The 121,362-nt window shown below is 41.5% G+C and overlaps 2 protein-coding genes across 4 annotated transcripts; one reads left to right on the forward strand and one right to left on the reverse strand.

Annotated features, from left to right (window-relative positions):
* Positions 1-18,885: 18,885 nt before the first annotated feature.
* Positions 18,886-61,123, forward strand: DAZAP2 (DAZ associated protein 2). The gene is made up of 4 exons (XM_089692922.1): positions 18,886-19,033; positions 48,822-48,943; positions 49,156-49,398; positions 53,935-61,123. The coding sequence occupies exons 1-4, from the start codon at positions 19,021-19,023 to the stop codon at positions 54,061-54,063; spliced, it is 507 nt and encodes a 168-aa protein (XP_089549048.1). The 5' UTR covers positions 18,886-19,020; the 3' UTR covers positions 54,064-61,123.
* A 5,214-nt stretch (positions 61,124-66,337) lies between these two features.
* SMAGP (small cell adhesion glycoprotein) lies at positions 66,338-115,920 on the reverse strand. 3 transcript variants are annotated; one of them, XM_089692935.1, is made up of 4 exons: positions 115,811-115,920; positions 73,532-73,600; positions 72,704-72,775; positions 66,338-67,058 (listed from the first exon to the last, which is right to left on the reverse strand). In XM_089692935.1, the coding sequence occupies exons 2-4, from the start codon at positions 73,563-73,565 to the stop codon at positions 66,880-66,882; spliced, it is 285 nt and encodes a 94-aa protein (XP_089549061.1). In that variant the 5' UTR covers positions 73,566-73,600; positions 115,811-115,920; the 3' UTR covers positions 66,338-66,879. The 3 variants fall into 3 exon arrangements, with proteins under 3 accessions (XP_089549061.1, XP_089549080.1, XP_089549071.1); XM_089692954.1 differs by lacking the exon at positions 115,811-115,920 and adding an exon at positions 110,770-110,833; XM_089692945.1 differs by lacking the exon at positions 115,811-115,920 and adding an exon at positions 89,518-89,591.
* Between the last annotated feature and the right edge of the window lie 5,442 nt (positions 115,921-121,362).

The following is a 121,362-nucleotide window of genomic DNA, read 5'->3' on the forward strand; positions in this document are numbered from 1 at the left end:
ACAAAACAAAAAAACAGTTAAATTGTGTATAATGAAAATAAGCCACAAGGCTTTATGCAACACAACTCTGTTGCTGAAGAAAATAATCAGCCAAAACTTACAGATAAAAGTGAAAATAGTAATGAATAGAATACACGTGAAAAAACACAGAACAGTGAACCCCTAAATCGGGGATAAGTGAAAAAAAATAGTTGAATAAGTGACATGAACTATATGGACCAAATTAGTCCTAAATATATATATAAATAACCTAACATGTAATAAATCACATGAACTCCATATATTCCAGTCAAAATGTGAAGTCCAATACACCTTAAACAGTGAAGGTGTTTTATAGTTCTTAGATAGTGCTGGTGTTTTAAAGGTGTATAAACAATACGAGGAGATCCTACACTAGGCGAAATGCCCCCTCACCTCCGTGGAGTGACCCTACAAGGCCAAAAAAGCCTTTCTCATACAATATCTCATCAACCAGGAGCCACTTCAGAAGGTATCAGGTACAGCAATGGATCAATCCCCCTCACTGGGGGATACCCGCACAGCAGGAACCCTCTCCAGAGCAGTAAAATTAGGATCAGCCAATTCTCATACAGTCAGAAGGAATATAAAAGAAGATGCTCCCATAGTGTAATAATGTCATAATTTAATTAAAAGAAGTAAAAACCGAATGCCCACTCACATGTATATAGCGTTTACATTAGCCTTGAAAACCTCATGCTGTGGGTGTACTTGCATGGATGTGTATTGGAGTACCAATATTGCGTCCATGCCGGAAAATTGCGTTAGCGCCACTGCCCTGTGTTGTCACTGTCAGCGGGGAAAGCACGTGATTGGTTGCTAGGACATCGACGGTCCTAACAACCAATCAGGTGCTTGCCCTGCCCCCAGGCCGCGACATTCAGAGGAGGAGGAGGGCGGCAAGGACAGGACTTCTAGAGGAATGAATGGAATGGACCCTGAGGTAAGGGGGGTTGAGGGAATCCTGATGTAAGGACAGGGGGAACTTTGGGGACCAAATGGAAGAGAATAGGCTCTAGGGACCATGATGTAAGGTGGAGGACTCTGCAGACCATGCTGCATAGGGGGACCCTGATGTATTGGGGGACTTTTGGGACCCTGATGTAAGGGAAGGGGGGAACTCTGGGGACCCTTAATTAAGGAAGGGGATCTGGGTCTCTGGGGGACCCTGAGGTATGGGAGGGTCTTTGGGTGGGGGGACTCTGGTGACCATGATGTAAAGGTGAACCCTGATGTATTGGGGGGGACTCTTGGGACCCTGATGTAAGTGGTAGGGACTATGAGGACCTGGATTTAAGGAGGGGGGCTCTGGGGAACCATGATGTAAAGGGAGGGCCTATGGGGACCCTGATGTAAGGTGAGGGGGACTTTGGATATCTAGATGTAAAGGATGTATTGGGGGGGGGGGGACTTTTGGGATCCTGATGTAAGGAGGGAGGACTCTGGGAAACCTAATTTAAGAAGGGGGCTCTGGGGGACCCTGATATAAGGGGATGGGCTATGGGGACCTTGATGAACATACTGTAAGGTGGGGGGGACTCTGGAGACCATGATTTAAAGGGGATCCTGATTTATTGGGGGGGGGGCTTTTTGGACCCTAATGTTGAGGGGGGACTCTGGGGACCCTAATTTACGGAGGGGGAACTTGGGGACCCTGATGCAAGGGAAGGGGTTGTGGGGACCCTCTCCTGGATCCTGTCCACAGTCTCTGACCATCTCCTGGGGTGGAGCTCTAATAGGAAGAGGTAGAGCCTAAAGTGGAAGGGGCAGAGTTTACAGATGAAGAGGTGGATCCTAAACATGAAGGGGTGGGACTAATTTATATGGAGGGGGAGTGATTTCAGTCTTGCCTAGGGTAGCAAAAAAAAAAAAAAATACACCACTGGCCAGGGCTGTTGAGCTGTAGAAGCATTCAGCATTTGTAGTGCTGTTTCTAAGTACTAAAAGGTGCAGTACAGTCACATTGGAGACTAATTATATCTTTAGTAACTCAACTGCATCTTTAAATTGGTAGGCAGTGATTCTCGCAGCTTTTTAGATCTACCTTGCTGTAGGCTACATTTCAACGAACATTGTAAATTAAGAACTACAGTGAAGGAAATAAGTATGCATAATTTGATGGACATGCATTTCTTTTGAATTTTTTGTTGCTATTCTGTCTCTCAGTGTTACAATACACCTACCATTCGATTTTTCGACTGATCATTTCTTTGTGAGTGGGCAAACATTCAAAATCAGCAGGTGATCAAATACTTATTTCCTTCACTGTATAGGAATAGGAGGGCGGCACAGTGGCTTAGTGGTTAGCATGTCTGCCGTGCATTAAATGGGTCATGGGTTCAATTCCCAACCATGGTGCTTCCTGTATGGAGTTTGCATGTTCTCCCTGTGCTTGTGTGGGTTTCCTCCAGGTACTCCTGTTTCCTCCCACACTCCAAAGACATGCTGGTAGGTTAATTGGCTCCTGTCTAAATTGCCCTAGTTTCAGCCCTGGCCACATGGGATCTCCTGCATATTAGGGGTTGGAAAAAGACCTGGCAACCTACCCTGTAAAAATAATTGCTAACAGAATTCATGTCACTTATGAGTGACGGTCCATGTAATCGCCAGATACAACTGAATGGAGAGAGAGAACTAGGAATAGGAATTGTTTTAAAAGAGTGAGATCAGGGCCCCAAGAAACCCCCACACTCATACCCACTACAGATCCCCGTCTATACCTTTTGTTAGCAAAGCATGGCAACATGCGTTACAAGCATCGGTGCAATGATGTGCCATTCTGAGTGACTCTCCCACACACTTGCATTGCATGAATTGCCATGCACTGCGCTGCCTAAAATGCTGTCTTCATTTTTTTTGGTATATTAGGTAGGTAGGCCATTGAAATGGCTACTTTAATATAATGCATGTTAACACATGGCATAAAGAATGTAAATGTGTATGCACCAATGCAGCACAACATTGTGATTTGGGCCTAAGTGTTCCTAGGATTGCATTGGAGAGATTGTAGCATCACTGTTTCCATGCAACAGCTGGTTGTTAGTATACTTTCCAATTTTCTAATCCCGATGTGTTTTTACAGCTAGCATGTTGCAATTTGAGATGGTTTGGGGGGCCTGGTGTAAATGAGCAGACCTAAGACTTCATTTTAAGACCCACTTTAACATGTTTCTAATCATTTTATTCTATCATACGAAAATAAATATTTCATAGGAATTACATTCGTTAGCCTTTAGGTAGTGTTTTCATAAACATCTAGCAGACTAGACTGCCATCTTGTGGATATAAACGTTAAAACCAAAATTAAACCTGTTTTTTAACATTTTGTAATGTATTTTTTTATACATGTAAATGTTATCATCTTTAAAACATCCTAGTTGGATATGTTTGGAATACTGTTTATGTACATCTTTTGGAAGTTATAACTAGCACATGAAGCAAAAAAAAAAAAAAAAAGTTAGAGTTCATTCATACTCATGCATGCTTTTTAATGCACAGATGTAGTTATGAATGGGCCCTTATACTCTAGTTTCCTTTTAAAACACACAAATGTACCTAATTATAATTGCATCTGCGCTCACAGCTTTCTCTCAGCCCTTCTGAAATTCCCACAAATAAAAAAAAAACAAAGGTTTCTTTTCAGAGCTTGGAACCAATGACAGAATACATGTAAGATGGAGGATCCTTAAAAATCAATTTAAACAATTAAACTGCAAATTTAAGGGAAGGTTGTCCAAGGTTATTACCTCTGCAATATTGCCTGTGCCATGTGCAACACAGAAAAAGCAGTGGGAGCTTAGAAAAATAAATGCATGGCTAAAGGTCTAGTGTAAGAGGGAAGGATTGAGGTTTCCAAAGCACTGGGCTGACTTTCCATTGGGGTACAACCTATTTGATAAAGAAGGTCTGCACCTAAATGGAAGGGCAATACCACTCTTTCCTGTCTATTTTTGGAAGAAAATGAGTAAACTAACTTATCGTCTAATGAAGTCACTCTTTTGTATATGATCATGGGAGATTTGGGCACAATTTTTTAAATTCATCATCATTGGTTAGTAAATGCCATTGTCAACAAACTGCATCCTTTATCTTGGAATGAAAAAGTTGTATTGTAGATTCAACCTTAATACCTTACTGAACTCCTTTGATTTATTTTTTTTTACTTTATTAAAAGGACTATAATTTCTTCTTAGCTCCCTATAGGTTTGAGTCAAAAATCTGTTTGTAACCCCTATCACAAAACCTCTTACAAAGGCATATGGACAACGCCTCAAAACCCCCATTAGTTGAACAATCTCTGGAATATTGCCCAATCAGTATGCTCCTGACCAGAAATCTAGGGTGGAAGCTTACTGCAAGCAAAAGATTGTTAGTTGAGATATGTTTCCTTTAAAGGCAAGTAACCACTTGTACTACTTCCGAAATCAAAATATCTGAGTTTAGAAAGCTCACCAACATTCCACTCTTCTATGTTCTTCAGGTTGATGTTCCATTCATTTATGTTGTGGACAAAAGCATGTAGGTCCTCTTCTGACCCATACTCTGTGAAGACCTGGCACAGATGCATCAAGATCCATTCTTCACTAAGCATCTACTGTTTCCAATCACCTAGGTACAGATTGACATAAGCAGTGTGTCCTGCTCTGTATCATAGCGGCTCTCTGAGGCTATTTTAGCTGATAAAGTAAATGGAAACTCAGCACATGAACAATGGAGCAACTGGTACATATAATATAGTTCACCATATTTATGGTCTACAAAACCAACCCCCATAGACCTGGAGTCCAAGTAGATATATTTGAACAACACACCAAAAGAAAATACACCAAAAGAAAATACTAACACATACCACTGACACAAAGCTTTTATTAGCTGCTGGCGCACGTGTAATGGAGGAAGCCTCAGACGTGCTCAACGGTTTTGAATAATAAAGAGGCGACACTGCTTCTGGGTCTTGAAAGCCCAAGGAGGATCAGTCAGTCAGTATCAACTGATCCTTGTTATTGGCCCAGCACAAGAAGAGCATATTCAGGGCAGCAGCAGGATCAAAGGCTAAAATAGATATGTAATCTAAGGCTGTGAAAACGGAACATATTGCCAATTACTATGTGAAGGGAAAACCTTGCAAAGGACACTTTGTAGATTTTTGGTTGGAGAGACACTTCAATGGAAAGAAAACCTGGTCCATAGCAGCGTAAATGTAAAAAAACACAGATACAGTTTTTCATTATCAGCAGCTGTCAATGGAACTAAATGATGTGTTCTACCCTGGGGACACAATGATCACCAGTGTAAGGGAGCACATATGTAAGAGCGGCTCTGTGAAAAGCTGGATTAGCTGGATGTTGGCGCCAAAGCACAAGTCCCTGCCCTGCTCATGTGCTTTCTAGTACACTAACCCTCCTAATAAGGCTATACCCTCTGCCATATTGTGCCCCACTCCATGCCAGAGGCCTCCACATAACATTCCATTGACCTTTATATCCCCAAAGGAAGGAATGTCCATAGATAAATAAGGTTGCTGCACTTTTCCTGGCGGTACTAGGAAAATGGCATAAACAGTCACATCACATTGACATATATTCTAGAGTCACTTAACAGTATATTGTCAATCACATTTAGTGGATGGTCCACAGCAGTCACATGTGAAAGCAAATGCAGGACTTTAAGCATCTTCCCTCTGACAGTCTCTCTCTCTCTTTGGGAGCACCACAGTATTGGGACCCATCTTCCTGTATACTACTGTATATCTGTAACATTCTGCTCTATTCAAACTGAGATTCACAAGGTAAAGCATCGTGCACTGTCAGCTGAGATTAACAAGGATCTCTATTACAGTATACCAGTATTTCCTTTAAGTCCCACTCCATAGTTCTATCCAGCCAGGTATGCTCCCTGCAGTTACTATCCTGATCCAAGAATCTTTAGTACTCACTCAGAGGGCTATGACTTGCCTATTAAGCTTTAGGAATCCAGCTCATGATTCTCCTTCAGTCATTCCAGAGACAGGATTGCTTCAGCTGCTCCTACTGAACTCTGTACACCTCTCTTGGGATTTCTTCCCTGAGCAGGGCCTTGGTTATGCTGACTACATCTGCAAAGGTGTGGGGTACTTGGTGACACTGAACAACTCTGATGACAGTGTGTAAAAAGAAAATAGTAAAAAAATTAAATTTGAAAATGTAATAAATTATTTTTTTTTTCTTTACATACTGTCACCAGTCAGTATCTCTGATCACCGCCGCACCAGTCATATGATGATGCTGTACTGCACTGGTGTCAGTCTGTAAAAAAAAATTTTTGTGGGGAAAAAACTTTTTTATTAAATTTCTTAATTTTCCAATAAATTGTACAAAAAATTACAGCTTCAAAAACTCACCATGCTTCTTACTAAATACTTTGGACTGTCTACTTTCCAAAAAGGGGTCATTTGGGTGTATCTGTACAGTACTGGCATTTTAGGGCCTCAAGAAATGAGGCAAGCCATCATTGTATTAGGATTGATCAATTTTCAAATATATATACCCTAGTTTGTAGACTCTACGGGGGTTATTTACTAAAACTGCATGGTACAGAATCTGGTACAACTCTGCATAGAAACCAATCAGCTTTCAGGTTTTATTGTGAAAGCTTAACCGAACAAGCTGTAGTTAGAAGCTGATTGGCTACCATGCACAGCTGCACCAGATTCTGAGTGCACCAATTTTAGTAAATCTCCCCCATAACTTTCACACAGACTAAATAACATAAACTAATTTGGGTTATCTTTACCAAAGAAATGTAGCAGTCTACATTTTGGCCTAAATTTATAAAAAAAAAGACTATTTGTTTGCAAAACAGAAACTAAGAAAAATTTGTTTTTTTCAACATTTTCTGCATTTTGTTTTTTGTTTATATAGCAAAAAAACCCCAAAACTCAGTGATAATTAAAGTGTAACTACACTGCATCTGAGCACCACAAACCAAAACCAGCATTTCATTTATTTCAAATATTCATAAAAACCCTCCACCATCCATCCATGTATCACTTTTTTTTTACTGAGAAATCACTTATAAAAACACCCCCTAGCATTTCTGGCTGTGGCCATCTTGAGTAAGGGCAGATGATTCATGTAGCAGTTACTTCCTGTAATCCATCTGCCCTTAGTTCAGCCATGCAGGCAGGAGGGTGTGCTTAGCTGAGAAAACACCTTCTTTCCTCCTAAAGACTCCTACAGATCTCCTGACATCATTTGCCTGGGAATGGAAACCAGGAAGTAACTGAAGAAATGTAAAAATAAAGTTTAAAACAAGTAAATATGATACCTTCATATCTATTTATTAATGCTAGCAGCATAGGGATTATAAATTGTCAATGTTGATTGAAATAGTGAAGTTCTGCTTTAAATACTACCAAAAGAAAGCTCTGTTTGTGTGAAAAAATTATATACATTTTATTTGGGTACAGTGTTGCATGACCAAGCAATTGTCAGTTACAGTAGCAAAGTGCTGAATAACAGAAAATGCCCTGATCATGAAGGGGGCAAAATCCCCTTGTAGCAATTGTGCACACAGAGATGGACACGGACATCCATCTTGCTAAGGATCCTCCATCTTGTATCATTCTCTCCCTCCAATCCCCCTCCCTCAGGAATGTGGTCTGTATGTATGCTGAGATCACAGCCATCGGCCTAGCAGGGTAGCTTCATGGTTATAAACCCCAATTAGCCTGGGCCCAGTATGTCTGTGAGACTCTTGCTCTGAAGCTAATAGTAAAGCCATAAACCAGTCCTTCACTGGACTTCAAACGCATTCCGGGATAGCCGTAAAACAGACATCTCATTTAAAATCCACTTTTCCATATAACTTCATATCTGGAGATAGGAAATATTTACAATCAAGCAAAGCATATATTCAGATAGCTCAGTTTAATGCGAGTCGCCTGATATCTTACACCCCTAGTTGAAATCTACAGGAGAGCAGAGAGCCATATAGTTCTAGCTGAAATAGTAAGGCATGGCATATTTGATGTCTGAATTTCAGGATGTCATTCTGCATATTAGTCTACTAGTGGCTAGGCTGCTACATGTCCCTATGGAAGGTTATTGACCATGATATAAACTGGGAGGGATTTGGTCATAGCCTGAGTTCCCCCGCCTAAACACCCCTCCCCAAATGAGGCTATTGGTTCTCTGCTGTAAGGAGACACCCTGCTGGGTTCCTAGAAAAAGGCTGTTATGCTTGAAGCAGCAAGTTGAAGAATTCTCCCTTTTTAACATCAGGAACCAACTTTGGGAGAAAAGGCACCCTTTTGCTCTGACCCTTGAAGCTGCTTAAACCAAGGCTGACGGCAAGTATTCTACCTCTCTAACTTTCTTTCTGTTATATCCCTGTTGTGTTATTGCTCTCTGTATTTATATATATATTGGCTACATCTTTTTCTGTAAATATTTTTATTGCACCATTTTGACCTTTTTAGTAATAAATCCTATTTTCTGAAAAGTGTTGAACTGTTTCTAAAGCTCTTTAATGCAAACTAAGAATCCCTGTCTCTGAAGAGCGCTACTGTGTGTTTTAAACCTCTATATACATCTGCCTGCGGTGACAGTGTGTATACAGATGATTATTCAAACATCATAGTGTTATTGCTAATATTGGCGAGTTTCCTCCTTTTCTCTACAGAAAGGCAGTGGTGGCAGTGTTAAGGGTTAATTGGGTAATTAACCTGACCCAGTAACAATCGCTCTCAGGCTGCTGGTACATAGATTGTGATCCATTAGCTGGAAAATCTTTGTGCAGGGTGCAGCTGAGCGTGGCATTGTTACGCATGTGACAGCGCAGTTTTAGATTGGCTAGTCCTTCGGTTACGAGTTGGTGAGAAGGGCTGGGGGTCTGACGCCGTGACCGTCACACCCCTAACCACTTGAAAACAGGCATGTTACACCCTCATCCTGTCCAGGCCATTTTCAGTGCTGTGACAGTTTGGCTGACAATTACTCAACACTGTACCCAAATGCATTTTCTCTCATTTTTTTTTGAGAGTTCACAGTGAAGGATTGCTCTGGAATATGTGAATATACATATAGCCAATAATATTACCTTTCATTTGTTTTCTTTTTTTATTTCGGATGTCCTTCTGACCAGTTAAATGATAAATCTTTGGGACTACCCATAATCCCTTGTGTGCTGCCCGAACTGTGCATGTGTCAGCTGAACACAGCACCAGAGTGCTAGTTTACCATACTATGCATGCCTCTCCCATGCAGCAGCAGGTGTAGGTCCAGTCCTGGCTTGAATACGCACATCTGGATGATTCAAAAATTACCCTGCAACGCAAAAGAGCCACCCAATAGTTGGAAATTCCACACAGCAAAATTGCTAAGACTGATTACCAAATACCAACTCCTCTGAATTCTGAATTAGCTGCTTCTCCTTCATTTAATCTCCTGTTTGTCCATCACCCAGAAGGTTAACATGGAGGTTTATACTTTGTTCCCATCCCTATACACTAGTAATCTTCAAACTGCAGCCCGCTGGCCGGATATGGCCCTTTGCTTGCCCTTATCCAGCCACCATTATTCCCATTGACACCAATGATGGGGCACCATTCCTCCCACTGACACCAATGATGGGGCACCATTGCTCCCACTGACACCAATGATGGGGCACCATTGCTTCCACCAACACTAATAATGGGGCACTATTCCTTCCATTAACACTAATAACGGGACACAGTTCTTCTCACTGACATTAATGACAGGGCACCATTCCTCCCTTGAACACCAACAATAGGGTTCCATTTCTTGCATTGATACAAACAATGGGGCACTATTCCTCCCCTGGATACCAATGATAGGGCACTATTCCTCCCACGTACGCTGGGGTATTTTCTATTTCCACTGGCCAAAGTCTGGCCCTCCTAAAACCTGAAGGACAATAAACTGTACCTTTGTTTAAAAAGTTTTGAGACTCTTGCAACAGTACACTATAGGATTTCACTTTTACTTCGTACTCCCGTTAAATCAGACCAGATGATTTATTCTTTGCATAGTGCTCAATCAATGGTAATTCGCTCATTATACAGTAATTATACAGTTTAATTGTACTAGGAATGCAATAAAACATTGATAGTACACATTTCACAATAATGCAATGTATAAAACGTTATAAATACACAACAACACATGCAAAACAGTAACAGGTAGTGAGTCACATATCCTCTGGAGGAAGCATGTGAATGTAACACTTTGGCCTACTCTTGCACAGGCAATGAAAACAGTAAAACATCACATAATTAAATGTAGTATGCAGGATCAGACATGCTCAATGATTCCCTAGTGTCTGGGTGCATACGTCAAATTTGAAGAATGACAGGACACACGTTAGGGGCACCAGCTTGAAATGTTTTTTAAATACACGCTGTCCCAAGTTCAGTTCTTGGTAGACCAATTTTAAGGTGTGTGTGTGTGTGCGTGTGCGTGTGCGTGTGTCCCCCTTGAGAGTCTGGAACAGCTTGGGGACAGCAAGGTACTCCCAAATGGCTCTATTATGTAGATCTTGCCTCTCTGTCTCGAACAGGGATTCAGGTACATAAGTAAACTTCTACCACTTCAGTAGAACAAATTGGGTTAGTTTCTATGAGCTGCTCCCGGAAGCAGGTAAGAGTCTGGAGTCCTGCGGATGTGGACCTCGCTGGCATAATGGGAACACCCAGTTAAAGTGAAATAATGTAAACCCAGACCTGTGGCCACAGAGACAGTCACCAAAGTCCCTACTCCACTATCGGGCACTTACTGCAGAGGGTCTTCCAACACATTTAGCACAACATAACTACAGTCCGTGGGTGTGGGTTGTTCTCCCCAGTTTAGGCACGGGATTCAACCCCACACCCTGAGTTGACAATCCCTGCGCTAAGGTTATGGAACCGGCAATAACTACAATCTCTCCTGCTATCACAAAGTCTGGCTTGGCTGTAAACGTGAACTGGGCAAGCACTGATTGCAGCTCAATAAGGTTTAAATCGGAGTGCACAGAAGTCTTCTGGATCATTTCAAGAGATCTCCCACACACTGACTCAACGCCTTAAAGCTTTGGGGAAATCAGACTGACCAATTAATTCCAATCTGGGCCAGGGGGATCAGAGGCAGAGGCAGGTGTCATGACATCCCCTGGGCTGCCTGGTGAGGTGGACTCTGGAACAGCCTTATCTCTAGGGTTGCCTCCTCATCCCTTTAAAACTGAACACATCTTAATTACACAGGTTTTGAAGCTAATTCAATGCACATAAGTCACTAAATGAGTTTAATTATCACCTTAATCAGCCACAGAACCTGTGTAATTAATATGTGTTCAGTTTTAAAGGGATGAGGTGGCAACCCTACTTGTCTCCCCATCTATGTTTAGTTCCCAAGGTTCCTCCACAAAGGTCCAGTACCTCAAAAAGTAAACTCCAGCAACCATTACACTGTTCCCAGGCATTCACCTGCTGCACACCCTCTGGCATTTTGGGTATAAAGGGCACAACACCTCCTGATTTCCATAGTGGCACATGGCAAAGCCGCGCCTGGTCCTAAAATGAAAGCCAGTATCAAGTCCTCCTGGGCTCCAGTTTTGGACAGGATAGATTCCACGATAGTTACTGGCAAACCACGGTGATGTAGCCTCTGGCTTCCCATTTAAAAATGTGGAGTTCAGAACGCTTCTGCACCACAGGTATAGCCCTGCATGTTACAACAGCCAATCACTAGTTAATACATCATCTGTTCACGTGCTGATCGTGCTCTTTATCACATCTCTGGTCATGCTCCTGTTCAAGTGCTGGTCATTTGCTTCTTTGCTCTACAGTGAATCCATCCATACAGTGTATCCTACTGACTACACCAAGTTGTTGGTGGGAATTATATTGGGAAACCGCATCACACCAACTTTATAGTTACTTTCACTAAGTGTTAGCCTTATGGTATTGCTCTCTCTCTCGTGTAAGTCAATGACCCTTGTGGTTGAAGGCCATACTGATGCACCAGGCACCAAACCAGAAGGTTAATGTCCTGTCCTGGCATGGACTATGAAGTCAATTTAAGGAAAATAGTATAAAAAAACCCTGATTTTCCTCCACCAGCTCTTTTACACGCGATACACGTACTCTTTAACCAGGAGGCACGGAGGGAAGCTGCTGTAGACTTTGCGAGGCCTCGCACACTCGTGATCCAGGCCTAGTCTATAGGAGAGTTCTGCTACATAGCGGGCCCTAACTTAGAGTCCCTGCTGCTTGAACGGGTAGATCATACAACCACCAATCCACCTCTCCGAACCTTTATCACCGGCCACCACCACCTCCTCTCCTGAATTGGCTGCTTCTCCTTCCTTCTAATTGTACACCGAAACTAATTAGCCGTGGCCAATCACAACTAATCACAGCAGTACACACTGAATGAACCAATTTCATTCAGAAAAAATGATTGCTTATTACAGTGATTTTAATGTGTAAAAAAAATAAATACTGATCACCTCCCCAGAGTAGTACAGTGTTACTGTGGTAAACCCTAGAGGACATTTTTTGATGATGAAACGCGTCGGACAGAGACTCCCTCTGACGTCATTGTGCTGTTGGCCATCTTGGATATGGTTCACGTGAATGCTTTTAATTGTTCTACATCTTGTAAGTAGAATCCTATTTGTGCAAATACAGACATCTTTGATACGCATTGCACTATGAGAGGCATGTTTTTTCTTCCATGACCTTGTCTGGCACTACACTTTGAGTTTACATTCAAGTTGGAGTCTGGGAAGTTCCATGCTTTGGGGTGTGATACAGTAAGCATGCCAGTGCTCTACATTATAAAGCTGGTTGGGACCCCCTGTAATTAAGAGGTCTCCATTTCTGGTAAGCCTCCATTCCTTACTTTGGTGGTGGTGTGCACTCTGGTGACCAGTTCAAGCAAGTTTATCTACATTGCACTTGCAGCATTGTCTACAATAATACCATCGATTGTGGACTTTTCTTCTCATACTTATAGACTATTGTTTATGTCTATGTGGACTTTTTGTTACTGTTTTTTTGTTTTTGAAACTTTTCTACTAACCTTTATGTATATTTGAGGTGAATTTAATTGCACATTGAGATTTGACCTAGCCTCAACCTCGATTACCCTTCAGAGGTGTGAGGGTCTTCATAGGGCTCATAGATAATGCATGAAATTTTAGGTTAATTTGATCACATATCACATTTTTTTCCATATATTTATGATTACTGTACTCTCTCAGTTTATTCAATTAATTTTTTTCAAATTTTGATTGCACTTCAGAGGGGTGAGGGTCTTTATAGGGCATATGTATGCACTTATTCAGTTTAACTATCATAGTGTTTTATTTTCATTTTTTGATCACTTTTCAGAGGTATGAAGGTCTTCATAGTGCTCACAAAGTTATAAGGGTTCACCTAGCGCAGTATCCATTTGAATTAACCTTTTAACTATCTCCCGTCTGGCCGTTGTATATAAACGGCCGGGAGGTGGCAGTGCAGGGGCGGGTGGCCATTTACAAACAGCCTCCCCGTCCCCTGCTTGAGCACGCTTCCTGGGAGCGCGCAGCACCATGATCCGGTGCCCGCTGTGTCCTCCAGACACAGTGGAACACCGATCGTCGCACAGGACCTCTGTGCAAGGTCCCGATCATGTGATCACTGATTGGCCAATCAGTGATCACATGCAGAGTAGTAAGCAAAATGTCACTTCTGACATCATTGCTTACTACGTGTGAAATCTGTGAATGATCACAGAGGTCACATGGCACAAGGTTATTCACAACAGCCTTGTACCATGTGACAAGCTGTGACCAATCACAGCTCACACAGTAGTTCTCAATGGCTGCAAGAATGCAATGAGAAGGAGAAATTATTGCTTTTACAGCCTTTATGGGTGTAAAAGCAATCAGTGTAAGAAAAAAAAAATCACCACTCCCCACAAGTAGTACAGTGTCACCATATGGTGACACTGTACTGCTAGGGTGACAGTATGTAAAAAAAACCAAAAACATAAATAATAATATAAAAATATAAAAAGGTAAAAAAATAAACTAATTTGGGTTATTTTTTACTAAAAAGATAATGGAATACATTTTGGCCAAGATTTACGATGAAATATTATTTATTTGCAAAATTGTATAAGAAAAACACTTTTTTTCAAAATTTTTGGACTTTTTCATTTACATAGCAAAAAAAAGAAAAATCCCAGTTGTGAATAAATACTACCAAAATAAAGCTTTATCTGTCTCAAAAAAGGCTAAAAAATTCATATGGGTACAGTGTTACAAGACCGCACAATTTTCATTCAAAGTGTGATAGCGCTGAAAGCTGAAAATTGGCCTGGACAGGAAGGGGGTAAAAGTGTTCGGACATGAAATGGTTAAGAGGTGATATCCTCTTATATACTTGCAGCTTTGTGACTTCAGTTGATTAGGGATTTGTGCGGTTTGATCTTACATACATCTGCCTACACTGCCACTGAAAACGAGATGCCATTTAACCACTTCCACCCTGCCCAATAGCAGAAGTACTGCTCCAGGGTGGCAGGGATGTGCAAAGTCACCTATACATACATGATTTTCATTACCGGGTAAGGGGCACATGTGTGCACGCTGCCATACCTGTGCTGCTATTGGCTGCTGAACATGTTAATCACCGGGTCTCGGCCGGGACTTGGCGATCATCGGTAGAGCTGACAGGGGAGAGACCTGTGTGTAAACAAAACAGGTCTCTCTCCTGTCAGCATAGACAAGTGCTTTGCATAGCAGAGAAATACAAAGCAGCACGTCTCCGTAGTAAAACGCACACACAGTTAACCCTTTAATCACCCCAGATGTTAACCTCTTCCTGCCCAGTGTCATTAGTACAGTGTCAGTGCTTCTTATTAGCACTGATCACTGTATTGGTGTCACTGGGGATGTCAGTGACACCAAGTCAGTTCCCCCCCAGCAGGGCCGTTGTTAGATATCACAGGGCCCTGAACAGCCTACCTGACAGGGCCCCCACCGCCAGATAAAATATCAAAATTATATTTATGGTAAGAATACACTAAAGACTTTATTATTGTACACAATCCCAACAAAATTCCTGTTAAATCCAAATGATAAAACTGTACTGAGTTAATAAATAAAGCTGTGTGTAATTGAGGTCTTGGGACTCATTCACATGGGTGCTGTGGCCTGTAGAATGTGAATCAGCACTTGGAACCGATTGCAGGCAACCTATGTTACACTATGGAAAAACTGCAGGTCCTAATGTTACAGGCATTTCGGTGCAGGTGTACAGCCCTGAACTCAGACAGTGAACATTCAGGGCCACTTCCCCACACCTGTCAGATTAAAACCTGTGTTCATACAGCTGCTATGTCCCCATAGCGTAACATGAGGCTTCAGGCACATGAACAAATTCCTCATTCATGCTGTACAGGCCAGAGGACCTGTGTGAATGGGGCATTTTTGACAATTTTTTTTCCTCAGCCCATTAATTTCAATGGACGGCCTAATGTGTGGGAACATACAAAAATACTGCAGACATATTATTTTAAAAGTGTGCTGCACCTAACCACTCAGTAGTGTGGTGCCATGCGTTTTGGTGGCTGTGAATGCATCTGTGTTTACTAGATGTGTGGAGGTGCAATTAAGTATTCATGGTGCCTGCGCACATCTGCAAAGGGCATTGCTTTTCTTTGCTGTGCAGGAAAATGCGTGCTCTTGCATGTGTTTCTGCATCACAAATGGTGTGAACAAGTCCTAAGGGCCGGTTCACACTATAGAAACGCAGTCTACATGTGTTCCATATGCGTTTTTGCATGTGTGTTTTTACGCTTTTTTAGCGCATTCTGGTGCATTTTTTCCATGTTCTAGTGCATTTTTTATGCATTCCAGTTAATTTTCCCCTCTTTTTTCTTCAATTTATTTAGGGACATGTGCGTTTTTGGTGCGTTTTGGTGTGTTTTTGATGCGTTTTACCGTGTTATAGTACAGTTCTGTGCAGAAAAAATGCAGCATATTCTACTTTTTTTCTGTAACTGGAACGCACTGGAACTGCAAGCACTGATGTGAACTATGACATTGACAACCATATAACCTACTTTTTGGATGCAGAAAAAAAGCAACTGAAACGCATGTAGTGTGAACTGGCCCTGAGGGCTGGTTCACAGTATAGAAACGCAGTCCCGATGCATTCCGGATGCGTTTTTGCATGCGCATATTTGGCGCTTTACGGTGCGTTTTTGACGTGTTCCAGCGCATTTTTTATGCATTTCAGTTCATTTTTTCCCCTCTCTGTTTCTTCGATTTAAATAGGGACACATGCATTCCAGTGCATTTTTGCTGCCTTCCAGTAAGTTCTGGTGTGTTTTACCGCATTCCAGTACAATTCTGTGCAGAAAAAATGCAGCCTGTTCTACTTTTTTCTGCAACTGGAACGCACTGGAACTGCAAGCAGTGATATGAACTATGACAGTGACAACCATATAGCCGACGTTCTGTGTGTGTTTTGGATGCAGAAAAATGAAACTAAAACGCATGTAGTGTGAACTGGCCCTCAAGGTTATTAGAGATAAAGGAACGGGACTGACCAGGAATTGTGAATGCAATCAGACTAGTGGTGAGGTTCAATTAGGAATCGTAATCGAGTTGCGGGGTGATATATAGAGCTCATGTACACTGCAGCTGATAAACTCATGTTTAGGAGCTGTTCAGTGTTTTTTTCAGTAGCCCCTGAACTCTCCCTAATGTTTTCCTATGTGTCCATGTACACATCTTCGTTTACAGTCGTTTACAGGCATTTGAGTTTACAGTCGTTTTTATTAATGCAGAAAACTTGCGTTCAGCAGTTGATTTTTATCAGCATTTCAAACGCAAAACGCTTGTAAACGCAGGAAATCGCGTTTATAAGCGTTTTGCTTCTGAAAATTTTTTTAACTCTTCCAGTTCCCGATGCTGTCCAGAGCCTTTTTTCATCATGAAAAATGCATGTAAAGCGTTTTCAAGGTACTCAGATGGACAAAACACTGAACACGCTTGTCACACATTGTAATGACCAATTCACACCTCAGACCTCTCCCACCCTTGGAAACAAAAGATAGGTTAATGACCATTCACACCTCAAATTCCTCATGAAGACCCCCTGCCAGGTGACCTTAATGACTCACTCCACCAGACACCTTTCCTTCCCTTGTAAACAATAGAAATGTTAATGATCAACTCACACTTGAGCTAATCTCAACACATACTGCTGTCTCTGCTTCTACTCTCTGTATTTCTCTGAAACAGTCTTAAATAGTTAATAATTTACCAATTTTCAGTGCATTCTGGGCATTTGGGAGGTTCTCCTGTGCTTATCTTTAAAAAACACTTCTAAACACAAAACGTACATAAACGCATTATGCAAACGCAGCTAAACAGATGTTTTTTAACCTACGTTTTCCAGCAGTCAGTTTCCATCGTTCAGAGGTGTCCTGTGTACATAGGGCCATAGATTTGCAAAGGGAAAAGGTGATGACAGTGGGGGAGGGGGTCAAGTTGTAAGGAAAGAAAGGTTTGTAGCAGTGAACAGAAAGTGGTCAGTCTGGGGGAGAGGAAAGAAACAAAGTTGCAATCAAATGTAAACAGAAGGAAACTTGAAAGTGTCAAACCTGTGGAGTAAAGCAGGAGCGCCTCTAACATCACAACACTGTGCCGCTGTGTCATAGAATGACAGGAGGCTAACAATGGAATTTAGCAGCTGCAGATGGGCTTGTCAGCTGCCTGGGCCCCCCCGTCTGCAGCTGATGGGGCCCCCTACAGGAGGGCCAGGGGTACCCCCTTATCAGCCCACCCAGTGTCAGAATGCCCACCGCAGTCCCGTTATAAGTCGCTGATCACCGCCATTACTAGTATAAAGAAAAAATAAAAACTCCAGTATACATACCGCCATTTGTAGACGCTATAACTGTCACGTAAACTAATTTTTTTTACTGGATATGTTTTATAGCAAAAAGACAAAAATATTGTTTTTTCAAAAATGTATTTTTTTGTTTATAGCGCAAAAAATAAAAAAAAACGCACAGGTGATCAAATACCACCAAAATAAAGCTCTATTTGTGGGGAAAATTAGATAAATGTAATCTATGTACAGCATTGCATGACCGCGCAATTGTCAGTTGAAGTAACGCAGTGACGTATCGCAAAAATGGCCTGGTAAGGAAGGGGGGGGGGGGTAAATCCTCTGGTGATCAAGTGGTTAATATTCGCAGCGCATATGTACAGCCCTCAGGGGCTGCATGCCCTACTTTAGGTAGGTGATTGATAAAGCCATGGCCCAGCTGCCTGCATTTACCAACCTGTGTGAACAAGCCCTAATGCTAGGTTCACCCCAGGGGCGGACTGACCATTCGAATACTCGGGCACTGCCCGAGGGCCCGGGGTCAGTAGGGGGCCCCATGAGATGCCCCTGGTACCTTTCATTGGCTTTTTTGGGTGTTGGGGAGGACACAGCGGCCCCATGATCCCCTATTGCCCGGGGGCCCCATGAGTTCTCAGTTCGCCCCTGGTTCACCCTTGTTGGGGGGCATTTCTATTGAGCACAGCATTCCATTTAAATGAATATGCTGCTGTACTCATGACGTGTGTGTGCTAATGTTCCATACAAGTGTAAACCTAGGCCAAAGGAATGAATGCAGCCAGTAAAGGGTGAGGTTCCAGCAATAATAGAGGGACCTTTATTGATCACGGGGTCAATTCGTGTTATATTACGATCTCGGCCTCGTCGCAGCCACTGAAGCCTGAGAACGTGTAGAAAAAAAAGTGCACGCGGTCAGAACAAGAAGGTAGCGACGTGTACGTGAGGGATCCACGCACTGCCGGCAGGGGGAGCTGCTCGTCTCTCCCGCTTTCTGTTATCCGGCCTGCGTAGTGAGCGGAGCACATAACCAGGAAGTGGAGAAGCGGAAGTGGAATCATCACCAACAACAACACGGAAAAATACAGAGACGCTGCAATCTCAGCTGTACCGTAGACATGAATAATAAAGGCGAGTATGGGCCTAGCGGGCTCCCGTGTGAGCGATACGGGGGGAGTGGAGGGAGAGGGTCACTATCATCGGTGTGCGGGTCGGGATGCTGAGCCGGGAATGCGGATTTGGGGTAGTAGGGGAGGGCCGCGTATGAAAGGCGGGGGCGAGAGCGGCATAGGCTGTTCGGAGCTCCTAGGCGTCCCGTAAGTGTACCGGAGTGCCGGGAGCTCGGGCTATGTGGCCCGGAGGGGGCTCCCAGCATGCCTTGCGGCCAACCGCCCCCGCATGGCTCACTACGTCCACCGCCGGGTAGGCCAGCTGTCCGGGGTGCTGCGCTGACACACATCCTGCACGGGCCATCGACGCCTCCCCGGGGGAGGACATCATAGTGAGATGTCCGCTCTGCTGCCGTTGGAGTAGAACGCTGGGATTGCCTGTGCACTTTACACCCATCGGCCATATCAGCGTGACTAGCCACCATAACCTGTGGAGGTATGGATGCTGCTAGACCTCTGAAGGCATGCTGTGGTATCTGGCACCAGGCCGTCAGCGGATGCCTTATGCTCTGTAAGATGTGAGGCCTTCATAGATCGGAATTGTTTTTCCAGCACATCCCACACATGATTGATTGGATTGAAATCTGAAGAATGTGAAGGCCAAGTCAACACCTCAAACGCATTGTATTTCTCAAACCTATTTGAATTAATCAGACCAGGCCAGCTTCTTCCATTTCTCTCTGGTCTAGTTCTGATACTCATGTGCCCATTGTAGGGGCTTTTGGCTATGGACACGGGCCAGCATAGACCCCTTGACCGGTCTGTGGTTATGCAGCCCCATACGCAGCAAACTGTGACGCACTGTGTGTACTGACACTTTTCTGTCAGCCAGAATTAAAGTGTTACTAAACCCAGGACCCTGCATTCACTATATCCGGGCTCCCACAGTACACAGAATATGGAAGAGCATTTCATGTAGTAAATCTAAACGGCTAAATACCTTTTCTCATCAGCCGTTAGAGCCATCTTGTGACTTCTGTCAGTGTCCTAAATGAAAATATCACATAAGCCATGGACTTTAAAGGCACTGCATAAACACATTAAAATGTTTCAACACTTTATTGAACATAAACATATATAAAACTGGTTATAACATATTGCATTACAATGTCTCACATAAAATGATCAGTGCTGAATCCAAATACCATCAAAGAACCCCAACTGTCATGCGTATTGCATAGCTCAGCACCTACTAGGTGGGGTGAACTTGGTGCATTAGTGGTAGCAGCACAACATTTTTTTTTTTTTTTTTTTTTTTTGTCGCTTCTTCAGGAGCTATGGGAAAGATTTATTGGCACAGAGGTGGCAGCAACAAATGCCCAGCAGCCTGCCAGAGACTGACCAATGAGGGGATCCCAATAGGACAGAAAGGTGCAGACACTGTGCACTCCCTGCTACATATGTGCAGGAACAATAAGGCTAGTATATGTTTTCCTAGTAACAAACACCTTCACCCAATCTTGGGAAAACAGTTAAGCATGCCTTAATCTCATCCATATAAATAGCACAAAAATGGGGTCCCGAGTTACCCAAATTGTTGGCAAAACAACCAGACTGTACTTCTTCCAAAATGAAGCATACATCATGGGCCCAGACTCTCCTGTGTAATCAGCTGGAACCTGCCAAATATCTGGCTATATGCTGTTAAGGGTTCCTTCCGAAGTTCACAAGCCTGTGGGCTGCCTTCAGTCCATGAGGTCCACCAATGCACTAAGTGAAGTTCACCAACGCACTACATGCATTAATAAACCTTGGACACACATGACCCTATCACTGGTTCATCAGTTTTCCTTGCTTGGATCTCTTTTTATCGGTCCTGATCGCTGCAGACTGGGAACATCCCACAAGCGCTGTAGTTTTGGAGATGCTCTGACCCCATTTCATTTTGGCCCTTGTCAAAGTCACTCAAATCCTTACGCTTGCCCATTCTGTCTTCTTTCAACACAAACGTCCAGGACATCATATTCCCTTGCTGCATAAAATACTCCACCCACTTTCAGATGGCATTGTAACAAGATTATCAATGTTCACTTTACCTGTTAGTGGTCATAATGTTATGGCTGATTAGTGTAATTGCCATGGTGACAGGTTTTTGTCTGCACCTGATCAACACTAATTACAGCAGGGCCACTTAGCAGTTGTTTCCTGGGTGCCCTGTTCACACCTTAACAGTGGCAAGATGAGCAGTGAATTGCAGACACAATGAATTGTTCTGCAGCGCATCAGATTCCACCACAGGTCACCACATCGAGACATACAGAAGAGTGTGGCAATCAATTGGGTTGTTGAATATAGATAATTCCTATCAGGAGAGAAATCAATCATTTATCAAAGTGTGTATGGCCACCATACAACTGGAGCAAACAGAATCTGCAGGATCTTTACATGCCAATCAATGAGCCGAGGTTCTCCCTGGTCTCTTGCTCCTCATTGGCTTAGATGCAGGAGCCATTTGCTTCAGCTGCTGTCAATCACAGCCAGTGACGAGGAGCAGGGCGTGGGACCGAGCCCCGTTTTGGGTGTCTTATCAGCGAGGATGTATGAGTACCCACAGAGCAAGATGCTTACTATGGAGGGGGGAGGATGGACCCCAGAAAAGGATTGGGGCTTCTCTGTGCAAAACCAATGCACAGAGCAGGTAAGTATGACATGTTTGTTGTAATAATGGAAAAAAAAAACAAGCTCCAATAACTAAAAGTGAGCAATCTAAAGCTAGAAGTTTGGTTACTATGCACAGTTTCTCCAGATCCCTTCTGCTCCAAATTTAGTAAATTCCCCCAAAAGTGAGTTTATCATAAGGCCCTTAATCTTTATGGCCAAGTGCTGATACATGAGAAATATGAAAATGAAGTAACAAAATGGTGTGGGTGGGCAAAATATTTAGGAATGGGTAAGCCTGATCTAAGGGATGAATTTATTATATGCATTTGCAAAAAAAAGAAGTGCTTTTTATTGGAATACATAGAAAAGCATCATAGAAGGAGATCTGCACTTTGAAACAAACCTGTTGGTATTCTGGTGACATATCTTATTCAACTTAGAAAAATGGCAAGGGAAGTTCTTATAGACATTTCTTGATGTCAGGATAATCCCTTTGCATTAGTGGCTCAGAAAAAGTATAAAAGTTGGAATTTGAGATTTCAGGTTGGAGGGTGAGCATTGCAGCCAGGAAATTAGGGACTTTAAATAGAGGTTGGTGATGGCAGTTTCGCTACTACCTAGGTTTTCTCTAAAGTGGTAATTCACAAACATGAAAGTTGGTACAATCTTTTGGACAGTTGTACCTGGTAATCCTGTCACAAAACCGCAAGATTAACTCTGGCACAAAAAAATAAAATAAAATGACCCTTTCAGTGCTCCTCCCCCTACAGCAAGGGTTGAATGCCCATAAATGGTTACTTTATTTATTTCAGGTACTTATATAGCACCGTCAATTTACACAGTGCTGTACATATATATATATAGTACATTTTCATCCATCTCTAACCCTCCAGTGGCGTACAATCTCTGTTCCCTAACTTACATTCGTACATGCTAGGGCCAATTTAGACAGGATTCAATTAACCTACCAGCATATCTTTGGAGTATGGGAGGAAACCAAAGTACCCCGAGGAAACCCACGCAGGCACAGGGAGAACGTGCAAACTCCAAGCAGGTGGTGCCGTGGCTGGGATTCAAACCAACAACCTTGGTACTGCCAGACGGAAGTGGTAACCATTTAGTCACTGTGCTGCCCATTACTTGTTACTTTGGCGACAAATGTGGCTTAATAAACCATAATTGTATCATATAAAAATATAATTTTGTTAAAAAATTTGTAGTTATTTAGCACACACTTTCTTATGTATAATTAAAACCAGCTAGGTGGTTTTGTCCACTCTATACATATTTAGGATACAGTCACAAGGTCGCTGTCTTACCCTTAATTTGAATATCTCTGATCAAAAAGGTAGTTTGGTGGAGGTTCCCCTAAATGGCTTGTAATATTGTTCCTACTGATCAGCCAGCATGTGAACAATTTTATTTGGCAGTTTACCGTAGCAGGGTCAACATCGCATGTATTGCCAAACTGAGTCCCTTGGGGAGACACCCTTTAAGGCACAGATTACGCTTTCAGTTTAATAGTCTTTTAACTTGTCCACCTGGCCAGTTGCCGTTCAAATTAGGTGCTTCAGTGTTATGGAGCTACTTGCTTAGGGCGGTATATTATTTGCCACATAGTGATTTACTACCAAGGGTGTTAAATACTAGTAGTTGCTTTGAGACTTCCTAAATGCTTTTTATCCCCCTCCACATCCTGTCAAAGCAAATCTGCGCCAAAGCACATTGAAATCGGTTGATGGTATTCAGATGACGATCACGGACATGTGCCAACACCTTGGCAGTCCCGAATAGTGTACCTCCAGCGGTAACAGAAGCAGTGACAGCAGGATTTGACAGATGATCTGTTCTCATGCTTGCACTTCTCTATACTATCCATCGGCACAATGCCACAGATCCTCCAGTCGAGAGCTGACAACACTGCTGCCATTTGACCAGAGATCGAAGATCCATGGTGTTCTATCAGGGCAATCCCACAGAATAATTAGGAGCACGTAAGTTGTCTTGGCTGTGGATTCATGTCTGCGGAAGCGCACTTATATTGACATAGTAGGGGACACAACTTCTTCAGCAGCAGGGATACAGTAGATTGCTTCCTACTAATGGAAACTTTTTCCCCAACTGTGGAGGCACATGTCCAGTATAGGTGGACGGCATTGTCCACATGAACTGATCTTGAGACTATATTCTGTCAGCATATGTGCAATAGGTCAACGTTATTTAAAGGAGCAGTACAACTAAAGCTGTTTTGGCTGTACTTCTGTGGATAATGGGAGTGCAGTTTGTTTTGCACTCCTGTGACCTGTTTTCAGCTGTCGGCTGATGTCACTCAGTTGGACCAGGCTGGCGAAAGATCCTGACTTCAAAGTCGAGATCCACCCCAGAGTCTGGAACGGCACCTGGCTCAGCATCTCAGCGAGCCACTGAGAGCTTGAGCCTGCTGCTCCCTCCCCTTCCACAGGGGGCGCATAGAGCAGCCAACGATGATTGACAGTCACTGCTGTCTGTTCGGAGCGGCTGTGAGAACTCAGCGGTCATGTGATCATTGAGTTCTCAACTTAGAGCCGGCTGGGGACAGATGCAGCATCAGACTGATGTTGCATCCACTTGGGTAAATATAAATTGGGGGGGGGGGGGAGTCCACACTTCATTTTTAACCATTAGTGGTAAAGGTAAAATGAATTTTATTGGGATTTTATGTGATAGACCAACACAAAGTGGCACATAATTGTGAAGTGGAAGGAAAATGATAAATGGTTTTCAAAATTTGTTTACAAATATCTGAAAAGTGTGGTGTGCATTTGTATTCAGCCCTCCTGAGCCAATACTTTGTAGAACCACCATTTGTTGCAATTACAGCTGCAAGACTTTTTGGGTATGTCTCTACCAGCTTTGCACATCTAGAGAGTGAAATGTTTGCCAAGTAATAATACATTTTTTGTCTAGTCCAGTGGTCTCCAAACTGCATCCCGTGGGCCGAATGAGGCCCTTTGCTTGCCTCTATCTGGCCCTCGGGGTACTATTCCTCCCACTGACACCAACAAGGGGGCGCCATTTCTTCCACTAGCACAAACTATGGGGCATTTTTCCTTCCACTGACGCCAATGATGGGGCACAATTCCTCCCACTGATATAAACAATTATGTACTATTCCTCCAACTAATAGCAAGGATGGGGCACTGTTCCCCAACTAATACTTATGACTTGACACTATTACTCCCACTGACTACAAGCACTGTAATTTTTTATTTTACTCTTACTGATGCTGGGACATTTTCTACTCCCACAGGGCATTATAGCCCTCCTAAAGTCTGAAGGACCGTAAACCGGCCATTTACTTAGAAAGTTTGGAGTTTTGCGTGGAATGTGACCGATTTGGCTATTTATTTCTCCACTTTTTTATGTTCTACCATTACAAACAAAAGAAACATGAGAATGCCTAAACATTTGTAATTGCAACAAATTTCTGGGTGAAGTGGTGCATTATCTGACAGAAATTCAGGGGTGCCAATATTTTTGGACATGATTGTAGATTGCTAATTGAATTGTTCAGTTGCTGGCTGATCAGTAAGGACAATATTAAAGGCCATTTATGGGAACCTCCACCAAACTACCTTTTTTGATATGAGATATTCAGATTAAGGGTGAGAAAGTGACCTTGTGGCTGTATCCTAAATATGTATAGAGTGTCCGACACCATCTAGCTGTTTTTAATGATACATAAGATGTAGTGGTGCACCAAAATGAAAATTTCTGGTGCTGAAACTGAAAATTCAGGATGCACTTGGCTGAAAACCGAAATGGGCATGTTTTTAAAATTGTATATATTTTTCAAATCCAATTTTTTTGGAAAAAAATATACTATAATGAAAAAAAAACCAAAAACACAATATATCCCAATTTTTTTTGTAAAATATGAAAGATCTTATGCCAAGTAAATAGATATCCAACATGTCATGCTTTAAAATTGCGCATGCTCGTGGAATGGTGCCTAACTACGGACTTAAAAATCTCCATGAGTGACGCCAGGGTGGATTTGATTTAAATCACTAGTGAAAAGGCTCGATTTAAGTCATATAATTTTTAAAGAGCAACTGTCATCTGTCCTGCAGCTGCTCCTCATCTGACCCGCTGTTTCACCGACAGTCCCATTCACTTTATTGGGATGGCCAGTGATGTGGCCAGTGACACAACAAGGTGAGAGACGTGGCGGCAGCAGGTGAGTGGATGCCCGCTAAAAGGTGCTGCCATGATGGATCTAGAATGACAGGTGCTCTTTAAATGTAAGGAATCCGACTCATTCTTGCTGGTAGTTAGAATCTTTAACCTCCTTGGCGGTATGATTCTTTCCGATTTTTTTTTTTTTTGTGCTGAAAGCGGTACCATTTTTTTGCATGGAAATATGTTTTTTTTGTTGTAGGCTGTAATTTTTAGGAATAACTCACTGAAATCTGTCCGAACAAGAGTCTATTAAACATTCTGGATATGATAAAATTTGAAACACGAAATCATAAATTATAATTTATTAAATAATCATAAAAAATAATATAATAAATTTAATTCAATAATATATAATCAAACCAAAAACACTGAAATTTGATCTACAGAGGTAAATTCGCACATCGCTGAGCAAAGTCGCAAAATCGTTTTCAGTGTCTGAGGAATTTCCCCACAAATCATTATCGCTCAATTCTGCAAGTGGTTCTGATTTACCATCGCTGGTCTAAAACCGCTTTTGATGTAAAGGGACGCTTTTTGGACGCCATGGACTTTAAGTTTCCAGGCAGAAAGAACAGTAAAAATGCAGGCAGGGCACAGGACAAAGCAGTACGGACAAAATGTATGTGAAATGCATTGAAATAGCAATGACAGCAAAAATGACATTTTTTAAAAAATTTAAATTTTCCGCCGGTGCCCGTACGTCCTGACGTCACGGACCAGAACACAGGAGCTGGATGCCGGCATCAGCTGGAGGAGATGGCCCGGGACGCTGCAGGGGACACATCGCGGGAGCGAAGGACAAGGTAAGTGCTGCAGGGACCCCCAGAACAGCGCCGCATGGTAAGCCCGAGTGTAGCTCGGGGTTACCGCTTTTGGTATAGAAATTTTACCCCAAGCTACACTCGGGAACACCGCTAAGGAGGTTAATATTTCCAAACCAAATGAAGGTTTCCTTTTTAGAATAATAAGCTGTCAGGTTAGTAAAACAGCGATATCTGAACCGATTTTAGGTAAATAGGTTAATCACACATAGCTGGAGAACTACTCAAATTCTTTTATTTCATGCTTCCTTTTTTTTTTTTTCTTTTTTCTCATGGTTACTGTGAAATTGTGTGAATGCATCAATGCAGTGCATGTTATCTCAGCTTGCACAACTTGGATTCATTGAATGAGTTTACCAAAAATGTAAATATTGCAGAATCTACAGCCTCATGCTACATAACGAAGCTGCATTTCATACTGAATAATCTAAATTAATAATGTATCTTAAATAGATATCTTAAATAGAAAACTATCTTTAGATATAGCTTTAAAACAAGCATTTTATAAAAATAAATTTGATAAACAAACCCCTTTTTTTTTTTTTTTTTTTTTTTTTTTTTTAAATTTTATTTTTAAATCATGGATTTTTATCCACCCTGAGTGACGCTTTACAAATTTCTACAGGTTACCAGTTTAAAGTTAGAGTAGGTCTAGCAGTAGAATTATTGCTCTTGCTCTGACGCCGTTACATGTGTGGGTGTGGCCTACGTATGTGTTCACCACTGCACGGAAGCATGGGGGACAGGGGCACTTTAAACTTTTTTTTTTTTTTTTTTTTTTTTTTTCTTTTTAAATTTTTTTACATTGTCCCATTTTTTACAATTTTTGTTTTGTTGTTTTTCATCCGTTTTTTTATTCCTTTCACAAGCAATGCAAACATCCCTTGTGATAGAAATAAGCATTGACAGGTTCTTTTTTATGGAGAGGTATGGGGTCAAAAAGACCCCACATTTCTCTACAATGTAAAGCATTAGATTATAAAAAAAAAATCAATCTAGTGCTTTAAAAAAAAAAGAAAAGAAAATATGGCCTTGTTTACAAGGCGCTGGAACCGGAAGTGACGTAATGATGTCACTCCGGCCCTCCAAGGGCATAGAGATGAGTGGAGGCCATCTTTCCTTCACTGATGTCTATGCCCAGCGTCAGGATTAATAGATGGGTTCTCGGGTAGGGCTGAGAACCACCGGGTGCAGCCACTGAAATGTCAGTGTATTCCTATATTATTATTTTTTTTTTTTTTTGGATTTTTAATACTTATTTATTATTATACAGTATTTAGCACCAGAAAGGTTTGCTCAGCGCTGTACATTATAGTTGGGGACAGAACATGAGACAATACAGTAACAAAACCATACACGAGGGGTTCGAGGGCCCTGCTCTTTCGAGCTTACAATCTAGGAGGGAGGGGAAAGTGGTACAGGAGGAAGTGGCTGTGGGGGAAGGAGTGGTAGGAGGAGTGGAGGAGATCGGCTGTTAGGTGAGGGTGGGGTAGGCTTCCCTGAAGAGATGGGTTTTCAGGGTGTGCCTAATGGTGAGGAGGGTAGGTGACAGTCTGATGGATTGGGGTAGTGAGTTCCAGAGGATGGGGGAAGTCCTGCAGTCGGGCGTGGGAGGTGGAGACCAGGGTGCTAGAAAGTAGGAGGTCTTGTGAGGAGTGAAGATTACGGGTTGGGTGGTATTTGGGTATCAGGTCGGTGAGGTAGTTTGGGGCCGCATTGTGAATGGCTTTGTATGTCAGTGTTAGTAGTTTGACGCCAAAGTAACCACTTACCTGCTTCAGCACTCTTGCTGAAGAATTTTTGTACATATCCTTTTTTTTTTTTGGTTCCTGTGACTGCAGTAAATGCAGTGAGGTGGCAGACCAGACATAATAGTGCGTGTGTTTCTTCCTTTTTTCTTTTATTTAAATGCCGGTAAAGTCTAGGGGTAGAGGAATTGGATATCATGCGTAATAGTCCTGCATTATACTTCATTACACCAAGTGCCCCACCACAAGGTTTTTTTTTTTTTGTTTTTTTTTTTTTTACAATTGAACGTTTCTGGACAGGTTTCTATTATTCACAGTTTTCGGTAGTATCGATTGAAGTTAGTGGTGCACCGAACTGAAAATTCTGGTGCTGAAACAAATGACTGAAAATTCAGAATGCATGTGGCCGAAAACCAAACCGAAATGTCTGCGTATGCAGTGGTGGGGAGGCTCCAATTTTTTGGGGTTTTTTTTTTTTTTTCTCTATGTATATTTTTATTTATTTTTAATTTTTTTATTGCTATCACACAGGGGACCAGTAGTCCCTTTATGTGATAGCATATGAGTGACAGGTCCTCTTTGTAGGGGGGTGGGGGGCAGTGTGTGCAAGGAGGGGGCAGGAGAGGAGTAGTGTATACAGTGAGGGAGCAGTGTATACCGAGAGGCTCCCTCACTGGCTGTCACTATATGCCGGTGATGATTTTTAAATGCACTTGCTGGCATTTTTTTTTCCTTCACTATAGCTCACAGAATTAGCGGTCACTATCCCCAGAGCTAAAGGAAACATTGTTTTTTTTTTAACTTGGGAAATAAACTAAAAGGAAACTGCTTCTTTTAGCTGGGGGGTACGTGACAGCTAATTCTGTGAGCTATAGTGAAGAAAAAACAGGCCAGTAATTACATTTAAAAACCAGAACTGACCTGTAGTGAAATCCAGTCACTGTATACACTCCTCTCCTGCCTTTCTCAGCCGTTTGACAGTGTCTGAAATAGCCTGTGTCAAATATACAGTTAGAAGTGCCTAACAGAGTGCCTCAGCTTATCGGGTAGGGGTTGTCCAGCACGTTAATTGCATCAAGAACAGGAGTTTCAGAAGCAGCTCAAGTTTAAAGCATGTGACACAGCTTGCAAACTGACAAACGCACTGATTTTCAGGCTTGTATTGCAAAGAATCTAGAGCTTATTTTCGCACTTGGAAATGTATGGAACATAGCTGAGAAATATAAAAAAAGAAGTGCCCCCAAGTTATTGCTGCTGTGTCAAAATAAAAATATCTCTGTAGTGTCTTACAGTAGAACTGTATAGATCTCAAATCTTACAACAGAACTAAACCCTCCTATCCTTTACATCCAAGGAAGCTGTTTGATCTGCAGTTGTCATTGTGCTGAACATGTGATCAGTTAGGACACCAGCCATTTGATGGGTTGACAGTTTAGCTGAGAGCACAAGCAAATGTGACAGCATTCCTAGCATGCCAGGAATGAAACCTGTTTTTTAATTCAATTTAGTTTAGTTCCACTTTAACTTGTTTTTGCCCAAGATTGTGAAGATGGGAGTTCATCTATTATGTATATTAACTAATTTCTGCTTTGCTTTAAGGCCTCGATCACATCTTGGTGCAGAGACATCAGGTTTTCTGCCCGCATTCTGCAAGGGCACAACAAAATCAATTCTCTATGTGCCCTGTTCACATCACAACACTAGTATCGTGTGCAGATTTTCTCTGTGCAGGAACCTGCAACATGTATAAAACTCATTGAAGCTCGCATGAAAACTGATGTCTCTGCAAGTGAAATCTGCGCGTCAGTCTCCATCAGTTATTCTGCACGTATGGTGTGAATGAGGCATTAAGCTGAAAACATTTTCTATAGCTTTAGTGAGGTAACTCTAATGAAGGATGTCCCACATTGTGCAGGCTGCTGAATCTTCATTACAGGGATGCCCCACCCTCTTCCTGCTGGTTAACTTCTGGCGCTGTGGGGGTTAAAAGTTTCAGGTCTTTTGTGAGGCTGCTGTGAAAAAGTTCCTGACCCTCCCCTTCCTCCATTGATAAATATTCTTTCCTTGCTTTCACTGCTTGTAACACAATCTTTGAATGGGGAAGAGAAACCTTGATCCATCAGAATTTCCCCTATTCAAAGATTGTGTCACATGCATTGAAAGCAATGAAAGAATGTTTCTCAGTGAAGAAGGGAGGAAGGGTCCTCATTGGGACCTTTTCCACAGCAGCTTCACAGAAGACCTGAGGCTATTAACTCCCTACTTCTCTGGAAGAGGAAGGGACATCCCAGCATGAAAATTTCTGCAGGATCCAGCTGCCTGCAGAATGGGAGACAAACTTCGTTATTGATAGGTGAGTTAGCTCAAAGCTTTAAAGATTTTTTTTTTTTTTTTTAAAGGACAAGTAGGACCAAAGCTCTCCTATGGATCACAAGAGTGCTCTCCTGTGACCCGTTTTCAGCTGAGACCGGGCTAAAGTTTGCTTTTGGCTGATGTCACTGAGTCCGTTTAGGCTCTGGAGAGATCTGACTTTAATGTGCCTAGCAGCGGGCTCAGCCTCTCAGCATGCCTGGGCCAGCCACTCCCGCCCCCTCCACAACCCGGTGCTCCAGTGAGCACGGAAAGGGCAGATCAGAGAGCGGTCACTAACCGCCACTGCTCTCTGCTCAGTGTAGACAGAGAACTGAGTGATCAACAGTCTTTGACTGCAATAAAAACCCAAAAAGTGTTCTAATCCATCTCCCCTCTGTCCAAAATTAAGAGTTTTAGCTTTAGTTGTATGTTATACTCTTCATTTTGTTTTGTACCGCTTGGGATTCAAGGAATGTGGAGAGTAGTCATTAGCTTGTGAAAATATTCTAGAGAACCTATAATATTCACTTTACTTGTCAGTGGATATGCAACTGCTTTGAGCATCTCAATAAACCTGTCACTAAGGACCATCTGTAAGTTACTTTTCATGGCTATCTCTTATTTAAGAAATGGAAAATTAACTGATCCCATGTGAAGTCATAGTGGCCATGACTGTGAGATCTGTAGAACTAAAAGGGTGCATATGTACTAATTAGATACTTTTTTTGTTCTTGGCTGGAGGGCGCACGCTCTCAGCACATATGTTCTTTAATAGAATGCAAATGTGTGACCGCTCGGCGTCTAGGCCCAGAAGCCGGGACGCCGCACATTTGCGTTCAGCCGGCACGAAGAGGTTAAAGGACAACCACTTTTGAGGGGGAAAAAATTATTATAAAAAATTTTTTTATTGCAACACAAGTCATATTGTAATTGAATGTTATTAAAAATTGCTTTTTCCTTTTCAATCTGCAGCACTGTAATTTTCTGTGCAATGCAATATGGCAATCTGGAGGCATTCTGTACACAGCTGGTGTAGAGAACTCCCCCAAGAACTATATTTTGCTGCTTGTGTGTTTGACTTACTGATTTTCCAAGAAGTCTGCACTAAGATGCAGGTCAGATTGTTCGCATCCCCTGGAATAAAAATGGCATTTTTGGTGAGATACTCCCATTTTCCTCATTAGAACCCTGCAGGTGGAGCAGCTGATTAATAATTATAAAATTTTGTCCATGTGCAAAGTGAATGTGAATGGAAGCAGACAAAGAAACAACAATTTCTTCAGAATAACAAAAAAGTTAGGAATCTGCAACAAAGTTTAAAATCCCTGCAATGTACATGGGGCATACTATTTGCTACTTGTCTAAGGAGGCTTGAAGTATGAACATTCTGTACAGAAACATTTCTCACAGCAACTGGATAGATTTCCAGTATATCTGCTTGTCAGTCTTGCAGGTGCACAGGCTTCAGGCAGTACACTGTCTACTTATACTATATTCTGCAGGGGGTTACCCAGAATTATGACTTTGGTTATCCTGACCTGAACTAAAGCATTTTCAGGGTAAGAACAGTGTTGAAGGGAATCAAGCTTGTGGTGTCTTCAAGCACTTATATGCTGGTCTTCAGACACCTATGTTAGACTTAAGAATGACCTCTGTAGAGCTTCTTGGAACTTAGGCCTAGGTTGTCCTTGAGGCCCTTCTGCTCAAGTTGAAATAAGCCACACCCACTCCAGGTGCAAAGGCCCACCTCCTGTCGCTCAGTTGTTACAGAATATGTAAACCCAACATCTCATATTCCGGATATGTGCTTGCTGTACCATGTACTTGTATGAAAACGTACTCTGTTCTGTATGTAATGCCTCCTTTGTGAAATCCTTAGTTTTTAATAATAAAGGAGAGGGATTGTCAAGAACACCGACCACACTAAGCAGAAGAGCACAGCATGGTCAGTTCTAGCTATGCTGGGAACTCGGTGTGCTCTCCAATGATCAGACTTGTCTTGACACCCCCTCCCCGTGCAGTCATTCACTGGGATGCTCAGTGTATTATGTGTTTATAATGTGTTTTTTTGGTTTTTTTTATCTATGCACAAATGTTTTGCCTTTCATTTCTATGTTAAACTGAATGGGTTGTTTTCCAAGGTGAGGGTTTACATACACTTTAAATGCCATTAAAGTGCTGGCATTTGACAGTTGAATGTCGGAGGTATAGCTTATGCCAGAGGAGGGTGCAGGATGATCTCGGCTTGAGCAGACCCCTTTTTCCAACATGGTTTAAAGGGTTCCATGCAGGCAGATGGATTGATATGAAGAATAACCCAGGTAGTTTTTTAGGCATATCAAGGGATCTGCATTTTATTACATTTGTTGCCTTGAAAAATGGTATAGGTCATATCAGGTTCAGTTTAAAGAAAATTAAATTAACCTTTAGATCAGTGTTTCACATTTCTAAACTGGGAATGAAATGTGATCTAAACAGCTTGAAGTAAGGTGCTCAGAGTTTGCTGAAAAATTTTAAAGCTGTCGCTCTGTATCTTGCTCTAACGATTACTTGTTGAAGCCAGAGGACACTAAGAATAGCAATAATATGTCGTTTGCTTTCTATAGCCTTAGAAAGCATCTAAAGAATGACCCAGACATGCAGATGTGAATATGCTTCATAAAGAACTTGTGTTATGACTCAGGGCTCCACTTTGACAGTGTTGGACAATAAAGATCTGCATGGTACTCTACTTTTGATCTTGTATGTTTCCTGGTGTTTTAATCTCAGAATCTAGGAATTGCCTGTAAGCCTAGATTTACATCACAGCCACTGTATTTAGCTCCTACTGCACTGTGTTTTAAATACAGCATGTTCCATTTTTCACAGCGACAATAGATTTTAGTTTATTGAATTGTCCTTGCATTGAGCAGTGCAATCCAGCTATGTGTTGTGAATTGGGTAGGAAATTAAATCTGTAGGCTGTACAAATTCATAAATATTCTTTCACCTTCTTATGAGCATCAGCTACAAACGTCATTCGAGTTTTCTTGCTTTAACTTGCTGGATTTTCTTTCTTGTATTTGCAACGTGCTTGTCCTTAGTTAACACAAGCAGAAAAAATCTAGGCAGAATGCCAGTCAAGTGTTTGCCCAGTTCAGTCATTTCATGCCCTTCCAGAGCACCATACATCTTGTGTTCTTGGTTAGGTTTGTACAGCATTAGGAAGTGCTGAGATTGCAGAACCTTGTGACTGTGCTATGTCATACTGCAGAAGCATCTCTGCTACTGGTTTCTTTAGCACTATAGGTTTTCTATAGTGAAAAATGAATGTATATTTCAATTCTCTTCCATGGCAGGAAAGCTGACATGGCATTTCCTAACAATAATTTTTGTGCCTTGTTTCTGACCTGAGATGTGGAATCCTTGCTGAATGGTTCTTTGCCAAGCAGCACATAGGTCCTCTGTGCTGCCTGAAGAAAAGCCTTGGGGGATAGATGTTCAAGTTTCTATGCACGCTACTTTCTCAACAACTGGCTTGCATTAATATGCTGTACAGGTGTCGCAGGCAAGATTAACAAGGAGTAAACAGCTATGTCCCATTGTTGAATAATCAGAATATTGCTTCTCCCTAGATATCTTGACCATACTGAAAAATAAAGGTCTCTTTTTTTATTTTAAGTTGGTTGTCTAGAAATAGAAGAGAGAATAAAAAGACAGTTGCTTATTAACTGGCATATAAACCTGCACAAAGAATATTTAATCTAGTTGCTGTGAACTCCTCCCCAAAATCTTTAACCACTTCCCACCCAGCCATTTCTATTCTACATGTAAAAACCATAATTTCTTTGAACCCCCAAACATATATTTAAAAAATTAAAATGATATATACTACAGTACTTAAAAAAAAATCTCTATAGGCGATGCTTTAAAAAGCCTTTACAGGTTACAAGTTTTATTACACGCAGGGTCTGTTGCTGAAATTATTGCTCTAGTATCTGGTGTGTTCATCTTTCATGCATGCGGGAGCAACACGTCTTCACCTTTTGCACATGAGTACCATGGGACAGGGGCACTTTTTTATTTATTTATTTTTTTTATTTTCAATTATTTAAAATTGTTTATTTTTTTAACGCTGTTATTGCTGTCACAAGGAATGTAAACATCCCTCGTGACAACAATCAACAGTGAAAGGTCCTCTTTACTGAGACATCTAGGGTCTATTAGAACCCATTTGTCTCCTCAAGTATGTCGTTCCTTCAGAGCGTGTTGGTGGCCGGCTCTCAAAAAGAGTGAATATCTCCTAAAAGGTGCAGGTTTAGGAGACATTAATTTTACCTACAGGAAAGCTTTATTATAAGCTTATCTGCAGGTAAAAGTTTAAAAAGAGTTTACTACCATTTTAAATTGATAGGTTTTTTTTTTTTTTTACAAAACTGTTTTATTGTAAAAGGAAAGTGCAAACATATTACAGCAGAAATGCATTGAGAACAATTGACATAGTAGGCATAGTACAATATAGATGAACATTAACAAATTGCACAACATCCAATGTAGGACAAAAGGGAAGAAGAAGCAAAACAAACTTAATTCAGTATTCATGGACTTCTGGGTTCGCGAGCTCTGGCTGAGCTGCGATGACGTCACTCCTGTACATGGGAGTCCTGGGCCATGGCACAGTGCTCTGAAGAAATGGCACGGGTACGCCATTCCTTCAGAGCGCATGAGCCAAATATCAAAACGGGCTGATATCTCCTAAACGGTTCATGTTTAGGAGATAATTTTACCTACAGGTAAGCTTTATTATAACCTTACCTGTAGGTAAAATTATTAAAGAAGAGTTGACTATCACTTTAATTTTCTGACTAAAGTTCCACTTTAACCACTTGCCTATTGGGCACTTTTACCCCCTTCAGCCCAGGCCAATTTTCAGCTTTCAGCACTGTTGCACTTTGACAATTGTGCAGTCACTCAACATTGTACCCAAAGGAAATTTTTATCATTTTGTTCACACAACTTGATGGTATTTAATCACCATTGGGTTTTTTATTTTTTGCTAAATAAAAAAAGACAAAATTTTGAAAACCTTTTTATTTGTGTCTGTTAGGTTATTTATTTGCAAAATTTTATTTCTTCATAAATTTAGGCCAAAATGTATACTGCTACATTTTTTTGGTTAAAAATAACCCATATCGGTGTATATTCGTATATTATTTAGTCTGTAGTCCACAAACTATTTGTATATATCTGAAAATTGATCAATACTTCTGTATTGATGGCCTATTTCTTTTTTTGAGGCTCAAAAATGTCAGGACGGTATAGATACAGCAGGTAGAATAAGTATTGAATACGTCACCATTTGTCTTGGTAAATATATTTCTAAAGGTTCTATTGACATCAAATGTTCACCACATGTTGGTAACAACCCATGCAATCTTTTCATACAAAGAAATAAAAACAAATACGTTCAGAAATTAAGTTGTGTAATAAAATGGAATGACACCGGGAAAAAGTATTGAACATGCTAACTGAAATTTGTTTAATACTTTTTACAAAATCCTTTGCTGGTAATGACAGCTTCAAGACGCTTCCTGTACGGAGAAACTAATCGCATGCATTTCTTAGGTGTGATTTTTGACCCATTCTTCCACACAAACAGTCTTCAAATTTTGAAGGTTCCGTGAGCCTCTTCTATGAACTCTGATCTTTAGTTCTTCCCATAGATTTTCTATTGGATTTATGTCAGGTGATTGACAGGGTCATTCTAGCAGCTTTATTTTCTTTCTTTGAAACCAATTGAGAATTTCCTTGGCTTTGTGTTTGGGATCATTGTCTTGCTGAAATGTCCACCCTCGTTTCACCATCCTGGTAGATGGTAGCAGATTTTTAGCTAGAATGTCTTGGTACATTTTTCCATTGATCCTTCCTTCAACTTCACTGTTGGTATGGTGTTTTGGGGTGATGTGCAATGCCGTTTGACCTCCAAACATGGTGTGTATTATGGCATCCAAAGAGTTCAATTTTGGTCTCATCTGACCAGACTATATTCTCCCAGTATTTCACAGGCTTCTCTAAATGTTGTGCAGCAAACTTTAAACAAACTTGAACATGCGGTTTTTTGTTTTTTTTGTGGTTTTTTTTTTAGCAATGGAGTCTTGCGTGGTGAACGTGCATACAGGCCATGTCGGTTGAGTGCATTACTTATTGTTTTCTATGAAACAGTTGTACCTGCTAATTCCAGGTCATTCTGAAGCTCTCTACAAGTTGGCTCTTGGACAACTGTTCTGATAATTCTTTTTACGCCTCTGTCAGAAATCTTGCGAGGAGCACCTGGTCATGGCTAGTTTATGGTGAAATGATCTTTCCACTTCTGGATTATGACCCCAACAGTGCTCACTGAATCGTTTAGAAATCCTTCTGTAACCAATGCCATCAGTATGGTTTGTAACAATAAGGTTGTGAAGGTCTTGAGAAAGCTCTCTGCTTTTACCCATCATGAGATATTTCTTGTGTGATACCTTGGTAATGAGACTCCTTTTTATAGGCCATCAGTTAAGCCTGAACCAGCTGATATTAATTTTGCATTGACAAGGGGCAGGATGTCTTTCTAATTACTGATAGATTTCAGCTGGTGTCTTTTCCTTTCCATGCCTTTTTGCACCTCCCTTTCTTCATGTGTTCAATACTTTTTCCCTGTGTCTTCATTTCTGAACTTATTTGTTTTGATTTCTTTATATGTTTGGATTGCATGAGTTGTTACCGACATGTAGTGACGTGTTCATAACTTATTTTACTCGCTGTATCCTCCAAATTACCCCTTTTAGGAAAGTAGATAATCTGAGGTATTTAGTAAGAGGTATGGTGAGTTTTTTTTGAAGTTGTAATTTTTTTGTCATAATCTTGTGGAAATAATTAAGTGTTCAAATATTTGTGTGGGTTTTTTTTTTCTATTTACTGTCACCAATGCAGTACAGTGTCATCATGTAACACACTGTGATCAGCGTAATATAATGTTAACATAGTAACATTGTACTACTCTGGGGAAGTGATCAGTATTTTTTTTGGTACACTACATGATTGCTTATAGCAAAGAATTTCATTTTACTGAATTAAATCAATTCATTCAATTTGTTTTTTGTGCAGCTACAGGGGGTGCAGTTTGGGCAGGAATGATAAAAACACGTCTTAACTATGGGGTTTTACCATTCCCCAAACTGCAAATGTAAAAACCCTTCCTGTTCTGAGTCCCCTATAAGGCAGCTTTCACACTGATGTGCTGCGGTTTACCTGCACCCCGGGTGTAGTGCAGTGCATCTGTGACTTTCATGGCTTAGCTGTGCTTTGCCATAGACTTCCATTAAATCCTGCAGGTGTGGTGCACTTTCTGAAAGCGCATCAATACTCCTGCATTCAGGAGTTTATCCACGTGTGGATAAACCGCAGCGCATCAATGTGAAAGCATCCCTATACTATTACACCCAGTGTATTGCTTCACACTGACCTGAAGATCTCTTCTTTCCTGCTGCTGGCACCACTTTGGAGACCGCTAGCTGGGATAAGAGGTGGAATGCAGTTGGTATCACTCCACATGGGACAGGAGCCAGCACTACAGAGGAGGCATTGGCTTATGTGGCTCTTGCTCCCTACTACAGCTCCAACTTTGCAAGTAGTCCCTCTGCATTGCACTCTGATGCAAACTCCAACTGCGATTTACCATCCACCTGGTCACTATCTACTGGTAGACCGTGATCCAACAGCCACCTGGTTACGATGTACTGGTAGACCGCTTTCTACAGGTTGCTGACTCCTAGTTTAAATAGTTAATGTAAATACTATTAACATGTCTTACGTCCCTGGTCACAGTGATCCAGCTTTGAAATTGTGTGACTTTCTGTGAAGTCGCACGATTTCAAAGTCGGATGTCATTCTGACTTGAGGTGCGACTTGCAGGACATCTGCGGCTTACAAGACATAGATGTCTATGCAAGTAGCACCTGAGGTAGTGCGTGCACTACTTTGGAAATTGGTGCAGCTCCAACCAAAATTAAATCGCACCGATATGACCGCTTTCATTGCGCACAATAGGGTGCAGCTTGCCATGCGATTTGAAACTCGCATGGCAAGTCGCACCCGGTGTGACCAGGTACTAAAGCTGGCCATAGTATGTATTGAAATTCAGCAGGGACTGGCCGAATTTCCATCCATCTATGGCCTTTGCCGTTTGAAACGAGCTGATCAACTGGTCGACTGCTCTCAAATGGGACTGCTGGTTCAATCGGTGTATGCAGCCTCTTGGCTGCAGCGCTGATCAGTGTATTCTGACAGTGCAAGAGTCCTGCTCTCAGAATACAATAGCTCAGTGAGGAGGATTCCTCATCTACCTTGAATGTGTAGATGGGGGAATCCTTTCATTGCATTTGTATGCAGATTCTGCTTTGAAGTGTTACACAATACTACTCCCCTACTGTTCTTTCACCCATCTTGAAAATGCAACACTAATTCAGCCAACTGAGTGAAAATAATGCACTCCCTTAGTGGCAAAAATCTCATTGGTTATTAACTGCTACCCACCCGCAATGTACTGCGGCCAGGCAGCAGCTACAGGGAAAGCGACATACCCGCTGTACGTCACTCTGGCTGTACTAACACAAGGGGGCTCAGTGCAACTCACCCCCCTGACTGCTGTTTCCGGCGATCACATGATCACAATGTAAGCAAAGCTGTTATGAATCAATCTCGTTCATAACTGCTCCGCTTCTCCTCCTAGTGAGCTGTGATTGTCCCACAGCTGTCACATGATACATGGTGACTATCGTAGCACCCTGTACCATGTGACCAGCTCCAGCCAATCACAGATCACTATCATGAGCTGTCAAAAACCTAACTCATTCATGACAGTTCATGAATGCTTTAGGTGCATGACAGCAAGCTTTACATTGCAGGAGAAATGATCTTTATTTCTCCTGCAAAGCAAAGTGTTACAAAAAAAAAAATCGGAAGCTACAAGCATTTCATCACTTCAGTTTTGCAGGATATAAACAATATATATTTGTAAATTGGGAAATCATCTGATCACACCGATCTTGGTGAGATCAGATGATGTAAGGGCGGAGGAGATCTCTAGAGTCTAATAGACCCCAGATTTCTTAAAATACCTGTCAATACCTATTGCAGTCAGAGGGGATATTGAATATAATTAAAAATATATTTCAATAAATTATATTTCTGGCATCAATGGTTATCAAGGATATTTTTCTACATTTCACAATTTCCCAGCCTTACTAATGATTCCTGCGTTTTGCAGTAGATGGATGAAATGTTCAGTTTTTAGTTCAGCCATTTGGTCTTTCCATAGTTCCCCAGGGTTCTGCCCCAGTTGTCCTGCTTGCCCAGGATATTCTGGTTGTGGGTTGACTTGACAACCTTTTTTTCTAAGGGAGCAGTCTGCTTTACTCTTGGAATTCAATGTGAATAAAACCGTGCAGATTCTGGGGAAAGTTGGGGTAGATCCTGAACTTCAAAAGTTTGCTTTTGTTCCAACTCAGGTGCTGGAATATTTGGACATGATCTTGAACAGTCAAATCAAAAGTACTCCTACCCCAAAACAAATGTATTGCTGCAAGCTCACATGGAGTCTGTTTGGGGCTCTTATCGCATTCCTCAATACCTCAATGCACATCCCACCTCTCCTCCGTTATTGTTCATGGTTTGCTACAAAACTGAAGCTGAGCTGTGAGGGGTTATGCCTGGGGAAGGATGTTTTTTTTTTTTTTTTTTTGGGTGGGGGGGGAGCAGTGTCTAATCATGTGAAGGTGGCAGCAAGGTAAATGATGCAATAGTCATTCAATAGAAGTTCTCACTGCTGGCAATACATTATACTTTTACTTCTCATTACCTATAGCTGACTATATTCTAAGATGGGTGTCTCCAAACTTGTCAGTGCAAGGGCTACATTGTATGCAGGTTGAAAAATGTTTTACTTTACTATTTTTTTAATCAACATGATATGATTTAGAACAATTGAAAAAGAATTCCAGAGTCCCTATCAAAGTTCCCCTTACATCAGAGTTCCCCTTACATCAGAGTTCCCCTTACTTCAGAGTTCCCCTTACTTCAGAGTTCCCCTTACTTCAGAGTTCCCCTTACTTCAGAGTTCCCCTTACATCAGAGTTCCCCTTACATCAGAGTTCCCCTTACATCAGAGTTCCCCTTACATCAGAGTTCCCCTTACATCAGAGTTCCCCTTACATCAGAGTTCCCCTTACATCAGAGTTCCCCTTACATCAGAGTTCCCCTTACATCAGAGTTCCCCTTACATCAGAGTTCCCCTTACATCAGAGTTCCCCTTACATCAGAGTTCCCCTTACATCAGAGTTCCCCTTACATCAGAGTTCCCCTTACATCAGAGTTCCCCTTACATCAGAGTTCCCCTTACATCAGAGTTCCCCTTACATCAGAGTTCCCCTTACATCAGAGTTCCCCTTACATCAGAGTTCCCCTTACATCAGAGTTCCCCCTTAAGAGTTGTGCCATCAGAGTCGCTCTTTACATCAGAGGACCAGATAAAATGTTGCAGCAGGCCAGATTTGTCCCACGAGTTGTAGTTTGGAGACCTCTGCTCTAAACCAATGGATGACATTTTTAAAGGCAAATTTGTCTTTATTAAGTTTTACAACATAGTATACAAAAAAGAAAAACAAGGGGGAACCAGCGATTACATATGCATGTGAACAATCAGTAGGCTCATCCAGGAGATGAGACAAAGATAATATAAAAAAAGTTGATGAACTTCAACAGTCAAGTTAAGTAGACCTGGATAAATAACATGAAAACCCTTAAGACCTATATCTGGAGAATCTGGTTCAAAAAAGGGGCATAAGGAGCAGCAAGATATGTCTGGGCGGAGTTCACCAAATATTTAAAAAAAAAATAACCCAAGCTGAAAGAGGGAAAGAAAGGGAGGAAGAAGCACAGGAAAAGAAGAAAAGAGGAAGAGTCGGGAGCTGGGAAAGATAAGGGGATGAAGCCTTAGTGGAACAACTCCAAAGGGAGGCAATCCAATCTCAAAAATCAAAAGCAAATACACCAATATAAGGCACAGCCGTGGGTCCAGTAGGACAAATGGATAAGGTCTAAGAAGGTGTAGCAGGAGCACACAGGTCGCAAAGGTTCGAGGAGGAGGAAAAATGGAGCCAGACTGACCATAATAATTTGTTTTTCATAGGTATCCTTGGCAAACGCCAACATCTCTTCCATTCACATGATATCATTAATCGAAAAAAACCCACAGCGGGGGAGGGGTGGCCATTTTCCAAAAAAGAGGTATCAATTGATGAGCCGCAGACAGGAAGAAACGTAATAAACACTTCTGTGCCGCCAGCGGGCCTGGTAAAATGGAGAGGAGAGCAATCTCCGGCGAAGAGGTCAAAGGCTCCCCATTAATTTTATTGTAGACTTCAAAAACTTGGTACCAAAAGGGACTAATTTTTATCACAATCCCACCAAATATGAAGCTGAGTGCCGACAGTCATATTACATCAACAAAGATTGGATGCAGATGGAAAAATCCTGTGAAGGGAATAGGGGTCTTTGTACCAGCGGGAGAGGAGCTTATAATTCTTTTCTTGAGAGTAGCAAGAAATAGAGGATTTATGTGTGAAGTGAAACAACGTAAACTGCTCCTTAGCAGATGTATATCTGCCGGTGTCTTGAGTCCACGCTCCATTGAAAGGCGGAAGTTCAGAATGAGTTGCGGCATGCAAAATGTTTTCTAAAGAGATGCCAGAACTTTCGGAGGTTCTAAAAGGGAGCACAATTGCTCAAACTCCGTAAGAGGGCGGTGAATTTGAGAGGTGGAATGTAAATGTTTACAAAACATAGACAAATGTAAAGCAGTCAACCAATCCCTAGGGCTGCCCGGGAGGAGTGGGAGGCCTGTCTGAGGGTGGATAAAGTCTCAGGCCACCAGCCAAGAGGTCTTGGGAAAGGGACCCAGGGTAGAAGATCCCATCCCTTGGGGAAAGGAAGGATTATCAAATAGGGAAGATAAAGGGGGAAGGTTGGAGGATAAAAGGGTAAGAAGATGGTGTTTATACCACAAGCATAGAGCTGCCAAAGTCAAAGAAGACATGCCATGTAGACGATTAAGGTCATGGCTATAGCCCCAGAGGAGAACCCAAAGATCAGTTTGAGATGGGTCTTGTTCTACCATGCAGGAGGCTTTATGGAAAGGTCTGGAGAACCAGTCACGCATACGTGACAACAGGGCAGCCCGAAAATCAGGTAAACCCACTCCACCCCTAGGCTTCGGATAGGTGAGCAGTTTGTATTTCAATCTTGAAAACCCTAGATGCCAAATAAACCTGATTGATAGAGAACGCAAAGAGTAAAAAAACTCTTCAGTATAGAGACCAGGATAGTTTGGAAAACATAGTTTCGGAAGGGTGTCCATCTTAAGGGTGGTAATACGTCCAAACCAGGGCAAAGAGGAGGCTCCCCTAGAAGCTAAGTCTTTGTGCGTAAGTAGGGGTGGATAATTGAGTAGAGAGCAGTAAGATCAGAAGAAATCGTAACCTCAAGATATGAAATGGTCTGCGGGCGCTATTGAAACTAAAAATTGGAGCGAAGTTGAGACAATACGCAGTCAGGTAAAGAGATGTTCAATGCCTCCGTTTTGGAAAGTTTAAAGTTACTAAATGAACCGAATCTATGGAACTCCTGAAGCAGGCTGGGGAGAGAGATGAGAGGTTGTTGCATATAAATTAGGAGATCATCTGCATAGAGAGACAGTTTATGATAAGAAGAGGGAGTATGAATGCCTAATATAAAACCATAGGCCCGTATAGCCTACGCAAGGTGCTCCATAACCAAGAAAAAAAGTAAAGGAGGGCAGCCCTGTCTGGTACCATTCGAGATAGAAAAGGACGAAGAGGCCGTACTGTTCATGATAACCGAAGCCATGGGGCGAGAGTACAGGGACATAATCCGGTTAAGGAACCATGGACTCAAACCTATAAAGTAAGGTGCAGGAAAAGCCAATCAACACGATCAAACACCTTCTCAGCGTCAAACGAGAGAAGGCAGGCCTTCCAACAATGTTGTTTAATGTAGGAAATAAGGTGGATCGTTTTGGTAGTGTTGTCCCTAGCTTCCGGACCGGGAATTAATCCAACCTGATCGTGATGTATCGGGACCGGAAGAAATGGAGAGAGTCAGTTCGCCATACGTTTCACAGAAAGCTTAACATCCAAGTTAAGCAGAGAAATCGGCCGATAACTACTGCAAAGAGAAGGATCTTTGCCGGGTTTGGGAATAACCAAAGTATTAGCAGAAAGAAAGGCCGGGGAGGGTAAATGAGTCATTAATAGCATTAAAGGCCTGAGTCAAAATCGGGGCCAACAGAGGGGCAAAGGTTTTGTAGAATCTTGGGGTAAACCCATCAGGGCCCGAGCACTTGCCAGATTTAGGGGCCTTAATTGCTCCAAGAACCTCCGGAACAGAAAAGGGCTCTTCTAGGTCGAGAGTCCTGCACATCAAGGACCGGTAATGCCGTCTCAGCAATGTATTGAGTCATAGCCTGAGGGCAGGAATCCACGGAGACAGCTGAAGAAGTGGGGGACAAATTATAAACTTGAGAGTAATAGCGTTCGAACGCGGATGAAATTGAGGTTTTGGTGCTATCTGGAGCTTGGATATGCTGGATTGGGCGACGAGACGGGCGAGGGTGGAGTACCCGCGCTTGATGCTGACCACATTTGTTAGCTAGAGAGTACTGGGTGTTGCAGTCTTTATCTCAGGCAATAAGGGAGGAGGAGTCCAGTAATTGGAGTAAGTCACAACGGGCTCTTAGAGAGGTCCACTGCGAGCCCTGGATCCAGTGTATGCTTGTGGGAAGACTTTACGGCTGCGGTAAGCGAAAACAATTGGCAAATCTCCGCTGTCCGAGCCCTCTTCAGTTGGGAGCCATGCTGGATAAACACTCCACAGAGGACACATTTAAGGGCCTCCCACTTAAGGGGGCCAGTGGTATCCAAGGAATAATCCAAAACAAAGTTTTGTATAGCCCTTGTGACCTCCGTGACACGTACAGAATCTAAGCTGAGTATCAAATGCCAGGAAGAGCTATTGTAACGGCGCGGGGAGATTATGTATAATGAGATGAATAGGAGCATGGTCGGACCATAAGAGATGATCAATGGAAGCCAAAATAGGGGAATCGAGTAAGGGTTGTGAAACAAAAAAATAATCAAGACGACTATATAGGACTCGTGCCACTGAATAGTATCTATAATCCCGATCGGAAGGGTGCCAGACCCGCCACACGTCTACAAAGTGCAGAACATGTAAATGAGACTTCATTTGAGATAACACCGAAAAGGAGAGAAGATCTGCTGGAGGTGTCCACAGCAGGAGACAAGACTATATTAAAATCACCTCCTACAATGAAACATGGGCCACCCAAAGCGGACAACTCGGAAAGAACTGCAGAGAGAAAGGGGCCCTGGTCTCGATTAGGAGCATAAATATTCGCCACCGTAAAAACAAAATCCTGATACTTCAATTAAAGGAAAATATAACAGCCGGCTGGGTCCAAAACAGTCCAAGACCTCAGGGCTAAAGGTACAATGGAAGGCAACTGACACCCCCCTAGACTTGGCCTGTGCATTAGTTCTATGACACCATTGAGTGTAATAGCGGTTCCGAAGGACTGGCACACTATCCGTGTAGAAATGAGTCTCCTGCAGGAGCAAAATCTGCGTTCTAGTTTTGTGAAAATGGTAAAGCATCTGGCTCTGCTTTTTCGGGGTGTTAAATCCCCAACATTTAAAAGAGGAAAAACCAATGGGTGTCATACCTGTTATATGGGAGATAAGGTAAGGGAAATAACATACCACCAAGAGTGCCCCTACAAGACGATAGGAGGAAAAGGGGAAAAAAAAAATAAAGGGGGGGGGGAGTGCCAAAGGTACAGGATAGGCAAAGGGAAGCCAGAAATAAAGGGAAATTATAAAAGAGAATTTAATAGACCTAAAAACCATCTAGATAACATACAGTGTGACAAACCAGTGCACTGAGGGTCCTAGGTGGGGAACGTCAAAGGCACAATGGTGCGGTCCCGGCCCAGGTCCCCCGTGGGGAAACAAGTCTCCAGTGGAGTCGCCCAAAAAAGAGCTGCTCCCCATACAAAATGTATATCGTAAACCCTCATAATAAACAACAAAAAACACATTTAAAAGGCACATATTTGAATGCAGTGAAATAAGAGCAAGGAACCTGCAGAACTCAGAAACCAGCCAACAAGAACAGCGGCAAATGCAAATGGATTAACGAAGAGCCTCTCGCCCTGAACTGAGAGAAAATCGGCCATCAGGAATCTTCTGGGAGGAGGACCTGGAACGCTTCTTCCATTCGGACCGCTGCCAAGGGGAAGTAAATGGAAGTCCCGGGGTCGAGAGCCGCAAGGGCCAGTCCGGGAGAGACACTTAAGGCAATTCACAAGTCCCAAGGAAAGCAGGCAGTTCCCCAAGGGTGCAGAACTGCAGATTTACCATCCAGAAAAGCTCGAAAAGGAAACCACCATTGATAGTGGATGTGTCTATCCTGTAGCAGCTGAGTGAGGGGGCACAGGGCCCTGCGCATGTTCAGGGTCTGGCGGGAGAGGTCAGGGAGCAGCATCAGCTGTATCTCATTGAATAAGATTGTGTCTTGTGTGCTAGCTGCATGCATAATAGCATCTTTGACCTTGAAATAGTGGACCCTACATAGGATATCATGGACAAAGGAGGGGTCAGGATTTCTGGGGCCTAGAGTACAATGTACACGGTCCAGCTCAATATGAGTATCCTTGGGCTGTTGCAGTAGCTGGTTGAAGATGGCTGTAACCGCTGCAGCTAAGTCTTTAGGTTCTATAGACTCTGGCACGCACCTGATCCGTATATTGTTATGGCGGTTCCTGTTCTCAGTATCCTGTTGATACATGAGTTGATGTAATAGAACCGTGTGAGAATTAAGGGTCTCTTCATGGGATTGTAAAGCATTGCATAGACCATCCGTGGTATTTTCAATCTCTTCCATACGTACCCAAATATCTTGTTTAACCACTTGAGCTCCAGAGGATTTACCCCCCTTAATGACCAGGCCTCTTTTTGCTACTCGGCGCTGCACTAATTCAACTGATAATTGCGCGGTCATGCAATGCTGCACCCAAACGAAATTTACGTCCTTTTTTTTTCACACAAATAGAGCTTTCTTTTGGTGTAATTTGATCACCTGTGCGCTTTTTATTTTTCACGCTATAAACAAAAAAAGTCAATAATTTTGAAGAAAAACAATATTTTTTATTTTCAGCTATAAAAAATATATATAGTAAACTCAAAGTTGGTTATAAATGTAGGCCAAAATGTATTCTACATGTTTTTGGTAAAAAAAAATCCCAATAAGTGTATATTGATTGCTTTTTGTGGAAGTTATAGAGTCTACAAACTATGGTATAAATACTGCAATTTACGCCATTTTTTTGCTATACAGCGCTGCGCTAGTTTAACAGACAATTGCGCGGTCATGCAATATGGTACATAAATGAAATTTACATCCTTTTTTTTTTTTTCCCCACAAATTGAGCTTTCTTTCGGTGGTATTTGATCGCCTGTGCTGTTTTTTATTTTTTGCGCTATAAAAAAAAAAAAAGGCTTACAATTTTGAGGAAAAAAAACTATATTTTGGACTTTTTGCTATAAAACATGTCCAGTAAAAAAAAATGCAAAAATCAAATTTAGTCATAAATTTCTGCCAAAATGCATTCTGCGACATGTCTTTGCTATAAAAAAAAAAACCCAATACGTGTAAATTAATTGGTTTACGTGAAAGTTATAGCGTTTACAAATGGCGGAAAAGATACTGAGATTTTTAGGGTTTTTTTTTATACGAATTATGGCGGCGATCAGGGACTTATGGCGGGACTGCGGCGGACATTTTGACATTGGGGGGTACTGACTTGGGGTCACTGACATCCCCAAAAACACTAATACAGTGATCAGTGCAAAAAAAAAAAACTGACACTGTACTAATGGCAATGGAGAGGAAGGGGTTAACTTTATTTTGCAGGGAAGGGTTATAGGAGTGAGGGGAATGTTTTACTAGGGGGCGGGGGTGTGTACTGGGCGGGACAAGGCTGATCGAGAAAGAGAAACTGTTCTTTCTCGATCAGCTCATCCTCGAGCTGAGAAGGAAGTGACAGACAGCACAGCCACTGCAGCTGTGCTCTCTGTCACTGTTTGCTGCCGATCGTCGGGACATAGCCGCTAAGGAGCGGCTGTGACCCGGCGACTGACATCTGTGGCGGTGATCCGCAGGACAAATAGGGCGGCGGCGCGCCTCGCGCGTACCCCCTATTTGTTTACATCCACCTATCCCTTTTTTATGCCAAAGATGGAAACATCCTAACCTCTATTTACATCTGTAGTTGCCATGGTGCTGCAAATGTGATAAATCTGACTCAGTTAATTTGAGGGCTTGAAAGTTCAGTTAGGAAATGATCTAAGCACACTGGCAACGGTGCCAAATATCACCAGAAGCGTGTCTTAAATGTAGCATTCACTGTGCTTGTGTTAGTAGACAGAATGTAAATAAAAACACTGGAAAACCACATTGATATATTTGATAAGGATTTTATAACCTTTATTAAAAATGTTAAAACCAGTTAGATATGTGTTTTTATTCTTAAACCTTCTTTTTTTTTTTTTTTTTTTTTTTTTTAACCCTGAAGTTATGGGAAGAACATGTTTGCTGGCTTCTAGTTTTTGTTTAATGTGTTGGCCCTTGTCCCAGCACATAAAAAGGGCAATTAGAGGATGGCTTCTGTACTTGTTTCAGGAGACTGGTAGTCTAATTGTGGAAATTTGTGAATTGTGAGAAATGCTTGAAATATGGAAACGCCCAATGGCATGCTTAAATATGGGACTGAAAGTTCACTAACACCAGTCATAACATCATGTTTACCTATATATCTTTCCTTGCTTTTCCTCCACAGGCCAGTACCCTACAGCCTCAGCCTTTCCAAACCAGGCTCAGAATTCACAGTCTGTCTATGCACCAGCCATGCATCTTCCACAGGCTCCTCCCTATACAGATTCTCCTCCAGCCTATTCTGAGGTAAAGTAACCCAACACTTTGCAGCCGCCACAGATGTATTTGTAGGTGTCAAAATTGTGAATGAAATTACTGTATAAAACATTTTGTCTTGTGCATATTTCCAGGAAAGCTTTGAAATTCTTGGGTACTTTGGTTAAGGGGTTCAAGAAATGAAATGACATTGGAATTGCCATATTTTTTTTTCCTAATTCAATTTTTCTGCTTCTCTGCAGCTTTATCGCCAAGGGTATGTTCACCCACCTGCTCATAATATGGCAGCTCTTTCAGCCGCCTACCCTGGAAACTCCATGTATGTGCCAATGCCTCAAACGATGCCAGTAGCACCAATGACTTCCTCAGTTCCCCTGGCTTACTACCCTATTGGACCTGTGTATCACCCTGGCTCTACAGTCATTGTGGATGGTGGGTTTGATGCAGGTGCAAGGTTCAATGCTGGTAGTAGTGCATCTGTGCCAGTAAGTATTCTCTTTACTGTTTATTTACTTTCCTGTTGCCAATACTGCTAGTACTATGGTACAATCTTTCCCCTTACCCATCCCTTAACCAAAGCAAAACAAACTTATTAGCACCGATGTGAAACCAGTCTTGTTTTAAGCCCGTGGTTACAACCAAGAGCTTACATTTTCAGAAAAATGAGCGGCTTCTTGTATGTACTGTAAATAGTGGGGCAAATAGACTGCTACTGTGGACTAGAATTTGGATCCTTGGGACCCCTTACTATTTAACAGTCATAAGTGTTTAAATAGAAAATAATCAATTGTAATTTCTAATTCTCTACATTTAGTAGCAGAACTGATCTTGCTGTATGAACCTAACTTGCAGTGCTCCTGCAACATGAAATATGACCGCTAAATGCGCACTATTGTTTCAGGGACCTACTACGGGTACAAACAGCAAGTAATGCACACATGTGGTATTCCTATTCAGGAGTGGAAAAATGTATTTTCAATTTTTTTTGTTGTAAGCACACACTGCCAGAAAGGTGACTATAGCTCTTCTGTTGCAGGGAAATTTCATCTGGCTTTAACCATTTCAATACTGGGCACGTCCTGCCCAAGCACTGTTGCACTTTGAATGACAATTGCACGGTCATGCAACACTGTACCCAAATTAAATTCTCATTTTGTTCACACAAATAGAGCTTTCTTTTGGTGGTATTTAATCACTACTGGGTTCTTTTATTTTTTGCTAAATAAACAAAGACTGAGAATGTAAAAAAAAAAAGTTTGCTTCTTTTCTGATACAGAATATTGCCAATAAGTAATCTTCATAAATTTAGGCCAAAATGTATTTTGCTACATTTCTTTGGTAAAATTGATCCAAATTGATGTATGTTAACTAGTCTAAAGGGAAGTTATAGGGAATAGATGGATAGATAGATATATATCTGTGTTTATAGTGCAAACAATAAAACACCCAGTGGCGATTAAATACCACCAAAAGAAAGCTATTTTGTGTGGAAAAAATGATAAAAATTTCATATGGGTACAATGTTGCATGACCGCGCAATTGTCATTCAAATGTGACAGTGCTGAAAGCGGAATTTTTTTTTTTTTTTTTTACATACTTTGACCAGAACAATACAATGTTACCATAGTAACATTGTACTACTCTGGGGAGGGGATAAGGATTTTTTTTTTTTTTTTTTTTTTTTTTTTTTTTTACACCCTATGATTGCTTATACCAGTGCATTTCACTGTTATGAACTATCATTTTTACTGAATTAAATATTGATTCATTCATTGTTTTGTTGTGATTGGCCACAGCCCATCACGTGGTATGGATGGGCTGTGATTGGTCCTGTCTGTACCATGTGATTACTGTGACCAATCACCGCAAGCAACACAATAATACACCATGGATGGTATGAATGAAAGCCATCCATTGTGTAAAATTGTCATAGGATTTGCTGTAATTGGTCACAGCGATCACATGGTACCAACAGTGGGCTGGTACAGTGATCTGTCATCTGCTATGTCTATGGGACACAGCAGGTGACAGATCCTACAGCGCGTCCTGGGGAGGACATTAAATGACTGATTAAGCAAAGTATAGGGTCACTTTAAATAGGCTGCAGTGCCATCTGCTATTAGGCCTCCAGTCTGCATGTGATCACTTGTCATAGCTGAACACATGACTGGGAACCACTCTGTCTTTTATTTAAAGTGGTTGTAAACATGACAGACAAGAAATTTTAACAAAGCATATCTGTCTTTAGTGTGTACTTGTCTTAGTCCAGAGCACTAAGTGTCATTTATGTCTCCTGCCACATTCCTCTATAGTCACTTCTGACAAGTTTTCCTAACACCAAGAGGAAAAAAAGTGACAGGGGAGAGAGCTCCAGCACACATGATTGACAGCCTCACTGAGCTCTGCAGAGCGTAATTTCAGCTCCCGCCCTTCCTACTTTCTGGAAGCTGTATAAATTCTTCACTTTGAACAGCTGTAGAGAATAGAAGACTGCAGATAAACAGATACAACTTATGTAGAAGAATTTGTTTCATATCTGTGTATCACCTAAGGCTAGCCACTTTACTGGGTATGTGTAATGGTTTACAACCACTTTAACCACTTGCCGTCCACCTGCTGTTTTTAAACGGCAGGGCAGTGGCACTCCAGGGGCGGGTTGCCGTTCATAAACGGCACCCGCTATTTCTAGTTGTGCGCGCTCCCTGGGAGTGCGCAGCACCGCGATCCGGTGCCCGCTGTGTCCTCCAGACACAGTGAAACACCGGTCGTCGGACGAGACCTCTGTACGAGGTCCCGATCATGTGATCACTGATTGGCCACTGATTGTGACATCATTGCTTACTACATGTGAAATCTGTATTCACAACAGCCTTGTACCATGTGACAAGCTCTGACCAATCATAGCTCACACAGTATTTCTCAATGGCTGCAAGAATGCAGACCGAGAGAAAGAGAAATTATTGCTTTTACATCCTATATGGGTGTAAAAGCAATCACTGTAGAAAAGAAAAAAAAAAAAACCTTCATCACCCCCCCACAAGTAGTAGTGTCACCATGGTGACACTGTACTGCTAGGGTGACTGTAAAAAAAAACAAAACCTTAATATAAAAATGTAAAAAAAAGTTTAAAAATTATTATTTTTGGTTATAAACTAATTTGGCTTATTATTATTATTATTTATTGTTTTTTTTTTTTTTTTACTAAAAAGATAACAGAATAAATTTTGGCAGAGTTATGATGAAATATTTATTTGCAAAATTTTATAAGAAAAACACTTTTTCAAAATTTTTGGACTTTTATTTATATAGCAAAAAAAAATAAAAATTCCAGCGGTGAATAAATACCACCAAAATAAAGCTTTATCGGTCTCAAAAAAATGGTAAAAAAATTCATACGGGTACAGTGTTGCATGACCGCGCAGTTGTCATTCAAAGTGTGATAGCGCTGAAGGCTGAAAATTGCCCTGGACAGGAAGGGGGTAAAAGTGTCCGGACAGGAAGTGGTTATTCAATTTAAAGGATAAATGCACCTTTCCCTCGATCTAACCTAAGTCGCCCTGCCCCCTCCACAGGTGCATATTCACTTGTGATCCAACAGCTGCAGTTCTGCTGTTTAGATTCAATAAGGCAAGTCTTCCCAGTCCTAGCTGTGCCTGGGAAGTAATGCCACATAGATTTCTATCAGGGTCATGTCTTAGTATTCCCTCCAGCCCTTGCCCCCTCCCCTGACTTCTCCATCAAAATCAATAACACAATCATCAGTCCCTCCCCTCATGCCAGGGTACTAGGTGTAATCCTAGACTCTCATCTGTCCTTTCAGTCCCAAATCCATTCACTGTCCGAATTTTTGTAGACTTCACCTCCACAACATCTCCAAGATACGGCCGTTCTAAACCTCGGAAACCACTAAGCAACTTATTCACTCCCTTGTTATATCTCGCCTCGACTATTGTAACTCCCTCCTCATTGGCCTACCTCATCGCAGGCTATCCCCTCTTCAGTCTATCATGAATGCTGCTGCCAGACTCATCCACCTTACTAACCGTTCTGTATCTGCCACCCCCCTCTGCCAATCCCTCCACTGCTTCCCATTGTCCAATAGATAAAATTCAAAACACTAACAACGTATAAAACCATTTATAACTCTGCCCCAAATTGCATCACCGATCTTGTCTCCAAATATCACCCAAACCGTACTCTGCTCCTCGCATGACCTCCTGCTCTCTAGCTCCCTTGTCTCCTCCCATGCTCGTCTCCAGGACTACTCCAGAGCTTCCCCCATCCTCTGGAACTCTCTACCCCAATTTATCAGACTATTGCCTACTCTGCTCACTTTTAGGCTATCTCTGAAAACCTATCTCTTCAGGGAAGCCTATCCTGCCCTCAGCTAATAATGGAATCTTCTACTCTCTCTACCAGTCCATCCCCCACAGTTACTACTTTTTGTACCACTAGCCCCTCCCTCCTAGATTGTAAGCTCCAAGGTGCAGGGTCCTCAAATCCCTCTTGTATTTAACTGTATTGTTGCTGTATTGTCTCCCTTTATATTGTAAAGCGCTGAGCAAACTGTTGGCGCTATATAAATCCTGTTTAATAATAATGTCTTGAGGCTAGAGACGGTCCCATAGAGGTCTATAGGGTGGTAATGTGCACATGTAGTCAGCACAGTAAAGACTTGTTTAGCTGGATGTAACCAAATATCAGAGTTGCGACCATTTGGATGAGGTAAGTATGCATCTGTGGAAGGGGAGAGTGGAGTAGGTCAGGGGAATGGGGTTAAAAGGGATAATTGCATTTTTGTTTCCTTACTGAAAAGGATGGGATGGTTTAGCAAAAGTTGAGTTGTATGTTTGTTTTTCTTCATGTAGTTTTCACTGAAAAACAAAATAGTGGCCCTTTCACCAAGAGATGCTGTAGTGTGTAAATGACATATTAAATAATGGCAGAAGAAGCAGTCATCCTATTCTTATTCCTGTGTATGACCTGATGAAGCATTTTTGTTTTGTTTTTCTCTTTTATAGCCACCACCACCTGGCTGTCCTCCAAATGCAGCCCAACTGGCAGCCATGCAAGGTGCCAATGTTGTGGTTACACAAAGAAAAGGCAATTACTTCATGGGTGGCTCGGACGGAGGTTACACCATGTGGTGAGAAGGATTCTGAGGCACCGAAGGGGGGCATAAAGAAGCAAAAAGAATAAAAAAAAAAAAAAAAATTTCAAAATAAAGCGGGCTAACTCTTTTATACAAGGAATGACATCTCACTGCGTGAGCACTTCCCACAATGTTCTGCTTTAGAATATTAACCCAAGATAGAATACAGGATGTTTAGACACAGGTTGAAGTGGGATGTCTGCTCGGTGCTTTCTGTACTCCTGTTATAGGAAAAGGAGGTCCTTTAAAGTTAAATAAAATACAAAAAATATATATACAGTTAAAGCTTAGCATCCCCTTTATACCACTTCCTACCTCCTGCACATACCTTCATCTTTTTATTATAAGTGAACAGGCGTTCTTCAAGATAACCTGAGGTCTTTGCAGATTAACTTGGTCTGGAAGATTCCTGTTTTTGGGACATAATAGCTGCATAAAGGGCATAAAGTAAATATTGTGCACATATATGAAGAGTGTTCTTTAATACTGGTACATCTATTTTAAATTCTGCAAATGTTTTTGTTAAATCTAAATTCCTTGTACTAGTGGACTACGGACAGTACTCTACTCTAGTACAAGATCATCAGACATTGAATTCTTGAGAATACTGATAACTTGCATTAGTACTTCACTTCATACATGTTAGAGCATCTTTTCAGAAGGATCATGTAGATAACTGTCCGCATACAACATGTATCAGAGGCAGGTCTCCGTATTCCTTTATAGATCAGATGTCTCTGGATGTAATTGTCCCCACTGCCACTTTTTATTTTTAGGCAAAGTTTGTCACTGTCAAAGTACATTTCTGTACTGGTTGCCAAGGAGTAAACTACCTTTTGGAAATGTTTGTGTGCGTTAAAGCAAGAGTAATGTAATGCTGCATGTTTCATATGTGAAGCGTTGAAGGATGATCAATAAAAAATGCAAAGAGGTGCTTTAATCCTTTCTTCAATTTTTAAATAATAAAACGTTAATTTGAGAATAAATTATTATTTGGAATGGTTTCTTTGCCAGAAGACTACTGGTTTCTGAAAACTTGCACTGTCACTTGATTACTGGGATTCTTTAACTTCCTTTCCCAGTCTAAGCTGTAATATAACGTTTTGGGAACAGCTCCTTGCATATCAAATGTCTAAGAATGCTAAGACTTGGCAGCATCTCCCCACAATCACTAGTCAGGCAGCTTTAAATCTCATTGGTTGTTGTGAGGAAGTAAAAGCAGTTTTTAGTACTAACACAGTGTGTGAAATGTCCTTTAGCATGTGTCATGTGTACTGTATCTATACTCAGACAGTTCAGTACAGGATGCTGCATGCTAGGGATATATATATAATTCGGCAATAAACGTCACAAATATCTGTGCGTACTGATGCCCAAAGCCTTAGAATACAAGTGTATAGTGTAGTGTACACTCTCAAACCCTGTGTGCCCAGATGGCCCAGGGTAAGGGGTCAGCTACCTGTGAATAAGATCACATCTGGCTGGCTGTGGACATTAGATGCACAATCTGATCATCAAAAAGGCTTTTCCGTAGTCATTTTGTGTATACATGTATCATCCAAGCACTGAGTTTGTTTAAAGTAAATGCTTAATTCTAGGGGAAATACAGTAATAGCAATCAGCAGGAAAAATCCAGCTTGACCAATCAATTTTTCTCTCGAAGATTGGTCAGCTGGGGGTGTTTAGTCACATTTGAAGGTATCAAACTGGGCGATTCTCTGTGTATGTAGACTTTTTTTTTTTTTTTTTTTGAATGAGTGATGTCCGATTTGTTAACTGGTGAACAAAGAAGTTGGTTAACTAGAGAGCAAAAAAGATTCTATTCATATAGTTGCCCATGTAACATCTGGCTGCACACCTGCAAGATTTGCTGTGATTTGCAGTTCCACAGCCCCATATTAACCACACCTGCTTTGCGTTTGAAAATGGGATTCGTCCATTAACAGATTAAAGCAGATTCTGAGTTTTAAGGAGCAACAAAATTTCAAATGACTGAATAAAGTTTTTGTTTGCCAATTATTTTAATTAATTTCCAATACATAATGACTCCTGCTTTATAGACATTTACACATGCTTTCCTGTCTTTCCAATGTTCTCTTTTCTTTGCCTAGAGAAGCTTTGCAATCTGAATGCAATAAATGTATGTAGTTTTGATGAATGGGCTTATGTTTAATGTGATGTAATTTTTAAGGCATACTGAATGCTTGTAGCATGAGAGTCTATCAACTTGTTAAAGCGCCTCAAATTAATTTGTATTGTATTTCCAAAATGTTGATTTTCATAGGGACTCATTTTTTATTTCCTTTTTAAGCACCTGCAAAAAAGTACAAAGGAAAAGTAACCCTACAGATACATCCTCTGGTGCCACATTTTGGCTTTAGACACCTTTTCCTCAGCATGCCAGGGTAGAACCTTGAAAAGGCCAAACTTCTGACTTAGGAGTAGGCTTGCTTGCTTTTTGTCCCACAATGCAGTGCTTGCTGTCTAAACTACTGTCACGTGTGGGGTTATGTAAATACTTGTATGTGATAGTATTTGCGTGTATGTGACTAGTACTTGTTTGTGCTATTCAGAAGGCCCCAATGATGCACTGGTAAAGAGGGAAAGCAGTCTAAAGTCAACATGTGACCCCAGAGAACATGGGCTATGCTGCTGCAGGTTTACCTTTCTTATTAACATGTAAGAGGTGTGCTTTAAATTACAGTAAAACTCACTTCATTTACTAGAAATTCTATTAAATGCTATATAGTGTAAAGGGGTTAAATGAATGTGATATGTAAAGCCACTTCTCTCTGTGCCTCTTTTCCATGACTATAGTTTGTTTGCATGCTGCTTTTGCTATTTTTATGGGGGAGATTTAGCGCCTGTTTACACAGCACCGCATGCTGAAAAGCTGTTTTAGCATGCAGTCTGCTGTCAGTTCAGAGTCAATGAGGCTTCAGTGCGATATATGTTTCAACATACCACATTTTTTGATTAAAATTTAAAAAAAAAAGTAAAGATTCACAAATTGATGCTTCATTCATGGTCTGCACACACTAGCATGGTGTGATGATATGCGAGCCTTCCAATGTGCTGCTGTAAAATTGCTACTTGTCTGCATTTTACCACAGCTAACAGGATCACACCTTCCAGCTGTGTTGTAGTGTGCCCGAGCAGTAACTTGCTTTAATCCAGTGTAGAAAAACGCAGGTCTCCTCACAATGTGCGAACCAGCCTTTAATTTATTCTTTTGCATCCCGTTGAACTGCATGACCATGGGCCCATGGGCTGCAGAAGTGGTGAACATGAAATTTAAAACATTACTAACTGGTGCTAAGAACAGGGCGGAAGCATTTCTTTCAGGGTTTGTGGTGCTGAAAAAGTAGGATAAACCTAACACTTAGGCTGACCGTAAGAATTAAAGTGACACTAAACTAAATTTTTTTTTCTTTTTTTTTTACATCAATTGTTCTAAAATATCGAGTGCTATGGCTGTTTTTTGTTTTATATATATATTTATATATATATATATATGTTCACCTTTAGCTACCTGTTACACCCATGTTTAGGGTGTAACATAACATGTTACTAAATCACTTGCCTCCACCGCGACCCAATCCCCCTTTGTGACAGTGGGAGGGGGATCCTCTCCCCCCACATCTGCTGTCACAATTCAAAAACAGCGTGAATGAACTAGAACTACCGTCAGCCATTGTGACAGTCAGCTTGTAGTCCTCAATGAACTAGGAGGGTGCTGATGAGCACTTTCTCAGTTCATTGATCTTCCTTAACTTCAGTAACTGCCTGCCCGTATCTGGTATCGAGCTATGGGTAGACATTTGTACTGACAGTATGCAGTAGCATTGCCATGCACCAGTGAACTGCTGATCATGAATGCAATGCTTTACGGGCACGCAAGAAAAAAAAAATGCTCCCTATCCTCAGCTACTGGTGTAGAGTGAACAGTGTCTTTTTATTTCTGGTCACATGCTGTGCTTTCTGCGTACTACAATTCCCATAGAGCTGAATGCGTCTCCATGTAGATGTGCAGTCCACCTCACAGGCAAGCAAGAAAGGGTGGCTACATTTGCATACAAAAGGGGGTCATGGAGAACGAATGTAGCCATCTTAGAACAGGAAGTGTTAATAACAGAAAAAGCTTGTGTTTGAGAGATGAAACAAATGAGGAAGAGACAGAAGGTACATTCTACTTACGGTATATTTAAGCATGTTGGCTTTATTTTATAAAAATGTGGGTTTAGTGTCACTTTAAAGCCCACTACCTCATCGTAATCCTTAACTTCTAAAATCAACTCTGAACACCTGACAACCCTTAACTTTTTTTTTTTAAACTGAACACATGAAAGATAAATTCACCTTTTATCATAGCCCCTTAGATGCAGCTCACCTGGGGTATCTTCCGCCCCGATCCAGTGATCTTTACTCTGGAAAGGTCCCAGAAGTCTCATTTATGCTGCACATTCACTCTGTGGCTACCAATCATTTCTCTGGGTAGCCATACTCCATAGGAGCTTCCATCAGTCCAGGGGAGTATAGCTCACCAGTGGGGATCAATGAGGCTTTGATATGCTTGTGTAGTAGGAGGGGCCAGCCAGAACTTTGTCGGAGAAAAGATTGCTTAGTCAGGGAGGAAGGTATTTTTCAAAATGGACTACAGTTATTAAAGGACATCTTTATTAAACATGAAGTTGTCCTTTAACATTTAGCCTGACCCAAACTTTAATCCCTAATCTAACCTAGAAACCTTACGTATAACCCTAAAATAGAGAACGCCTAACCCCCCTTGAAAAGTTTGCATTGCAAGGGTGGATTTTCCATTTTCATGGAGTTGAGCTTTGTAGGAAATTTTTATCCTGGAAAAATAACAGGAAGTGAGAGCAAATATATTGTAAGTGAAAACACCTTTGGAGACCCCCCCCCCCCCCCTTTCCCACCTTCTACCCTAGGAACAACTGTCAAATTATGGATTTCTTCTCACTTTCTGTCCAGGTGGCAGCTATTTCTGAGTCAGGAAGGAAGTGTAAATTAGCAGTGACGCTTGCAGCAATGTAAATGTGTAATGTTTGTCTACTCTATCCAAAACCTAATGGACAAGTTGATGTGTCCTTGTCTTTCAATAAATCCCCCACTACCCCTGAGTGCAGAGTGCCATGTGAAATACTTACCTATCCACTAATTCCTGTGTACTTTTCAAGCCCTGCCCAGCACCATACAGCTTTTTTTTTTTTCCCCCCAAAAAATATTCCTGCTGGGTCTTTTTTGTGTATGTGCTTCATGGCCCTATTCATTCCTATGAGTGAGCCTTATTCCAGCCATTGTGTTGAAAACCTCTTCATACTGCAAAATTACTGTATTCGATAGGTTGGCTGGAATACTGTGCAGACAAAGAAATTAATATGGCCTCAGCATGCAAAAAGTGCTGTCAGATGTTTTTGGAAGAAATGCTTTGTGGCAATGGGCACAGTCAAACAGTGCAGATCACTGGAATGGGAAGTGGGATAGGTGTTTAACGTGGCACTCTGCACTTTGCGGTGATTTCCTACAGAACAAGTTCACTGAAAGTGAATTTATCTTTAATAATCCCACTTTAACATTTATTTTGTTTATAAATTAAATCTCTAGACAAGTAAATAAATGCAAAGTTGAAGTACACAAAGTATACTGTATGTTTGTAATGTTGACATTTCAAAGGATTTGTACAGGCAGGTCAAACAGTTAAATCCTGATTTCACCAGTTCATCTTTTTTTTATTCTACTTTTTCACCTTCAGACCACAATTAAATTTGCATTGTTACCGTGATTCAATCTTCAGGGATGTAGTAAAGAAAGCAGTAAAGCCTGGCAGAGTAAATCACTTGAGAATCCTTTAATTTAAAAAGTAAACTTGGATGTTTTGTGATATGACCACTGCAGCTTCATGCGTAAGAAATCCGTGGCTTGACCAAACAGGGCTCCAGCCTTGTTTTTTGTCACAGTAGGTAGAAGTTTTTATGTTCTTACCCTTGCTTTCATTATGTAGCATAACCTGCCCAAACACCAGTCATGGATCTTCATAACTGTCAAAGCTTTCGGTTAACAAATTTGTGTCTGGTGCTCAGAAAGATTCAACCTTATGTACATAGCGAAAGTTTAAAGAGCAAACAAGCCCTGAAATCCACCCCTTTGAAGGTATACCCAAGCCAAGCCCCTGGTTTTATCAATCCCTTAGACTATTAATCTTTTGCATTGAAAGTGCACCTATTTGATAGACATTAAAAAGGAATTAAATGTTCAGCCTTACTGGCAGTTTTTCTGCATTACGTTGGATAATGTATAATATCCCATTTTAACGGTTGTAATAACAAAATAAGGGTCTGTTGCACATTAGCCTGTATCATGCACCCCCTGTTTTGACATTACCTCCTTTTGAACCATAGGTATCTCATATACTCCATAAGAAAAAAAATCTGTGATGTTTGTGCCCCTTTACATAAGAGAGACCATTTAGGGATCTAGTTCAGCTAAAGCTTTGCATATGACTGCTTTTCTGCTCGCAAAGCCACTTAAGGCCTGATGGATTAACACATGCTTTATGGGGAATTGGCAAACTTGCCGTCAGTCACCCATTGGATAAAATTATAGTTGAACCTGGTTGGTGGTTGTAGAAAACTTCCAGTTTCTTGTATGTGTTGATCCTTCAGGCCCTTTATTCTCCTACAGGTCCCTATTGTTCCAAAGATTTTAGGATTGGTTTATATTCTTTGCTGCTCAAAAGCAACACACAGTGTATCTGCTTTTGTTCATTCTCCTTGTACATGAATGAAGCTTGCATTCTTCCATACTACAGGCTACACCTGTCTTCAAGAAAGACTTAGTCACTCTATACTGTGTGTTAGCTGTTGTTTTGACTGATGTGCTAAAGGGCATTTAACAGTCTGTGTCTTTAATACACTGTGGTGCACATGTGGATTTTTTTTTTTCATATTTACTCAAAACAAATGTAGAGTGTAAAAAATATTTTGAAGATTTGATTAAACTGATGAGCTGAAATAAACCTCATGGATGAAAATCTCCAATATGTGTTACTATTCTTTTTGTATTTTTTTTTTTTTCATTAAATGGCAGCACCGTCATGGGCAGACTCAGTTGTTTCTCTGAACATACCAGCCTGTTTGTAACAAATTCCTCTGCTCCAGTTTTTACACATTACATATTCACAGTGAATGTTAGAAATTAAGGTCCTGTATGGGCAGGCTGAATTTACCCAAGTTGACCACTCAGTCAGCTTGGGTACAACCAACCTGCTGGATTTTACATGTGATTATTGCAAGCTGCTACTATAGCCTCTAGCAATAATCAGTCTTCTCCAAGTGGGGATATTTTTTATTCTGATTTCCCAAAAACACGAAAGGAAAACTACCAACTAAATGTGGATGTTAATCAAAGTCGAGAAATTATAAGAATAAAACCCAGTTATTTGTTCTTAAAGGGAACCTATAGTCTATTCAATTTTTATTTTACCTAAGGATTTCCTGCCTCATGTATGCGTTATTTTAACGTTTTAAAAGCCATGTATTTTTATATCATTTCGAAGACATTCGTAGACCCAACAGCTATATTTTCTCATGATACTTGCAGGCTTTCCAGTGTTACGCTTGTCCCAATTATTTATATATAGGGGTATGTATAAGTTCATTTTAACTTCAGGAGTCTATTGACCAAGGAGCTGTACTGTAAAGAACATCAATACTGAGGAACATTCTAAAGTGTTGCCTGGTTTCCATGCATTTTCACCACTTAAAGTGGTTGAAATCCCTTACATATAACCACTGAAGTGACTAGCTTTAGGTGATACACAGATCTGAAACAGATCCTACTACATAAGCTGTATCTGCAGCCATCTGTCCTGTACAACCCTCTACAACATACAGAATTTACACAGAATCTGTCAGCATCATGAAGAAGGGGGTGTGTATCTGAATTCACACACTTAATAGCTAAGGGAGAAAAACTCTGATTCTGATTTAAGGGACATGCACACGTCAATCACAGGCTGTGTGCTGGAGCTATCCTCCCCTGCTATATTTTTTTTTTTCTGTGTCCAGGAAGTGCTTTGGTTCTCGACAAGTACACCGTATAGAAGGATATGCTTTGACAGATTTCATGTCAGAGGTATACAACCACTTTAACCAGAATGAGTGTGCACAGCTTTACCTACTGCATGCTTTCTCCAGGTCTGTGAGAATATTGCTGTACGTAATGGTCTTACAAAAGCTGAAGTCTATGGCCTAATTTTTATCCTTGTTCACCAAATACAATCTGCAATTCTAAACAAAGAAGAAACTGAAGAACTCGAGCCAGTTAAACTATTTTTTTTTTTTTTTCCCCCCCACCAGTTTCAGGTCAGGTTCACACTGTTGTGCTGTGGTACCATTCACTTTAAATGGTACTCATACACACCTGTGTTGGTCTGCACGACACAGTATTACAATGCCATATGTTGTGGTGTGCAACATTACAAAGAATTGTACATAAATGTTTTGGTGTATTAGGCAGCCTATTTCAATAAAGGGGCTGCCTTAGCCACTTAGATATTGGGCACTTTCACCTCCTTCCTGCCAGGCCAGCTTTCAGCACTGTTGCACTTGAATTACAATTGTGTGGAAAAAAAAATTCATATGGGTACAGTGTTTCATGACTGCACAAATAGAGCTTTCTTTTGGTCATATTTAACCACTTGTCAAATGACAGCTACAGCGCGGTTGTCCAGTTCTGGGAGAGTGGTTATTGACATCCTCCCAGAACCGCTCCCGCTGCACTCTGTGATCACTGAGCCCTTCAAATACAGCTGATCACAGAGAGAGGTAAAACTCCAATCACAGTAGTCCTTAAGCACATGATCAGCTGTGTCCAATCATGTAATGTAAACACACTTGCTGATTATTGGCTTTTCCTTTCCTCATGCTGTCACAGCGTGAGAAGAGGAAAGCCGATGACTGGCAAGTGTCGAAGGGGGCATCTATAGTGATAATCAGTGTCCTGATGATCAGTGCTGCTGGCTGTTCATGCCGATCAGTGGAGAAAAATTACCTGTTTTCAAAATTTTATAACCGAAACCTTTTTTTTTTCCAAAATATTTGGCCTTTTTTCATTTGTTGAGCAAAAAATAAACTGCAGTGGTGATTAAATACCACCAAAAGAAAGCTCTTTCTGTGAAAAAAAGAAAAATTTCATATGGGTACAGTATTGCATGATTGCGCAATTGTCATTTAAAGTGCAACACAGCTGAAAATTGGCCTGGGCAGGAAGGGGGTAAATGTGCCCAGTAGGCAAGTGATTAATCAACACAGGGTTTTTTTTTTTTTTTTACTGCTAAATAAGCAAAAGACCAAAAACTAATTTTTCTTAGTTTGTTATAAAATTTTGCAAATAAATGTGAATACATTTAGGCCAAAATGTATTCTGCTACATTTCTTTGGTGAAAATAACCCAAATAAGTGTTTATTATTTTCTCTGTTGGAAAGTTATATTTTTATCTGAAAATCAATGAACCCTGATGTACTGACGGCCTAGCTCATTTCTTGAGGCCCAAAAATGCCAGGACAGTACAGAAATCCCCCAAATGCTTTGTTTTTTTGGAAAGTACAGTCCATGGTATGTAGTAAGAAGCATGGTGGGTTTTTTTTTTTAAGTTGCACTTTGTCATTTTTTGGGAAAAATTTTTTTTTTAAAAACCTCAAGGCACCCTGGTTGAAAAAGGCTATTCTAATACAATACAAGTAGTGCATCTGGATCAGTGCAACCTCAGTAAAACCTTGGTAGCTGTACCCAGACCCCACACTGTGGGGATGGCCTGCGTTGTTGTTTCAGGGACTGGATCCTGTGTGGGCACTCACCTTGGCACTTGGTGCAACATGTATAGTTAGCCACAGGGTGTTTTACAGTTCCAGGGCTGTGTTCCTGGTCTATGGAACAAAAACTCCTTTGGGAGTATGCTCACTGTGATGGTGAAGCCTGGACCATATATAGGGTCCAGGTGAATAAGGGACACCCTGTTTTTAATTTTATCATTCCTGTAGTACATGGGCGTCCAACCTGTGGCCCTTCAGCTGTTGCAGAACTACAAGTCCCATCATGCCTTGGGGAGCAATGCTTGCAACTGTCAGTCTTGCAATGCCTCATGGGTCTTGTAGTTCTGCAACAGCTGGAGAGCCACAGGTTACACACCCATGGTAAATGATCAAGAATGAGCACTCACAAGCTTGACCCTTTTCATAGGGATCTGTAACACAGATCCTCATTCCTCAAGGTATTTCAAAATTATACTCTCACCATATGACTATCTTCCTGTCTGCCCTCTTATACTATCTACTGGTTGGACAACTGGAGTATTACCTTGAAGTTGGAAGATTGGGATGATATTTGGGCTATAACCAATTCCTTTTCACAAAACATGCTAGCTGCTAAAACTAATTATAAGGTCCTCCTGCGCTGGTATCTGGTCCTGGTGAGAATCTCTATATTCCTCCCTACATACCTCTTCATCTGTTTTTGTGGCTGTAGGGAATGGCTAACTCATGTACACATCTTGTGGATGTGCCCAATCATGCAGCAATTCTGGGTTGATACATTTAGAATTCTTTCCACCTTGTTTGAAAAGCCATTTACCCCCAACCTTGCTTTTGAACTGCTGAATCATTGCCATCCTGACCTCACAAAAGCACAATCGAAACTTGCTATTCAAATCCTGACGGCCTTGAAACAGACCAATAGCAAAGGCCTGGAAATTCCCCTAACTCCGAGGTACATGGCTGGTGACAGATCGTGCCGCTGCGTGGCTCTGCAGGTGCGCAAGCCCGAAAGAATGCTATATGACGTCCACCCGGAACGGTGAGGGTTTCAATAAAAATAATGAACAAGAAAAAATTATTAAGAATGAGAAATCTATTACTTCCTTTATGCTATGTATATCCTGAATATGCTTTTATATGTTAAAACTATCAGGAAACTGGAATTGTGTTTCAAACTTATCTACTTATACAATGTAAGCTTTTAATAATTGGTGCTAAAATTCAAACCTTTTGACTTTTAAATTTCAGGTAGGTGACCAGGTGTTACACACTTTACCACCCCTTCCAACTACATTCCTTTGTAAGGTGGTCAGGCTCTCCCTCCTGCCCATTTGCCTTGAAGATTTCCCTATAGGATCACCACTGAGCAGCTGCATATTCCTTTTCTGTACCCCACAGGAAATGCCCTCACAGATAGCAATGGTGTAAACCTGGCAAAACCTCAGGCCAACATTTGCTCTGCCAAAGGCCCACAAAACACTCAAACTGTTCAGAGAGATCATGCTTCCCTTGCATCATTGCAGCACCCTATTTTAACACCGGGTCTCTGCATCTGATTCTAGCTCAAGCTCCGATTTCAGGTATTCCTCACTCAGCCTACATAACTAAAGCTGGCCATACATTATACAATATTCTTGAGATTTTTGGTTTAGCTTTATCAAAAACCATATAATAGGAGGTCAAAACTACCACCACTTTCAATTGTATCCAATTAGGCAGGCTCTTGCACTACATAGTTGAAGGTAAATCTAAAGGACATTGGACAGGAAAATTGTATAGTGTATGGCCAGCCTAAGGCAGACTTTTCTGTAACTATGTCACAATTTCTCAGGTAACTAACAACTTTAATACAGATATCACTGTTCAGAGCTCAAACATGCCAGGGCCAGGTTCCTTTTCCCCTCCACCATCTCTACCTGACTTGGTCCTGAATTTCCTGTTCTAAAATGACTTTCAATTTGTAAAATACTCCACACTGAATTTAATGGTTTTAAAAATTGCCTTTTTTTTGGAAAAATGTTTCTTATGGCTTCAAAATGTCTGGAAATTTTACATTCCTAAGCTTTACTGTGTCTCCTGTGATCATTGCTGGTTTCTTCAGGCTCATGCGTGCCCATTTGAAGCAGAAACATGTCATATAGGCAGGCCCAGCAGCCATCTTGCTTGGGTGTATGAAGCTTTTGTTTACACAGCAAAGCTTATGGAAGCACTGGTGGCAAAGCTCGGTAAGGGACACAGCAGGCTAAGCACTTGGGGCAAGTATTACCAGGGGAGTGGATGCTGGCAGCCCGAATTCCAGGGCCCTACATTACATTCCTGCAGTCTTGTGGGCATACCTACATCAAAGACTTTGCCTGAAAACTTGGAAAGAGCAGAATTCTTTGGACAAGCAGTTACATCTCTCAACCACCGGGAACAAAACAAAAAACAGACCAAAAACACACTTTAAAAAGTTTTATTTAGAAAAGTAATTCTCACTACACCTATATCCACTAAAGATTCTATAAATTGCTCTAGCATATTGCCAGGCTGCTATTAAACCTCAGGCCAAATATAAACAACAGTGCTAACACATATTTCAGTAAAGGGCACAGAGCTGTAATTCTCCTGTGTGTCTCGATTACCACTCAAATGGTACATCAGTAGGGAACCCATTTGTAAAAATATAGTATTATGAACTACCACCTCTAAAAAGCATTACAAAAACAAATCAAGCACAATATAAAATTAAAAAAAAAAAAAATTCTGGTATGTAATGATATTGTGAAGGCATCCTAGGATTAACTGAAGAACCTTTTTGATACATCAGTTCTTGAAAAGGTAAGTATTTTTTTGGATTTTCCTGAAAAAGAAAAAAAATAAAAAAACCCAAAGAAATATAGAATGCACGAAATAAATAGATTGCCACGAGTCTATTGTGAACAGTCTCTTGTGAACAGGATTACACAGTTTTTTTTTGTGTAACAGTACATTGATGCAAATCACATGAAGTATTCTTGCTTTTCCTCACTAGGATCACCAGTCTTTGCTTGTAAAGCCTTATCCGCCTCTCCCTCGTCTATCGTCTCATGGGTACGGTAACTGCCTTTATGTTTGTACAAATAGACTGCAATCAGTGCCAGCACAACGAGGATGGTTATGAATACAGCAGCTATCACACCTGTATGAAATAAAAAGTCAGATTAGCAAATGTTTACAGTATTCAATATTGGCCATGTGAAATAAAACCAGCAATGTGTTTATTAAGTGGGAGTTAAAGTTCATTGCGTGAAAAGGGCTCAGCTTTGCCAGAATGCACATCCACCCAGCTATTGAGAGATCAGCGGAGGATAATTACAGTAGTCAACCATCACAACAATCCATTTGTTCTCATATCCAGTACATGGAAGCTTTTATACCAAAATGTGTGCACTTCCCCAGTGGTGCACTCACCAACAGCCACAGCCCAACAGCAAAACATCTGGCACGTGCAACCACAAGCAATCCTGGCAACAAGCTCTCCAAACACTGACAAGCAGAAGTAGCTCTTACTTTACCAACCATGGTGTAGTATATAACATGCGATTCAATGTTGTAGGTTCACTGCAATCATGTCCCAAAACCATATGAGCAAGTCACAGAGCAATCATGCAGGTGTCCTATAATGTGCCCTACAATGCTGCAAATCCCTGTCTTCCACTGTACCAGAATGAGTTACAGAAGAAAATGTAGGACACTGGGATATTTATACAAAATCTATTCTCATTCCTCCATTTTTACACTAACACTATAGTTGCAATAACTCCCTTAGATCATTTCTTCCTCCATGTTTGTTGCATTCTTGGTTGGTTTTAGAGCTCTGCTAGTTGACTTACTGACAGGTGGCTAAATATCCTGAAAAACTATCAATTTGGAACTTCAGATACAGTTGAGTGCAGAATGACTGACTTTTTCTAGTATTAAAAATTGGAGTTTGGATAAAGTAGGAACGGTTGGCACTTCCTTAAAAGATAAGTTCACCCTGCATAAACATCTGTTATATCCGTTACATCCATATTCAGGGAGTAACATGTTACTGAATAAGCAGCCCCCACAATTAACCCTGCTACCTCCAAGCCCCATGTCCATTTTGAGTTGGCGGGGGAAGAATTTAGAAGCTTCTCGCTGCTGTCACAATTGCCATGTGGGGCTCTGCCTAGCTATCCATGTCATTCTGTGAATGAGACCCACAACATCAACAATTGTGGCTGACTGCTTGTAGTTTTAAATGAACTGAGGGCGCTGGCGAGTGCTCTAATTCATTGATTCTTCCTGCTATTCAATAACGACTTGCTTGAGATACAGGCACACTGCTACATTGACAGTCTGCTGGAGCCCAACACTTCATCTGCTGCTATCTTCTGATCACAGGTGCACAGACTTACAGGTGCCCAATAAATGCACATTTTTGTACCTGCAAAAAAAGTTGTTTTAAGGAAAAAAAAAAGTCTAAATTTTTATATATAAACACAAAATATATAAACACACACACACACACACACTTGGCAAGCAACAGACAGATGTCTGTTACAGTTTTACTGCAGAGCTCTCCCCCCCACTGAGGAAGATTGGACATCGTAGCCTCAAGATTCAACAATCTGTGTTTGTGGCCAAAACTAGGGATCCTTTAGCCCTGGCCTGAGATGCCCTAATCCCCTGGTCTCATTTCAGGCTAAATGTACACCTTCACTCCAGTGCAAAATGTTACCCTATGTTGTGGTTCAAGATCCTACATTCCAGGCATCATTAAATGGCAGCCAGCTGTCCAAATCAATGTCCCATCCAGATCGCCTCAGTTCCGGCATTCAGGAGTCATTCTGCCCAGCAGCTATCACTGCCGCCGCCATTGTCAAGAGCAGACAGCAGGAGGAAGGACAGCTCTGGAGAGGGTGGGGGCTGCCCATTTTAACAAGTGATTAGTTGCTAGGACTTCCCTGAATCCTAGCAACCTATCACCTGCTTGCAGCTCCTGCCCACTGGAGCAGCAGTGCGTCCCACCTTCCAACCTGTCAGGTGGGCCATGGCAGGGGATTGGAGTTGAGAACATTAATGGGGGATGAGGAGAGTAATGTGAGGGGACTGCGGACAGGAGGATTTTGATGTGAAGGGGAGCGAATGATGTGGAGTGGGTACTGTGGGAATAGGATTGTAATATGAGGCTTTATTTCAGATTACAGGCAGGGCAGTCAATACATTTTAAAAAGGGCTGCCCTACCTGCAAGAACGCAGGGAAAGTTCTGACACTTTCTTCAAATACACCATTTGGTGCACATGAAAATGTGCCATAGGTGTCAATGTGTGGGGGTGTCATTAACCACTTCAAGTCTGGACACTTTCACCCCCTTCCTGTCCAGGCTAATTTTCAGCTTTCAGTACTATCATACTTTGAACAATTGCGCGGTCATGCAACACTGTACCCATATGAATTTTTTGAGACAGAACTTTATTTTGGTGGTATTAACCACTGGGATTTTTATTTTTTGCTATATAAAATGAAAAAGTCCAAATTTTTTTTTTTTTCCCCTTTCAAAAAGTTTAACATTTTGCAAATTAATCTTTCATAAATTTTGGCCAAAATGTATTCAGTTCTTTTTTTCTTCTAAAATTGGTTTATAAACCAAAATTTATAATTTCAAAATTTTGTACAATTTTATTTTTTTTTAACAAATTTCTTTTACACCCATAAAGGCTGTAAAAAAATAAAAATTTCTAATTTTCTCTGACTGCATTCTTGCAGACATTGAGAAGTACTGAGAGCTGTGATTGATCACAGCTTGTCACATGGTACAAGGCTATTCACAACAGCCTTGTACCATGTGACCTGTGCTTACTACTTGTGAAAGATCAAAGTCAGGCAGTGACATCTTGCTTACTACAATTCATGTGATCACATGAAATCTGAACCTCACACAGGAGATCCCATACAGCAATCGGTGTTCCTAGGGAGCACGCACAGGCTGTGAATGTGGGCGCCATTTATAAACGGCAACCCGCTCCTGTACTGCTCCCATCTGGCCATTTATGTACATGGGCCAGACTGGCAGTGGTTAAGAAATTAATGCCACCCCTGCACATCTGCTAAAGTGCAGGGCATTTCTGTGGGTCAGAAAGTAGTGTCGCACCCCCCAGTTAGCTAGGGGGAGCTAGACTGGTTTTTAGTAGGAGGCAGAGTAGCAGTCTGGTACGAGTTAACCAGGTCATCTTTAGGTCAGGGCTGAGGGCTCTGCAGATCAGTTCCTTGATACCTCCTCCTATTCTAGAAGGCAATGGGTGGGGGTGAGGAGGGGCTGATCTGCATACTCAGGGCACTAGGCAAGCAGGTTGGGCATGGGGCCAGGGCAGCCCTTAAATATAAGAGCCGGATCAGCAGGTGTAGAGCTGGGTGGAAGATGGAGTGAAGGCTGGATAGTGGAGTGGGAGGGGGCCCAGGAGAGGGGCTTACCTGCAGGTAGAAATTGGAAGGGAGGATCTCAGCCACAACCATCCCCTGAGAGGACAGCCTGAGAAGCAGGGAAGGAGCCAGCCCAGCGTAAGATCTTAAGGCAGCCACCATCCCACATGTTTTCTGGAGAGAACTGAGTAAGTAATCCAACTCCCCCTGGGCCAGATAACAGGAGAGGGCAGTCAGGTGGCCAACCCAACTTACTCCTCAGCTGGAGCTCCTCTGCTAAAGAGGCAGTTTCTGCATCCCCTTGCTCAGGCATTTCCTCAATCACCTAGGTGAAGAGAATTCAAGTGGGGCCTGAGGTGGTACACTGGGAGGGCTGGAGAGCTCTGCAAATAAAGAATGTTTCTGGACTTATACACTGCAACTTGAGGGGGAAAACTCCTCAGTCTCTGGTGTGCAAGGTCTGAAGAAAATGCATGTTGCCTGGCAGTGCAGGGCTATAGGGGGACCCAAAACTCAGTGACTCCTAAGGGGGTAGTGCTACACTAGCCCAAACAGAGGAGGGCCATGATGGGTATGATCCAAGTTATTGCACAAACTTGCAATTCAGACCTCTGCTGGAAGAACGTTTTACTACCTGGACCTCTATGGATTTTAATTCAATATCCCTGCTCTATTCCATCCTACTTCTCATTCTCTGGATTTTAAGAGTTTAATAATTCAAATCCAGATAGGTATTGTTAAGGGATAGGGGGATTTCTGGGTCCTAGTCCTATTTTTTTTTTTTTTTTAAATAAAAGTGAGAAGAGCCACTTCCAGGAAGATCCATTACTCTGGCCTGCCTGCAAACAAGTATTGACCAGAACTTAAAAAAAAGTAAACTAAAGCTTCATTTTTTTTTTTATTAAAACCTAATGTTTTACTTGCCAATAGTTTTGCACAGAGCAGCCCCAATCCTATTCTAGGGTCCCTGCTGGCACTCCTGGCTCCTCCCCTCCGAGTGCCCACCCTAGGAAACGGCTTCCTATGGTGTGCACTCATACAGGCTTGTTCCTGAGCTGGGCTGCTTGCCTCTCTTCAGGCACAGCCCAGCTCTCCGTTTACTAGTTTTGATTCTGCCATTGGCTCCTACTGCTCTCAACCAAGCCTGTGAAAGCCTGGAGAGGGGAGAAGAGCTGCTGCAGATGTGCAAAGTGCTGGACAGAGATTGGGCTCAGGTAAGTATTTGGGCAAGTTGCATGTAAAAAGTTTTTTTTTTTTTTTTACTGTAGCCTCCCTAGCGGTCTGATTAGGTCAATATTTCTGTGCTCAAAAGCAGTACATTTTTTTACATGGAAATATGTAGTTTATTTTAGGCCTCTAATTTTTTTTTAGAAATAACTCACTGAAATCTGTCCAAACAAAAGTCTAGTAAACATCCCGGGTATGTTAAAATTTGAAACACGAAATCAAAATATAATTTAATAAAAATCATAAAAATAATAAAATTTAATTCAATATAATCAAAACCAAAAACACTGAAATTTGAAATATAGCGCCAAGTTCACACTTTGCTGAGCAAAGTCGCAAAATAGTTTTCAGTGTGATGACGAATTTCCCCACGAATCATTATCACTCAATTCTGCAAGTGGTTCTAATTTACTATCGCTGTTCTCTAGCTGATCTAAAACCACTTTTGACCTAAAAAGGGACGCTTTTTGGACGCCATGGACATTTCTCAGTTTCAAGGCAGAAAACAGTAAAAATACAGGCAGGGCACAGGACAAAATGTATGTGAAATGCTTTGATACAGTAATGTTTTACTATGTGATTTTAGTGTATTTTGTGAATGTCACTTTGACATTTTTAAATTTCCCGCCAGCTCCATCCTGACGTCGCAGGGAACGGAACCCGGAAGCCAGATGACGGCATCGGCTGGAGGACATTGCCCGGGACATCGCGGGAGCGCAGGACAAGGTAAGTGAAGAAGAGATCCCAGAGCAATGCTGCAGGGTATTCCCAAGTGTAGCTCGGGGTTACCGCTTGTGGTCCTGAAACTTTACCCCAAGCTACACTTGGGAATACCTCCAGGGAGGTTAATGTAGGAGAATATACATTAGGAGTATACCTATACAACCACTTTAGGCAGCCTAACCCACACACGTTTTTTCATTTAGTAAAAAATAAAAATCCCCGTAGTGATTAAAATACCACCTAGAGAGCTCAATCGGTCAAAAAAAAAAAAAAAAAAAAAAAAAAAAAAAAAAAAAATTTATGGGTACAGTGTTGCATGACCATGCAATTGTCAAAGTGCGACAGTGGTGAAAATTGGCCTGGACATTTAGGGGGTGAAAGTGCCTAGTAGGCAAGTAGTTAAACTAAAACACCACATTCTAAATTGATAGTCTGTCTACAGTTACCTGCAATTACTGATGTATCAATATCCATGTCAGCAGAGCTTGCTGTTGCTTTCACAGCTGGTGGGGAATTGTCTGAGTGGGCGGGAAAAAAAAATAATTTTTTTAAATAAAATCAGCTATGATACCATGCTAGTATGAACACTTAGGGCCTGTACAGATGGGCTTTGGGCTTGTGTCAACTTTAACAGTTGGAGATACTTCTGAGATCATTCAAAATTCATTGACAAGTACAGCTGACCTAGAGTTAGGTCCATATATATATTGGGACACAGGCACAATTTTCACACTTTTGATTCTGTATGGCAAAGTCTAATCTGGCTTTTCTACTCTTCAGGCTTATGAATGGTTTGCACCTTGACAATGATACGCCCACCTCCTGGGAGAGGGTCCTTTACTTGTCTTGATGTTGGGAATTTTTTTTTTTTTTTTTACCATAGAGATGATCCTGAGATCATCCACCACTGTTGTCTTCTGTGGACGTCCATGCCTTTTTATGTTGCTGAGCTCATCAGTGCATTCTTCTTTCCTCAGAATGTACCAAACTGTTGATTTGGCCACTCCTAATGTTGCTGCTGCTGCCATCTGATGGATGAGTTTTGTTTTTGAAGCCTTACAATGGCCTGTTTCACTTGCATGGATAGCTGCTCGAATGCATGATGTAGGTTTACAGCAATAGATTACAAATACCATACTTAGAATCAACTCCAAGGGGGGAGGAGGATTTACATTGTATGGGATGCAGACAAAAGCTCATCTGTACAGGCCCTTACTACAGTCTATAAAATGTACTAATATTATGCAACAGAACACTTTGAAAGCTATCCTTACCTGTGGCAAAGTCTGCAGTAGTTGAAAGTTCCATATTGGAGGGAAAGCAGTCCTTTTGCAGAGGTTAACCTACACAATTAGGAGAGAGATAATATTCAATGCTTCTGCTCAATCCCCCCCCATAAAAAGAGTTTAGGATTTGAACTTGAGAGCATAAAACTTGGGGAGTGGACACTGCCAAACTTCGAGGCCACCTTCCCAGTCATTAACCTGGAACAATCATGCAGCCTTTGGCATCTAAACTCCTATCCCGCATGTTGGTTCCAGCTTAGTGGCACCAAATATAATGGCAACGCCAAGGTTAACAATTGTGACAGTGTCTGCTTCCAAGAATCCAGGTAGAAATCTACACAAACATCTCTCAGTGCAATAGAATTTGTGCTTCTCACATGGAAAAAGAGAAATACAGAGTGGCAATATGTGGAATGCAGAAGACAGAGCGAAATTGACACATGCTTCCACCAGGGACAGACTGACAACTCTGAATCTGAAAGTAGAACCATACGTTAAACAAAAAAAAAAAAAACCCTTAATTTTTTGATAGAGTAAGGGTGAGTTTAACCAATTTTTTTTACATCTGTGTCCCATTGCTGACATTTAGTGCCGATTCACACATGCAGATTGTATACAAACCACATCCAATTTGCATGACAATCAAAATAACTTTGCTTTTTATGGTGCTTGTTTACATATGTCCAATGCACTGGCGGTGCGGATTCAAAAAGTTATGTTCGATTTCCAAACAGTTCAGTCTTATTCAGGTGCGGATTATAGGCTATTGGCTTCTATGGGAACAGTTTCCAGACCAGACATTGGTTGTGAACAGGATAAAATCCTGACCTGAACCGCTGAACTACTGTATCAATTAACTGTGAAACTTGAGCATCAATCCACACGTGTGTGAATCAGCACTTACCTTCACTTCCTGTCCCATAGCCAAAAACAGGAAGTGTGAAAAATCTCTGAAAATTTAAGAAATTCCTTGGGGACCCCCCAGTCACCAGACTTGGTGTCACCATTGGAAAATTTCCCCTGCATTACTTTCCCAAAAGTGAAAGCAAAAAGAAACCCCAAAATTTCTGGTTGTCCTCAGAGAAAAAACACAAAAAAAAAAAAAAAACCACACGTGCGCTTTTGAGAAGGCGGTATGGTACAGAAAATCACACTCCGCTAAAGAGGCAGTTTAGAAATGGATAAAGACTGATAAAGTCATACACGTGGAAAGAGACTGCTCAAACAAGGGCTGGTGAGGGCAACGAGACCATATTCAGACCTGAGCAAGCTTAGGACCGCACCAAAGCCCTCCACACAATTATACTGACTAAATTTTGCCCTGTGCTAGTTATATAGAGATACTTTGTGTGCCAATACTATTACCTACAACCAACCCCCTCCCCAAATTTTTCTATCAGGTTTTTTTCCCCTGGTCATTTCTATAATTCTTGCCCTACTATAGCATCCAATTTATGGTTACCCAGAGGAGTTTTATGGGACTTAAAAATGGCTTTGTAAAAGTTAGACTGTGCATGGTTGCACCCAGAGCAATTCTAATTTAAAACTGGCTTAAGACAACTGACCAATATAACCCCCCCCCCCCTTACACACACAAGTTCAAAGCTACTTTGATTTTTTTTTTTTTAAATCTTTATTGGAAAAAGCTGCACTTTGATAATGCTTGTCTTCATACCGGACTAATTCAATGTCAGAAGCCTTTATCATAACCTCTATACAGCACACATCCCATAACTGGGCAGGGCTGTCCCTATAACCTATACACAGATTCTACTGCAGAGATTGACTTGCACTTCGGAAACAGAGAATCTGTTTTCGTCAAGTGTTACTAAACCCAGGACCCTGCATTTACTATATCTGGTCTCCCACAGTACACACAACATGGAAATGCAATTATTCTAGTAAATATACATTACTAAAATTACTATTTCGCATGAGCAGTCTTGTGACTTTTCAGTGTTGAGCAGAGCATCTCCCCTGATTGTCCTATGAGGCTGCATAACCCCTGAACTCTGTCTGGACAGTGCTGATCACAAGCTCTCTCCCAAGAGGGGAACACCCGGCTCTGTTCTATAAGCAGATTGGGAACAGTAGAGGGCAAGGATCAGAAGACATGAGCAAACATCTTTTTACACAATGCAGAGGATTAACCCCTTAGGTTCCACAGTGAGTATAACAAGCATGCCTTACTGCATATGCAGACTGATTTTACTGTTGTGGGTTTAGTAACACTTTCAGGGGATGTTTAATGATGGCATAGGCTGGAGATCATATTTCTTCCCAGCAGCTTTTAGCAGAATTAAGAGTAATGCTGCAGTATTTCAAAAAAAAAAAAAAAAAAAAAAAAAAAAAAAAAAAAAAAAAAAAAAGGGAGGGAGGGAGGAACAAGTGTGTCGAAACAAGGAAAAACAAAACAAAAAAACACCACAGTAAAAACAGGAACGCTCATCAGGATGAATATGAAGATGTATTCACTAGCTTTTTCTAGTTTTGGAAAAGGAAAATCGTTTTCTGTCCATCGTGGGTGGGAGGCTTGAACTAGCACCTCATATTGCGGCAAATAAGGGACCTATGGCCCTGTCAACCAGGGAGCAACAGTTTTTTCCCCTTAATCTTTTGGTCACTTTTGAAAAAGAAAAAAAAAAAAAAAAAAAAAAAACCCGGGCAACTGATTAGCTAGAGTCCTGGACTGCACAAACTGGTGGTGTAAAGTTAATCACAGTGAGGATTCTCCTTTAAAAAGTGCATTCAAGCAAGCTTGTGTCCAGATTAAGACAACTTTTTTTGTTTACATATTAACGAGCAATAAATGAACTTTAATAGCTGTAGCAGGATGTTATGCATTTTAAAAAGTATAAAATGCAAGAACTTTAGGTTTTCATTAGACAGCAGAGGAATTAGAATACCCATCAGGTTTTTTTACTGTATGCGTCCCCATTACCAAGACTATCCACTTGTCCCATTTACCCCATTTTCTTTGAAGGGAAAGAAAATCCCAAAATTTGTCGTCGTCACCAAAAGAACACAGGAGAAATCTTCCAATGGAGAGAAGTCAAAAAGCCTTGTCTAAGGCTAGCAGCATAAGGATTACACCCTGTTCCAAATTATGCAAATTCTATTTAAGTGTCACAAAGATTAAATATTTTGCTTTTCAGTTTAACTCATGGATGGCATTGTGTGTCAGGGCTCTTTTGATCACTGAAAACAATCTCGGACACCTGTGATTAGATTGGCAGGTGAGCCCAATTTAAGGAAAAACTAAAAGGAGGGTGTTCCACATCATTAAGCAGATCACCATTTTCAAGCAATATGGGGCAGAAAAAGGATCCCTCTGCTGCTGAAAAGAGTGAAATAGTTCAATGCCTTGGACGAGGTATGAAAACATTAGATATTTCACGAAAACTTAAGCGTGATCATCGCACTATTAAGAGATTTGCGGCTGATTCAGAGCACAGACGGGTTCGTGCAGATAAAGGCACATTGAGGAAGATTTCTGCCAGATCTATGCATCGGATTAAGAAAGCAGCTGCTAAAATACCATTACATAGCAGCAAACAGAGATTTGAAGCTGCTGGTGCCTCTGTAGTCCCACAGACATCAAGGTGTAGAGTCCTCCAGAGTCTTGCAACTGTGCATAAACCTTCTATTCGGCCACCACTAACCAATGCTCACAAGCAGAAACGGCTGCATTGGACAGAAAAATACATGAAGACTAATTTTCAAACAGTCCTGTTAATTGAGGAGTGCCGTGCAACCCTGGATGGTCCAGATGAATCGAGTAGTGGACGGCCACCCTGTTCCAACAAGGCTGTGACATCAGCAAGGTGGTGGTGGTGGAGTTATGTTTTGGGCCGGAATCATGGGAACAGAGCTGGTCAACCCCTTTAGGGTCCCCCAAGGTGTAAAGATGACCTCTGCAAAGTATGTGGAGTTTATGACTGACCACTTTCTTCCCTGGTACAGAAGGAAGAACTATGCTTTCCGTAATAAAATCATCTTCATGCATGACAATGCACCATCTCATGCTGCAAAGAATACCTCTGCATCAATGGCTGCTATGGGGATAAAAAGGAGAGAGTCATGGTGTGGCCACCATCCTCCCCTGACCTCAATCCTATTGAGAACCTTTGGAGGATCCTCAAGCAAAAGATCTATGAGGGTGGGAGGCAGTTTACATCCAAACAGCAGCTCTGGGAGGCTATTCTGACATCTTGCAAACAAATTCAAGCAGAAACTGTCCAAAAACTCACAAGTTCAATGGATGCAAGACTTGTGAAGCTGCTATCAAATAAGGGGTCCTATGTTAAAATGTAACGACCTGTTAAACTTTTAAAATTTTACCTTTTTAAACATTTTGATTGAAATAGCTTTTGATTTCAGTAAATATGCTGCAAACACAACAAATGACAAATTTCAGTTCTTTACAACCTATAAAAGTGTTTTGAAAAAAAACTTACTATGCGTAATAATTTGGAACAGTGCATTGGAAGTTTGTTTAAAAAAAAAAATACTGTTATTAGGTTTGTTCAATAAAAATTTGAATTGTACTCTTAATAGTTAACATGAGAATTATGCTTACTATTTACATCAATTATTTAGGTAAATGAGAAAAATATCATTTGCATAATAATTTGGGACAGGATATAAATACAGTTCATGTTGATTGGGAGGAGAGTAAAGTTCTGCTTTGAGCTCTTTTAATGTATGTCGCATTGCACATCCACGCTGACACATTTTGAAAGTTTTCCAAAGATTAATAAAATCTGCATCGGGAAGAAAAAAAAAAAATCATCCAGCTTTAGCAACATCTTCCTTTGTTGCTGCTGTATTATCCTTCTGTAATTGTACAGGGTTAAACTGAATATTCATTTATGCAGCAGCTATCTTTTAGGAGTCCTCTTTACAATGCACATCTATGAAGTGTCTTCAGTGCAGGGGGGAGCCATCTTAGCTGGATCAAACTGGCTGATCCAACAGAGCAGGTAAAAGTGGCTTGCAGGCTGCTAGAAAATGTAGTCCATAGAATAGCAAAGCCCTAGCTCTGGGAGAAGAGAGAGACTACATCTCCCAGAGGGCCAAGGGAATCAGACTGTGTACTGCTGCAACCAATTCCTGTGCTGAGCAGCTGAGAGAGGGCACCACAAGGTTGCAGTGAAGGGGTCAACAAGAGTTTGCTGGAGCATTCTGATGTGGTGCTCCAAGGGAAAATGTTGATCAGAGACTGCTGCTGCCATTATTGCTTTGTGCATTGTAAAAAAATGTGAGGTACCTGGATCCTGAGAGCCTGCACAGGGGATGATAGTCACTAGCAGGTCTTGACCCTCCATTAAGGGGATCTCAGACCTCCAACAACCCCCCCCCCCCACCGGATCACATATCTGGCTTGATGATGTTTTAGAGTACAAAGATGTTTGACCATTTCTACAAGGCTAATGATTGGCAGAGTGAAGGAATCCTTACTGATGTGGCATTAAGAGCAATTTGATTTCTCTGAGGTGAGAGTTCTGCGATCACTGAGGTGACACCACCTGCATGGTTATTATATTATACAGGATTTATATAGCACCAACAGTTTGCTCAGCACTTTACAATATAACGGGAGACAATACAGCAATACAAGAGGGAAAGGTGGGCCCTGCTCCTTGGAGCTTACAATCTAGGAGGGAGGGGCTAGTGGTACAAAAGATAGTAACTGTGGGGGATGGACTGGTTGGAAGAGTAGAAGATTCCATTATTAGCTGAGGGCAGGATAGGCTTCCTTGAAGAGATAGGTTTTCAGAGCTCGCCGAAAAGTGAGCAGAGTAGGCAATAGTCTGATAAATTGGGGTAGAGAGTTCCAGAGGATGGGGGGGAAGCTCTGGAAAAGTCCTGGAGATGAGCATGGGAGGAGGAGACAAGAGAGCAGGAGGTCTTGCGTGGAGCGGAGAGGATGATTTGGGTGATATTTGGAGACAAGATCGTTGATGTAATTTGGGGCAGAGTTATAAATGGCTTTATACATTGTTAATGTTTTTAATTTTATTCATTGGGCAATGGGAAGCCAGTGGAGGGATTGGTAGAGAGGGGTGGCAGATACAGAAAGGTTAGTAAGGTGGATAAGTCTGGCAGCAGCGTTCATGATAGACTGAAGAGGGGATAGCCTGCTATGAGGTAGGCCAATGAGGAGGGAGTTACAATAGTCAGGGCAAGAGATAAGGGAGTGGATAAGTTGCTTAGTGGTTTCCGAGGTTAGGAACGGGCGTATCTTGGAGATGAAGTGTACAGGATTTGGACAGCGATTGGATTTGGGGGTGAAAGGACAGATGGTAGTCTAGGATTACACCTAGCACCCTGGCATGAGGGGAGGAACTGATGATTGTGTTATTATAGCACTTATCTAAAGGTGCGGGTTTTGAGCACACAGAGAAGCAAATGAGCTGTGAAGAGTTGGATTGTGCACAATATCCCTGATTATTTCACATATGGACATTCATTTAATATTTAGTGTATTCTACACTCTATACACCTTCATGTACACTTTTTGTTAATTTGTTTGCAGGGCAGCATGGTTTTATTTAGGTTTATCGTTTAGTTGTGGGAACACAATTTAATGCTTGCAGTAGCTCCATTTCACTACCATTAGCCTTTACTCTCTTTTGTAAATTCACTAGGTAGCACAGGAGATTTTCTTCATTTTGTTTGGCTAAGGACTAATCAGCAGAAGACCACTGGCTACGACTGCCGAGCTCTAGTGTAGCACTACCCACTTAGGAGTTACTGAAGTTTTGGGTCCTCCTGTAGGACTGCACAGCCAGGCAGCAAGCAACAGACTCATTCCAGGAGCAGTAAACCGTCCTTGACTATATGGGATGCCCAAGGAACAACTTCCTGGCAACTACATACAAGTCCAAGATAGGAAATTCTCTTCCAGGAGAGGTCTCCAGGTATACCACCTGAAGGGAAATGTATGTTCCTCGCCCTACATTCTGTTTATCTTTATATATACTCCATTTTGCTTCTCTATTTTATATTTTGTCTAGATAATCAAATGTATAGTTGATAGTTACGTGCTATAGAAGTAACTGACACACACAACTATACATTTGCAGCCACTCATCCTTTAATCTAGCTTTGCTCAAGGCATGAAAAGTAACCAATTATTTCTTTGTACTAACAGCACCTGCTTCTGCTATGATATAGTTAAAAGTTAACCACTTCTGCTTTAAGGGAAAATACCATTGGTTTCTTGTAATTGATTCAAGATCTGTGCGATATGAATTGTTACAGATGTCACGTACATAGCCTTAACAAATTACTCAGTGAAATTCCATGTTCTCCTGTTACAACTCACTGAATATAAGAAGGAAATTGTGAAAAAAAAAACAAAAAAAAAAAAACACGGATTTGTTCTCTGGAAGACCTGGCATGCATGTGTATTTTCATCCTAGAGAATAGTCCCTTGGATCCAAACGCGGCCTAAACCTGCCAGTGGTCGTTAAAGAAATATCCCTTTCACCACCCCAGATAAATCCTCTTCTTTACCTAGCTATCTGGAGGAATCCCCAGGCATCTAGTGGTTGCCACTTGATATGGTTAATAGTTCCAGGTATGGAGCTAGTCAGGCTTTCCTCCAGAATGCTCCTTCCCCTTAACCAGCCCAGGGGGTGTAGGATTACTCACCCAGTCCTTACATGTGAGCTGGTTGGGTTGGCTGCTGCCTTCAGACCTTCTGCTGGGTGGCTCAACAAGTGGTTCTCCCTCCAGGGACTGGAGAGGCCGAGTGATCCTCCTTTCCAGGTCCCAACCTGTAGGTAGGCCCCTTCCACTGCTGCTCTCCCTCCCTGCTCCTCACATCTTCTACTCGAACCATACTTAAGGGCTGTCCTGACCCCATGCAAAGCCTCCTGCCTGGGAATTGGTAAGGATCACCTTAAGTATGCAGATCATCCCCTTCTCTCCCCGCCCACTGCTTCTAGAATCTTCTCCAGGTTTGTAGTGTAGGGGGGAGGTATCAATGAACTGATCTGCAAAGCCTCTCAGCCCTGGCCTAAAACAAAAACAAAACAAAAACAAAACAAAAACAAAACAAAAACAAAACAAAAACAAAACAAAAACAAAACAAAAACAAAACAAAAACAAAACAAAAACAAAACAAAAACAAAACAAAAACAAAACAAAAACAAAACAAAAACAAAACAAAAACAAAACAAAAACAAAACAAAAACAAAACAAAAACAAAACAAAAACAAAACAAAAACAAAACAAAAACAAAACAAAAACAAAACAAAAACAAAACAAAAACAAAACAAAAACAAACAAAAACAAACAAAAACAAACAAAAACAAACAAAAACAAACCAAAACAAACCAAAACAAACCAAAACAAACCAAAACAAACCAAAAAAAAAAAAAAAAAAAAACTGACCCTCTGACAGCCCAGGCTGCTACTCAGCCTTTCTAGATGAAAGACTAACTAGCTCCCCCTAGCTATCTAGAGCAGTACTACACCAGCTTGCAAGGAAGGACCCCTCCTTTTGCAATCCTATGTTGAAAGACCATTTGTAAGTTAAACAGTTTAGGAATTCTCTCACTCCCCAGCACAATGTGTTTTGAAGCGGGCAACAGACTTGTGTAACCTGTTAGTACCAAGTACATAAATCTGTCGCATTGGAACAGGGTGGTACTAAGGTTGTAATGTCCATACCCCAGATTACTCCATCTAGGATTTACAGTTTCTCTCTTTTTAGAATGTTACAGCCATAGCTTAAAGATGAGGTGGAAAAGATTACACTCACACCCTCCAAAACATAATACACAAAAATTGCAAAGTAACCATACACACGGGGGGAATTGGTTGTTTGAGGAAGGAACGGCTTTAAGACACAGCAGAGGGAGACAGTCCACAGGGTAACCATATGACACAGCCAGGTAAACACTTCTAGTAGCAATGGGCACAGCTCAGGGAGAGGATACTAGCGAGGACTAGCAGTCCATAGAGCAAAAAATGAGGCAAAATGGAAACAGGCCACAGGACAAAAATAAGGCACGGCAATGAAAAAGATGATCCTCACAGCAAGGGGAGACTCTTTTAGCACTACCCTTGCATGGCCTGCTTGGTAATGCTAGTCCCCAGTTGTTGCCCTGAGCTCGCAAGCCTCCTGACACCTTTGACACTCTGGGTTCAGACAGATTTCAACAGTATATAATAGGAACGCAAAAACAGTTCTTTAGTAACACTTCTGTATTAGACTTGTTCAAAAGAGTAGGCTACAGGAATAATGGGTGTAGGATATACAACCCCAGTTAATGCAAAGTGAACACTGATAAAATAGGAATAATCAATTGACATTTAACAGGTTATACAGTCATGAGTTACATACATAGTCTGGCTGAAAGACAAAAGTCCATCCAGTTCAACCATAGCAGGGAAACAAAAAAAAAAAAAAAAAAAAAAAAAAAAAAAACAACAACAAAAACAAAAAGCAATGCATGATCCAATTTGTTCCTGCTGGGAAAAAAAATCCTTCCTGATCCCCCAAGAGGCAATCAGATATTCCCTGGATCAACTTTACCTATAAATATTAGTATCTCGTTATATTCTGTGTATCCAAGAAACAATCCAGGCCTTTTTTGAAGCAATCCACAGAGCTGGCCAGAACCAACTTTTGAGGGAGTCTATTCCACATTTTCACAGCTCACTGTGAAGAAAGCTGTGTTTGGAGATTAAATTTCTTTTCCTCCAGACATAAAGAGTGCCCCCTTGTCCTCAGTATAGAGCTTTTCACCCTGAGGTCACCACAGTTTACTATATGAACCACTGATATATTTACACATGTTGATCATATCCCTCCTTAATCTCCTCTTCTCAAGAGAATAAATTCAGTTCCTCTAATCTTTCCTCATAGCGGAGCGCCTCCATGCCTCTTATCAGTTTAGTTGCCCTTCTCTGAACTCTGAGTAGTAAGCTTCAACTATTTAATTGCAACATAAGAAGAGGGGGCAGAAAAGGCTCACTGACCCATCTTCCTCCATGCCACCAGTACCACATTGGTGCTTGCAGTAAAATTTATAAAGTGTATCCTCTGGAATAAATAGTTACAAGTGCCCCAAGTTAAACAACAATGGGCTTAGAAGAGAAAAAGGTCCCTTTAACTAGAGATCCGCAAAGTTTAAAGTTCCTGGTATAGTGGTATCTGCTGTCTTCTGCCAGCAATGGTGGGCCCATAAGCATTAGAGAATACTGGCAATTCAATGAAATTAAACAGATAACTCAACGCAAAGGTCTCCTGGTAACTGAGGTGTAAAGATGTCTGCATGCAGTATCTCTAGAGTGATGACAGAAAGAGGTTGGTCATCTGCCTGCTCACCAATCCCATGGATAGCACAGCACCCTAGGAACAAGAGTTCTTGTCCAGGCTCTTGGCTGTTTGCAGGATGAGCAGAGTTACCGTTTGATGGCCTTTAGCAAGACGAGCAGAGATGTCTGTGTGAAGACTGAACAGTGACAGTCCCAATGCAGAGAAGCTGATGCGATCCTGGTGGGGTGATGGTTGTTACTGCTGTGCAGAGTCCCGCATCAGTAGGCCAGCAATCTGTCTCTGGAGAACGGCAGTCCCCGTGTTCAGATCTGAATTTCGCACCCAGAGAGCCTGTCCCTTGCTGTAGAACATCTGCATTACCAGCATCCTTCTCATTCACCAGCTCTTATGTAGTTCATTCAGCACTCAGAAATACAGGATGTATTAGCTATAGAGCTACAGGACCCAAGATCCTCTGCTGTCAGAAAAACTGAATCTGTCTGCTAACAGGAAGGGATTTGAAGGTCCCAGCATAGGGCACTAGGAGAGGAGGATTGATCAGTCTCATCTGTAAGTGTCTCTGAATGGCATAATGATACAGCTGGCACCTGGCTACAGTCCTCTGGGCAGGAAAATGGCACATCAAGGGTTAAAAGTCCAGAAAGTAGACATATGGCACCACAAAAAAGGAAACAGTCCACAGCGAACAAGACCTCATGCACACTGGACTTTTTTTCAGCTGCTCCTAGGGGTTTTTGGCGTTTTCTTTCCTGCCTCAACACTATTTCAAGACATGGAAAGACTTTAGCTTGTACTGGAGGAAGAAATACATGGAATGTAAAAGGAGCAAGAGAGTGAAAAGTACAGTAGCAGATACAGGGAAAATGGAAACATTACGTGATTTGCAGATGTGAAAGTGATGTAACTTTTTTTGCTTCTGCTGTGTGATGAGACACCTAGCCAACAGAAAACTGCTGCAAAAGATGATTGCAGAGCTCAATTTCAGTCCTGTGAAGACCCTTCTGCAGTCACTTTTCCAGCAGTTTTCTTATTCCAGGTCACAATCCTGCGCAAGGTCCTTTCGGTCAGTTGACCATGACAACATCTTCCCGGAAATTGTATATGCAGTCGTAACCTTTGATACTGTACCTCGTGATACGGCAAATACATTGGCAACAGCTGCACCAGCTATGCAGGTACCAACAATTTACCCTCTTTGAAGCTCCATTAGCGCTGACATGACTCTGTATTGCTAGCTGCGCACACAGTCAGTCAATGATTAAAGCGAGGCTTCCCACCTGTTGACTAGGCATCTCATTACACAGCGGAAGCAAAAGAAGTTTACATCACTTACACTTTTAACACGAAACCTGACGCCATTTTCAAACCTGCATATCATGTAGAGTTCCTTTTTTTGTCTAACCCCTGTACTTTAAGGCATAGGCCTTTATCCATATAAAAAGGGTAGGTGACATGCCATTTCAGCAGACCTTGCAGAGATGCTGTAAAGGAAGAAACCAAACCTGTGTGTAAGAATAGGCCAAGGAATATCTGTCAGGATCCAAAGGGAAATTCAGACCAGGCTGGAGAAATCTAGGATGTGTCCCACTGAGTAATTCTATGGATAAAATATCCTTGCACACAGTACCATAGTTTCTGGGACTGAAACTCCTTGATTTTCAATACTGTGGGAGACTGATAGCTTATGGAAACAAAATGGCTAAACCCCAATTGCCAAGCCATAAAAGCTGGTGACACAGGTGCTGGATGGTAAACTGGTCAATGGGACATACATTTCACACAATCTAAAATGGCCCACAGAGAAATAACCAAGAGCCAGATGCAGTCCAAGCACTATACCACCTGGACCAGTTCTGTATCTCCAGGTGAACAAACCAAATTCCTGAGTCCAGACTGTCAACAAAGAAAAACCACCTATAATGTGCGCTGTGGGCAGAGCTGGAACATGAAGATCTGTGCAAGACAGAATCTGCCGAACATCTTTGAGCGGTGATATTACTGGATCCTCTATGATGGATATTATGAGCCACCGTCTAGATTCTCCCATGGCATAGACCAACTGAATTCTAGTCTGGTCTCTTGGGACCGAGCCTTCAACAGCCATGCCAAAGATACCAGCAACTGATAAGCAGGGTGGTAAACCGATCCTTAGGACAAAAGGATATGGGCAATCTAAAAGGGTACACAGAGAGACTGCCAGGAGTCTGATTAGGTCCAAGTACCATACTTGCCTAACAAGTTCAGTGCAACAAGTATCACCAGAAGGCCCTCTGTCTCAACTATGTGGTGCAGATGAGCAAGAAGTTGCCTAGGAGAGGAAGTGTAGATTAGGTGGGCATTTGAGACAAACTAGCACAGTTTGTAGCCAACTCAGGAAGCCAGAAGGCCCATGTCCAGCATTTCCTACTTGCGCTAGAAGACAAACCCCTGGATGAGAAACATGTTTCCCAGGGCCAAACGCCTCGTAAAATCCACCAGGAATATACATGGAGAAACTGGAGAGTGCAAAATCTGGTGCAGTTGTGGATGCTAGCCAATCAGCTTTTAATTTCAGCTCGTTCAATTAAGAAAACAAAAAAAAAACACAAAGCTGATTGTTTTCTATGCAGAATAGCACCAGATTTTGCATGCTCCAATTTCAGTAAGTCAACCGCTTTGTCTCAAGGAGATTTCACTCTCTGTCCCATTGTCTAAACTGGCTAGCAAGAGGATCCCGAGGCAATTCCCCTCTGAAATGTAATATATTGCAGCTTACCAATCAGATGTGGTAACTACTGTACATTATTTTTGTTTTAGGCTTTCACCTGATCTGGCCAGTAGCGCTCCTTCTCTTCATTCATAGTGTAGGTACTCTACTATAGGAAGTGTAACACAGCTTTGGACAGTAGCATTGTCATTCTGGGTGGATGGGAATGTTCGATATACAGGTGCATCTCAATAAATTAGAATCATCAAAATGAAAAGAAAAATGCTTAAAATATATACTCTAATGAATCAGTTTCACTTTTTGAATTACTGAAATAAAATTAACTTTTTCATGACATTCTAATTTATGGAGATGCACTTGCACTAGTTGATTTAGATACACTACTTAAAGATTTAGCTCCATGAATGGAAGCCAAACTCCTGCCAACATGTTATAAGTAGTGGTACACCGAAATTAAAATCTAGTGCCGAAACTGAAAAATCAAAATACATTTGTCCGAAAACCGAAATGTGCAGTCTTTAAAAATAAAATTTATTTTTTAATAAAAAATATATTTCTAACAAAAAAAAAAAAAAAACCACCACAATATATACCCCAATTTTTTTGTAAAATATGAAAGGGGATGTTACGGCGCACGCTATGGAATGGCGTCAAACTGTGGTACTTAATCTCCATGAGTGATGCAATACCTCACGCATGGTTTGAACACAGTTTCTATGTGGGCATGGCCTACATATGCATTCAACACGCCCCCATGAATGCACCACTATGCATTCATGGGGGCACATAAAAAAAGTAAAAAATTTTTTTGCACTGTCCCTTTAAAATTTTTTAAATCACTTTTATTCTGATCACAAAGAATACATGCATCTCTTGTGATAGAAATAAGTTAGTGACAGGTCCTCTTTATGGAGAGATATGGGGTCAATAAGACCCCACATCGCCTCTGCAATGTAAAGCATTAGATCAAAAAAAAGCATTGATCTAGTGCAAAAAAAAAAAAAAAAAGTTTTCGTTGAACCCATTGGACTATGATGTTAGTACAGTGATCTCCCCACTGTGCTTTTCCCAGCATGCTTATTCAACATAAGCCAATCATGACATCAGCTTCTGTCAGACAAGGACCTGTACCCACGAATCGAATAATCGGCCAGTTCCTACTCTACCAGCTGATTTCAGCCTGCGTGCATGGGGCTTTATTGTAAGCACTCCTGTCAGTGCTCAATGGTTTTTCTCAACCCTCTAACTGCTAAATTTGTAGGGCAGCTTCTGTTGAAAAACATCAGGCTTACTGGCTGGATCATCTCATGGGGGGGAAAAAAAAAACAAAAACAAAAAAAACAAACAAAATAAACCCTTATGAAGCTATTACATCAAAAATTGTTAAGCTGCAATATAATAGAAGGGTTTGCTTTTTGGTTTAATACTGCTTTAACTGCTTTCCGTCCAGCCTATAGCAGAAGTACTGCTACAGGGTGGTAGGGAGTGCGTGTGCGCCCTACCCACGCCGCCATTTGCGGCCTTAGCTGTCAATTACCAGTAAACAGAACCGTTCTCTCCCATCAGCTCTTGCATACTGCTTTGCATGGCTGTGCATTTTTGCTTACAGCTCAGCCCAGTATGCAAAACAGCACACAGTTAACCATTTGATCACCCCACATGTTAACCCCTTCCTGCCCAGTGCCATTAATACAGTGTCAGTGCTTTTTATTAGCACTGATCACTGTATTGGTGTCACTGGGGTTGTCCATGACACCAAGTCAGTTCCCCCCAGCGTCAGAATGCCTGCTGCAGTCCCACTATAAGTTGCTGATCACTATCATTACTAGTAAAAATGGAAAAAAAAAAAAAAAAAAAAAAAAAAAAAAAAAAAACACAAGACACTATATATACATACATACATACATACATACATACATACATACATACATACATACACACACCCATAACATTCACGTAAACCAATTAATTTACACATATCAGGAGAAATATATATATTTTTTTGTTTTTTTTCTTTAAGCAAAGACATGCAGCAGAATACATTTTAGCCTAAATTTGATTTTTAAGTTTTTACTGGACATGTTTAATAGCAAAAAAAAAAAAAAGATTGCTTTTCCTCTCAAAATTGTCAGGTTGTTTAAAAAAAAAAAAAAAAAAAACCCACACGCACAGGCGATCAAATACCACCAAAAGAAAGTTCTATTTGTTTGTATTTTGATGTAAAATTTAAATTGGGTGCAGCGTTGCAGGACCACACAATTGTTAGCTCATGTAACAGCGCCGTAGCTCAAAAAATGACCTGGTCAGGAAGGGGGATAAATCCTCAGGAGGGCAAGTGGTTAAGAATTAAAAGGACTCAGAAAATGTCGCTTTTATTTTCACTCTATAAGACATTTTCCCAGCCCAACCATGTTATCAATGTAGACCTCATTTACACCACTGGCAATAACAGTTCCTAAGGGAACATAAACGCATGTACAGATTTTTAGTGGTATAAAGGTTATGCTATGCATTAAGGTACATTCAGTTTAGCTGCATTGGGAGACAACAGAAGTCTGTGCATCCAGGAATTAAATACTCTGCTCTGAACGCATCAAAACACATGTAGATGCAGGAGAACATAATCCTGGAAGCAGAACGTCCATTTATACTTCCCAGATAATTTCTTCTATGTTTAAGTAAACCAAACGCAGGAGGCTAGTATGAACAGAGCCTCATGGAGGTAGCCACCATGCCTGTAACCTAGACACTGGTGACAATTATTTGCCTGTTCGCTGCGGCTAATCACATCAGGTAGTTTAGTAAAATGAGACCTTCTTTGCAGATCATAGAACTTGTACACAGCAGGAAGGAGGCAGAGAGTATGGCTGCAGCACCATTGTTCCCCAATAACATACATACCTGGACCCACACACAAACATACACATTGAGGAGCCTGGAGGGCCAGTCAGTGTTCCTACAAATACTCACCAGCCACCGTCCCCCTAGTACACAACACAATGTCCTAGTCCTTCCAGCACAGGTTGTGGAGCTCACATACAATAAAAGGACAGGTGCAGAGCGGCATTAATCAGCCTCCCTCCACCACACCCACCTGTAACCCTTCTGTGCCTGGCTGCTTCTGGATTACATCATTCTGGACAGCAAAGCGTTTATATTACATCATTACAGGTTCCTTCACCTTGTGCATTATTAATAGCCTGTTGTCAGGCCACTTATGACAGCAGAATTGCATACATTTATGTTCAAATGCTTAAATCACACTACCTGCATTTGGTTTACTTAAGTGCAGAAAAAATGACTAGGGAAGTATAGACAAACTTTATACAATACTTCCCATATCCAACTCTCCTGTATTTATATATAATTGTGTTTGCATGCGTTTAGACACCTTCAGAGTGTCTAATCTGCCCTGGATGCACAGAATTCTATTTTCTGTAAATGTAACTAAGCTGAATGCACCTAAACACAGATGAACGCAAAGTGTGAATTATATCACATGGCCATATGTTAGGGCATATGGCTGTACAGAGTAAAATACATCTCTATTTGTGGCACACAGCATTTCAGAAGTCACTGCTATGCAGCTATACACACGCAAATGCAGGTACTTGTGTTCAGAAAAATACATCCATACACATTTGTGGCTTCACAAATACACGTGTATTTTACATATAGAAAATGAAGAGATAATGATCCACTGCGCTTGAGAGATTTGCACCGACTAGCAATACTGAGTATTCTTCAATTATTCCAATGTAAGCACCAGTTTTGCTGCCCTCTCAACAGGCTGGGGAAGCCTACAGAGCAAACTGCAAAAACAAAAAACAGAAGGGGCACCAACCTAGCGCATTACCGCAATGGATATTTTATTCATAATAAAAAGAGTAGATGTATACTCACAAACAACACAAGTGTACAGGCATATCAGAACCATACCCTTCCAAAAATCTGATGTGGTTCGAGGGGTGATTCCCTCTTCATTAGAGCCTTCTGTTTCTTCTTTTTACAGTATTTTACTCTGTACAGCCACATTCCCTAATATACAGATGTGTGCAAGACCCCTAAGGACTCGTACAAACTAGTAAGCGGTGTAAAGGGAGCTGTACCGATGCCTCAAAAATGTTGCACTATTTACTTTCTTCAACCTAATTGAAATGTCACAAGTGATATATTTATCTTTATTCAGTGCAGTAGGGACTAGCACTACATTTAAAGCCCAATTTCTGCTTCTTAGAACCAAAGCTGAGCTCAGGCATGATCGAATACAAGTCCAAACCCACCTGAGCTATAACACCAGAAAGTTGTCAATTACAGTTACACAGTTACATAGTTAGTCTGGCTGAAAAACTGACAAAAGTCCATCCAGTTCAACCATTAAAAAAAAAAAAAGTTATAATCCTATACCCACAGTTGATCCAGAGGAAGGCAAAAAAACCCAGTAAAGCATGATCCAATTTGCTCCTGCAGGGGAAAAAATTCCTTCCTGATCCCCCGAGAGGCAATCGAATATTCCCTGGATCAACTTTACCTATAAATGTTAGTAAGTAGTTATATTCTGTGTATCTAAGAAAGAATCCAGGCTTTTTTTAACCACTTCCCGTTCTGCCCATGTACATAAACGGCCGGACAGGAGCAGTGCACGTCCTCCTGCTTCCCTGCCTGTGTGTGCCCTGTCTGGACACAGCGGAACACTGATCGCTGTACGGGACCTCACACAGAGGTCCCGATCATGTGATCACTGATTGGCCAATCAGCGATCACATGAATAGTAGTAAGCAAGATGTCACTTCTGACATCATTGCTTACTACGTGTGAATTCTGAATGATCACAGAGGTCACATGGTACAAGGCAATTCACAACAGCCTTGTGCCATGTGACAAGCTGTGACCAATCACAGCTCTCACAGTATTTATCAATGGCTGCAAGAATCCAGCCAGAGAGAAGGAGAAATGATTGCTTTTACAGCCTTTATGGGTGTAAAAGCAATCAGTGTAAAAAAAAAAAAAATCTTCATCACCCCTGACTAGGGGACTAGGGTGACAATATGTTTAAAAAACCCCATAAATAATAACTTAAAAAAAATGTAAAAAAATGTTTGGACAAATTGTAATTTTTGGTTATAAACTAATTTGGGTTATTTATTTTTTTTACCAAAAAGATAGCTGAATACATTTTGGCCAAGATTTATGAAGAAAGATTATTTATTTGCAAAATTTTATAAGAAAAACTTTTTTAAAAAAATGTTTGGACTTTTTCATTTACCGTATTTGCCGGCGTATAAGACGACTGGGCGTATAAGACGACCCCCCTACTTTTCCTGCTAAAATGTAGTGTTTGGGCTATACTCGCCGTATAAGACTACCCCTCTTCCAATGCACACCAGTGGGAGGAATAGTGCCCCATCATTGGTATCAGTGGAAGGAATAGTGCCCCATCGTTGGTATCAGTGGGAGGAATAGTGCCCCATCATTGGTATCAGTGGGAGGAATAGTGCCCCATCATTGATGTCAGTGGGAGGAATAGTGCCCCATCATTGGTATTAGTGGCAGGAATAGTGCCCCATCATTGGCATTAGTGGCAGGAATAGTGCCCTATCATTAGTATCAGTGGAGGAATAGTGCTCCATCATTGGTGTCAGTGGGAGGAATAGTGCCCCATCATTGGTATCAGTGGCAGGAATAGTGCCCCATCATTGATATCAGTGGCAGGAATAGTGCCCCATCATTGGTGTCAGTGGGAGGAATAGTGCCCCATCATTGGTGTCAGTGGGAGGAATGGTGTCCCATCATTGGTGTCAGTGAGGGGTGGAATAGTGCCCCATCATTGGTGTCAGTGGGGGGTGGAATAGTGCCCCATCGTTGGTGTCAGTGGGGGGGAATAGTGCCCCATCGTTGGTGTCAGTGGGGGGGAGGAATAGTGCCCCATCGTTGGTGTCAGTGGGAGGAATAGTGCCCCATCGTTGGTATCAGTGGGAGGAATAGTGCCCCATCATTGGTATCAGTGACACCAATGATGGGGCACTATTCCTCCCACTGAGACTTGCTGACCCTGTTCTCGTATGGTGCTGCTGCAGCCAGCATATGTGGTTGCAGCAGCACCTCTACACAGAACACTTACCTGCTGCTCCGGCACTCAATTTTCGCGGGGCCGCTCGGCTCCGCCCCCTCGACGGTGATTGGCCGCCTGTGTGCCTTTCCTGAGCTACAGTTCTGGCGGCCAATCACCGGTGAGGAGGCGGAGCCGAGCAGCCGCACGAACATCCAGTGGCCGAACTGAAGGAGACGCCGCGCTTCCTGGACCGGATCGTCGTGGGACTGGATCCAGGTAAGAGACATCAGCCCCTGCAAACCCCTGTACTTAATGCCGCAGCCCCCCTAACATGTGTACCGGCGTATAAGACGACCCCCGACTTTTGAGAAGATTTTCAAGGGTCAAAAAGTCGTCTTATACGCCGGCAAATACGGTATATAGCAAAAAAATAAAAATCCCAGTGGTGAATAAATACCACCAAAATAAAGTTTTATCTGTATCAAAAAAATGCTAAAAAATTAATATTGGTACAGTGTTGCATGACCGTGCAATTGTCAAAGTGTGATATCACTGAAAACTGAAAATTGGCCTGGACAGGAAGGGGATGAAAGTGTCCGGACTTGAAGTGGTTAAAGCAATCCACTGAGCTGGCCAGAACCAACTCTTGATGGAGTCTATTCCACATCTTCACAGCTCTCACTGTGAAGAAACCTTTCCGTGATTTGTGATTACATTTCTTTTTCTCCAGAGATAAAGAGTTCCCCCTTGTCCTCTGTGATGACCTCAGGGTGAATAGCTCTACACCGAGTTCATTATATAAACCACTGATGTATACATGCGGCTGTGGACAGGCTGGCCAAGCTGGCCCAAACAAACTTTTCTTTATCAATTGCTGTGGCTGCTGTCAGCGCCATATAAACTGTATGAAGCATCAACTACAGTAAGTAGCATTGTGTTCCAGAAGTGGTATGGGGACTTCCCAACAGCTGCAGAAACAAAATTGAGTTGGGCATACAGGAAGCTTTGTATTTTTAATTTATTTATTACAGGTACTTTTATAGTGCTGTCAGTTTATGCAGCGCTTTACATATATATTGTGCATTCACATCAGTCCCTAACCCTCAAGGGGCGTACAATCTAAGGGCCCTAACTTACATTCATACACACATATACTAAGGCAAATTTAGATAGGATCCAATTAACCTACCAGCATGTCTTTGGCGTGTGGAAGGAAACTGGAGTACCTGGAGGAAACCCACGTAGGCACAGGGAGAACATGCAAACTCCAGGTGGTGGTGCCGTGGTTTGGATTTGAACCAATGACCCTAGTACTGCCAGGTGTAAGTGCTAGCCATTTAGCCTCTGTGCTGCCCCCGTAATGGATACAAGGCATTCTTTGATTGGCTGAGGTGAAGGGGCAGGCAGATGATGTCACCATCTCCATGGCCGCCATTCTGAGGAAGCCTTGTATTCACTAATAAAAATACAAGGCTTAGAATAGCTGAGAAGCACTCAGCCAAACTTGATTTTGTTCTAGCAGCAGATGGGAAATCCCCATACCATTAATGGTACATACAGAATATACAGCACCAACAGCAATTAGTAAAGGAAATAGTCCATTTGGATCAGCTCAGCCCAAGCAAATTATTTAAAGTGAAAGGAAAGATGGTGCTAAGCCTTCGGCCTGCCAGTCCATGGGACATTATGGGCAGCAGCAGGACCAGCGATGTACCCATACGTTGCTGTTTATTTGTGGGTTTGAAGCGCGTATGCATGCGACCCCCCCGAGCTGACCCCTGCAGGAGATGCCTATCAGCAGCTCTCAGATATTGATTTTTTGACTGGGACTCTTCTGATCTTCTACAGCGAATGGAGAAGCAGATCTGTGCCTGTGTTTGTAAAGACAGGCACAGGATTTAGCTGGATCTTCCCTCCCTGGAACCATTTTGTTCCAGGGAGAGATGAAAGAGACATTAGACGTGAGTAAAAGCAGCACCCTGCACCCACACATGTTAGATAGAGACATTTTAACCGCTTGATTGCCACATCAACCCTTTGATTGCCCCCTGTCACCCTGCCAGTGCCCATAGTACAGAGTCAGTGTACAGTATTTTTCACTGCTTTTGTTCTAGCAGCAGATGGGAAATCCCCATACCACTAATGGTACATAGAGAATATACAGCACCAATAGCAATTAGTAAAGGAAATAGTCCATTTGGATCAGCTTGGCCCAAGCAAATAATTTGATTGTGGGCCAAAGCAATTTATATGCACAACAATATATTGCCGCCAACCCAAATTCAGCTCTTGCCAGGCCATTTGCATGGAAACCTATTACGGTTTCTGAGTTTAAAACTATTTTGGACCTAACCTTCAACATGGGCATTGCAAAAAAGAATGAATTGAGATCATATTGGTCCACAGACCCAAATCAACATATGCCCATGTTCTCTGCTGCCATGGCCAGGCACAGATATGAGACGATAATGTGCTTCATGCATTTCAGTGATAACACACTCTGTTGTCCTCAGGGTTACCCTGAACATGACCAGCTCTACAAAATTTGGCCCCTAATAAACCACCTCACTGGGAAATATGAAGATGTGTATATGCACCAGCAAAACATCTGCGTGGATGAGTCCCTCATTCACTTTACTGGCACCCTTGCATTCAAACAGTACCTCCCCAGCAAGCGTGCCAGATATGGGGTCAAATTGTATAAGCTCTGTGAGAGGGCCATAGACTATACATACCATTTTAGGGTTTATGAGGGAAGAGACAGCGAAGTAGAGCCCCCCGACTGCCCAGACTACACGCGGAGCAGTGGCAAGATAGTATGAGACTTGGTGTCACTTTTATTCTGCAAGTGGTACCACTTATATGTGGGCAATTTCTATACAAGCGTGCTACTATTTAGACATGTGTACAATCTTGGAATTGGCTCATGTGGCACAGTACGACCTAATCCCTGGGGCTTCCCCCAACTGCTTGTAAACACCCGACTTAGAAAGCGGGAGAAAGCCTGCTTGAGAAATGATGAATTGCTTGCAGTGAAGTGGAAGGACAAACTTGGTGTCTTCGTCCTGTCTTCCATTTACGCAAACACGATGACCCAAATTAGCATGGCATCTGGTGTTATTGAGAAACCCCTCTGTGTCCATGACTATAAACATAACATGGAAGGGGTGGACTTTAATGACCAAATGATGAGTCCGTACCTAGTTTCCCGCAACACTGGTACAAAAAGGTGTCTATTTATTTATTTCAATTGCCTATATAGAATGCTTTTGTAATTTACAAAGCAGTGGATCCTCCTAAAATTCCAGGAAGAGATCATCACGGCCCTTTTGTATTCAGAAGGTGCTGTGGCCCAATTTCCAAATCCAGATGCAGTGAGCCGGTTGCATGAGAGGCATTTTCCAAATGTCTTCTCTGGTACCCCAACCCAAAGGTCACTCCAAAGAAGTTGTCTTGTCCATAACAGACACGGAATAAGATGCGTCATCCGCTTTTTTTGTCCCTCCTGTCCTGGCCAACTTGTTCTCTGACTCATGGACTGCTTTCGTTGCTACCACACACTAGTGCAGTATTAGTATAGGCTACAGCACGGCACAGTCTAGGGCACATATTCACCATTTTTACACAGGGTCTCGGAAGATGTTAGATAGCCAGGAAACTGTCTATAGCATTTTGAGAGACCCAAAAATCAGAGGCTGAATTTTTTTGTCATATTCCCAAAACTTGTGGTAAAAAAAAAACTTCCATTGACTCAACAGGCCTCTCAGTAAATAGTTTTGGGTGTCTACTTTCCGCAAAGGGGTCATTTGGGGGGTGTTTGTACTGCCCTGGCATTTTAGCATCTCAAGAAATGTGATAGGCAGTCTGAAAGTAAATGCTGTGTAAATTCCAGTACCTATACCATAGTTGGTAGATTCTATAACTCTCATACAAACCAATGAATATACACTTATTGGAATTCTTTTTTACCAAAGATGTAGCAGAATACATTTTGCCTTAAATTTATGATGAAACTTGAGTTTATTGGATATTTCTTATAACGGAAAGTAGAAAATTTCATTTTTTTTTAAATGTCAGTCTTTTTTTGTTTATATCACAAAAAATGTAAAACCCAGTGGTGATTAAATAACACCAAAAGAAAACTTTATTTGTGTGAAAATAAAGACATAAATTTTGTTTGGGTACAGCTTTGCATTACCACGCAGTTACCAGTTGAAACAGCGCAGTAGAATAGCAAAAAATGGCCTGATAATTAAGGGGGGTAAATCTTCTGGAGGGCAAGTGGTTAAAGGAAGACTTTCATAAAGCAGACCTTCCACCAAAAATAACTTGTCCCATTTACTTCCTCCTCCCTTTTTGACAATACAATATACTGTAAGCCTACTGCTTTCATGATGTGCGTTCTTCCTGTCTATTGGTCATATCTTTCCATAACTTATTGGATTCCCTACATGTTTTGCAGCTTCTTCCCTGCTGTTTACTTTCAATTTCTAAGGACTACATATCCCATGGTACCTTGCTGCCTGCAAGCACTGATTCTTATACTGGCTCTGCCTCCTGATACTCCTCCTCTAAGTGCCCCTGAAGTTCAGAATGCAGGCTCTGTGAAATGTGTGACACAGAAGTGCCTACGCACAGGGTATGGTAAATACATGTCACAGAATTCAAGGAAGTAAATATGTGGAGATCTTCACAAGGTAAGGTTTCAAACTTCAAGAATGTTATGTAACAGTCCATTCTTGCAGCCGCCTAAGATGCCCAGGTAACACTTCCTAAGAGATTGCAGTTCCATTCAGTAGGTAAATCACGCCAGATCTTGCTCCATATCACCAGATCTCTACTCATACACCAAATCCTGTGCCACATTATCGGGGCTGCAGGAACCAGAAAGAGACAGTCAGCTCTGGATAATGCAAAAAGTATGATGATGGCATCAGAATGTGGATGAAAAAAGACAATGCAAGATTTGCTGGGCTGATAAGTATGTGTATTCCTTATTACCCCTTTTGCTATGAGAGACCTTTTTACACACATATTAAAATAATTATTTTAGGTCTTAAGAATAGTTTAAACCCTAAAACTTACATGTACATAGCCAGGTGCTAGCTATATCAGTATGCCATTCAAGGACATTTACAGACAAGACTATGATTAATCCTTTTCCCCCTAGTGTCCAGTACTGGGAGACTGCTACATCACTTGCTGATAGCAGAGTGGATCAAATTCTTCCTACAGCAGAGGATCTTGGGACCTGTAGTCCTATAACCAACACACTGTATTTCTGAGTGCTAATTTAACTACAACTACCAGAGAGCCGGGGAACCAGAAGGCTGCTGGGAGAGCAGATATATTCTACAACAAGGAACTAGCTCTCTCTCTTGGCATTGGATTCAGAGCTGAACACAGAGGGACTGCCGTTCTCTTCCAGAGACAGTTTGTTGGGCTACTGCTGTGGGACTCTGCACATCAGTTCAGCACAGCAGTGACACCGATCGCCACATCGGGATCACAACAACAGCTTCACTGTATTGGTTCTATCATTGTCTGGTCTTCACACAGACATCTCTGCTTTCTATGCTGACAGACTGTCAGGTGGTAACTCTGCAGATCCCTGAAAACAGCCAAGAGCCTGTATAAGAACTCTTGTTCCTAGGAGGCCGTACTATCCATGGGATTGGTGAGTGGGTGGATGCCCAACCTCTTTTTGTCATCAGTCTAGAGATACTGCATGCACATACCTTTATACCTCAGTACCAGTGGATCTTTGCTTTGAGCATTTACCACAGTCTGTTTGTTTAACTTAATTGAATTACCAATATTTACTAATGTTTATGGGCCCCCACCATTACTAGCAGAAGACAACAGATACCACCATATCAGGAACGTTAAACATCACAGGACTCGAGTTACAATATCTAGTTAAAGGGACCTCTTCTCTTTTAAGGACATTGCTGTTGAAATTGGGGTACTTATATTAATTCATAGAGGAGCATACATTTACATAATTCTCTGCATTCCCCATTGCAGTGCCAGTGGTCCAAAGGGAGCTGATACGTCAACAAGCCTTTTCTTTCCCTCTTGCTGCTAATGTTGCAATCAAATGGTTGAGGCTTAATCATGACTGTATAATCTGTTAAACGTTGCTAATTGATTATTTCTATTTTTCCAGTGTTCTGCTATTATGTGTTAACTGGAGTTGTATATCCAAACCCATTATTTCTGTGGCCTACTCTTTTGAACAAGTTTAATATAGAGCTGTTACCTATGCAATGCTACCGTCGTGAGGGCCGCAATGTTGTGGGTATACCTAAGCTTCCTTCTGCACAGCCAGGCAACTGGTACTTTCACAGACTTGCATCCAAAGACAGTGAGCAGTCTATGATCTTGGTTTTGTTATTTTATGTAGGGGAATTCTACTTTCAGATGGATAAAGGGATTATGGGATGCCCAACTTGACTTGAATAATGGAAGGGGGACACTTCCTTCCTTTGTATAAAGCAGATCCTAGACTGTTCTTTTCCTTAAAGCCAGCAATCATTGCGGATCAGTAGCAGCTGCCCCTCATGCGCGAGGAACTAGCAGCCCCTCAAAAATCACTTTACTTCCTTTAGTTACATGCAGAGACATCTTCTGCCCCCTTGTGGAAGTGCTCCCAGCAACCTGGCCTGCAGACACCACCAGATCTCCTGGCTTCTGGAAAGATCTCCTGGATCAAGGATAAAAGGAGTTAGCTTAATGCTGTCCTTGGAAATCTTGCTCCGTGTGAAAGTCTTTCCCCTTTCTGATCCCAAAGTGTGCTGCTATATTCATACTGTCCTCTTTGCTCCCTGCTCCCGGGCCTGATCCCATCTGTGCCTCTCTGCAGAATGTATCCTTCTGAGCCAGCCCAAGCCCAGCCTAGAAGCCATCCCCCAGAACTAGGGGACCCCTCCTAGACTCCGACAGTCTCCTCAACACTCCATCTTCCACCTGACTCCCCTGTCAATCTGACTCTCATACTTATAGGCCAGTCCACCACTCTACCGGGGCCTCCAAACCTGGAATTAACCTCTGGAAAGTTCTATGGTCCTCCAGAGTCAGGAGGAGGCGATAGAGCCACAATCTGTAGAGTCATCCAGCTGACCTGTAATAACCCAACCAAAATCACATGATCCACACAACTACCATGAGTCGGACAATGATTTTACCTATCATTCACTACTCTATTCTAGTAGCACACTAGAAGGTGCTACACTTAAAATTGCATCTCTTGCATTATTATTCTACACTGTTGAAATATGTCTGAACCCATAGTGTCAGAGGTGTCGGGAGGCTTTCAAGGTCAGGGCATTAACTGGGGACAGGCATTATCAAGTGGCCCCTGCAGGGGTAGTGCTACAAGTACATTTCCCAGAAGACAAGAGCCTAGAGAATAAAATAGTAGTAGTTTAAATTTTTTATGTCACACAATATTAGTACAACATTAGTGCAGTTTATTTAGGGAACATTTTTCCATATTAAATGCACTAATGTTAACACAAATACAATATATTACCTATTTTTTAATAAAATATAAAAGATGAGGTTGTGCTGAGTAAATAGATACCCAACAGATACTACCAGGTGTCCAGGAGGGGCCACTGGATTGCTTCCATTTGCAAGCTGAAACATTAGGCTTCTTAACTTTGAAAAACCCCTATTACAGCTGACATATGATATTCATGAGTGGCAGCAAAAAAATTATAGGGGAATTGAACAAGATTTAACATGGGAAGGTGGAAGTTTCTCTTAAGGCCTAATGCCCATTGGCACATGGGGCAGCATAATGTAACTTGTGGGCATATTGCTGCACCCAGGATACCTAGCTGTTGTGTACAGGCAGTGCTACTTGCATAAACCAGCACATTCATAAAAACATATGCCCCTAGACATAGACAGTCTGCATCCAGGGTTGGACACTTGTACACCTGTGTACAAATGCAGCTTGTTGTCCCCATATGGTTACAATTGCCTTTGCTAGCGGTGGGTGGCTGGGCGGTCATAGCAGATACTTCCCCATTCCCCATCAAAATACCAGGGTGCGTCATGTGGTGGACCGGGTTGATAAAATACTGGAAGAGGCTGGGCATGTCCCAACTGTCTTGGTTCATGTTGTAACCAATGACAAAATACAGGGAAGGTAGAGGCTTCTTAAGAATCAATTTAAAGAACTAGGCTGCAAGAAGGGAAGGACCTCCAAGGTGATATTCTCTGACATATTACCTGTGACATGCGAAACTCAGGAGAGATGGGGAGATTAGAGAACTAAATGCATGGCTAAAGACCTGGTGTAAGAGGGAAGGATTTGGGTTTCTAGAGCACTGGGCTGCCTTTTCATTGGGATGCAACCTATATGCTAGACATGGTTTGCACCTAGATGGAAGGGGGTCTGCTTTGCTGGGGGAGAGGTTTATGGGGAGGCTGGAGGACTATTTAAACTAGGATTGAGGGGGGAGGGAGAATTAGATTATAATGGGGTAGACAGATTAGATAGGGGTCATTCCTTATTGGTGGGTGGAATGGGGAAAGATGGGGGGAGGGCTATGGCAGCTGATAAGAAGGTTCCCATGTTACAAACAACCATTGGAGTTGGTACCATTTGTATGAAAATAATTACTATGCAAAATACGTGTGCACAAGGTGTCAATGCATTAAAGTGTTTGTTCACTAATGCCAGAAGTCTGACAAGCAAAATAGGTGAGTTGGAAGCTTTGGTACATGAACAGAACTATGATTTAATTGGTATTGCTGAATCTTGGCTTCATTCTTGACATAACTGGGCTATTAATATTCCTGGCTATGTTCTCTTTTGGAGAGACACAGTAAAAAGGAAAGGTGGTGGTGTCTGTCTCTATGTGAGAAGTGATCTCAGAGCGAGTGTGAAAGAGGACCTAGTTGATGGAGAGTGTGATGAAGCTGAAGCATTATGGTTGGAATTGTACATGGGGATGCGTACTACAAAAGTAATCATTGGAGTTTGTTATAGGCCTCCCAGTGTTAATGAGGAGGTGGAGACTCAGGTCCTTGCACAGATCAAAAGGGCTGCAAGGGCTGGGACATTGATAATAATGGGGGATTTTAACTACCCGGAAATTGACTGGAGTAATGGTCCTGCAGCAACAGTTAAAGGGCAAAAACTTATAAACCTACTACAGGACAATTTTATGGTACAATTCATAGAAGCCCCAACTAGGAATGATGCTCTGCTGCACCTGGTAATCTCAAACCATGCAGAGCTTATTACGAATGTCTATATAAAAGAACATCTGGGTAGCAGTGACCATAACATGATTTCATTTATTGTTAGCTGTAAACATCAAGCACATACGGGAAAAAAAATGCTCAACTTTAAGAAAGCTAATTATCCAAGGCTGAGAGCTGCTCTCCAAGAGTTCTTCAAAAAGACTGTATGTGAACACACTGCAAAATATATTCCCATGGGCAACAAGTTTAAAAGGCTAAAAATTAAACCTGTGTGGCTTACTGCCAAAGTTAAAAATGCTATAGATAAAAAGAAAAGAATTTCTTTTTAAACATTACAAAGAATATAACAGAATATGCAAAAAGGAGATAAAGGCCGCAAAAACTGAAAAGGAACGACAGATTGCAAAAGATAGCAGGACAAACCCCAAACATTCTTCAAATATGTTAATAGTAAAAAGGTCCAGCCCGAGCATGTAGGCCCTTTACAAAATAATCTAGAGTGGGTGACTGGAGACAAAGAGAAGGCAAATTTATTTAATACCTTCTTCAGCTCTGTGTATACAAAGGAGCATGGAGGAGCTCTTGTCCATAATGGACATGGTATTGACACAGCTCCAGATGATCCACATCGGCTCACAATAGATATGATCCAGAAATATTTAGACAGTATAAAGGTGAATAAAGCACCTGGACTGGATGGCATACACCCACTGGTCCTAAAGAATTGAGCTCTGTCATTTCAAAGCCATTGTTTGTAATTTTTAGGGACTCTTTAATGACTGGCATAGTACCACTGGATTGGCATAAGGCCAATGTGGTGCCTATATTTAAAAAGGGGTCAAAATCTTTACCAAGTAATTATAGACCTGTTAGTTTAACTTCTATAGTTGGGAAGATACTGGAGAGTTTAATAAAAGACCACATAGATGAGTTCTTGCTGGAAAAAAATACTTTAAGCAACAGCATAGATTCATGAAAGACAGAAGTTGTCAAACAAATCTGATTTCTTTTTATGAGGAGGTGAGCAAAACCTTGGACAGAGGGGTGGCGGTGGACGTGGTATACTTGGAATTTGCAAAAGCGTTTGACACAGTTCCCCACACATGGCTAATGTGTAAGGTAAAGTCTACAGGCTTGGAAAAATCTGTATGTAAATGGATAGAAAACTGGCTAAAGGATCGTATTCAGAGAGTAGTGGTTAATGATTCATACTCTGAATGGTCTAGGGTTGTCAGTGGTGTACCCCAGTGTTGGGACCCTTACTTTTTAACCACTTACCCTCCTGAAGATTTACCCCTTTCTTGACCAGGCCATTTTTTGCACAGTGCTGCATTACTTAAACTGACAATTGCACAGTCATGCAACGCTGCACCCAAATTAAATTTATGTCCTTTTGTTCCGACGAATTGAGCTTTCTTTCAGTGGTATTTGATCGCCTGTGCATTTTTTATTTTTTACGCTATAAGAAAAAAAAAAAAAAGACCCGAAATTTTGAGAAAAAACAATATTTTTTACTTTTTGCTATTAAACATGTCCAGTAAAAAAAATTTAAAAATCTAATTTTGTAATAAATTTAGGCCAACATGTATTCTGCTACATGACTTTGCTAAAACAAAATCCCAATACTTGTAAATTAATTGGTTTCCATAAAAGTTATAGTGTTTACAAATGATGGTGTAGATACTGGAATTTTTTTTTTTTTACTAGTAATGGCTGCGATCAGCGACTTATAGCGGGACTGCAGTGGGCATTCTGAGAGGGGGGAAACTTACTTGGTGTCAATGACATCCCCAGTGACACCAATAGAGTGATCAGTGCTAATAAAAAGCACTGACACTGTACTAATGGCAGTAGGCAGGATGGGGTTAACATGAGGGGCGATCAAAGGGTTCATTGTGTGCAGGGAGTGTTTTACATAGGGGGTGGTGTGTGGGCTTTACTGTAATCACACTGCTCTGGATGGAAGTGCTGTGCATATATATATATACAGTGGAGATATTTATCCATAGTATATCTGTTATAGGGCGGTCGGGAAGCGATTAATACATTTATAAATGATATATGGTCTGGGATTAAAAATCCCATTTCAGTCTTTGCAGATGACACCAAGCTGTGCAGTGGAATAACGTCCTTACAGGACAAGTAGGCCTCAATGCACTGTTTAAATGGGCGACTATGTGGCAAAAGAGGTTTAATGTTTATAAATGTAAGTTTATGCAATTGGAAGCTAAGAATATGCATGCATCATACATACTAGGGGGAGTACAACTGGGGGAATCAATGGTGGAGAAGGATGTAGGAGTTCTGGTAGATCACAAGCTTAATAATGGCATGCAATGCCAAGCTGCGGTTTCTAAAGCGAGCAAAATACTCTCTTGTATTAAAAGAGGTATAGACTCCAGAGAGAGATATCATATTACCCCTGTACAAATCATTAGTAAGACCTCATCTGAAATATGCAGTTCAGTTTTGGGCACCAATTCACAAAAAGTACATTGGGGAATTGGAGAAAGTACAGAGAAGGGCAGCCAAACTGATAAGAGGCATGGAGGAGCTCAGCTATGAGGAAAGATTAGAGGAACTGAATTTATTCTCTCTTGAGAAGAGGAGATTAAGGGGGGATATGATCAACATGTATACATACCGTATTTGCCGGCGTATAAGACGACTGGGCGTATAAGACGACCCCCCTACTTTTCCTGCTAAAATTTAGTGTTTGAGCTATACTCGCCGTATAAGACTACCCCTCTTACAATGCACACCAGTGGCAGGAATAGTGCCCCATCATTGGTATCAGTGGCAGGAATAGTGCCCCATCATTGGTATCAGTGGCAGGAATAGTGCCCCATCATTGGTATCAGTGGCAGGAATAGTGCCCCATCATTGGTATCAGTGGCAGGAATAGTGCCCCATCATTGGTATCAGTGGCAGGAATAGTGCCCCATCATTGGCATTAGTGGCAGGAATAGTGCCCCATCATTAGTATCAGTGGGGGGAATAGTGCCCCATCATTGGTGTCAGTAGGAGGAATGGTGTCCCAACATTGGTGTCAGTGGGGGGTGGAATAGTGCCCCATCATTGGTGTCAGTGGGGGGGGGGGAATAGTGCCCCATCGTTGATGTCAGTGGGGGGGAGGAATAGTGCCCCATCGTTGGTGTCAGTGGGGGGGAGGAATAGTGCCCCATCATTGGTGTCAGTGGGGGGAGGAATAGTGCCCCATCGTTGGTGTCAGTGGGAGGAATAGTGCCCCATCGTTGGTGTCAGTGGGAGGAATAGTGCCCCATCATTGGTATCAGTGGGAGGAATAGTGCTCCATCATTGGTATCAGTGACACCAATGATGGGGCACTATTCCTCCCACTGACACTTGCTGACCCTGTTCTCGTATGGTGCTGCTGCAGCCAGCATATGTGGTTGCAGCAGCACCTCTACACTGACCACTTACCTGCTGGTCCTGCACTCGATTTTCGCGGGGCCGCTCGGCTCCACCCCCTCGCCGGTGATTGGCCGCCTGTGTGCCTTTCCTGAGCTACAGTTCTGGCGGCCAATCACTGGTGAGGAGGCGGAGCCGAGCAGCCGCACGAACATCCAGTGACTGAACTGAAGGCGCAGCCGCGCTTCCTGGACCGGATCGTCGTGGGACCGGAACCAGGTAAGAAACAGCCGCTGCCCACCCCTGCTTAGTGTCCCTTCCATTGGGGGAAGGGGGGGGGGCGGCGGCGGCAACGCGCCGCCCCCCTAAAAAGTGTCAGTATGCCGTATACCGGCGTATAAGACGACCCCCGACTTTTGAGAAGATTTTTAAGGGGTAAAAAGTCGTCTTATACGCCGGCAAATACGGTACATCAGTGGTCAAATATAGTGAACTCGGTGTAGAGTTATTCACCCTGAGGTCATCACAGAGGACAAGGGGGCACTCTTTACATCTGGAGGAAAAGAAATGTAATTTCCAAATACGGAAAGGTTTCTTTACAGTGAGAGCTGTGAAAACGTGGACTAGACTCCCTCAAGAGTTGGTTCTGGCCAGCTCAGTGGATTGCTTTAAAAAAGACCTGGATTCTTCCTTGGATACACAGAACAAAACTGGTTACTAACATTTATAGGTAAAGTTGACTCAGGGAATATCCGATTACCTCTCGGGGACTCAGGAAGGAATTTTTTTCCCTGCAGGAGCAAATTGGATCATGCTTTGCTGGGTTGTTTTGCCTTCCTCTGGATCAACTGTGGGTATAGGATTATAACTTTTTTTTATTTATGGTTGAACTGGATGGACTTTTGTCTTTTTTCAGCCAGACTAACTATGTAAGAATACTTTGATCAGTGCTGAAGCTCCTTGGCTGCATGCTGCAAGACCGGTCGACAGAAGCTGGTTTAATGATCTGCTGAACCCACCAAATATCTATACGTGTATAGCCAGCTTAGCACTTTAAAAATAAAAGATCAACGAAAGCAGCTTTCATGTTTTCTACGGATAAGTGTCCTGTAAAATAATTTCTTGGCAATTATTGTGTAGCAGTTTAGAGCAGAGCAGTGTTTATCATGTCTTTAACTGATATGAAACCAAACCAACTTATTCCAAAGAACTTTATAGAGGACTTTGAATCACATGGATCCCTGCCCAACAAAACCTTACATTATAATGTCCTCACCACTGTTACATGCCAGGGCCACTTAAAGGTGGAAACCAGGTAATTAAAGAATAAGTTCACTTTTTAAAAAAAATAATAAATGCACAATTTTTGCAGGTAAAAAATATGTGCATTTTTTTAAGAGCCTGGAAAACATTGTACCAGGACTCCTGCAGCCTGACAGTGTACACTATCTGGCAGGCAGTTACACACTGACAGGAAGAATCAATGAACTACTAGAGTGCTCATCAGCGCCATGGTAGTTAATTGAGAAATACAAGCCGAAAGCAGCAAAGGATGTTGGTACTTGTAGTTGATTCTCTTTAAAGAGTGACAGCAGGTAGGGGATTTTCTCCCCATACTGCTGTCACAGGGATAGAGGGGATTGACAAGCGGCTGCAGCAAAAGCAGGTGGAACATGTATCATTTTCCCAAAGGTGAACTTATCCTTTAAGCCAAGGGTGTCAAACTGGTGGCCTTCCAGCTGTTGCGAAACTAAAAGTCCCATCATGCCTTTGCCTTTGGGAGTCATTCTTGTAACTGTTAATCTTGCAAGGCCTCATGGGACTTGTAGTTTGGCAACAGCTGGAGGCCTGCCAGTTTGACACCCGTGCTTTAAGCAGTATGTCTTTAGATTGTGTATGGTAACCTATGCAACAAATTTAAGATTATTTGATAAGACTCAAATGAAGGGCCCTAGCGCTCTAACCTAGGATAGTCACTGACTAGCAACAATACAGTGTGTTGAGTTATGAAAATATTATATGTCAAACTCCCACAGTTGTTAGAAGTAAAAAAATGTTTCAAACTATGAAAAACAAAAAGTAAAATCGACAGCGCAAAAGAGAGAATGAAAGGACATTAAGTGCTACACACAAGGAAAGCTTTCCAAAGATGATGGATGTTTAAAGGATATCTGTACTCAAAGGTAAATAGAGGTTGCCATTACTGACCTCTTTTGGAAATGCCAGGTACCCAGCTATCATGATACTACAATGGTATCAATACCTCTAAAGCACTTACCCCTAGCAAGTATACAGATCAAAAGCTCTGAACTCATTAGGTAAATGCTTTTTTGAGTGAATGGCTCACCAAGTAGTAAAGCCCTAGGGTGAATCTGATAGCCAGGTAACTAGCTTCTTAATGAAAACATCAGCTCTCTCTCCAAGACAGTATTGAAGCCAATGACTACCATGTGGTATGTATAGGGAATTGGACTGCAAGAAATCAAGATAAGCAAATCCCCAAGCTCCACTGGAAAGAAGGATATTATTTATTGACAAAAGACATATCTATACTATGTCCAAAATTTCAGATTGAGAAAAAACTGACAGGCCATCAATACTTAAAGTTACAGTAAAGCTTATTTTTTTAACAAATAACAAACATGTCTACACTTACCTTCTCTGTGCAGTGGTTTGGCACACAGCAGCCCAGATCCTCTTCTTTTTGGGTCCCAGCCAGGGCTCCTCCCCCTTGAGCAGTGCCCCCAGAGAAAGCCATTCATCCTGGGGGCACTGCTGTGTGCTTGTCCCCAAGCCGGTGCTCTATATGTCCATAAGACTGAGCCCCGACCCCGCTCTCTCCTCATTGGCTCACTAGCTGTGACTGACAGCAGCGGGAGCCAATTGGTTCTTGCTGCTGTCTCAGCCAATGAGGAGGAAGAGTGCCCAAACAGCAGAGATCAGAAGGGACTCAGGTAAGGATTGGGGGGGCTGCTGCACACAGAAGGTTTTTTATCTTCATGCATAGAATACATGAAGGTAAAAAACCTTGAGCCTTTACACCCACTTTAATTTAAAAAAGATAGTATATTTTATGCGTTTAAAGGCATTTACAATGGACACCATCTGAAAAAATGGAAACTGCAAAATCACAAATCAATTCATCTGCCAATAATAATCAATTTAAATCCCATTCCTGGATTAACCTGGAAAATTAATTCAAGCTATTAACACTTTGGGCAATATCATTTTCCAACTTTTTAGGTAAATATATAGATCTTTATGCCATACCAAAAAGAGAGTCAATGATGGAGTAGAGAAAAGAACAGAGGAAGTTGTATTCAAAAGATTGGAGGGGATAACCTCCAATTGCCTCCAATTGTGAATGGCCTACAGTCAAAAGCTTTGCTAACTTTCACAGAATGTACTAATGGCATTAGTGCTGCTGTAATCTGAACACCCTACTTCATTTTAAATGTATAGTTCTGATCTGTGCATATAAAATATTCACAATTTAGCCTTAGCCTTCAAAATTGAGATTGTACTAATGTATGAATAAATTGATCCCCAAAAACTACACACCCAAATCTAATTGTCTGTTCCTGGTCTGGCCTATGTTAAAATAAACATGCATGGTAAAGCAATAGATTAACCCTTTGGCGCCAGTGCCTCCTGGCCCTTTAAGGGTTCCAGAAGCTGGGAGGCGGGGCGGGGTTCTAGGGTCATGTGACCGCCGTGATTCACTGTCACAGCGGTCACATGATCGGGAAAGGTCCCGATCAAAAGAGATCGGGACTTTTCTGTGAGTATCGAACGTGTGTGCTGGGAACGCGCAGGGTACGCGCTCTCAGGACATATGTTTTTTTTAATAGGACTCAAATGTGCAGACACTCGGCATCTAGGCCCTACGTGCCAAGAGTTTAATATAATGTGCCCCACCACAATTAGAAAATCAGATGAAAAATACCGCTTTCAAAGCTATCATTTGATAATCTGATCGTTAGTAAGCAGTTTTCAAGAGCTGATCATGACAGTTCATGCAAAATTATTCTAAGGGACAAGCACAAAAGGGTTTCGATACCATGAAAATTTTACGATACTGTCACAGCATGAGGAAAGTACTGTCGATAACCGGCAATTGTCAGAGGAAGGATGGGCACTGATCATCAGTGCCCTGATGATCAGTGCCCAGCAGTGCCGCCCACCTGTGCCCATCAGTGCCGCCCAGCAGTGCCCTCCATCAGTGCCACCCACCTGTGCCCAGAATTGCCACCCACCTGTGCCCCCCATCAGTGCCACCCACCTGTGCCTAGCATTGCCACCCATCTGTGCCCATCAGTGCCACCCACCTGTGCCCTGGAGTGCCACCCACCTGTGTCCAGCAGTGCCACACATCAGTACTGCTCAGCAGTGCCACCCATCAGTGCTGCCCAGCAGTGCCACCTATCAGTGCAGCATCATCAGTGCCAGCTCATCAGTGCCCATCAGTGCTGCCTATCCATGCCATCTCATCAGTGCCCATCAGTGCTACCTATCAGTGCCCATCTGTGCTGCCTATCAGCGCAGCCTCATCAATGCACGTCAGTGAAGGAGAAAAATTACCTGTTTGCAAAATTTTATAATAGAAACAAAGAAAACTTTTTTTTTAATTTTTTGCTCTTTTTTTGTTTATAGCGCAAAAAAATAAAACACCCAGCGTTGAGTAAATCCTACCAAAAGAAAGCTCTATTTGTGTGAAAAAGAAATGATAAAAATTTCATATGGGCACAATGTAGCATGACCATGCAATTGTCATTCAAAGTGCGACAGCGCTGAAAGCTGAAAATTGGCCAGGGCAGGAAGGGGGTAGAAGTGTCCAGCAGGCAAGTGGTTAATCAGTACAGTATTCATCTGAAAAAAATCAAGTGACCAAGACTATGCATGCTCGGAAACTAAAGAATACATTACAATACAATACATCATCCAAGGAAGTTATGTTCTGTTTTATGAGAATTTTCATAACTTTAGTAACCTCATTTTCGATATGAGACTAGCGTACAAAAAAAAAACCGAATGATCATTCCTCCAATATTCTCAATGTGTGTACGAGGCTTTAGACACACTGATTATACCAATCTCCTGTTTCCTAGCAGAGCAAATAAAAATTCTTGCAAAAAGTTTAACTCGGTCTGGTTCACTTTCACAGCCTGGAGGAGGAAGGAGAGACAGCTCAATGGTCAACATATCCAGAAGTATCAAGTACTTCACTTTGCTTCAGTGAACTAAGGAATGTGAATATAAGCAGTGGGTGGTGAGGAAGGAAGTTGGCCATTTACTCTTACTTTACCCTGCCTTGGCAAAGCACACCGTTTACGGATGTGGACACATATTGCATATGTTCAGATTTTTTTTAATAGTAGCACTTATGTGGGCTGGCCCAAAATTGTGCACTTTGTTCCATGACCTTTTATATTTTTACAGTACACAACAAATAAAGTTTACAGAGTGCATTCTCAAAAGACACAGCTTTTTTCTTTGGGTGTGGACATAAATTATGACTCTACATAGCACCATTCCTTTAAAAGCCATTTTTATAAGTGGTTAAAGTATTTTACAACCTTGCAAAGAAGGTGCATCCAAAAATTCCAAATCAGAAGCAAAATATTCATGGAAGTAATTTAAAATGTTTCAATTGATGTTCATGTGATGACTTTCCATTTCAATTCCTTCTTTGTAAAATAGTTATGGGTGATTGCTAAAGGACACAAAGAAATTGATTAGAGCATTGAGGCTAATTGTTTTATGTTCAAACAGAATTCTTGTACTGCTTCTAAATATAGGGCATTCATTTTAATTGGATTCTTTGGTATGTGCCTTTGTGGAACATTGTAACCAGGCTATGTTTTAAACTGTATTTTCCAGAGCAGAGACAGTTTTCAACTCCAAAATGTACAAATATTACAGTGATATTAAAGGCAACAAACATCTTATACTTACCTGCTCTGTGCAATGTTTGCACAGAGCAGCCCAGATCCTCCTCTTCTCGGGTCCCTGGCTCCTCTTTTTTGTCAAGTGCCCCCGGAGAAGCCTCTTGCTATGGAGGCACCCCAGCAGACTCACTCCCGAACTGCTGCTCTGAGTATCCATTTGCTTGGCCCCTACCTCTCTCTCTCCTCATTGGCTCAGTGTCTGTGATTGACAGCAACGGAAGCCAATGGCTCCCACTGCTGTTTCAGCCAAGGAGGAGGGAGAGTCCCTGGAGCGCTGAGGCTCTCGTACACATCACTGGATCATGACATGGCTCAGGTAAATATTAGACGGGCTGGGGGAGCTGCTCACAAAATGTTTTTTGCCTTCATGCATAGAATGCATGAAGTTAAAAAACCTTGAGCCTTTACAACCACTCTAAGAGCAGATGGTAATGTCCTATTTAATGGACAACCATATACTATTAACCAAACCTGAAGACATTAACAAAAAAAGCTGCATTTACTGTACGGTAAGAAGATCAGGAATTGAAATGTTCATGTGAACGTTGATCTATCAGCATTTCCTTTTATGACAAGGTTTGTACAGTTAGGCTAAGGATACATTCACACTGGGCGTTTTAATAACGCTGGTAACGTTAGCTGTGTAAAGTCACGTTAAAAACATTTTTTAGCATTTTTGCATTGCATTTTTTAGAGTTTTTTTTTACCAAAAAAATTTTTTTTCTTAGTCAAAAAAAGTCCAAAACTGCTGGTTTGCTGCGTTTTGCAGCATTAGAGCATTTTTACCGCTAAAAAACTCCTCTAGAAACTCACTAGTCCTGGGTTTTTTTTTCAGCAAAAAAACATTGATTACAGTCTATGTGTGCATGGACACAGAGGATAACATGCTGGGGAGTTTACTGGCTGTAAAAAAAAAAAAATATCAAAAGCCAAAAACAGTAGCTGTAAAAACATCCAGTATGCATGAGGACTAATAGTCACCCTCTGTCAAACCTCTTGAATCATCATGGTCTTTTTTTTGTATCCTAATCACACATCAGAAATGGGTATATAGTCAAGCTTATTTTACTGCATGAAAGGTGCCTTCATTACAGAGTATTGACAGCTCAGTTTCTTCAATGCTTCTACAAGTCTGCCCTATGAAGGATCCTACAAGGCCCGGTTCGCACAATAAGCCTAGCTTTAAAGGGGAACCTGAGCTAACTGCACTGCATTGTCATATTTGTGTGCAACCTAGAAACTGCTGTATTTCCTGATCATTCTAGTCCTTTAAATACAACCTGTTTATTTTCCCACTGTGCATAGTATACAGTATATGTACTGGCAGCCAACTGAGTCAACTGTGCCAAACGTTTAAAGTGTGTGTCCCACCCATCAAGTGTTCCCACAGGTGTACATGAATAATATCAAAAACAGATGCTGCATTACTATTGATAACATAAAGTAAATGCAAAAAAACCCAACAAAAAGCAAAAATCAACCACACAGCTTAAGTCAACTCATACATATAGTCATGCATAATATAAAATACTTTTCTAATACAAAACATGAAAATAATTGTGAAATCCGAAGGATTAAACTATTGCACTTCTCATATCCACACATTTATATTACCTTGCTGAAATAACTGTCAACATAAAGTGCAAGTGTTGTAATTCCAGCTGTAAATCAAGTGCCAAATTTCATATGCATAAAAGAGTTTGTGAGCTATTGTGTTACCCAAATTCTTCCAACAAGTGTGTGACCAAAACTCCAGTGCTGCAACACCACTTCTACTGGCACCCATGCTCCACCACAGTGCTCCTAATGCAGTCCCCTTGCAGGAATGACCCAAATTATTTAGGTCTAACAGAGCTTTTTTTCTTTAGATGCATATTAACTCTTCTTATCCACACTCTCCTCTGTAATCTCTCTGGCACCACATGGGTTGCAGGGTGAATGTTCCTTTAAGATCGTGAGCCTGCTCGACTTGCTGTTCTGTATCACTCCAACATCAAAAATAGAAAGGTACCGCCATAGTGTTGCACTTGTTCAGGCCTGACTAGGATACAAAAACCTTTTAACATTGACTTTTGTCGGAGATAAACTTTACATTGCCATCTGCTGCAAGCTGCCGCCTTCTTCACTATTGCGGCTACTGCTTCCAGACTGCTGAACTGTATCACTACATTGTTCCCTGCTTAGCAGCTCCCTCTTTTCTACTGCATTTATTTTGGCCTAGGCAACCTTAATTACTAACCTCAACTTCTCTTTATGGAGCTTCTCCATTCACTCTGCCTCTTGAAGTGAACTGTCTCAGTAGCTTCACCTCTTACAGTGAACTATCCCATAAATTCACCTCTTACAGTGGCCTAACCCAACAACTTCATGTCTTAAAGTGAACAGTCTCCATTGACTTCACCACCTAAAGTAACATTACACTGCTTTATGCGCCAACGTAAAGGGCCCCAACTAAGCCGGAAGAAGTCTATATCATAGGGTTATTTAAACACTTCGGGTCTGTCTGGTAGGAGTACTCATGTGCAGGAGATTTAACAGACTTTCCAGCCTAAGTTTAGACTCTCCAGACTGGGAGCCCTAACGTGAGCTAGCCTGTTGTCCTTTTGTTAGCCTCTTGAATTCACTTGGGGTGTGATCTCCCAGTCAGAGAGTTATTGTTTATAGTAATTCTCAGTCTTGCAGGACATAATAAGCCTAGCTTTAAAAGGGTACCTGAGCTAACTGCACTGCATTGTCATTGTATTGTTTCATTGTTTGCAACTTTTCAATCTTTAAACTGCTGTATTTGCCTGATCAATCTAGTCCTATCAATACAACCGGTATAAACTACCACAGCTGGTGTGTACTCTTCTTGTATGACTGCTGGGAGGCCCAGACAAAAGGTATTCAGGTGGTGGCAGTAGGAGTGAGGCTCTGTCTAGGGCCATATAGAGAGCTAAGGACCCAATATATCAGCGACTCCTTCAGGGGTAGTGCTACACTGGTCAAAATGTCTACCCCCACTGTCGGCTTAATAAAAGAAGCATAACTGTTCTTCACAAAGTAAAGAAAAATCCTCTTTCTGCAATGATATCATTCAATATTTACACTTTCTGCATTTACAACCATCTTGTAATATAAGATAAAAATCTAGCTAGATAATTTGGGAAAGGAAACTTTCACAATTCCTTTGATTAGCTCCCCACTCTTTCCAGAAGTCTGCACAGTGCTTGGCGTTAATTTACAGACACCCCTGCAAGAGCAATACAATTTTATGTAAGACACTAAAGCTAGCCATACATGGGTCGAATTCCGAACTAATTTTCTTTCAAAAATCTTTTCTAAGAATCTTTGTTCAAATTTCGCACCATAGTGGGTCATAGAAACATCTGATTTTTGTGTGACCATCGAATCTGAGTGGTCAGGCATGTTGGAAATTTTTTGAAAAACAAATTTTGAATTAATGATGGGAGAATCGTGCGAGAAATATAAATGAAAAATAAATGAGCATGAGCTGTGACCTGGAAAGAAAGGAAAATTCTTGGCAACGAAAATTCTTTTCTGTAGCAACATGAGGGGAAATTGAAGGCTTGGTTGGTTGAATTTCGAAATCAATGGTAGCATCCTCGGATTACAAAACGCACACAATTTCTGATTTTCTAAAGAAAATTCATTCAGAATTCGACCCATGTATGACCTGCATAAGACACAATATTATCTGAGTAAGGGGATGCCGTGCTGCAGCCTTTCAACCCCTTCCATCATCTCCATTAACTATCTTAAGACAACCCAGACTCTCCTTTTCAGCAGTGAGCCTGATAAAGAACAAGGCCTGTAATGATATCTACAAAGCAGAAACAGTGCTGTAATTACTGTGTGTGTGTATGTATATATATATATATATATATATATATATATATATATATATAGAGAGAGAGAGAGAGAGAGAGAGAGAGTGTTTTTGTTTAAAGTGGTAGTAAACTTGATCATTAAAAGAAAAATTCCCCTGCAAGACAATGTCATAGTTTGCTAGAATGCATCACATACTAGCACATTATGTGAAACTTACCTTAAAATGAAGCCCTCCAGTGTCACGCTGTCACGGCTGACAGGGCTTCCATCTTCACCCAGTCCTTCTCCTGGGTTCGGCGATGGCTTGAATGGCCGAGCCACAATGACGTCACTCCCGCGAATGCCTGGAAACCACTGTTTGTGGCACACAGCTCTGAAGGAACACCACAGCTTTGCCGTTCCTTCAGAGCACATGTGCTGGTGCGACTACACGAGTAAACGTCTCCTAAATGGTACATGTTTAGGAGATATTTACAGTACCTACAAGTGAGCCTTATTATAGCTATACCTGTAGGTACAAGTACACAAACAGGCTTCACTACCACTTTAAGTATAATATTAGATAAACAGAAACTTTATTTTTTCATATAATATTTCTGTAGATGCCCTTGTGTTTCTTAACAAACAAGGAATAGCTGTTGCTTAAATAGTATTATAGCTACACGACTAGTATAATCATTCCAGGAATTGTTTGCTAACTGCTGGTTATGTGAAAGCATAAACTGTTTTACTCCCACAGTTATTATTATAACGCTTTTTGTTCTTCACTTAACAAATACAAAAGAAGTCTGGATGCTAATAGCAGACCCTGAGTTGAAGGTCTATGTCTAGTACGTACCTTGCATATTGTTTGAAGGTGGTGTATGTCTAGTCTGGACAGTTCCGGGGTTAATGGCAATTTTAAACACAGAAGTTAATGCTTACTCATTTTAAGGCGTTTCCTTGTTCTTACCTTACCAGTTTAACTACAATGTGGAATGTGTAGTGACTTTGTTTTGCTATTTAACATATTAGAACCACAACCCATAAAAGACTAATGAGAATAAATTGAGGACCTGCAAAAATTATAACAGAAACTAAAATCAAAATCGGAACTGTTGAAAACAAAAAAAAAATAGCTTTAGAAAATACAATATTATTTATTCCTTTAGGTTTCCTTTTTTCAGATGTTACAGCTCCATAGGGCATGTAACCCTAGCTAGGACTTGACTTGCAGAAAGTCTATACCAGCCAACTTTCTGAGATGAGAAAAAGGAACATCTACCGAGTATGTAGGCTAAGGACATAACATTACAACACCCCCAGTTTTGTAGACCTTTAAGAATTAATTTGCGAGTTCTTCTTTTCACTACTACTTTCTCTTTATATTTTCATTCTGGTTTTGTTCTTTCAATTCAGAGGCTAGATAAATGATTTAGTGTGGCATAACACTTTTGTTGTTAAATGGTGCATTTTATTTGGAGACCTTTACATCGGGCCAAAAACAAGAGACAACTGAGGAAGTGGGAGAGAGCGATTTGGTAGCAAAATGAGGGGCAGTTGGCATATAAGCATGCCCTGGGATGTAAACGGTTAGGGGAATTATATAGGTGCCTTTTCATTAGAAGAGGGTGGAGAGTCAGACTAAAAGTATAGCAATTAATCAAAACAGCAATACACCTGGATAAATACGAGGAAAAATCTTCAGCTGATGTGTGGACACTCAGAATCAGGCAGAGGGGAATCAGGCAAAGGTGGGAATCACAACATTTTGGAGTAAAAACCCCTTTCACAAGTGAGATCCAAATGTATGTAATGCTTGTAGCTGAGCGTTTATCTTTGTCTACCGTAGATGAGAGATGCAGAGGAACTGTGGGGAGATCTTCTCCATGTACTGTATTGTACTATTTTGTTTTTATATGATGCTTTCCTTCATAAATATATGAAAACCAAAATGTAAGCTGTTTGAAGTGCTGCCTATTGTTTACTTATAGATAGGAAACCCAATATATGGTTACAGCACCTGTATTCATGCAATTAACCCTTTATGTACTGATGTTGTGAATTGGGTGTGCATGAACTTACCTTTTTGTTTTACTAAAAAAACCTTATCAAACCATGGTCATACAAATCCTTCATGATCCACAAAGGTAGTCAGATTCTATCTGGATCAACATTATAATTTATTATACTTTATATGTGTAAATTTTTGTTTTCATTTAGAAACACTTCCAGCCATTTTTAGAAGAAATAGTTGACATTTTCACAGCTCTAACTGCTCAGGATACCAGTCGCCAGCAAGTTTTTTTTTTTTTTTATGTGACAGTTGTTAAAAGTACATAGAATGGGATATGGGAGCCAATATATACAGTTGTAAATAGCATAATCAGCCGTATAAATAGACACACCCAACATATGAGTTTACACAACAAACCATAAAATAATAAAAGTGAAATAACCAAGTAGCTGAGCCCTAGAAGCTTTAATCTTGCCTCTGCAGAACTACTCTACTACTAATACCATAAGGTCTAAATTTGGATGTTGGGCAGAAAAAAAACGTAATTAAATCCTTTGACTCCCCTGCTGCAGTACAGTTATGATGGTGGTTGTGAGAGAGTCAAGCAATGCTGATCCAGTGTTGTCAACCTCTGCAGTATTTTCTATTGACAAAACATGGGAAATTTACTGATGGTTTATATTTTTTACTGAAAAAAAAATGACAGAACTCCTATTAAAACATAAGACAATCAATATTTAAACAGTATAAACACAATATGGAAACACTGACAATACCCATAACAAGTAATTTGTCTGGTTTAAACTTAAAATGTCAACACAGCAAGACAAAATATCAGCCCCTGATATTTACAGACAGAACTGTCCATAAATTTACTGACGCTTGGCAACCCTGTGCTGGTCACCTGTTTGGAAACTATTCAGAGTGGCTGTTGATCAAGTCTTTTGAGTCCCCCCACATCACTGTGCAGCCAACCCCTGGAGATCAGAGCGTTCTACTGAGGATAGGGGTGCACAGAAGAAAAGAATTTTCTTCTGTGTGTTTCTGTACATCCTTTGACTTCCCTACTGCAACATAGTTAAAGTGGTATAGGTGAAAGAGTTGAAAACTGCTGATCACCTAATTGGTAACCACTCAGAATGGTTGCTGATAAAGTCTCTAGAGGTGCACAGAAGGAAAGACTTTAATTAACAGCCTCCCACAATGATGAACTGTCCAGGAGGAAGGTAATTTACTATAGGGGGCAACAAGAACAACTGAATACTGTCTATGATACTTTTTTTATTTGCACTAACATCCAAATTTTCAGGACAAGCTTTCAGGGTGTGCCGCCTTCTTCAAGGTCCAGTTCTGATTGGACCTTTTAGCCTGGGTTCACATATGTGCGGTGTGGTATATTGCATATGATTCTCACATGCGATTTGTGGGAGGTGCGATCGGAGCCATACATTTTGTATGGCTCTAATCGCACTGCACCCGCACCAAAAACATGCAGGACCCTTTTTTGGTCCGCACTAGAATCGGATTGCATAACTATTCACACCTATGCGATCCGAATCTGGACATCGCACCGCATTTTGTGGACCGCTTTCGGGGTGTTGTTAACTTAACATACACACCCGCAGCGGTTTGCATTCTTGGGGTGCGATTCTGATGAGGTGCGGAATTCCCACAGAAAACGCTGTGAATTCCACACCACATTAGTGTGAACCAGGGCTTAAGAAGGGGGCACACCACAAAAGCTCGTCCTGAAAATTTGGATTTGTTCTTGTTGCAAGTGAGCTAATATGGCTGCAACCACCTCAAACTTTAGGGGGTAGGAATAGGTAAAAGGAATCCTGTGCTTAGAGAAATATAGGGCTGCCATTGCCAACCTCCTTATTGGAATTTGTATGGAGCTATATCATCTGTAGCACCCTCTGGTGTGCATAGTTGGTCAGAATAGTTAGAGGCTTGCTAGAAGCCTGGGTTTTAGTAAGAGGGTTACTTCAGGACAGGCTGGAGGGCTCTACAGGTCAGTCCTCTGGTACCTCTCCCTGCTCTAGAAACTTAGAGAAGCTTCTAAAAGCCAGAAGGCGGGTGTGAGGAGGGGCTGATCTGCATATTTATGGGAGTCTGACCAATCCCAGGCAGAGGAGCGCAGCAGTGTGGCAGACCAGCCCATAAATATGAAAGAGCCTGGCCAGCAGGGGAGTCGGATGGAACATGGAGTGCTGAGAGGTGCTGCTATGTAGCCTTGGAGGGTGCCCCGGAGAGGGGAGGTCTTGCTTCCAGGCTGGAGGGTGGAGGAGGAAAGAGGAGAACTGAAAGCGGGATCTCCAATGCTTCGCAGTCCAACATAGAAGGGCAGCCTGCAAAGCTTGGAGAGAAAGCAGCCCAGCTACAGAAGGCTGAAAGCACTTCTATCCACACCTGCAGGACAAGGACAGTGTATGTACGTCTGCACCCCCAATGCCTAGAAGGGACAAGTCTGTTGGATGCAAGTTCTGGCGAGTCTTCAGGGGACAGTGCATAGCTTACCCAATCCCTTGTCCTGGGATCAGGTACCGTAGCCAGGTGGGCTGGTGTTTTGTCTATTTAAGGGACTTAGAGCTCCTACAAGTTAGGGCTTTGCTAAAATTCCACTCAAGTTGCTTATTTTGCTAAAGACTATCAGGGTTCTGGAAGGACCACAGTTATTCATCTGCTGTTTTTGTAGAATTTTCCAAAGAAGGAAATTGTCTTCAATTGTTATTCTGCAATCAAGTTGGGCATCCCATAACCCTGTTACCCTATGCAAATTAAATTCCCTAATAAAACTAAATACCAAGCTCATGGACTGTTTCTTGTTTCTGGATGCAAGTGGAAAATGCGTGTTGCTTGGCTGTGCAGGAAGTAAAAGGGGGGCCCAAAGGGAGCTGCTCTCTAGGGGGTAGCTCTACACATCTCTAATAAAGTATTTAAAACATTTTTCCCATCAAAGATATTTCTCTTAATTTTTTTATATACAAATGTTCAGCTAATAACAGTTCAAGTGTGTATTGTTTACAACAGTAATAATATTTCCAGCTACTGTTTGTTCGTGAATTGATTTGTTACTACAGTGTTTTCCTTTGTGTCGAACAGGTTTGCAGTGGAGAGACTTGCTGTTAAATGTTCTTCAGCAGCATTGTTAAGGTGCATTTATATACATTTTATTTTGTATTGGCAGGCTGGTTGTACAGAAGTCGATCTACCAATTGACTTCCACACAACCAGCCTGTCAGATTTTCCTTGCTCAGTCAGCACCACAAGCTACTGCCAGCAGCGCTGATCAGTGAAGTCTCCCCTCAGTCAAAACACAATACATCAGAAGAGAGGATTCCCCCATCTACATTGAGTGTGTGGCAGGGGGAAGGGGTAGGCAACCTGCAGCTCTCTAGCTGTTGTGGAGCTACATTTCCCATGAGGCATTGCAACATTACAAACCTGAGAGTTACAGCTTTGACTTGCAGAGACATGATGGAACTTGTAGTCCTGCAACAGCTGAAGAGCCGCAGGTTTCCTACCCCTGGGGGAATCAAGTCTTTTTTTCATTCTTTCTTGTAAAACCTGCACTGTTGGAGGGACAGGCCTCATTAACACTAGAGAATAGTGCCCTCAGTAAGAATCACAGGTGAACAATGTGGCTGGGAAGCCTATGCAAAGCATTGACAGGTAGACAGGAGCCGCAGCTGTCAGCTGCTGTTCACTTATATCCGTACATCCAGCGGTTACCTGCAGTTATGGACAGATGATCAGCTCTGGATGCAATCTGTTTGCAACCACCTGAAATTCCAGACTCAGGAATCTGCTGATTGCCCTTTTCACAAAGGTGAATGATGCCTTAAGTTCAGGCTTAGGAAATCCTGTAGTGAGACAAGCATCGCATGCAGCTTGTTATCATTATAATGTAAAAAAAAAACAATGGTGTTGATTTACTAAAAGCAAACAGACTGTGCACTTTGCAAAGTACAGTTGCTTCAGAGCTTGGTAAATGAGGTAAATCTTCACTTTGCAAACAATACCCAATTACATGCAAGGAATATAAAAAGAACAGCATTTTTGCTTGAACATGATTGAATGATGGAAGTCAGCAGAGCTTCTGCTCATTTACTAAGCTCTGGAGCGACTGCGCTTTGAAAAGTACACAGTCTATTTGCCATTAGTAAATCAACCCCATTGTCTGGGTCACAGTAAGAAGTGAATAACTGTTTATTCATCACAGTAGATGATAACTTGTCCAGACTATGACTAAATCTTGTTTTCTTCTACATTGAATGAAATACTGAGTCACAGAGATGACTTGACTACTGACTGGATCACACTGCAACTGTGAAAGTTATAGCTTATTAATAAAATGTTTTCTTATTAACACCCCGGGCACATCAAGCCCC

The sequence above is a fragment of the Staurois parvus genome, unplaced genomic scaffold (genome assembly GCF_062004578.1).
Source record: "Staurois parvus isolate SC_StPar_1 unplaced genomic scaffold, SC_StPar_1.0 ptg000023l, whole genome shotgun sequence".
Lineage (NCBI taxonomy): Eukaryota > Metazoa > Chordata > Amphibia > Anura > Ranidae > Staurois > Staurois parvus.

What these genes read in the sequence shown, in the direction of transcription:
- DAZAP2 (XM_089692922.1), top strand. An exon ending in CTCCTCCAGCCTATTCTGAG is followed by an intron (nt 48,944 to 49,155) that starts GTAAAGTAACCC and finishes GCTTCTCTGCAG; the next exon opens with CTTTATCGCCAAGGGTATGT. An exon ending in GTAGTAGTGCATCTGTGCCA is followed by an intron (nt 49,399 to 53,934) that starts GTAAGTATTCTC and finishes TCTCTTTTATAG; the next exon opens with CCACCACCACCTGGCTGTCC.
- SMAGP (XM_089692935.1), bottom strand. Translation starts at nt 73,565, where the DNA reads ATGGAACTTTCAACTACTGCAGACTTTGCCACAG. An exon ending in TACTGCAGACTTTGCCACAG is followed by an intron (nt 72,776 to 73,531) that starts GTAAGGATAGCT and finishes CCGCCCACTCAG; the next exon opens with ACAATTCCCCACCAGCTGTG. An exon ending in TGATACATCAGTAATTGCAG is followed by an intron (nt 67,059 to 72,703) that starts GTAACTGTAGAC and finishes TATTTCATACAG; the next exon opens with GTGTGATAGCTGCTGTATTC.